The sequence below is a fragment of the Gymnodraco acuticeps genome, unplaced genomic scaffold, assembly GCF_902827175.1.
Source record: "Gymnodraco acuticeps unplaced genomic scaffold, fGymAcu1.1, whole genome shotgun sequence".
NCBI lineage: Eukaryota > Metazoa > Chordata > Actinopteri > Perciformes > Bathydraconidae > Gymnodraco > Gymnodraco acuticeps.
In genome coordinates, this window is record NW_022991513.1 from 2,680,450 (window position 1) to 2,824,335 (window position 143,886).

A 143,886-nucleotide genomic window follows, 5' to 3' on the forward strand; every position below is an offset into this window, starting at 1 on the left:
TTCTATCGCTTGAAGTGGAGTCGAAAGAGATGAATTTTCAGTCTGCGCCGGAAGATGTGCAAGCTATCTGCTGTCCTGATGTCAATGGGGAGCTCATTCCACCATCTTGGAGCCAGGATAGCAAACCCACGTGTTTTTGCCGATGGGAACTTGGGTCCCTCTCGCAGCGAGGGCGCAGCGAGTCGTTTGGCTGATGCAGAGCGTAGTGCATGCGCTGGGGTGTACGGTTTAACCATGTCCTGGATGTACGAAGGGCCAGATCCATTCGCAGCATGGTAAGCAAGTACCAGTGTCTTGAAGTGGATTCTAGCAGTTACCGGAAGCCAGTGAAGGGAGCGGAGGAGCGGAGTGGTGTGGGAAAATTTAGGAAGGTTGAAGACCAGACGAGCCGCTGCATTCTGGATGAGCTGCAGAGGTCAGATGGCACATGCAGGTAGACTAGCCAGGAGGGAGTTGCAGTAGTCTAGGCGTGAGATGACGAGAGCCTGCACCAGAACCTGCGTCGCTTTCTGTGTCAGCTGGGGACGTATCTTCCAAACAGCATAATAACCAGACTGTATCATTAAAACTAAGTACCAGTTCTAGATCCTTGACTTTAGACAAACAATTCAAAAGACAACATGTATTTAAAGACCAATCTTTATTTGAAGGTGCCTCTTAACCTGAGATATTAGTTATACAGTAATAGTATTGACAATCTAAAAAAACTGAGCAACTCAACAGTCAACTTTATATTTCTTATTGTCTAAAGCATTTATTATTTTCATTTTCCCCCTCTCATATTCAGTGTGGACGGATTGAGACAGCGTGGTGTCCAGAGAGCTGCAGAGACTTCATGGAGAAACCTCTGTGTGATGGACGTCCTGTCTGTTGGTTTGGAGAGGACTGAGGGTCTTTCCTCAGCGAGGAGGACCAGGCCTGATGGAGGAGCCCATGCTGGGCAAAGCTGATACCAACTGCACAGGCCTAGTCTGTCACTTTATTTGACTAAATGTGTTTACTTATACATTTAATAGGTTTACACCTTCTGTCCATATGTGCTTTTTATTTAAAACATTTGATTAACTTTTGGTTCACATTTCAATAAATTGTATTTGCACTCCTTTTGTCCATTATTCTTACTGAAAATGTTAGATTACACATTCACATCTGACTGAAGATTGGCCCCATTTATTTGTGACGTTGCAAACTCTGCGGTACAAGGCACAGGTGATGTGAAGCTCATAAAGTGAGGCAAATAGAAATAATCAGCTGATGGAGTGTAGATGTGGAAATAGATGCATCCCATCAGCTGACTATGTTTTTCGCCACACTTTATAAGCCTGACTATAACCACCACTTCTCTGAGGTGCAGGCAGCGTCACAAACAAATGATGGTCCTGATAGACTACAAAAATATTCGGTTTGCAGATCTTTTTTTTCACAATAAAAGTAGTTTCTTAGTGAATGTCCTGTACTGGTCTTAACATCTCATAACATCAGCTTTTAATGTTCCTCTTGGATGTTCTTCTTGACCCTCAGAGAAGGAGAAGATGTCGTGTCTTTCAGGCATGTACTTCCCTAACAAAAATTACAGGAAACATAAAACATTATTGCAGAACAAGTGTGTTATTTATGAAAGAGGTGTGTTTATGTGTTTAGGGGCTGTTGATATAATTATGTTTTAATTGTAATCAGATTATGAATGAACAGTATGAAATTCATCAACATTGAAATATATGTTATTATCAAAATAATATTGAACTGTTATCAAAACGTAGTGCAACTGTAGAAGCTTGCTCTGTTGTCTCACTGAAAGAATAACTTTTACCACGTTTTTTACAGACAATATTGAGAGATAAATAGTAGCAGTTCTCACTATGTGTTAAATATATTTGCCTTCAATACATTAAATTAGAAAGCTGACAGTCATATTGCTTGTTAACATCTAAATGTAACCTTTTGCATGGAAAAAAACCTCAACTTCACTGATGTGTAGGTGATCTAGTATTTAGTATTGTTTAATGGAATGTATATCAGTGTATTCAAGTCAATACTTCATTCATTTAAACCAATATCTTTCTTGATTCTTTGTACAGTATGAAAAATAGAGTCTTTGTACCTGTGCTGAAGTTCACTGCTGTGAGGAGTCCAGTTCTGTCTCTCACTCTCTGGTCCAGCCTGTCTGCATCACCTGGACACCTTAAACAAACAGATATATATATATGTAAAGAACCATGTGTAAAAACAATATAACTGATTCTCTTCTGTTGAACATGTTGGATTGTGTATTGTCCGAGTCAGGGTCCTTTTTATTTTACTGTAACTTTGGAAATTGTGTTACCAATGCTTACTGTTTATTTGATATCAATTTGGTAATACAATTAATAAAAACAACAAGGTTTGGGTTCGTTCTTCAGATGACTGACGTTAACGTGTAAGCTCAATAATGAACTCCAGCTCAACCAACCATATTGTAATAAGTAATCATCTTGAAATATGACATTAATAATTGTCATATACACACATCTTATTGTGAGGCTGATTTCACATACACTACTTCGACGTTAGCTAAATAGAAAATAGCATGGATAATTTACAAAGGCTTTAAAAACACAGCAGGAGCCCAAGACAATTATAAAACTTGTCATTATTTCAGTACAGTTCAATTGGTTTTATTTTCATAAACGGTTATCAACCGTTAGTGCCAAAGCAGTAGGCTATAATATATTAATTACTGCTGTAGACTACAACCACTACTTGTTTAGCTAGCATAAACTCAACAAATCTAGCGTTAGCTGGCTGACTGACGTTATTTTGCCGCTAAACTGCACGACATAAAACGGTGGTCTTCAAAGCGGATTTAATCCTCGATCACAATAATAATATTCAAAGTAGTAATGGGCAAAATGTACCGTTGATTGATGCGCCAGGTCAGCGGACTGGTAGCGACACGAACCGTTAGCCCCGCAGTCTCCAGTCACCCAAGCCTCGTCGTTCTGATAGCTCCGCCCCTTCGCTCCAACCCCACATCGACAGGTGAAAATTACTTTTGCGACACATTTATCGCAAGAAGTGTAGCAAAAGTCAAGACCGCAGATTCGTCGATTTATACTGCCACAGAGCAGATTCGTCAAGTTGTAATGACTGATTTGAGAGGTTGTAATAAATAAAGTTGCAGTTGTAATGGAAAAAATATGTATCTTTGTGAACATTTCATAACTAAGTTCATTTTTTTTATACAAGCTACAAAACTTTTTTTTTTCTTCTGTGACTTCAAATTTGGTTCACAATTACGTGGATATTTTTTACAAGTGTAAATTTGGTTCACAGTTACGTGGATATTTTATACAAGTGTATATTTGGTTCACAGTTACGTGGATATTTTATACAAGTGTAAATGTATGCACACAAACTCAGATTTTTTTTCTGCAAGTGCTCACATCAGGTTTTCACGCTCTCGCATTTTGCACCATATCTACCTTCATACGTCGCGTCATCATCACTACTCGTCAAGACGAGTTAACTTTCTTTTTTTTCCTCAACTTTGTGTGGAAAAATGCGGGGATTATGCAGCCTTTTCATAAATATGCGGCCTTTTAAAAATCTGCGCCATTTTGCGGATTATGCGGTAAATTCTGCGATCGCAGAATCGCGTTTTTCTGGAGGGTCTACCTTATTGTGCGTCGGACCCTTGACATGCTGAGTCAGTCCAAAATTGTCGATAACACTCCAAAATTGTCATAACACAATAGGCCATTTCATAAATCTATGAAACTCGCCTCTGCCAAATAAATGTTAGCGCTGTAACAGAAAACTCTCGTCAACAATCACTCTTTTTACAGAACATGCTTCTTGGGAAAGATTGAGACAACTTTTACACTTTTGTGAAGAACATTTTTATATTTTACATTATTGTTGTTTATTTTGTGAGCAGTGTGAGTTGTAATGCCAATAAAACCACTCAGTTAATAAAGCCATGAGAGTTGTTTGGAATAATAAATGATAAATTAGATGAGATGTTGAATAGATTCTGAAGGAGCATATAGATGATTATAAGATAAAAAATGAAATCTTAATTAAGGATTAAAGACTACATGGAATAAAGCAGAGGAAATGCTTGAAATCAGAGTGGCCTCCATCGTTATCAACTGAAAAAGACGGGTCCCAAACATTGAGGAGGGGAAGAGAAAAAAAGATCAGGAGGCAAATGAGTGGAGCATCTTGAGGAGGCTGCTGATAAATGAATAAATACAGAGTTGAGAGGGGAGAGGGCTTCTCAAGGATGTCATATCTTAATTGAAAATGACAGCTTCAATTAAAAATGTAATCATTCTGTCCGTTTTCTAATTAAAAGCGAAACCACTGATAGTTTTGACTCATTAACTTCAAAGAGTGATGCAGTTTGACAGAGAGGGGGGAAGTGTGTCATTTGCTGAAAGGAGAAGGCGAGCAAAGTGGTGCAAAGTCTGAAGAGGACAGATGCGTTGGGTGAGGATAATCTGTTACAATTACTCTGTTTGAGAGACAGATACAGCTTATGGACAGGGGACGAGTGGTTAAATTATAATCACCAGCAGACAGTCACAAAGGTTGTTAGGCCTGACAAAATCAGTTCGCCCACAGCAGTGAGAATGATTGATTTGAAAGAGTTTAACTAAAACTGACCGAAACCTTTCTCACACACACACACACACACACACACACACACACACACACACACACACACACACACACACACACACACACACACACACACACACACACACACACACACACACACACACACACGCTCATTACCTGATACACACGATATACAGTCTAAGATACACACATATGATTCTGTCATCAGGAAGAGGCCACTCAAGGTCTGACCCACCTTCAGAGAGAGTAGAGTGTGAGGAGGGCTGAATTGTGAGGCAATTGAGTCCAATATTTTCTGGCTTTTATTTGGTGTCCTGAGGCAACAAAACATGATCGATGTACACATTATTTAATACTGCTAGTTGTTTTAACCATGGTAATAACATGTGGTATTACATGTGTGCTTGCCTCTCTTAATATTTTACCCTTTTTTATTTTTGCCTTTTATCTGCACTGTCCCACAATCTTGTCTTGTTTGACTATAGTCAAGGTGAATAGCGCAAAGAAACAATATGCATAAATTATTTCCCCATATACAGTACAAGTTTGGGATACATGCCTTGCTCGTGGACGCTTCAGGATGAGCTGAGAATCCAACCAACAGCCTTTCACTGCACTCAGTCCACACAGCCTCCTCTGTAAGGAGCTTACACAATTCAATAGTTATCTGTTTAAAATAGGAATTTGAATAAATCATTACTTATTTGGTCTGTTTCCAGTGACATGTCACCAGCATTCGTCTTGGTGTCTCTTACACAGTCTAACAGGAATTAGCAACATGTGCCGAGACCCGTTGATTGTCATGAAAGATGATGTTTTTGTTTTTCCAGAAGAAAAAAAAGCGAAGCTGCATCTCTCTCTCGCCTTTTATTTTGTCCGCCCAAATACCTGCCATCTCTTTACATCATATAAAAGCACATTCTTAATATTTACTTTGCTCTGTCAAATCGATACTTGCAACAGAAAGGAAAACAATACGACAACTACGATGTGAACTCTTATGGAATGATTTTTATATTTTTAAACATATTAACTCGATGTAAATTTGATTATAGGTCTCAGATGATTGTCAAGTGAGAGAGTTATTTAAGTATAATTTCTTAAAACTTTATTAACCCAACAAAGCTTAATTCTTTCTTCTTCACACACAGTCTATGGTAATGAAAACCAAGCACCTCCACTGGAGCTGCTTATGTCAAGCATTTGGCTGATTTGTAGCTCATTTTGAATTCCTCCAAAGTAAGACATCTCAGTCTGTGGGTATGTATGTTTTTCATTTAATAAACAACATTTAAAATCACATTTAGCAGGTGCATTGTCACATACTGAAAGACGTGCAGTATCAAATTTAGCTCAATTTTGAGTGACACATTAAATATTCATAAACTTAAATAAACAAGCAAACAGCACTCTTTGCAGAAGCGAAGGGCGGGGATTTCAGGACTCTGAAAACCGAGTTTAGCATGTCGACTGCAGCAGGTAGACCGCTGCTCACTGACTGCAGTTTTCTATTTTCAGCAGGGTTCAGTATGACTAATTTACATAATGGATGCTGGATAAACCAACGTTACAACCAGTCTCTGAGCAGTCAGCCTGATGGAAGCTAAGTTGAATGACAGTGCATTATATGAGCAGATCTTCGAGACATTTTAAATGCAACTCCATATCCCTAAAATAATGGTGGAGCTGATGGAGAAAAAATGCTTTCTGAAACAGCAACTGATCCTGTTAGTCTCAGGTCACCTTACCCTCAGCTGTTAGTGGAGGGGCGAGTCTAGCCTTCACTTGCTGCATAAATGTACTAATGCAGATTTCACTGTGCTAACATCACAAGCTTGTTTCTCCAACATATAAGCGTTTCTGAAAATGAATAGATACATTTACTAAAGCAGAGAAAGCCAGCCATAATCACAAAACATTGTCCTTCAGACCTAACATTGGAGCTGATGGCTAATCATTCACAATAAGCAGAGGAAACATATCATTAGACCATTAGCTTGCATAATGTTACTCTATGAGGTAAGTGGGAAAACAGGGCTTGAGTGACCTTTATCTGCCCCAAAACACACACAGTTTTAAAGATAGAAGGAGAAAGAACAAAATAACTATAATAAAGAGTAATTGTCTAGTTAAGTGTCAGCTTCCAGTCCAGAGAAGATCACTGTGGAAACTGAATTCTAAATAAAGTCATCCATTTGTTAGTCTCTACACAGTACAAGTTAAGTGGAGTTAAATCTGCTCTGCAGCTCACATCAGACACAGTTCAGAGCAGAGTATCCCAAAGGAGGAAATGAAAGGTATGCACAAGTCACAGACATAGGTTGCAGTCGAATAGTCCAAAAATCAGCTCCTAACGTCTATCCCTATCGTCTATCCCTTGACCTCTGTGTGAAACGTCACAAGGTTAAGGGATAGTGGATAGGAGAATTCAAAAGGACTTAGGAGAAGAGACTGCAGTACTTTAGAGAAACCGATTGCAGTTTCACTATCCGACGTGTTTATGATGCGCCAGCGGACGTCATGAATGTAAGTCTGCTGCTGTGGGGAAACTATGGAAACTACAGTTTTCTATACAGCGGACTACAACATGGATGTTTAATAAGAACGAGGGACTACTATAAACTCATCTAGAGACTCTGCACCATGCTCTGATGCTGTTGTTTTATGCTTTATGAACGTGGACAACAGAGAAACATATTCTTCATGACCAAAGTTGGAATTGAAATAAAAAAGGAAAGTGAAACGTATGCTCGTCACCCTCTCCCTCCGGTCCACATTAATACAAATGATCCCAATACGTATGATTGTATAAAATATCTTAAAATCAATACAGATGTATTTATTATAAACGTTAGTCCTTAACATCTATCACTGTGTATATCACCATTCAAACATCTTTTAAAAGTTGAAAAAACCCCACGCAGCTCAGTAAAAGACTGTGAAATGTTGACTTTAATTGATCATTTCAGTAAAAACTAACGTTCATATTTCTCTTTTTGATTATAATACTGATGATCGTTCAAAACAAAGCACTTTGGCAACTTACCACATACGTTTTAAAATGCTTAATAAGCACCGTAACTTTCATGATATCATTTCTCCGTCATAATCGGTTGTTTCCGTGAACGGTCGACTGTTGAGTGACGGCAAATGCTGCGGCTGCAATGCATTGTGGGGCAGCATTTTCTCCTCTCCTTTCGGTTAGGGAGGTCCAGTGGTTCCTAAGCTAAAGGAGGTGATAAAGGAAGTTTGAAACCTGTGAGAGACTGTGAGAGAATAATTCTGTCTTACTCCTAAGATATTTAACCTTTCTGTGTGGGGACGTTTACGACCAACCCTAAGTCTGTTATCTCCCGTAAGGAATGTGCTAATGCTGTCCAGATGCCGGAGATATCTCCAGTGTTCCAAGTGTTTACGCACCATCCCCCAATATGTGGATTAACTCTCTGTAAACTAGTTAAAAGGTCTATTCGAGAGAGAGGGTGGTCAGAATTGACGTGGCAACCCACCCGGGCAGTCAGAGCCACTAGCTGCTCTGTGACTTGTGATATGAATTCTCCGGCCGATACTTGTAAATAAACATCAGTGTTTGACATCAAAGCTTCAACTCTCCTCGTGTCTCTCTGAGTCCTGACTCTACATTGCTGCAGAAGTTTCCCTTACACTTATCATGGCTGCCACTGAGGGACTTCCGGGTCATTTCACTCCGTTAGGAAGGTTCCTAAGCTAAATGGACTATTCAACTGCAACCATAGACTAGTCTTCATTGTTTGTACATTACATCATAATGTAGTGCCAGGAAAAGGGAGTCGGAGGTATATTGAGAGTGTATTAAGAACAGAGTTCTAATCTTTATTAGCCATTAATAACAGAGAGGTCTGCTTGATGAGCTAGCAGGAATGGAAGCTAACGCTACAGGTGTTCCCACTCAAGGGTCCGTGTGGCAACACAATACGAGAGGTGAATTATGTCCAATAACGTGTCACCACACAAGCTCCCCCAGAATTCACGTGTAAACAAAATCCGTATGGCGGGGAGGAACAATCCGCCTGCCCCCACGAGACCTGCGCACCGGAGTCGGTACAGCGACCTCTGCCCGTGCGGCCCCTGACAGAGGAGGGACCGGAACAACAGGTCCACACTCCCTGACAGGAATCAAAGCCGGGGGTCGGCCCCGTCTCGGCGGCCGAGCCAGCACCACCGGCCGGTCCACGTCCAAGTGAGCAGCCTTCACCCGGTCAACCGAGACGTGCTCAGCCTTACCGCCCATGTCGACCACCAGGTGTTTTTCACCGTGTTCCAAAACCCGAAAAGGTCCATCGTAAGGGGGCTGCAGGGGGCCTCTGTGTGCGTCGTGACGAATGAAGACGTGCCCAGCGTAGCGTAGCTCCGCGGGAACTCGAGACCCTGGCGCACCGTGCTGAGTAGTCGGGACTGGAGCGAAAGCCTCCGCCGCGTCACGCAGAAAAACTCGCTGGGCCGTGGCAGACCAGGGAGCTGATGCATTTGGGAGGAAATCCCCCGGAACTCTCAGCGGCTGACCGTAGACCATCTCCACTGTAGAACACTGCAGATCTTCCTTAGGTGCGGTCCTCAGGCCCAGCATCACCCAGGGCAGCTTGTCGACCCAGTTACCGTCCGTAAGGCCGGCCTTGAGGGCCGCCTTCATGGAGCGATGGAAGCGCTCGCAGAGGCCGTTAGCCTGAGGGTGATAAGCGGTAGTCCTGTGCAGATTAACCCCCAAACCGCCTGCCACAGTGTTCCAGAGCTCGGACGTGAACTGAGAGCCCCTGTCTGAGGAAATGTCTGACGGGGTGCCAAAACGACACACCCACGTTGCAATGAAGGCCCGGGCAACGTCTGCGGCTGATGTCGAAACGAGCGGAACCGCCTCCGGCCAACGGGTCGTTCTGTCCACCATGGTGAGGAGGTAGGAAAACCCCTGAGAGGAAGGCAATGGACCAACCAGGTCAATGTTGACGTGATCAAACCTCCTCTCAGGCACCAGGAAATGCTCTAACGGGGCCTTCGTGTGGCGGTGCACCTTAGCGCGTTGACAAGCCACGCACTCCCTGGCCCAAGTCCTCACGTCCCTTTTCAGTCATTGCCAAACGAACTTCGCCGCTACCAAACGTACTGAAGGTTTAACGCCGGGGTGTGACAGGCCGTGCACAGCCTCGAACACAGGACGCCTCCAGCTGGCAGGGACGATAGGCCGCGCCAGGCCCGTAGAGACGTCACACAGGAGAGTAATGCCCGCGTCGCCGAACACCACGTCCTCCAAGCGCAGCCCCGCGCTCTCCACCTTCAGAGTCTGGGACGGGTGGCGCAGTGGTCTGTGCATCTGATCATCAGATCAAGGGGGGTGCTGGGGAACTCCAGTTCGAAACTCGCTCCTGCCGCCACTGCGTCAGGCCGTTGTGTCCTTGGGCAAGACACTTCACCCGGATTTGCTCCTGTGGGTAATGTCCACAGTACATGTATAATATCAATGTGTACTTGTAAAAGCGCCTCGATGACTTCGAGGCGTGAAGATGGACGGTGTGGCGCAGTGCGCTGTGCAATGATCATCAGATCAAGGGGTGAAACCCGCCGCTGCTGCGTCTGTAAAGCCGTTGTGTCCTTGGGCAAGACACTTCACCTGAACTTGCTCCTGTGGGTATTGTCCACATGACCATTGCATGTATGATATGTGTAATGTGTATTTGTAAAGCGCTTTGAGCATCTGGAAAAGCGCTATAATAAATGTAAGGAATTATTATTATTATTAGAGCCTGGACGCCGGGATCTGTGACCTGGTCCGCCACCATGCGAGTATAGTCCAGGCCCAACTGGACGGCACCGATGACGACCCTGGAGAGGCAATCAGCAACCAGGTTCGACTTGCCAGCCACGTGCTTAATGTCCGTAGTGAACTCCGATATGTAGGACAGCTGCTGCTGCTGACGCGCCGACCAAGGCTCCGCCACTTTTGACATGGCGAAGGTGAGCGGCTTGTGGTCGACAAACGCCGTAAAGTCCGAGGAGCTCCCGGTCAAAGGCGCTGTATTTACGTTCTCTAGGCGTCAGCTGGCGGCTGAAAAAGGCGAGCGGCTGCCAAGCGCCCTCCACCCACTGCTCGTGCACTGCGCCGACCGCGTAGTCCGACGCGTCCGTGGTGATGGAGATGGGAGCCGTAGATGATGGGTGTGCCAGCAAAGCCGCCTGAGCCAACGCGGTCTTGACCTCAGCAAAAGCGCCGTCTGCCTCTGCTGTCCAGTCGATCTCCTGGACGGGGGTCTTGCCTTTCAACGCTTCATACAGCGGCCGCATAATGTGTGCGGCCCGGGCGATGAAACGGTGGTAGAAAGTCACCATCCCCAGAAACTCACGAAGCGACCGGGCTGTGAGTGGGCGAGGAAAAGCCGCAACAGCCTCCACCTTTGCTGGCAGAGGTGTCGCACCGCCCTTGGTGACGCGGTGCCCCAGGAAGTCGATGTCCGACACCCCGAACTGGCACTTTGCAGGATTGATGATTAATCCGTGTTCGTTGAGCCGTGTGAAAAGGGCTCGGAGGTGGGACAGGTGCTCCTGCACTGAAGCGCTGGCGACGAGTATGTCGTCGAGGTAGACAAACACAAACGGCAGGTCCCGCAGCACCGAATCCATCAGGCGCTGGAACGTCTGAGCGGCATTCTGGAGTCCAAAAGGCATCCGCAGGAACTCAAAAAGTCCAAAAGGCGTTATCACTGCTGTCTTGGGAATGTCCAGGGGGTGCATGGGCACCTGGTGGTATCCACGCACCAGGTCCACCTTGGAAAACACCCCCGTACCGGCCAGATGCGCCGAAAAGTCCTGAATGTGCGGCACCGGATAGCGGTCAGGCGTAGTGGCGTCGTTGAGTCGGCGGTAATCCCCGCACGGGCGGAACCTGCCGTTCGGTTTGGGAACGACGTGCAGGGGGGAAGCCCAAGGACTGTCGGAGCGGCGGACAATGCCCAGGCGCTCCATGGTTGCGAACTCCGATCTCGCCACAGCCAGCTTAGAAGGGTTCAACCGCCGGGCCCTGGCGTAGACAGGAGGCCCCCCGGTAGTGACGTGGAATGTTATGCTTAGTGGTAAGCGCAGAGAAGGTGGGTAGCGACAGGTCTGGAAACTCGGCCAACAGTCTGAGAAACGTGTCTGCCCCTGACAGCGAGCCTGACAGCCCGTCGTACGCTGCGCTGCCAAGTGTGCACACGAGGGAAGAAAACGTTAAGGCATCAACCAAACGCCTATTCTTAACGTCCACTAAGAGTCCATGAGCACACAAAAAATCCGCTCCGAGGAGGGGAAAAGAAATGTCCGCTGTCACAAAATCCCAGCTGAAACGCTGTCCTCCGATGCACAGACACATAGGCCTCACGCCGTATGTGCGAATGGGACCGCCGTTAGCCGTCGTCAATCGCGGTCCGTGCCCCCCACGGGCGACGTCTTCACTCGACGCTGGAACTACGCTCCGTTGAGCGCCCGTGTCACACAGAAACAGGCTCCCCGAAACGCTGTCGCTGACGAAGAGGAGCCTGCACGTGCCGCCGACGCTCAGAGCCACTACTGAGCGCCGGCCCATCCGTTTCCCGGGGGTTTGTAGCTGCATGGAGCGATGCATCTCTTCGCCCTTGTCCCGAAACGTGCGTGGTAAACGCACTCTCCGGCGTCTCCACGCCGGCTCGCCACAGCCGTGTCCGGCCTCCGCCACGCTTTCTTGACTGCAGGTGGGCCGCTGAGCGTCGCGGCTAACGTCTCTGCACCGGGCTGTTGTGTAGCCAAGAAAAAACGATCCGCTTCCTCAGCCAAAGCACGGGGCTCCGTGACAGGTGTGTTGGCCAGCGCCGTCTGGACCCGGGGAGGCAAGTGATGCAGGAAAATCTCGGTGAATAAAATCCGGGGATCCTCCCCCCCTAGCAGATTTAGCATTTTCTCCATTAGCTGAGATGGCTTGCTGTCTCCTAGGCCTTGAATGTCAAGTAACTGGCGAGCCCTCTCCTTAGCAGATAAGCTAAATGTCTTAAGGAGAAGGGCCTTAATCGCCTCATATTTGCCATGATGTGGGGGGGCTGCGATGAATCCCACCAACCTGGACGACGCAGAGCTGCCCAGCGCTGCTACAACATGGTAGTATTTCAGGTCCCCGTCACGGACCTGTCGGCAGGCGAAGTGCGCCTCCACATGTACGAACCATGCCTCCGCGGCGTGCTCCCAGAATTCCGGCAGCTTTACAAACACATCGCGTTCAGCCATGCTCGTTAATTTCCCGGAAACTTTATCGGAAAAGTCGGGGTCACCAGTGTAGTGCCGTGAAAAGGGAGTCGGAGGCGGTGTATTAAGAACAGAGTTCTAATCTTTATTAGCCATTAATAACAGAGAGGTTATCACATGAACTGCTCTGCTTAATGAGCTAGCAGGAATGGAAGCTAACGCTACAGGTGTTCCCACTCAAGGGTCCGTGTGGCAACACAATACGAGAGGTGAATTATGTCCAATAACGTGTCACCACAATAACAACTTAAATAAATCATCCTGACTTACTATAGAGCACTGCAGAGCTCAGGTCTAGTGTGAAGATGAATACATGAAAAATAAATATCATACTTACAGATCTCTATATAGTTACAGTAAAAAAAAAGAAACTTAAATGCATAATGTAATCAAGCGAGGTAGAGGTATAATAATTGAAACTTTGGGTGCAGCCCTGCATCATCAAAAGGGTAGTATTCGCTATAGTGAGCCAGCAGTGTCTCCCTACAGTAAAACAACAGCTCAGTTTTTACTGCTGATCATGAAGGCAGCCTTACAACAAAGTCATTAGTTAACATGTGGATTACGGTTAAACCCAGGGCATTTTCAAACAGCAGTACTTTAAGAAGTTGTATATTTTTACGTTTTCTTTTTTCATATATGGAGCATAGGGCAGTGTGTATGAACAGTCTATGGTATGAACGTAAAGCTGACGGGGCCAAGTGTTTCTGACACGGATGTTGTTGTTGTTGTTGTTGTGTTTGCGATTTCACAATTAAATTATTCTACCTCACGATGTCTGTTTGAGCACTAATTTAAGTTGCTATAAGAAAATATTTCTAAATCAAGAATTGATCTGGTCCAAAGAGAGTCAATGGAGTGATTAACCCCAATATGCAGTTCCCCTCAGCTCCATGGTGTTTCATACCATTGTTTTGATTTTCTGACGTGCAATACTGTTTTGGTTTACTCTTTAAAAATCTATTCAATGCTGCATCAGCCAACTATTTGCAGAGAAAAAAGCTTTAAAAGCAACTGTGCAATACCTCCTCCAAATCAAAAACCAGACTTAGTCTGCGTCAGTGACATGTTCTCTAACATTTAAGTCGGCTTTCAATACATGTAGCTTCTCTAACAGAGTTGACACGTCTGCTGTCAGTGCATCTCTCGAGTTTAGAAATATGACAATTAGAATGTGAAAATGACTGCAAATGCAACAAAAATAAGCGCAAACTTTTCCTGTAACTGTTTTCAAAGCCTAACTTTTCCAATGTTCGCTCTGTAGTATTTTGTTCGGGTATGATTTCTGTTTTCTTTCCGATTTCTGTCAGGCTCTCTGGCTGATGTAGAAACGTCTGGTTAGTTAAGAGGTTTTTTTTTTCCTTTTTCGTCACACCTGGGCAGTCCAAGTGAACTATCCCTGACATAGAAAGATAGGGCTGCGTAGGATGATGAATGAGGCTGTTTTGGAAAGCTACTCTTCATCTACTTCTGACTCACTGCAAGAGGCAAGGAAACGACTAATGCAAAGTTAACCAAGTTTTACATTCTCTCTATCCCTGAGCATAATTGAATCCTCTTTCTAATTGGTCCTTCTAGCTGTTAGACTGGCCAATTTGATGAGTTGGATTGTCCTCTGAGAAATATGCTCTGTTCCTCATCGAGCCATATTTCTTTATTCAATACATCACAAGTTTGGAAATGGCTTACAATCAGTGTGTGTGTACTGTATCCCAGAGATGCTCCAGGGAGAGACAGCTTCATCCAAAACTGAGATCAGACTGGGCAAAGTAGACACTGTTATCTCACATTCAAGTAACCAGCATTAAAACCAGATCCTCACAACACAAGACAGTGTCTGATGTTTACAACACTCTGCATTGGACCATCATTTCCCATCAAAGATGAAAACATATTTGACTCCAAGGTTAGTGATCCTTCTTTTATGATCTCCGGATTTTGAAATCTACAAAATAATGTACCATATGTTCCCTAATGTATATCTACGCCCATAAAAGGACACATTGGTGCTAGGGAATGTATTATATTTAACAAGAGAGTATGTTAAGTGTAATAGCTGAGGGCCAGCAGCAAAGGAGAGTGAATGAGGCGCCAGTTAAAGACTTGTAAAATATGTATCTGGCCACAGGCCTATTATCATCAAACGGGCCAAATCACGCTGCCATCACAGTTACCCAGTGTTCCAAAAAGGGGAAATTCTCACCACATGGACACTGTGACACTGATGGAGCCCTTCCTGATTTATTCACCACTGATCACACATACAGGTGACTGCACACACACAAACAAACAGGCATGCATGCGTTTGCATCCACACTCACACCAAAACACACTGGCTCGGACCCGCACTATAGCTCTCTGTCCAATTTAGTTTGCAGGTCCAGTAGCAGAACATAATGAGGTTTTCACACCACGACACTCCAGCAAGAGAGAGCGACACGGGAGGACGGTGTGAGGGGGAGTCAGTGGGTGTGACACGGAGAGAGAAGGGGAAGGAAAGAGAAAAGGCACTTGATGATAATGTATGAGCTGTCGGCAGTGCTCTATGGTGGGGGGAAAGAGCGCAGTGGTGCATTTAAAAAGAAGATGATCATGTCAAGATACAGCAATTCCTCGATGAACACAGATTCTCATTGGGTGACGCTGCTCTGCTCCGTCTGTCTGGGTGGGAATAATCAGAGTTGCTAATCAGGAGGAGAGGGTGTGTTGGCTCCAAGTCGTCTCATAAACTGACCACGTTGAGTTTGAACAAGAACCAATCATTGATGTTTTTTTTGTGATTCATATAGCTTTACTGTCACTTAGCATTTAAGGTTATATATTGACTAATCAGATGATCAGATGTGCGTTTTGTCATTCAAACACTAGGTTTTGTAGCGAGACACCACCCCTTGTAATGGCTACTTGTTTACTCCCAGATACTTCCCCGGATTTGCGTATACAATGTTTTTTAATACACAGTAAAATATGTCAAGACGACGGTGACCATTCCTTTGGCCCCTAACAGCCCTGGTGTGTATCAGGCTGTACCATCTTAAATCTACTCTGCGATCTGATAGGTGACAATTAATCAAACACCATGTTAAGCTAACTAGCATGCCACCCGAGCCACCAAACACATCAAACAGTCCTCATCTTCTATCAACAAAGCATAGGCCTACACTTCTATCACCATTAGACGACAGCTAACATCATGTTAAGGCTAACTCATAGGCCAAGTCTACTGTTTTTGAACACAACACAAGAAGCAGTCTTAGATTAGTGTTAGGCGTGTCCTTTAGAAAAAATGCAGTGATCCTGATTAATACTCTCTTTCTAGTCCCTAACGCAACACCTTTAGACAATGCTTTTTTCACAACCTGAATTTGCAGACGCTGTATCTGAACATACTGGATACAGAGCCTGGAGCTGCTACAGCTGACACCAAAAGGTTAAAAAATAAATACAATTAATATAGAAATATGAATAAATACACTAGCATAAAATAGCAAGCATGTTAATGGTTATTAAAGCACGTCGAGAAGCAAGAAGACAGTATTCCTTAGTCTTCATTTACAATTCAGTGTGGTTCTGAATGCCACAGTGAGCACCATTTATATTCTGCTGTAATCCTAACACCAAATTAAAATCAGTCCATCCTTGAGTCCTAGTGGAAGTTTGTGCCAAATGTGAAAAAATTCCCTCAAGGTCTTCCAGAGAAATTGCGTTCCTGAGAATGAGACTGACAACCTGAAAACACAATGCTTCGTCCTTGGCTATTGCACGCATGTAATAATAAAACATGTGTGAGATGCTCATACTAAGCTCTAAAGTTTTTACATTTTCTTTTCTTCTTTTTTCAACCGAGAAGCATTTCAATATTTATGAGAATCAAACTGTGACTTTGGTTTTAAATGACTCTGCTCCAAGATGCTGCAGCAGTTAATGGTTTCAGTGCAAGAGAAAAACGGTGTAAGGATCTCAGTTATTCATCTAGTACTGACTCCAGATTCAAGTAAAAGTGCACCATGTATTCTTTACACTTGTACAAACATTTTTGGTAGGGCTTGTATCCCAATTGTTTTTAGTGATTAGAAGCTCACTGCTGAACCTCAACATGGCTGTGTGCCTCCTCATGAGAGTTCATCAACACTACATTGCCCAGAGCCTTTATTTTTTGCGATGTTGTCAATTTGTCGGTTGGCTAAGCACAGCTTGAATACATAAGCTAAAACAAACCTCTTTCTGCAGGCTAATAACCTATAGGTTAAATGTAAAAGCATAGGTGTAGTTCAATACACTTCTTAAGGATAAGCTATTAGAACGAGGACTTTCTAAGAAGCAAGCTTCAACCTTAATGTTTTTTAATCTATGTATCTGTTCTTCACTTTTTCTGCTAGAAGAAATCTTATTTTATTTTCCATTAATAGCTAAGCATGTGACATTGTTTCCATGTTTGTATTTTCCCTTTCAAACTTGTTTTAACCATTTCCTCATCCTGCAGGATAACTTTCTCTCTCTTCTCATCAGCCATCCACCCCCAGCCCTTTTTTATTTCTAGGTGAGTCAGTCAGCTGGGCTGCATCAAGCTGAGTTCTGCTCCACTAACCTGTTCCCTCCCGACTCACCCTTTCTCCCCCCTCACCTCTCTGCTGTTTCTCTTTTTAATTCCTCTAATATCTCACAGTGAACCCAAATGCACCTATCTGGAAAGACGGTATAAAGTCAAAGCCATAAAGAAATAAAGTAAGAGTAGAAACCATGCTTGCATTGTCTGGAATCGTACACATAGTATGTTTATTTATGTTCGTGGTGTGTTCCTGTATATATATAATATATATATATATATATATATATAGAGAGAACTGTCTGTACATGTTCCCGATTTCCTGTGTGCTTAACAAGCTGCCAAGAGCAGTGCTGGGCTGTGCTGTAATTTCAGCAATATGCTCACATAACTGTAGCACATGTGTTGCAGTGTGGCCAAAAACATTTGATCAACTATGACTCAAACTAATCTTATTGAGAATGATTTCCATCTGAACTACTAAGATCTTTAACAACTGTATATACGGAATAAAACAGTCCAGAAATAGTGGCTAGCGAAACAAATATTTAATCAACCAAATGTAGGCAGATTGACCAATTTCTGAATAATATATTCAATAGGCAATGCAATAATGTGTAAGCATCACTAATGTTGCAGTTGGCCACTTGAGGCTCTGTACCTGTATACTCTCATGTACTCAATATGTTTGTTACAAAAAAACGTCCCCAGATGTTTCCCCAGTACCTGTGGGGTTTCTTTGGGAGTTTTTCTGGTTCTAAGGACAGAGGTTGTTGTATTCTGTACAGATTGTAAAGTCCCCTGAGACAAATGTATACAAAATATATCAACATGTATAAGATGATTTACATTTGGTATGAATAATTTGATTGTGCAAAGTTACTTGTAACTAAAGCTTTCAAATAAATGTAGTACCTGATGTAGTGTTCCCAAGAAATGATGGTCTTTTTCTCCAGCTGGAAACATGGCGTAATAATCACACTAAGGGGTAATGCTCTTATTTTCTTTTCTCTTTTTTTTTAAAAGAGAAAAGAAAATAAGAGCATTTATTATCACAAAAAGGAAAATCAATCATTTAAAAAGTGAATGTTGTTCGCAAATAAACAAACAGCTCCCACCATCTCAGTCAACCCCATAGAGGCAGTTCTGTATCTGCAATACACACATCTATTGAAGGCGTACAGCATTTGTTTACAAATGTAGCAAAGTCATGAGTGCTAATTTTTTGTTAGCATGTTAATGTAGCTATATCCTAGTTGGCATATTGAGCAATCCTAGCTCAATATATTAGCATCCTTGCTAGTTTACACAAAGATGATGCCAGCTAATATTAATCACAATATTAAATGAAATATTGACAAACCCTTATCAGCCAGGTGCAAAACAAACAAGACACGCAACAAGCTCTTTCCGCTGGAAAAACACACCTGCCACTTCTTCTTCCGGCGTTACTCTTTCAAAACAAAATCACTGGACTTAATAATGTTGGCAGAGGGACTCCTTTTTACAGTCTTGAGAAAACGCATAAAAACGTGAAAAAAACGAATGTTGATCTGGACCAAACTATAGGTTTTAACCAAGCGGCAAACTCCGGGGAAGAGCCGGGACGCCAATACGGAAGTGCCACACACTGCAGTTCATATATTGGCCGATAGGCGATGGCTGCAGAAAGGAGCAATTTCCATAGACCCCCATGTTAAAATGCCCAATTTTACAGCAGAAAAAAAAACATGTTTCTACCCCTGGCTCCATACATTTTTATTATCGATATAGTTAGATTCCACCTTCATGATTATGGATCTGTGAGTGAATTGTTTTCTAACACGACCCTTTTATTTATATTAGGTCTTAAAGTTTTTGCATACATTTATATATACAGTCTATGGTTTTAACCCTACACAAGAACATTTTATAAGTAGGCCTACAGTTGGCTATTGAAGTAAGATATTCACATTAAGAATATGTTAACTGTTGGGAAGACACATTTTGTGAAATTGTAGTTCTGCTAAAAAAGCGCTAAAAAAAAATGTTGTGTTCATGATCTTGTTCCTGGCATTACATATCTTATCAATATCACCACCCAAACATCCTCTGTAACCTGTGTCTTTGATAAGCAACAATAATTCATCTTTTTGCAAACATGTCATGTTTTCATTATGCACTTATAGCGTTGTGTTAATATGGGTTAAACTATTTTTGATTTGGTTTTGACTGACATGGTAACACATATAACAGCATATTTAAAAACAATTGCTGAATCACCAGCACTAAGATCCCTTATGTCTTTTCATTTTATGATGAAACAGAAATCGTACCCTTACCATGATATATTTTTCTGACACAGTGTTATTGCAACTCATAGATCAATGGCCCATGGGCTAATTTAGCTCCTTGTTACAAGACCGACAGCACAGTTATCCAAGGGTTAACAGTTTAATAATGCAATTGCTCCTGGGTTAAGTGTAGTGTGAAAAGAGGTAATAATCATTTTAGAGTTGACCAAGATTGAAGTTTGGCTTACAGCCAGTCTTACTCTGTGCTGGTTGCTAAGGAAGCCAATTAAACCTATATGAAAGCCTCTCCTCAGGAGCCCCGAAAGATTAAATACCCTCAGGTGTATTCTCTCAAAAGTGGAACAATGATTAGACAGCATGCACACTTTGCAATATGTTTAAAGTGATTCAGCTGCTGTGTTTTCAGGTATGGTATTCATATTATCACACTATCAGTGATGGAAATAACCTTGCCATATGTTGTTAAAATGATACTGCTGGAGATGTATTAAAAGCATGAATTGGTTTACATGTAGCTCATGGTTGAGGTTTAACTGGGAGATTAAGTTTGTCTGAGTATTTTCAACTCATAATTGCTTATTAGTTCAGCAGATTTCCTGCAGGGAGACAGCGATTGTTGTACTTGGCGATAATCCCTTTTCCTCCTGTTTTACATAATCACATTGGATGTGTGCTAATGTACTCAGTGTGTATGCCTTTATTTCCAAAAATTCAAATCCAAATGGTCCTCTAAAAACACTGCAAATCAATTTATTCCTCCATTTCACCAAATGTGTGTTCACTTATATGAGTGTATTCTGAACACAGTGAAGGTTAAGTGCATAGCTTTGTCTTCAGGTTCCTTCTCTTTGTCATGTTTATTAACACACACACACACACACACACACACACACACACACACACACACACACACACACACACACACACACACACACACACACACACACACACACACACACACACACACACCACACACACACACACACACACACACACACACACACACACACACACACACACACACACACACACACACACACACACACACTCCGGCAGCTTCCTATTGCCTCCTGCCTGGTTGGAATCTGTAAACCCTGAGCTCCAGCCAAGCTCCTGTTGCTGAGGGGAAACCAGCTGCACACTCATCCAATCCTCCTGCCAGTTCTCCTGCTAATGGCACAGCCCGGTGCACCCCTGTCCACCCCTGCCATAGGAAACCATTTGGTACATCCCATTGGTTCTTCTTTAGCTGGTTTGTCACTGACTCAGTAGTATCACAGCAGGCAGCCAGAACACACACACAGACACACTGACTGACACAAAGCAAGAGTGAGGACGTAAGGGAGAGTTGCTAAAGAGAAGCAGAGAAAGCCTGTCTTCTCTGTTTCCTGGTTGTTTTGTGTCCCTGATATGACCCTGTTCAGCCGGAGATGTGAGTATACGGGGGTTATCCTCATTTCTGTATTTGTGCAAGTGTTAGTGGATGTTTGCATGCAGCACTGTGCTTCTAAAAGACAACATATTCCTCTCTGCCTCTCATTCGTTGTCCTCCCCTCCCATCTTAATTTCCATCTGTTTATAAAATCAGCTGGTGTTTGCTAATCTGAATCCCAGGTTCCGTTTTTTTTTACTTCTGCCTCAGAGCTTACTTCACTGGCTTTCTCTGTACCCACACATTGATCTAATCAGAGGGTGGTTTTGAAAAGAGTGTGTGGGATGTTTGATGTTGAGACGTAAACATTGTGATGCAATAAGAGGTGTTTTAGACAATTTGACCAAAACTGTGCAGGTACATGTGATCAAATCAACCTTTCTCTCACATGGGCAAGGTCAGCAGTAGCTCTAGGGCATAAAGCTCATGAAACAAAAATGTCAGAAGTCATAATTGTGTTAAATGGTGGACTCTTAAGTGCTTTTTATTCAGCATTCAAAAATAGTGCATCTTCTTTTTTAGAGAACAATTAATCATTTGAGCTGCTACATTTCCTAAAAACGTCCACACTGGTTCCGAAACTGGACTGGTCTGTCGGGGAAGTGAAGTATTTAGATAGCTAATACAGGCTTAAAGACTCTTCAATAAAAGTGCAACTCATAGGCAGTCTTTGTTGTTTGCCGTGATTTGAGAAACTGTATTCTCAGGGTCTCTGATCACATAAAGCAGGAGCTTTCATTCACCTCCTTTTTTGCGTGTAACATTTTCTTTCTGGCTTCCACCTCTGATCTCAACATGTGCATCACATCACACTACACTATGTTTTCCATATGCCCTGGCCTATTTATCTGTGTGTCTTCTATTGAAAGTGATGTGATTACTCTGCATTTAGCCCTGAGAGCAGTAACTCTCATGGTTGCCACTTGGCTCTAAGTCTGACCTGAGGTCACTTGCAGTGCAGGAAATGGAAAGGATGACGGAGTGTGAAGCTTTTCAACAAGAAGCATGCATGCTTGGCTTTTGCATCCTTGTATGACAAACTACCCTCTCTTCATATGAATGAATGGTACAAGACTGTGGCCTGAATATTAAACTTTGAGGCAAGTGAGGGCTACAAGCTGTCCTATTCAAGTGAAAATTAGGGGTAAGGGGATATTGGGGCCTTATTTTTCAAATATCAGTCAAATGCTTTGGAGGATGTAAATAGAAAGTCTGACAGCATCCCATACAGATTATTTTATTCATTGACAACAGCCTTTCACATATTTGAACAATGGAATAAACTCAGGTGGAAATATATATGAAGTACTCTTTTTGTTGCTTTATTGCAAATAGTGTTTCATCTTGCCAGCTGTATTCTGAGCTAAGATATTCAAACGGATCAGGCAATATTTTTAATCGGTAACAGTGATAAAACTGGCAGAAATAAAGGCAAATATCTGTTTGTTTTTTAATGCAAATCAGAAAAGAAACAAGCAACTTAATTTTTCCCCTCGGTATGAAATTGTTTTATGCCAATGCCAGTGAAATTAGTACTTATTTATGGTGGAATGTTTGACATTAGTATGAGCAGCGTTACAAACATATGTTTTACATAGATTGAGACGCCTCTGAAAACATTTGTGTCAGTCATCCGCACTCGTGTGTTTGTGTTCTGCTCTGAAATCAGTTGTGTGATTTAAGAGATTAACTGAAAGAATCTTTAAAAATTAAGGATGCGGTTCATGAAAAATTGGAAAATTGGAAGGATGGCAATGATTAGAGAAGATAGAAAATTGAGCGATGTTTTTATCTGATGGTGTTATTATCCCATCTCCCACACATCAGTGACTTCAAAGTGTACAGATTAAAAGAACATGCAGTAGTTTATAATTATCTTCCTATGAGAATCACCATTTTCTTTGTGTGTGTATGTGCAGGTTTCAGGTGAAATTATGTTTTGTTTTTTCTTAATGTCATAAGGAGGGACATTTTGAAAAAAATAAATAACACTAGTCGTGTGTGTGTGTGTGTGTGTGTGTGTGTGTGTGTGTGTGTGTGTGTGTGTGTGTGTGTGTGTACATATTTGCAAAAAATATGAGGCTGCTTGCCAAAAACAGTTTGTACAAGAATTAACCCCATTAAAATGTTTGAGCAAAGTATTTGTATAAATGTTTGCTCTTGAGATTTACTGTGGCATACATGACTCAGAGAAGAATACATAACAGTAATAGTTCAAGGACACTTCAGCGGCAGGGTGGGTGCTGACTGACTGTGGTCTTCAAAGGTTGTCCAGTCTCCTGCTCCTCTGGAGATTCAGAACAATTTTGAAAAAAACTAAAAACATTTTCAAGATGTTACCGTGTCATTTTGTTTCCAGGTAGTGTGGTCTCACTCTGCCTCGGTATGAAGTGACAGTCTGGCACTGAGCCGCACATCCGTTGAAGCGGAGGCTGAAGCTTTCATTGTGGCTGTTCATGTGTGACCTTGATGTGTCCTCTGGTGCCCTTTGCTCCTATTTTATAAACATGCTGACTAGTATGCCATACCTGTTTGATTTCTGTATGATCCGGTTCAGGACTCTCCTGGGCTTGTTCCTGATTCAGTTGACCTTTAGTGAGAATAAACACTTTCCATGCCATGTTATTCTGAAATGCCACCCATGATAATTATACTTTCAGCGTACAGGCATTGTTTGATATACAATGTATTAAAGAAAAGTGTCTTTTAATGTATCCAAAAACAATCTTCCCAAAAGCTGGAATTTGTTCTCTAAATACTACGGTATGTAATGTTTGTAAAATGCTGTTTAACAACATTGATTTGTTTGATTTTACTTTTTTGTTAATGTCAAATGTTCCTCCCCCACCTAATTCTAATAAGGTTAAAATGATAATGAAATGGAGTTATAAGAATAATAAAGAAAAACACATATGAGAAACAAAAGAGCAGATATCTTTAACACTTTACTCGAACAACCTAAACTGTGTTTTTTAGTAGCAAAATACACAAATCGATGTGCTATTATTTCAATTAAAACATTTAATCTGTTTTTAAAATACGAACAGCAAATCATTTTCAATGTAAAGGCTGTAATTTGTAAATGTAACCCAAATATAGGCTTATATGTTGTTCAGGTGAGTGCGTCGGTGCTGTGTGAGTCTTTGCTGGAGAGGCTGATTGTGGCACACAGGATTTTGTTTACCAAATACCAGCTTGATTACCTCCTGAGGTTTTGCTCCCGCAGAGCGAGACCACTGTGCTCAGCGGCTTCCTCCCCTCTTCCTGTGTAATGGCTTCTTCGTGCAGTCAATCATACAGTCCTCATGTTTCTCAGCAACACATTATAAAACTCAGTTTTGTTTCCTTCTGCCGTATAATCATTTCAGCCCCAAATGGTGGAAATGAGGACCTGTCCAGTGTGTTTTTAAAGTTTTGTTTCTGTAACACATTATTTTTCTTCAGTGTACAAGTGTTATCATCATAGTGGAGGAGGTATACTGTCACAGGAAATATTACAATGGTGCATGAAAAGCTTGGCTTATCTAGTGCAGTTGGCCAGATATGAAACATTATCAGTGATTTTTACAGTATTATTTGTAATAGTAAGCCATATAGTACATTGAGGCATTTTATGGTCTGCATTGCAACTTTCTGAAATGGTTAAAATACAATTGTTACTTATTTTGATATGCCAGTATTACTGCCCATAAATATCGACACTTTAATGTGTTTTAGGCATATATCATGTCTTTATTTTGCATTTGTTTATATTCCTCAGATGTCACAGTATCACAGTAGTAGTGTTCTTGGTGTGCACCATAGACTGTATATATAAACGTGTGCATGCTTGCACAGCTCAGGCATTGATGATTTAAAGTGTGAGCAGCAGGGCCAGCTCCTCACCAGCAGAGTTGGCTGCAGAGAAGCCATCCAGCAGGTCACTGTTTGACTAAAACTGTCAGAAAACTATCTCTGCTGTGAGGGATTAAAGGTGCATACACGTGTCTACATTTATTTCCACACATTCTAACCCATACTTAATTAATTGTAGCTTCCAGCCATTTGACAGTCACGCTGTGTGAGTGTATGTGCAGCTGGCCCAGTCACAGTCCATTCACCACCCATCTGTCCATGTCCGACCGGCCTCCTCATCTCGCCTCTTTTTACTTTTTTTTTCACTTTTCCACTCACCTTTGTAATTTTCTACTGAGGCACGACCACCGTGAGCAGTGAGCTGTTGGCATATCCTGTAATCAACACGGCTTGTGGTCAGTGGCACTGGCCTTCTAATTATTCCCAGGGTAAAAACAAAGACATACGGGGAGGCAGATCTCGGTGCCTGCGATCATCGCCTCTAGATTAGCCTGCCAGAAAAGCTGAAGGCGTCTGTAAATACCTCTTTTAACTAAATATTAAAACATTTGTTTTTATATTGCCATTCTCTAACCTTAAGTCTTAAAAACATATTTCAATAATTTAGCTACCATCTTTTACTGTGCAATGTTTGATGTTTTGGTATATTTTCTTTGTGTTGTTGGTCATTGTATTATTGTAATGTTGTGGTTTTGTTAAGCATGCACATAAGGCTCAATATATATAAATAAATACAGTATTTCCGCATTTAGACAGAGGTTTTTGCAGGAGAGACCTACGCAGACAAAGAGATATGGGGTTTGACGTTTTTAGACGAACTAAAGCTGCAATAGGGTTCTGATGTAGACTTGCAGATGGGGGACAATAATTGAGGTGAACAGCTGGCTCGGAGTGGCAGGAGCTATTAACAATGAGTGATGGATGATAGATGTACTGTATGTGAAAAACAGCCACTGTCGTTCTTAGCCGGCCCTTTAGTCATTATGATGTCAAATGTTGACAGCAAACACAACCGTTTAGGTTCATTTTGTTCAAATAAAGAGCAAACTCGGGTGTTGGATATACATGAGCAGACAATGTGAAGGGTTTATAGGTTAGTTAGTCATCTGAATTAATTCTCTATGTGTTGTACCCCTGCTATATTGTGTTTTGATGGTCTTTGCTGTATCAGTACAAAGTTAATTGCTTTCTCTTCCATGCAGACATAAGCATGAGTGGAGAGTTGAAGTCCAGCCGCTCCAGGGCAGCCAGTAAGAGAGCCAGCAACACCACTTATGGGTGAGTAACACACACACAAACACACACCCCTGCCACCACACACTGAGGTAATCATGCACTCTATTATTTGCTGCAGCCCTTTATCTGTAAGTCAAGGACTGCACCTCAGCGTGGCGATCAATGTAGCATTATTCGTTATTAGCTTCATACCAGCTGTGTATGTAAGCATCTATTGATTTTAGCCAGAGGTGCTGTCTCCATCCGTCAATGTTTTAATCTCTCTGTTGATGTAGTGCACACATATGACTGGAGCTGATTACTGTGTATTGCTGGCAATTCAATACAGCGCCGGGGAGCTACACTTGCATTAACTGTGTGCTCAGATAGCTGGTGAAGGGAATGGAGGGCAGTGGGAGAGGCGACAGTGTGTGGGCTTGTGTAAATTCAATTATGCCTTCATTACTCTTACCTCCAACTCTCTCCTTGAACCACATCTCTTCTCTGGCTGCAGATTTGTGTGCTTGAGGTCTTCTAATGAGGATAAAGTACAGAGTATTCAGGTTTTTTTGTCTCCATTTCCTCTGAAAGCCCACACATTGTCGACCATAAAGCAAGAGACCTGAAAACGATAAGCAAGGTCCTTAAAAAACGAGAACGAAGACACCAACATTGCAATTGTTAATACTCATTGGGCTCCTGAAAACAGGTTTTTTTGGGTTCTGCTTCCACCGGTGTAGAAATTAAATGAATACAATTTGAATAGCTTTACCAAAAGAGGGACAAAAGCCGATTTGCTGACAATGTACAGTAGATGTGGAGAGGAGATATGCTATCATTAAAGCAACTGGGGTAAGCATAATAAATAATATTAAAATGCTGTGCGTGACCGGGCACCAGAATACAAAATAGGTTAGCAGTGCAAACAAAAATAGGAATTTAATATTAACAGATGTGATAATATTGATGCCAAATCAACAATTGCTTTATTATTCTGTATAACTGTGACACACACTCCTTAAAATTGAAAGTCGGAAAGTCTAAGCTCCAACCCCCAGAATTCATTCTATTGAAACAATTCACCTGGAGAGTTTTCTTGACTAATAGAATGCATTCTGGGGGTTGGAGCTTAGACTTTCCGACTTTCAATTTGAAGGACCACCCTATGTGAGGCTAAAGTTCAAGGTTGATGAGGGAAGGGTAAATGTTCTTGGAATTTGAATAGAATTCTCCAGGAGAGTTTTTTTGACTAGTATAACGAATTCCGGTGGTTGGAGCTTAAAATAAATGAATTAAAAAAATGTACCTCTCACGCACCCTAACACAAACATTTCCAGCTCCACTGTAAATACTGATATTTATTCATTCCCGAAAGTTCCCTGGCCCTTTGCTTGTCTCATTATAGCATAAGGTATACAGGTGTATATATATTGCAATGTAGGGCATTAGATATTATATCCCCAACACAGTTAATCCAGCTCTCTGCCTGTGCTCCCTCCGACCGTCTCTGCCTAGACCTTAAACCCCCAAACGTTATTTGCCCATTCCACCATGTAATTATTCAGCATGCGGCCATGCATTAATGAGGTTAGTCATACATACAACAAGCACACGCAATGACTAACCGCAAATGGGGCACACCTGAGGTAGCAGCCTGATATAGCCTGAGATTACATGGAACTAAATTTGACTCTCAGTGGTTGTTTTAGGTCTATGGACACATCCAGTTGATTTAATGTGAGAACCTGTCCAGTCTCATAGACACAGAACAAGACTGTGAGTGTGCGGCCATTTTAGCAGCTCTGTGAAGCTGTATATTACATCCTGGTGCATTTAGCTAAATGCTAATGAATCATGCTCATAATGAAACTGCTTACATGCTGATGTTAACAGGTAGCCTATAATGTTTGTAGACCAACTATCACCATCTTAGTCTCACATGATACATGCATGCACATCTTTGCTAAACATATTTTAACCTCATTATAGCAATAGATGAAATATCAGAAGGGTCACAAAATGTTTTACCTATTAACCTGAGGGCAACATCATTTTGTGTAGACACATGAATGGCCAACATTTCAATAGAAAAACACGAATAAAAAGAAAAACACAAACAACTTTATAGAGGAAAAAAAAAGAAGGGTTGGTTAGATTTATCACCTGGGCGCCATGAATGTGTGTACACAATTGAATTGCAATCCATTACATATTCGTCTGGACTAAAGTGGCCGACAGTTCGACTTCCTACGCTGCTAACATGGCTAAAGCCATTCATTTACACAAGTTGTGAAACTGCAAACATAAAAAGTGATCCAAATGAAGCTCAGCGCAAGTTATTTCAGCAAGACTGGTATACATTCAGTCCGCAGCTGCTTATAATCAGCTCATTACGGGCGTGGTCTTTAACCAATTACATTCACCTCATTCTCCAGCAGCCAATCACCGTGCTGCAGCCAAACTTTAAAATGGTTCTCCTCTCTCCTGCAGTCAGCTGTGATTTCAGGTTGTCATGCTGCTGCCCGCCTCCTCCCCATCCACCTCCTTTTATCATATCCAGTGCCAGGAAAGTTAATCCAAGACCTCATCACACCTCCTCTTCATCCCATCTCCTCATAAAATCCAGATCTTCAGCATCATCACCAGTGTCTAGCCCCCGGGGGTTCCCTATATGCTCACGGCTGCATTTCCCCCTTTAGATATACGATTTCAGGATCGGGGTCTAATCGCCAAAGACTTAACATTTATCATATGACGTGTCAATAAATGTTCTTTAAACAAAATGAAGTCTCTCCTGATTGAAATGCTTTCGCTTTAATTTATATTGGAAGGCAGAGTCAAAAAGTGTTAATCCCTCACCCTGAACAGCATTGCATAGATTTCCAGTCAAGGGAAGAGATAAATAAATGACCAAACAAGCTAATCTACATAATCATTTCACAGTGAATAATACTGCTATAGCCACAAATCTAAATCATGGCAACACAGCCACCAAAACTCTTTGTGGCCAGAATCCAATATTCCTGCTCTGTGCTGCTGGCATCAGTGTGCCCGTCCCCTCCCACTGTTCTCACAGTTGGCCAACGAACACTACTGCCTATGGCCTAGATTACTTCTCGAACAAGCTTTTCAACTCATGACTAAAAGACTAAAGCAATATAATCTGCTCATGAAACACTATATGGGTTGAATGTTGCTAAAGGATTGTAATATTGTTGGAAATGTTGATTTATTTAGCTAAAAAAATAACTACCACTGTGGTGCCACCGATTGGTTTGTGGACTACCATTTTGAAGCCGTTTGGCATTTGAGCTGTAGCCATTTTGGAAGTACTAACAAATGGTTAGAGATGAGTACACCTGTAACGCTGAACAAAACATGATAAGGCGACCAATCGTTGCTATAAACTTTGATAACCCTTAAAGCACGCTGTGGTTGAAGTACAGAGGTAGCGACCTGTCAATCACAAGGAAGCAGAGTATGCTGCTTTATCGTCAATTTTACTCTAAATTGGCTCATCATTTACAAAATGAACATCATGCCTAATTTAAGAAAACTTGAGACAAGTGATTTTGAATATATTCATTAAGAAGTAGAGTCATTTTCTCATTGACTTTTATACAATCAGACTTGTTTTTGCATCCAGTATAGGTGTCTCTGGCTGGCCGTTACAACACATCCATGTTTATGGCACTTCTGCATTGGCTTCACTTTTCAGACCCAGATGTTGAAGTTTGGTCCTCCCCCCTCAGGCCATTTTCTCCAGAGCAACCCTGAAATGATAACGGTTATCATCATTAATCGTCCATGCTTTCTGTCTTTCACAGCAGGTCGCCTCTAGCTTGAGTCCCAGCTGTTTAAGAAGGAATAGGGTTGAGAGAATGGTGAACGTTTCACAACCCAGATGTCACTGCTGCGTGTGTGCTCCAGTGCACTATTACAAAAGCTCACTGTACTGTCATGGCCTGTATAAGGAGGCTCAGGTGCCAGAGGAAGGGCCTCAGAAGTGTCTGTGTGTTTGTGTGCAATTTAACTCTGAATTGGTAAACCAGGTCAAAGGTCTGCTGTGGTTAAGCAATTAAAAGAAACAGAGCAATATCACATTGAAGATCCTGATGTTTCTCTAGCTCTGTTCCTTAGCTTGTGGCTCTGTGGTCACAGCATTCTCTGTAGAAATGTATATCCCGTCCTCAACCCAGCACAGTGCTCATTTCATCATCTTCTCCATTTTGAAATGTTTTATCACAGTGAAGAGGGGACTGGCCTTCACGAGTGGTAGACCGTACTGAACATCTGGTCTCTGGTATTTCTGTCTGCTTTCTCAATGCCCTCACTCATTTAATATTCTCATCTATTTAAATTATCAGAAGGGCTGGTCATAGAGGAGTTTGAGTTATGATGGAAACGATGTAGCGGGCCTATCTGTCGTAAAGGGGGCAGCGGAGGGTTCAAAGTCTGCAGCTGGCAGGAGCAGTGATGATGATGTCCTATCTGTTCTGCTACACAGCGTGGGGCAACCTAAAGAGTTATGTGATGGCAGATATTACAAAGATGGGTAAGAGGGTGACAGGAATAACAAAAGTTGGCCAGGGCAACTAAAAATATAATTCTCGTTTGATACAACTGGGTCGTCATTGTTGTGATTTGGGTCATCATTTTTATTGGTTTATGATAACATTGAACTAATTGCAGTGTTTGTTTCTTATCAGACTTGTGTGCTCTACTAAGTTCTAACTTCAATGAATGCATTTAATGAATTAAAATGTTTCTTAGAGGCAGTTATAGTAGTATTAGGGAAAGATCTAAAAAGCTTTTTTCACTGAGTATAATTTTAGTCGTTGTCCTCCATCTCATTTGTTCCCCTTGCGACACTTGTCACTGATTTTGTCAGATTGTAGATGTGTATCTAGCCTGAGGCTCTGCTGGCTGACATCTGTAAAAAAAAAAAACACCACAGCAAGTGAAAAAGCAAAGAGCAAATAGGCAATCTGCAGTCAAGAAAGCGATGTTAAAGTTATTTTACGACACCCTTTTTTGTGCTGTACATATTTCTGTGACATCACTCTGACACAGGTGACTACCAGCTGTTATCACACCCACCCACAGCTAAATCTGTATGCACTACATCTTTATCATCTCTTTAAATCCTTACAGTTATAAACATTGTTTTGGAAAAAGAGAATGCACAGGGCTTTAGACATTAAACTCACATTTTGTTAATGGGAAAATACAGCATGTTGTTGCTTCTAAAAACATGTCAAATAGATCTGACATAGTGCTATATCGACCCCCACCCTTACCAATTTCCCATTATGGATGTCAGGTTATGAAGATGAACTGTGGACAGGTTTGTGTGACTCAGTTCAGGTACAATAACCATCCGTTGGGATACCACATTTATTACTTTACAGGACAAAGGGGTAGCTGTCCCGTGTTTACTGGCTTGGCTAGAAATCATTGCCGCATTTACTTGATATTTGCTTTTGATATATTCAAAACATCAAGTAATCGGGAAAACAAGGGAAAATACATATAGATAATCAATGGCCTACTGCAGCATAACTTGTTAATTTGTTTTATATTGAAAAACACTCCAGTTTACAGTGATGAATTTCGCACCATTTAGTTTCTCCTCCCAAATAGCAAGACCATTCTCCTTGTGTCTGCACATCTGTGAAATTAAGTTAAATGAAGTGTGGAGAGAGTTCTAGGTCTGTCTTGTCAGTATTTTTATTGGGGGAAGCAATGTTGTTCTGGCCATGTCAAAAACTATGCATCAAATCAGGTCTTCTTATTGACTGTATAACAAGCATGAAAGCTCTTACTTGACACATGTTTAAGTCCCTGGCTTAATCCCATCAATACAGCAAAAATGTGTGTTGTATTACATACATCTATAAATTAACCCCGTACACACCTTTTTCCAACATTTCCAAAACCGACAATCCCTTCAGTGCATCCATTTATACTGCGTCTAACCAGATGTGTGGAGGTGGGAAAGTAGGCAGGATTTAAACTAGTCTCTTAGCTTTATTTTTTTCATTCTTAGAACTACTTCTGCCTCTTTTTGTTTGTAAAACCAAGCCTTTTAGGAGAGTCTTTTTGTCAGTGTGTGTACCATTATCACTTGTACAATTACTTGCATCTCACCCTGCCTTCTAGCGTAGCCATTTAGAACAGCTATAAACACTTGTGTTTCAATGTGTTAGGATTGCTTGGAGCATACCAAACCCAGCATCCTCACACACTGAGTGAGCAAGTGGGTGACGACCATCTGCAAGAAAGTGTATCGCTAAGACGAGCCTTTCTAAAAAAACAACAATCCAGTAACCGTTCTCTGTACCTTTCCCTTCCACTTTATCGGTGGTGTCACTGCCATTTAAATGTTTCGATCTGGTTTCTCCCTCTACTCTTTGTTGGTGTTTTTCTCTGCCCGGATGCACAGACAATGTGTTGTCTGCAGTCTACTCCTGTGAGAGGGTTACTCTGGGTAAAGGTCAGTGCAGTCAGAGGTGAATGTACTGCCGGAGAAAAGGTCACTGTGCAGAGACGGGAGGAGAGTGCATGGTTTCAGGGCCACTGCCACAGCTTTTGAGACGGCTTTATCATGAATAAAGGACATGGGTGGATAGAGAGAGAAGGGATAAAGGAAGGAGGGAGAGAGTGATATGGAGTCTTTAGACATGATGCTCTGTGGAGAAAGGTTATGAGTCAGTGGTGCTGACACCAATAGCTCAGGGCACGATGGAAAGATGACCAGGACTGCATAACTGAGGAAAATATTTTTACATTTCAGTGTGTGTGTGTTTGTAGGTGGGTGTGTATATGATGGTTCATGTCCATGTGTTCTGTGGAAATGTCCATTACCAAGTTAGATGAGTTATCTCTCCATTCCTGCAGGCTTATCACTCGTTGGTCCCTCTGCTAATGAAGTCATCTCTATCCCTACTGCCTACTGGGAGGAAAAAAAGCAAGGGAAGCAGGTGGGAGATGGAGAATAGGAGGCATGAATAAGGATTGATGCAAAAATACACGCAGGGTGTAATATAGTACAACAACATTATGTTTGAAACAACTGAAATAGAGAGGAGTGGATAAGAGAGAGAAAAGCTGAGAGAGAAAGAAATAACAACAGTTGCGGAGAGTGAGGGGTGAAGAAAGCAAAGAAGGGAAAGCAAGTGAGCACTGCACTGCGTGTCATTGGCCCCCTGGCGTGAACAATCCATCTCAAATTGATCTTCCAGCTCGGCCCAGCAGGGCATTCTGAATCAATCTCAAATTGATCTCAGTGCCAGAGGTCGGGAAAACTAGCAGTGGAGCTTATCAGAAATATAGTGGTGCTGGGAGGATCTGACAGGGAAACTTATCACACTGCACAACAGGAAATGGGCTCTGAGCCCCCGGGGCAGCGAGAGGACGAGCCTGCTCCCTGTGTACACACACACATGCACACATGCACACATGCACGCGCACACACACACATGCACGCGCACACACACACACACACACACACACACACACACACACACACACACACACACACACACACACACACACACACACACACACACAGATTCAATGTATCTGCGTGTTCCCAACACAACCATACACTGACACATGCTCCACAGTGTTCAGCACAGTACTGAGAGGGTATACTGTGCAAAGACACACACACACACACACACACACACACACACACACACACACACACACACACACACACACACACACACACACACACACACACACGCGCACACACACACACACACACACACACACACACACACACACACACACACACACACACACACACACACACACACACACACACACCGCCCAGGCATCACTATATACCTAGAGGCTATTTTGAAAAATAAAAAGTTTGTGAGAGTGTAATATGTCAATATATTTTAAGTTAGACAGGTGAGATTTGAGGCATGGAGCCCTTAATGGCTTATAACACATTTAATGTGTCCTTAGCAAGGCTGTGTGAAAGGCCAGAGGAAGGACGATCAATACTGGCTTGCATTTAGACGTTCAGTCAGCTTAAGGGAACAACCTGCCTCTCCAGGGTTCAGTGAAAAATAAAGCCATATAAACAATTGTCCATAAGTAACTTTCACCTTTTGTTTTTCTGAAAACACTTTCAAAAGATGTAGTCCAGGGGTCAAGGAACCTCATCCACAGCTTTCTAAGCAAACTGCATACTCAGAATTAGGAGCTGAGTTTATGATATTTGGTGACTTTTGGAGACGGCAATGCAATGTTATTACTGTCTAGTGGTCAGTGATCCCATTTTTGTCTCTTAAGGAACTGTAAAGTGTATTTTTCTCGCTGCTCGGGTCACCAGATTGAAGCTGACAAACTTTAAAGAGCACTGCAAGTGAGCAAAACACACAGAAAACTAGCTCAAAATTGGGTAGGGGGGCAATACAGACAATGTGTTACTTTGGTGTACATCAACAATTATACAATCTACTTTCCAAAAAAATATTATGCCTCTAATTTGTTGTCCGTGTTGACATAACCACTGGGACGTTGATTTATTTTTGTTTTATTCCGGCTAGAGGTCATGTGATAGGGCCTTGGTGAATAAGTGAAGGATATGTTGTTACTGATAAGACCCGATCAGGAAGCAAACGTGGGTATCTTTGTCTTTAAAAGTTCACATGTCTGCCCTTCCAGACTAAACACCTCTACCTGCATTCCAAACTAAAACAGTTTTAGCAACATTTTCAAAAGTTCATTTTCGGGTTTCAAAACGCCAGAATAGTGTCGACGCCAGGAGTAAACACAGTAAAAGTCATGCTTTCTGAATTGAAAACGTATTGGTGTTGATTCAGCCTGAGGGAGTGCAGTGTAAATGAATGAGTGAGGAGGGGAGGGGTGTCTTTGAGCCTGTCAGCAATGGGGAGGCAGACGGAGAACCTTTTCTGTGGCCTGGACTGGAAAAGCTCTCTGTCAGCAGAGAGGGGTAATGGGGGTTAGCATGGTGAATAGAGGGAGTAAAAATGACTGTGTGAGTACAAAAAAATATGAGTGTGTCAGTACAAGTGGTTGCGTGTCCCAAGTGGTACTACAGAATATTGGCGACCCCAGTGAACCTCGGGATGCATACATGCACTCACAATACCAAATAATAACAGTCACTCTCTAGAAACCTGCAGCATTTAGTGATTTGAATAGTTTCTTCCAAAAGTCCCATTGGAAGGGTAAATAAGCAACTCTGCAGTATCAGCTGCCACGATACGAAGACAGATGCTGATTTAAACACAGTTGATGTACTGGACACCCTGTTGTGACTTGGCACCATCTTACATTAATGAATGCTTCAGCAAAAACAAGCCAGACCTTATTTTGACCTTTGGCCTCCATGAGGGACACACACATGCAGAAACACACACTCACACAGACCTCAAAGTCCCCTCCCTGCAGCTTCACTGTGCAGTCTTACCTGTGATGCCTACTGATGAATGCCCTTCATATAACACATACACTGCGTGCTGTATTATTACATAGACCTCCCTCTGTTGACTTCTTTCATAGTCCTTTCTTTACAGGAGACATTTTGACTCATCGCAGCAGGAAATGTTTCATCATCACTTTTCACTATTTGGAAGGTGTGTCCTAATTATACCATTCTTAAGAACAACCTTGAAAATAGTTTATTTGATCATTTTTTTGTGTACAAACACAATTTGTTAGGATTGTTCACTTGTCTATCTCCTTCAACAAATCCTTGTATCTCTCTGCCTCTTTCAATCTCCAAAAATCTTCCAAAATTGAGGCATATGGTTGTTGACATAGCTAATGTTATCTGAGGTTAAAGTTTTGTCCAGTGAGGATCGCTGACTGCAGTCTGAGGTGTACTCGGTAAATGTCGGTCCTGTCGATCACAGTTAAAACCACAGACAGCTCTTCTGAGATCTTTCTAAATGGCAGCTGAATATTTGAAATCCCCCTTCTGTTCAGATCCACATACACACTATCAGAGTTTTGGTATTTTCGTGATAGTGTCCTTACTTTTTGACTTTACTTTTAGTAGCGAGTTCATTTTAGCTCAGTGTAGCCATGCTGCTTTGCCCTTCATGTGGTTGAGCTGAAGTGACTTTTAGCTTTTTAATTCTTCAGTAATTCCAGGACAACAGCATAGTTCAGCACATGGAAACGATGCAGGGGCTTGACAGAGTTGAAAAGGCTGAAAGGATTAATTGCTCCAGGCAGCCCTGGGTAACCTTTTAACTTCTCGCTCTAAGTCGGTTATGACGGGGATATTCACCGCTTTGAGAGAAAGTGTCTTGATAACTATGCTCCTCAAGCTCTTTACGGGTAATGGGTGGAGGGGAGGGGTCTCTCTGAGTGCCCTGGATGTCACCTGTCACCTTACTGCTATGTAATGCTGCTAATTAGCACTTAATAACCTGAACTCTGAAATTTCCAATTACTGCTCCCTGCGAGACCCGGAGCTTTTTGATAAATGGCATGGAGCTAAAGCATTTGGCCCTCCTGCAGAGAAGCCACACAGTCAAATACGAACAATCACACGCACTGCATCACTAACGGCCAAATGACATATTAACCAGCTCTCTTTTACACCTACCTCTCACTCCCTCATGAGCCCCAACAACAAGCTTTATTTAAAAAGCGCTTAGTAAGAAAGAAAGAAAAAGTTAGGTAGCAACTTTGCACATTTTGTTGCGTGTTGAGTTGTGTGCAGATGGTCTCAAGTCACGCAGGAGAATTGGACTTATCCCACTCCAAACACTCTGCCTCCAGGAGGATTAGGCCACATTGTTGATGCTACTGAGAGGTACAAATCCCTGCAGCACGTACGCATCCAGTTTAACCCACACTTACATATGCACATATTTATGCATAGCAGACATACCTACACCCACATAATGTACGCACACACTCGTACCGAAATGACTGCAGCACACACACAGAAGTAGATTATACTTTATGTCTTCCAGTGATTTTAAAGCCAGAGTTTTTGGTTTCCGTGATCTTATTTTTAGACTTGCTTTGTATTTCTTTATCAAACAGAGGCCAGGTGTAGCTCCTGATCCGAATGGGTATATTTATTGTAACTGTGACAATAAAACATGTACAGTGTCTATCATTTATCCATATCCTGTCCTGCAAGAGTGCTACATGAGCAATTCATATAAAAGCTTTTTGGGCTTTTAATCACAGCAAAGACGAGAACGATTGCCTGATTTGAAAGGCAGCTTATATTAATCTTTTGTTTAGACAGTCAAGGGTCATCCTCTCCTCTCCTCTTCTCTCATCTTATCTCCTCTATTCTTTACTGTTTTTGCAACATCCCTTTGTTTCCCCTTCTCTTACATATGTGTTGTTGAAACGCTTCTGTTCAGTCTTTTGAACCTATTCAGTTGCTTTTGGATCAAAGCCATGCTGCAAATGGTGACATTAAGATTGAATGATTACAGACTGTAATGACACTGTCTCCTATCCCTTATGAGAAAACATTTAAAAACACTATCTCGGATGAGTACGTTTTGTCAAATAGTTAGCTTTCCACGATTGTTTGCTGGTAATGATGCAAGTACACAGGCTGATTTATAATTTCTAGGCTCATTATTTCCAACTCTAACATTCTTTGGCTAATCAAACAGTAACTAAACCACGCTACACCCGCCTCGTCTCTGCCACGGCCGATCCTACTGCCTCAGTCAGGAATGTCCACACCCCGACAGCTGTAGGAGAATCTGACTCATTCCTCTCTCCGTCCCAATCCTCTTTGTCTCTTTAACAAAAGCTCCACTCCACCCTTTCTCACCCTCCCTGTCCTCTCCACTTTATCCACTCTTGTTTGAGAGCTTTGGCAAGGTGGCTCTGCCTCCTCCTGCCATTTAAGTGTTAGTTTATCACTGATGAGTGCACTTGTAATGGGACAAGAGGGATGCATTCTGATCGACGAATTGACCAAAGAAAGAGAAAAAAGCGTTCTCTTAAGGGACCCTCTTTATTGAGTCTCCTGGTCTGTGATGCATGTCTTTTGTCTGATATGTGCCTGCTATGGTTTGGCTCAAGTCCTGGCTCCTGTCCAGTGCTGTATTGATGCAGCAGCACTCCCCAGCTCCTCTCTTTGAATGCACTGCTCTTCCGCTCCTCTTTCTGACGATGTGGCTGCAATCAAACCCAAATGGCTGTCAGCCATTCAGAGCTACTTAAACCAAAGTGAGGAAGGATGAGTGCAATCTGACCTTTATCCATGTAGCTCTATTTCTCCGACTGAATAAATAGCTCTCTGGCTATAATTCCACCTCAATGTATGTAGGATATAAGTTTATGAGCTCCTGAGGTTGCCATTACTCTCCTCTCATGCTCCGGCCCGTAGCTGTGCATCACTGCCCTGCAGCACATTCACTACATCTATGATGCAGACCAGTGGGCCAAGCTATAATGGATGTCGAGAAGCAGATTACATGGTAATGTGTTATTGATCGACTACTGTCCGGCACACATCATTGATTAAGGCAGCAGAGTGTGTGATCACAGCATGTTTAAGTAGGATCTCAGAAAAAATAATAAAAATGCTGTTGGTCAAATGCTAATACAACCTCCGGACTAATTATAAAAGCTGCCATGTGTGTAGGGGTCATTATCAGGAATCAATACTTATGATCTTGGTAATTTTATACTGCGATATTGATACTATTGATCAAATAACCAGATGGAAATGTCAAATATTGGGAAAACAAAGGCACTTAATTAAAAAAGGTTGTGTACCCTATATTACTATTAAGCAGCCTTGCTTATTGATTTGCAATATTGCCTCAATGTCACCAGAGATTTTAAAGGGATGGTGAGTTGTGCCTCGGTGTAAACAGAAAGGTCTCTGACTTGCAGGTAACACATATGTCTTTCGACCAAAGCACGTTAGTGTATATAGTAGGGCCGGGACTTTAACGCGTTAATTAAGATTAATTAATTGCAAAAAAATTAACGCATTTTAATCGCACTTATTTTTGCACCGCGGAACGTTTCTCACTGGATGAGTTTCAGGCGTACCGATTATACTGGAGCACCAACTAACGTTCATGACTTCAGACAACAACAAACCACAGTGAACAACAGTGGGAAATGTTGTTTTAAAAAACGGACGGATGGAAGCGTCGATAAGAGCACGGTTGTGTGCAAATTATGCAAAAAGGAATTCGCATATCACCGCAGCACATCAAGCCTCAAGTATCACCTCAATGCAAAACATATAGCAGCTAGCGTGGACGTTAGCCTCTTTTATCGCGTTCACACCAAAAAGAGCCGGTACTAAAATTAGTTCATGAGAACCTTTTTACCCCCACGAAAGTCCCTAGAGAGCTGCTAGAGAGCTGCTAGAGAGCCTGCTAGAGAGCTGCTAGAGAGCTGCTAGAGAGCTGCTAGAGAGCTGCTAGAGAGCTGCTAGAGAGCTGCTAGAGAGCTGCTAGAGAGCTGCTAGAGAGCTGCTAGAGAGCTGCTAGAGAGCTGCTAGAGAGCTGCTAGAGAGCTGCTAGAGAGCTGCTAGAGAGCTGCTAGAGAGCAGGGACTTTCGTACGGCTCTCTTGTGAGAAAATAGCTATATTTCTGATTGGCTGGGCGGATTGCAAACCACGCCCCGTAAAACTCCCAAAAAGTTTTGTGAATTTTATTATCCTCGCATTAGCATTAGCCCAGCGCAGAAACGCAGAGAGACTAATTTATGGCAACACAAAATAAAACATGGGAGCGGTGGAGATGAGGAGGTGTCGGCGTTCTGGCGATTTACTCGGAAGGCTGCTGGGACTCCCAGCAGCTTCTACTGAAGCCAGTCCCCAACTCCGGGGACTTTGGGCGGCAGTATACGCCGTGAAGTGGCAGTATATACTGCCAGTAAACCCAAAGCAGAAGAAGAAGAAGTGACGTCAGCGGCTTAATTTGCCTAATCCACCCCCAGGTTCAAAGAGTTCTCATGAACCAAGTTCTCATGAACCTTTGTGGGAAAAGTACTGCGGTGTGAATGCGCCTAATGGTATACTAAAATCCATGTGAAAAAAATTGCTTCTCACTGTTCTCAGGTCAAATATGTATATGTGATTAAAAATGCGATTAATTAATTACAAAGCCTCTAATTAATTAGATTACTTTTTTTAATCGAGTCCCGGCCCTAGTATATAGCTGTAGCATAATATAATTTAGATGAATCAATAAGAAATATACAGTTTCCGTCTTGTTATTATCCGTGTGGCTATTCTTATGCATGTGTATGTCTAATGCAGGTGAAGTATTACATTTTACAAAAAAACAAGAAAAAGTCAGTGAGTAAAATGTAGAGAATAAGAGCGACAGTGATTACATGAACGGCAAAGAGGGAGTAGATTAGCTCAGTCTGTCCTTAGAGAGAGTCTGAGGGAGAGAGAGGGAGCTGCCAGCACTCCCTTTATCTCCCCCTCCTCCCCCATCAAAGCTTCTCTGCTCTCATCTTGATCATACTCGCCCTAACATCCCATGGTATCTCTTTCCGTCTGTTCCACCTCTAATTGTCAGTCTATGAACAAAAAAGTAGTTTTCTCATTTCTGATTGAACAGAAGAGAAGTCCCACTTCACAGTTTTTGTCATTTCTTCTTGAATACATGTTCTTGTCAGAATCTTTCGTGTACATGTAGGTTGTATTTCAATGTGTTGTCTCGTGATTATACTGCTTTGTTGTGTTTTTTTTTGTATTTGACTATGAATGTGGACAGGGGGCCATGTTGGCTAGAAACAACACCCATTGGTGGCATCGGGTCCTATATGATGCTTCATATTCTCTTTAAGATACGAGAAGATACTTGTTTCTAATTCAACATGTCTTTCATAAAATAGGACACAGTAAGTTGTTTTTTCCTTTCCCTCAATAGTCTTAATTCCTACAGCTACTTGAATGTATTTGGACATTCTGTAGTAATTGCCTCTATATCATTGGCTTGCAGATGTGTGTCAACGTTTTACTGTGTAAAAACACATACTCCAATCATGGCAAACATTCACTTTTAGCACACTTTGTACTCTACAGTTTAACAGTCTGTTATTAGCTTTATCAGCTTTATCACATCTCAATGCACTTTACCTTCACATGCAATGTAACAACCTTTTTTTGTCCTTTGCCTCTTAATCATAAGATATGTGGCTCTTGGAGTCACTGCTTAGTCCTAATGGGCAATGACACTTTGAGGGAACATCGAACCGCTCATAACCAGCCAAGAGTGTATTTGTCTCCTATTCTGTAAATCACATACTTATTGTTTATAGTTTCCAATCTCTCAGAACCATTTCTCATGTATCAACCTGCTTCCTGTTCATCTATGTTTGCCACATGAAGAATATTATCAAACCAACTTTACATTAGGCTACCACAACTCAATCTGCACTCATAACTTTATTGCAAAAATGACTGTCTTGTCCTTTTTGGTCACATGGAAATCAGAGAAAGAGCATGAGACATTACATTTCATTTGTTGGATACAAAAAAGATCCTTTCTGCACACTCTTAGCAATGTTTAAACACTAGCTCTTGACCTTGAGTGTTATTTGTTTACGTTTGGCTAAGCATGTGGGGTCCTGTTGCTCCTATATTCATAAAGTAATACATATGTAATTATAGCAAAAAAAGGTACTTCACTATTGAGACTATTAGGCAGGATAGGAACTACATCAGTCAGAAAAAGTGAAGAAATAAAAATGATTCTTGGGATTTATTTCTGAAATTGAAAGAATCTTACATAAAACCAAACACTTCTAAATCGCCGTGGCAAATATAGAAACATGCATGGCCCCCCTTGCTATGAAAATTGCTATGAACTTGGACAAAAGCCTTAACAATTCAGAAACTTACTCAGGTACTAAACTTGAGATGGTAATTTCCAGATTTGTATATTTAACTCTAAACTCCACCGGTAGATAATGGTGGTTTACCTCAAAGACACATGAAACAGCACAAATGAAAAACAAAACTTCATGAGAGCACACTTACTCCTGTCTCATTCTCACACACAATCACTCACACACATACAAGGTATAAGGAGGTTTAATATGTAAGAGTGTGTATGAGTTTGGGAATGAGGGAGTGAGAGAAAAAGAGAGAGAGAAAGAAAGATATGAGGCGAAAACTGCAACTTGCTGTAAACCAAATCTACTGTATATTGTTGTCTCTGTGCACACACACACACACACACACACACACACACACACACACACACACACACACACACACACACACACACACACACACACACACACACACACACACACACACACACACACATTTATCAGCTGATACCACTCTTCCACATCCATACCAACCCACCTAACATCATATTAGTTGCATACATGTATTCCAATGACTCTCAGGGCCCCATTATACAACAGGCAAAGAAACCAAGAAATGACAAGCATGTAATTCAATGGTAAAATGTCACATCTGGTGATATACAGTAAAAAGGACAAATTGAACTATTTTCCTCCAATATAAAACCCTGACATTACAAAATGCATGATTTTATACCGGTATGGCGGAGAGATCAAAAGATGTGGTTATAATGGGAGTGGATGGGACATTTTTGTCCACGAGTGGCTAATGTGTGACTTTTTTGTTTAATCTGATTCTGTGCAAAAACAAATAATCAATCAAAATCAATGTTGTTGCTAATCTTTGACATATCCAAGACTGTGTTAAAAAAAAAGAAAAGCCGACCCCCCCCCAACATTCATTATATGGAAAATAACTGCCTTTTTGTGCATGTTTTTCATAGAAAACGCAAATTCATGTTTTCAAACTGGCAGTTCAAGGGTTAAAATCCTGAACATAAGTTAACATTTGGTATTTTTGATCAGGACTGAAGTTGATTGAAAGATTTAACCCCAAAAAGTTAAAAAAAATATTAATCTGTTGTCATTTTAGAGCAGTTTTTGGAAGTGGACATTTTTGTCCCGAATGACTAATTTGTAACTTTTTTGTTCAATCTGATTTTGTGCAAAAACTAATAATGCAAAAAAATCAATTTTGTTGCTAATCTTTGACATATCCAAGACTGTTATAAAAAAAAAGAGCCAGTCCCCAGATATGTATTTTTTGGAAAATAACTAATTTTCTCTGTTTTCATCATGAAAAAAAACAGCGGTTTCATGTATTCAAAATGGCATTTAAAGGGTTAAAATCCTGAAAATTATTACATTTTTGGTATTTTCTATTAGGGCAGAAGTTGCTTTAAAGATTAAACACAAAAAAGTTGTGAAAAAAACCTTTTAATATAATGTTTTTATCAAAGCATTTTGCAGTGGACATTTTTGTCTCGAATGACTAATTTGCGTAGTCCAATCGAATGATACCGGAAGGTTAAAAGATGAGCTGCAGCATTTTGAATGAGCTGAAGGCGAGCTGCAGCTCCTCGGCTGAAGCCAGCATAGAGAATTACAGAAATCCAAGCGTGAAAACACAAAAGCATGGATTAATTTTCCTCTCATTAAAGGAGGGAATATGTCTCATCCTATAATGATTTCTGAACAGGAAAAAACATGACTGAAGAAGTTTGTTAATATATGTGAATTTCTCAAACAGGATTTAAGACAAATAGCAAAAGGGAAATAAGCGTGTTGTCGACAAGATCTTATCTTATTTACAGTTGTTGTTCACAGTTAACAGGACAGAAACACAATGGAAATCAGAGAGAACAGATGCTTTTAGTATTTAGACAGCATTACGATGAGCTGGGGTTCGAAGAACTTAGCGGCATATTTATTTGCAGCCTTATTGTTAGCAACAGGCACACCATGCAGCAATAAACCCATCTTTGTATTCACATGGAAAATGTCAGGGCACAACAGGACTCTAATCTTACTGCATTTGCTCATATGTCTAATTGTGTAACAACAGGTGAAATGTCAAAACAATGGCTCTGGAACACAATGAGGAGCACATTAACACTATTAAAAATGGAGGCTGACACATAACATGAGCCTTACTTAATCCTTTTTTACAATGCATGCTGGGAGGCGTCCCTAAACGGTTTGATCCTGACTGTTGAGGAACTTAACTGCGCCTCGGTAAAACAAATGTATTTGCTTAGTTACTGCAACAGAAAAAAGGGTCTGGGAATTTTACATTTACCATAAAGATATTAAAAGATAAAATAAATATTGATGTAGATGTTGCTCTGCATCAGATGTTTTTAAACTAACATTAAACCTTATCTATCTCTGTGTTACATACATAATGATCTTATTGTGTTGAGGAAACCTTATTGTCAGTGACAAAAGATTGTTTGTGTTTTTTCTAGATTTTGAATAACTAAAGATGCGGTTACTTTCAGACAGCGGCAATATTCTGGTTTAATTTTTTACCTACATTTATATATATTGTATTATCTTTAAAAAAGGTATCTGTCCAGTCTGATGACTTCACAAAGAACTGTTGACAATGTTGTAAATGTATCGTAAAAGAAGTGAAGGACAAAAGACTATGGCAGTGAATGTGTATCACGCAAGATGTCACCACAATCGAGAAAACAAGAATCTCACAAAAAATGTCACTTTGATTCATTGTTAGCGGGATTTAAATTGCATCTGTCAAGGCTCTAAGCCAAGTGAACTACATCTCTAATAATTCATCACACACACACACACACACACACACACACACACACACACACACACACCACACACACACACACACACACACACACACACACACACACACACTCTCTCGAGGTTCTCCAATAGATTAAACTGCAGTGAAACTGACGGTTTTCTGCCCAACGGCGGGTATGCATGTTTGAGGAAATCTATAGGATGCTTTGTTCACTAACTGCATCTGTTCTTTTGCTAATACACACACACACACACACACACACACACACACACACACACACACACACACACACACACACACACACACACACACACACACACACACACACACACACACACACACACACACACACACACACACACACACACACACACACACACAGGGACAGGCATGCCGAGGCTGAGATGATTTATAGCCAGCCATGTCTAATGGATTGCCTTGGCACTTGAGAAATTATGAAAAGATATTAATTAGCCTTTAGTGACCCTGCTGTCCATCTGCCCCCCTCTCTCTCTCTCTCTCTCTCTCTCTCTCTCTCTCTCTCTCTCTCTCTCTCTCTCTCTCTCTCTCTCTCTTCTCTCTCTCTCTCTCTCTCTCTCTCTCTCTCTCTCTCTCTCTCTCTCTCTGGATGTAATTAAGGTCGGTATGGATTGGGCTAACCTGTCCATTTAGCTTCACTTAATCATATGACATATATGATCTATACTGTTTACATTGACTTTTTAATTATTTGTTCAAATATGTTTTTAAGTGAGATAGAGATAAGTACGGTGGCCGACAGGCGCAAACACGCTACAACACATTTCCATTAAGAGAAACACGCTACACTTTCTTTGCATGTGTTTTTGGCACATTAATGATTTTTTATGTGCATTGCTTTTGAAACGGCAGAGTTTTTGTCTTCATGGAAATGTTTTGGGCCTGTGCAAGTGACAAGAACAAAAAGGTTAAAGTATAAAGTATAAAATAAGCGTAATTATTTAACAAATTATATTTTGACAAAATTAGAGCCAACGTGAGATCATCAATAGGAGTGAACAACATCTCCCCCCCAGTGAGGATTTCTTCTGGCTGAAATCACTTGGAAAGCAGAACTCTAAAACAGCATGTACATTTTGAATTGATTACTAGAGGACAGTCTTAACATTAGATTCAACAGAATAATGTTGTGGTTTCCTGTCTTCTGAGTTCTGAAAACCAGCTGGTATGAGACAGAGAAGAGTCTGTGAGAGTAACGCTGACGAGACGCGAGTACAGTCCAAAGAATAAGTCTACACTTCAGATCCAAAATAAGGAGACGTGTGGTGCAGTGGGTTGTGCGTTGGTGTTTGGATCAGGGGGTCACAGGTTCAAACCCCACTGCAGTCAGCATGTCGTTGTGTCCCTTCACCCCAAATTGCTCCTGTGGGGATAGCCCACGGTATTGAGTATGTAAGTCGCTTTGGATAAAAGCGTCTAACAAGTGACATGTAATGTAATCCAGAGACCCACACACAGCACACAGCTTCATACAGTCCGATGATGTTTAACTGTACGTGTGTGATTCTGAATGTGGAGTTTTCAGACTAGTCCACTGCTGTTTTCCCTGACGTAAAAACAAAGCAACCAGAAGTTCTTCTGTAACCAGGAGAACCACTGCCACCTTGGGTGATCAGCAGATGGCAAGGATTGTGGGGGTTTTAGTCTTCCAAAATATGTTTAAGTGTCCTCCAAAATCCACATACAAATGGCCTATATTTTGTGAACATGGGCATGTCACTGATTTGAATATAAAACTATGGATGCATGATTTTGTATTTTTGTTGGCATCCAATATGTCAAATGTTCCTGATCACCACTTCCCAGTGCCAATAAACACTAAAGAGAACATCAATTCTGTGTTGGAATCATACTATATATGCCAACTGCTATCTCAATAGCTTACAAGAGGTTGCAGACATAAATTACAATGGGTACACAAACAAAAGTGAATAATGTATCCTTGAATGACGTCTCAGCTTATCGGCATGATCATATCTGGTCGATTACAATATTTAATTTCCAAGACTTTTATGACGTGCTGTTGCTTCATACCTGCTGAATGTGTAAGTAACAACATCCTATATTACTTCAAGTAGCCTTGCAAGTAAAGAAATACTGATTAGAGAGTAGTTGATGAAGCGAGTTCAAACAAAATGGAAAGCAGAACCGATAAATGAAAGAATGACAAAGACAGATTGAAGGGAGTGAGTCAGAGAGAGACAGACGGATGGTGAGAAACATGGAGGGATTATTAGCGACTCTGTGTGCCAACCAGAGAGGAATGCTGGCGTCTGTCACACCAGAATGTGATCTCGCTGCGGCTTAGTGTCACTTTTCTGTCCTCCACTTCCTCAGGTATGTATTGCCGGTACACACTGACTACTCGCCCATATAAATTCTCTCCTGTCACATCACTCACCTACCTCACTGCTTGCCTACCCAAGCTTACACATAGAGATGTTCGGTGAGTGGTACAGTTGGCACAGAAGCCAATTTCTATGGATTTTCCACCTTGGATGCTGCAGCAAAACAAATCCAATATCTTTTTCTAGCTGGCTGGAGCTCATGAACACTGCATTCTTTCCAGATGAAGTGATTGTACCATATTACTCTGTTGAGGCTCACGCACATTTACACCCTGACACAACAAACAAGCTTACTGTTTGTTAAGTGAAATGTGTTATCGCCCCAGTGAAAGAGCATCTTGTAGTTTTTTACGAATACTTTACCAACCACCCCTTCTCCATCTCTGTCTCTGTCTCTATCTCCCCTGCAGATCTGAGTTCGACCTGGACTATGACAGCTATCACGAGGACTACTATGACAGGTACACGAGTGGCAGCTCACACACCTTCACATGCTTGTCTGCATGTCACAGGACGCTCAAGAAGGAGGCTCAAGTGGATTCTTCATCCTTGGTGTCTCTAACAGTCTCCTCTGCCTGTCGTTTTCGGCCACACAGCTGTCAATCATCCTGTCTTTACTCACAATGTTGCCTGTTACCACTCAACAGCCATGCACGCACTGCATGTCACACACAGAACAGGCAAATGCACACTTTCTTTGAAGACACCCAGACGGTTCAATGTCCATTTGAGCATCCAAACTTGTGTTACAGACTCAAATCATTTGCTTTGGTTGCATCCATTTAAAGTAAAAATGGTTTGCTTGAATTTAAAAGGCAATACAAAAAGAATATATAGTGGGAAAGCTCTGAATGACCAAAGTACTATATTGACATACTGAACAGTATGCGTTGTATATCAATACAAAAGATCACTTCCCACTTGTATATGTGTAATGTGTATTTGTAAAGCGCTTTGAGCATCTGGAAAAGCGCTATAATAAATGTAAGGAATTATTATTATTCCCACTTGTATGCCTTTATAGAAATGAAAGCTAATCACTAAGGTAAGACAATATTGCTACATACAGATATTTATCAGTATGCATTTGACTGTATTTGTCTTTTGTGCACTCGGTCAACCCAAACTAACAGAAGACTTATTCATCTCAGTCTCTGTCTAAAGCAAAGACAAATGCTCTTTATTTCACCCAAATTGAGGGCATAATAAAAAAAAGAAAACCTTCACTGAAAGACTTACAAAGCAAAAACACTTAATTGTTGGTTGGCTATATAGTATTGTAACTTAAATGCAGGCATTTAAAGCTGGCTAAATAAAAAAATGTTAACTGCCAAACAATGATGTTGTATGTTGTGGAAATGTCACAGATTGGTGGTCGTTTTCAGTGAATCTGCATTACTTTAGTGCCCACAACGGCTTAACAATAAATCATATACATGTATAAGGGTTACATAATAAGCCTTAAAAACACAGTACTGATTATAAACCATGTTAGATTACAGCTTGTGTTTACTTTTTTTAACTGCAGAACACACTGTTGTGCAGTGTACCATCAAGTGCAATGGTTAGGTAGATGAGGTATTTAGTTGGACTGAGAATGGTTCTGTATTATTGGACCTGCACTGAAATTGCGCAGGGACCTTTACCAAATCCCCCAGGTCTCAATCATAAACAATCCACTCAGCATATCTGAATAAAAGCAAGTAGTCACATAACAGACACACACACACACACACACAAATTCACACAATAGAATATACACCTTGTTCCAGTGCCTTTGCGCACGTATTGATGCTCTGTTACTCCCAGTATCTGTCATCTTTTTTTGCATTCGGTATGCCTTACTCTGCATTTTTTTTACTTTGCTCAGGGGGGTACACTCACTACTGATTTTCAATTTGTTTTTAACACAGTGCATGATTATGCCCCATGCTGCTGGCTAGCACAACTGACAGCTGTGTATGTGTGTGTATGTGTGTGTGTGTGTGTGTGTGTGTGTGGGGGGGGATATATTTGGGTATGTGTGTATATTTTCTGTGTGTGCGCACATGTGTTTGCCTCTGGGTGTGAGTGTGTGGGGATTATGTGTGGTTGTGAGTGTGTCTTTTTGTTTCCGTGCTTGTTGTTTTGTGGAATAACAGTACGTGGGAAAAGGAGAAATTAATCTTTTTTTTTTTTCTACTGTCCTCTTGTGCGAACAAGATAGAAAAGTGTCTTTCAACACACAGATAACAGCCCCAGCTGACAAAACTGCTTTCCGTGTGGGGTCTAATCCATAGAGACAAACACTCTCTTCTCACACACACTCACACACTTTTCTGTAATCCTCACTCGTCTACAGTCTCTCCATGTCTGAGCTTCCATTCTCTGAGATGACACTTCAAAGCCGGTGTAACAACACATTGTCTATCTGCCCCCGCAAACAGCTCTAAAAGACTTTAAACTCCCCTAAGTCTTTGGTCTCTGTGTCTCCCCACATGGACAATGCTCAAATCCTCTTATCTCACACTTAAGAAGGGCCTAATATACTTCATCCTTATGTGACATTGTGATGCGTATGACTATGTGTCTTGTGGATGTGCAAAGTACACAGTATCAAGTAAAGAGGCTTTAGAGAAAAATAACCAAACAGAAAACAATATGGCAAACTTTTCAGGAAGTCGGGCTGCTTCAGACTGGCTAACAGCTCTATCAGTAAATCCACATTACTGTCCGACTCCAAGTCCTTGGAGCTGACAGCTTGCCTCCCTGTTGTTGGCGGCTGACGTATTACAGCAGGAGAACTGTTCTCTCATGGCTGCGCAGAAACCATTTGGGCTGTGCTCAGACTGTCCTCCATCCAGATTTATACAGATTGTGACTAGATTGAGAGAATATTCAAACTGTTGTTATCTGCAGATCTGGAAAGCACTCGATTCAATTCCCCCATAAAAAGTCCACGATGTTGCCATTGTCTTGAAATGTTACTTATATATTTGTATTCCTGCAGTAGACACTCACATTAGATATATATTTGTTTGTATGTGGCTGAATCCTGTCGGGATATGTTGTCCATGGTTATAGCTGTTCAATCATTTTTTGTGGAGATTCAGCCAGAACTATGAGACCCAAAGCAAAAACTGTCGCTTCTGCAGCTTCAGTAGCGAGGAGGCTCATTGTCTCATAATGGGTAATGCAAGTTTTATCAAAAAGTTAATTAATTAATTATTAAATTGGTTTATCCATCCTTCAGTTTTCTTCCACTTATCTAGACCTAAGTTATATAATTAATTATTATTTCTAGGAATTATTGTCATAGATAGTTAAATACATTATTTAAATGTCAATGAAGTAATGTTTAATTGAAAATATAATGCCCTATTGTCCGTATGTCATTCTTTGAACAAAAGCAGAAGGAAAAATACATGTTAATCTATGTAGTATTAGAGTGTCTTGTAGTGGCCCTATTACTCTTTTGGGGGGGGGGGGGTTCCCTTTCATATGTGTCTGTACATGTAAATGTTCTGAAAATGCCTAAATCCCTGTGAGTTTCTCGTCCACATACTCCCCCCCTCACCCCCCTGCCTGAAACACCTCCATTGTACTCCTTTGTTTACTTCCGTAACATAGTGACATCACTATGTGACATGTGTGCTTCTATTGGCTAGCGCTCCAACACATTGTACGTCAGGGATCACCAACTACATTTGTCCAAGGGCCAACATTTATCCAATACACACTTTCGCGGGCCAGCGATTTTTATATAGCCCAGAATGTTGACATTGTTGTCCGGGGGGACAACAACGTCAAATACGCTAACGAAGGATCACTTCGAGGCTACTGTCCCGCAGCTCCTGCCTCTCTGTTGGACTCTGTCGCAGCGGGGCTACTGCTGCGGAGCGCATAAAGCAGACTCTTCACAACGAAGGAACACTTCTTCTTCAGGGCAGGGAAAGCTACGCAGTACGCAGTCTACTGTCCCGCAGCTGCTGCCTCTCTGTTGGACTCCGGCACTGCACATTACTCACGCGACGTTGTAAAAAAAAAATGAGTGGGGGGTGAACGCACTAACGCCACAGTCACACCCGTCATGCGGGCCGGATGAGAATGTCTGGCGGGCTGGATGTGGCCCGTGGGCATCCAGTTGATGGTCACTGTTGTACGTGATAGGCTCAGGGGAGGGACATCTCTAAGTGGCTGACCAATCACAACAGAGCCGGCCAGCTAACCAATCAGAGCAGACTGGGCTCTGGTTTCAGACAGAGGGTGAAAAGAGGTGCTGCAACACAGGCAGTATGAGAAAAATAAAGAGCTTTTTGAACATTAAAGCATGGAGACATGTCACAGTAAAAGCGCAAATTACAATTAGGAAACCTGAGAATTTGCATAACAGGCCCTCTTTTAAAGTTTAAAAAGTAACATATTTATTTTTGGTGAACCAACAGAAACCCTGTGTATCCCTTTGTGTTATTTTAAAAAACAATGGGATGTACCATTTCTTTCTAAGGGCTACAATTAGTTAGACACATTAGTCTTTCATAGATTTGATTGGCCTAGTTCCCACACCTCCTGCATTGGTGGTTGTGGTAGCCCTTAGCTCTGGTAGCCCTTAGCCCTGCTGTTGGGTTCAATGTGAGGTCAAATCACTTTCTGCTTCAATCACAAATTCACATCTATTCTAATAGTAACACACACACATAGACACACACATACACACAAATACAGACACAGTGTGGGTTCTTTAAGCACTATAGAGTTTGGCTGTGTTACACCCCCTGTCACCAGCACTACGAGCCTGGCGGAGAGCTATTGATTGGCCCTGACAGAACCCATTACATTCAGTGACAGATAGAGACATGGAGCTGTCCGCAGGGAGGAGGCTACACGAGCGCAGGAGAGACAGAAACCCAAATAGAAAGACAAAGGACCATAAAATATAAATATCCATATTTATCTATGAACTGCTTCAACATATGCTTTTCTTCACTGAAGATGTTTCCCTTTTGGACAATTTTTTTTCAAACTTGTATCACCAACTTATTTGAGCCACGGCTGGGTTTAAGATATTTCAACATTAGGCCCAATGCAATTACTGATTTGTACTAATGATACCAAAACATTACTTTTCTCCGCAACTGATTTGAAGGAATTCTTGTTTTAATGTTTTAAAATTGTATCTCCCACATTTTTAGGGCGTATGACTACCAGCGTGTGCCCGCCTCCTTGTCTCCTCTGCCCCTGGGACCCAGTCTGGCCAAGCGATCGCGCTCCTCCTCCCACTCCTCTGGGCACAGACGCAGTCGAGACAGAACCCACTCCAAAAGCTCCAGAGCCCAATCCTCTAATTCAACCACATCCAAGTGTGAGTAATATGAATGGAACAAGTCACGAAAAAGGTTGCACTAGAAGCTGCAGATTTACAATGTTTCTCTAAAACTCTAGTCAGTAGAATGCCTGTCTGTATGAAGAATTAAACGTCAACCTCAGATTAATACTTTTGTATACCCATCCCTCAAGTATAAAGCAATTGCAGGCAAAGTATGCTGTGTGTAGTACTTAGAGCACACACTGAGTATTGAAGTTCAGTCAACGGTTTTTAAAAAACCTTTCTGTGATGTTCCTGATGAGAGAAACGTCGCAGTGTAGAACAATTATTGTAATCAAACCCCTTTTATGACATCTAAATATGATCCTTAGAAATGGGATAGTTAAGTATGCTCATGCTGCCCTACTAGTTCATAACATCTAAATAATGCCACATGCCACATTTTTAATATATTATGCCCCATAACCCAATATGTCTAACTTTAAAGGTCTCCCTGAGAGATGTTCTGCTTGTGTAATTTCTTAATGTCCTTTACGTTTTCCCTCTCTTCATCCCTGCAGTGGGCATGGAGGAGTTGCAGGTGATTAAAAAGGAGCTGACTCTGATAAAGACACAGATCGATGGGCTGCTTGACAGTCTTGACAGGATGGACACACAGAGGAATGACCACAAAGGTGAGACACTCATTCACAAAGACAGTGGAGGCAGGTAGGTGGGAGATCGAATGATAGATAATCTATTCACACATCAAAAACATTTTAAGGCGGACTCAGGCAATAGGCTACTTTTAGATTTGTGCTTGATTATCTCCAACAGTCACAACCCCAATCAAAATGATTTAGGATCTGTGCCGCAGGGGAAACTGGGGAATAAGGAATGCACTGCACCACCAGAGCCACTCCTTTTTTACCTGACAAATCAATTCTTTTTACTCCCGTCAGGTATTTAAAAAGAAAAACGGAATAAAGGCTGATAGGAACTGGAGTGCGTTGTCTGGTTTAATGCTGTGAGCGAATTCTCGAATATGCTGGACAAACAGTGTGGTGGAAGGAACTGGTGAAGCTTCAGAAAACAGACACATATCATGAATTGGAACAACAGCAGCTCAGTGTGCATGAAAAGAGCTTCTGCTGTCCTCATGTGGACATTAGAAGCCAATACAGTTTCCGCACCTGCCAAAAAGACTAACAACCCAGGGAAGGAAGGAACAAGGCAGAGCTTTATTATCCTTCCTAAGAAAATTGGTTTAGCGAGAATCTTAATTAAACTGCTCGTAAACTAAAGCAAAGCTTTTAATTTGTAGTCCACCCTCAACTGAGCACTATATCCACAATCACTGCTGCATGCTCTTGTACAAAAAAAGAACCATAACCTTGAGTCATTATCATAACATCAGGCTGAATAAATAAACATAGTGAACTAAAATGAGAATGTGTCCTGGGGCTAATTTAACTGACGGTGCAGACCTTCAGGGAAGTATGTGTGTTCTTCCTACTTTGAATGACCTTGGGCGTGTGATAGCTCTCATCTTCATAGCCTATTAATTTATCACCGGCTCGACTTGATTCCCCTGTCTGTCACTATCTAGCTCTGCTGTCTCTCACTTCTCTCCTGGTATCTCCTTGTTTGTCCTTCCTCTTGTCACTCCCTCTATTAGATTCTGCCTGTCATCTCGTACAAAGTCAGTGGGATGTGCGCAGGTTTTTGTATTTGACCCACAGAACACATGTATTTTCTTTATCCTCTAAAGAGCTCAACACCTGAACTCCATGTGTGTGTTTATTCCTGTGTGTTAGGGTCTCCCCTGAGAGAGGACAGTCCAGCTGGCTCACCTTACGCTCTGTCTGCCAGCAGCCCCGAGCACTCCCTCTCCTCCCTCTCTCCACCCAGCTCTCGTCATCGAATCCACCGAGAGAAACCCGACCAGAGGGATCTCGATGATGACCACCACACGGTAAATGCACCTGAAGGCTGTGTGCACTGGTTCCTTCCCTAGTGCTTTACAGCATGATGTTAGTTACTCAGAATCAGAAACTAGTTTATTGCCAGCTAGGTTTACACATACGAATATGTATTTTGCATTGGTGTATATGGTGCATAAACACAGTTAAAGAAGATACATTATAAAAACTAAAACAAAACCTATTTTAAAAAACCATTAAAAAACCATTAGAATAGATAAATATGTACGTATATGAAATATAGATATAATTGGTTACTGGCGATATTCATGACAACGGTCAAAGTGGAGCTGCACTTTTGGTGACTTTGTTTTAGGCAGAATGTCTGTGGGTTCATATTTTGCTACATTCTTTTTTTTATTTAGGACAATAATACACAACAACTCAGGTTCCCACTGAAATTGAAAAAGATCTTGAGACCAGATATTAATTTTAAATTAATTATTATTACATTATTTTAAGCTTTCCCATTAACAATGTCAAAGAGCTGTGAGGAGATTAATCTACTCATGAGGCTCTGCTGTGGTGAAATCAATTAATGCTTGCTCCATTAAAGAATACTTGGCCATTGTGAGATTGCAGTACAATGAAACGTCCCTTTGTTTTGTCTCTCACTGTCCCGTCTTTGTCTGCCTGTTTGTCACAGATGAGCAACCACAGCTCTGACCCTGAGGAGGAAATATGAGGGAGGAACATGAGAAGACACAGAAGACATGGATTAAGTGCCAAACATGAAGGAAGAGAACAACAACGCCCAAGCAAACACTCATATCAGAGGCTCAACTCCCTTCCAACAGGGTGTACATATCAGACAACACAATACATTTAATTGCATCATAGCAGCTTGGTTTCTTTTACTTTAGAGAAAAACTAAAGCACTGACAGAGTTGACTAATACAAACTGAGTACATGCACATCTGATTGACTAGTATGTAAGGACAGTGTGTATTTCACGTTGTATGCTCTAGCAGCAGCAGGCATTTCTAATAATTTGTATAAGAGGGTTTGCACCAACACATAGTATTAATCCAAATAATACAGTGTTACTCCAAATGAGACAATAGGGTTTTCTGATTAAAACATTGTTTAAGCAGCTTACCACCTTCGTTCAAACCAGGCCGCTTTCCATTATCAGACTGTACATACAAAAAGTATTATGTTTCTGTTAGAGGTACTACAATGATTCTGCTGTTTCACCAGTTTCTCCCAAAAACGGATTTCTTACATCTTGAATTAGCTGGAATACAATAAAAATATAGAACCAGAAATATGGGGTTATAAACCATGTAAAAAGATTACATTATTATGATTTTCAGAATTATGGGTATATCTAGAAAATGTTGTGCATGTACTGAGAAATGAAAAGCTCTTCTGTGATTCCCAAATTATTTTAACATGTAAAAGCAAAAGAAAATACTGTCAAATTTGATATTTTGTTAATGCTAACCCTTTTTCTCTTTGTTGTATTCTTCTCAGAAATCAGAATTGAACTAGTCAAAGTAAATCACAGTAATACTTGAGGGATGATAGTCAAACTGATCATGCAGGAGAGAAGCTGGTTGCTTTCTGGTTATGAGTATCAGAATACATACTTCTGTAAACCAATGTCTTTTGTGTACTTCAAACTTATTAGATGAGTATTACAACTATTTTCCACCGTGTATTTGGCACTTTTAAGACATGCAAAGGCCCAGGTCTGTGTAATATTGTGTATTATTGTAAACTTTAATGTAATTGTTGAACCGTCTGATTTTATTCTTGTTTTAGGACTTCTCATGTTTTTTTTAAAGGAAAACAATCATGTTATTCTTATGGTGTTACATGTTTTTGTTTGCATTCTTAAGATAAGCCAAGTGAAAATACTCATTGTCACGGTAGTACAAGTATTTTCATATTGAGTATAAGTACAGTACATGGGAGTGTGTTTTTATTCTGATGAACCAAGAGCGACACATAGTAAAAAAGGGATAGAGAAACAAACAAAATCAAAACAAAGTTTTCTTTAATTGATCATTATTTACATTAGAAAATGCTGAAAGCTTCAAAATGTGACCGCTAAAAGTGTGCAACTAATCCAAATTGTAAAAGTAATTCGAAATAATTGATTCTATACTATATTCCACACTAAACAGAGGAAAGCTGGTTTACTGTGTGTGTTGTATTGAAGGCTGCTGTTTGTCTGGTATATAACATATTTGTTTATGGCATTTTTTTTGCGAAAATATTGAACAATCCTCCCAGTATAGGCTACTCTCTTTAACAGCACATGAGATCCTGCTATATAACATACATAATAAAACTAAAATAACTATTCAAATCAGATCAGGAAAATAAGTTTGAATTAGATTCAAAGTTAATTGTTAAGACTAATATAGGCTACTGCAGTGTAAAACTAAGCCTATGTTCAATTTGCTGATGAAGCCCATGGGCTATGGTAGACATGCGTCTCAATAGTAAATACTTTCAGTTCTGGATATTACCTCACAACTGTAGGCCTACTATACAAATCCGGTATATGCGCATGCACTCAAAGAAATAACTCATTGGATTAACTCAATTTTATTGTTGGCAGGTTTTCCATCCAATAAATATATGTGGCACAAACTCAAACTAATGGCATCCATGCAGTATAATGTAAATGAGTTAGTCCAACTCAAATTTTTCAAATAGAGTTTAAGTAAAATGATAACATTACCTTTATGAATTTAGATAATGCTAGTCCACCTAAATCCTATTTAATTAATTGAAAATGAAATAATGAGGTTAAATATAATTTAATAAAAATGTGTTACACATGATAGAAAACATGGTTTAGTTTTTTTTATTTTTAAATTCACATTATTCAAAACAATCCTCCATTCAATACAGTCTTTTTAAAATGAATGAATTCACACTGAAAGATGAAAAACATTTCTGAAAGATAATACCATTTTTAAAATGGCAGAGAAATGGAACTCCTATAATTAACTTACAAATCTCCCTTTGCCAAATACAATGAATACAATATAACAGGGGTATGCACTGCTCTTCTAACAGGACAATAACACATAACATAAAGAGTGCACTGCAAACACCAACATATGGAAATAGTGTTACAGTGTGTTGAAACAAATACAGAAAAGCACAGAACAAATGATTGATATAACGGCTCAATCTGCTCTGATTAGGAAACTCGTGAATAAAATGACAACAATGAACTCATGAGTCACTTCTTTTTCACATTTCAATCGAACAACTTGATCTTCAGACTTTCGATTTTACCATTCAGCTTGTGCCCATCCAGATTCATCACTACCTTCTGCATGAACTCGAAGGTGTGTTTGAGGTTGTCCGGAAAGCTCAAATCCAGGGCATAAATAAGTCCCAATAGCATGACAAACCCCACAATCACGCTGCCCAAGTTGTCCATGACTATATTGCCTTCGATGACAATTCCCACGTCCTCTGGCTGCCCATCCACATCTCTTTGAAGTGTGTATATGCCCATGACTGTGTTTGCCATGTCCCTCTTGGCATCTTCAGAGGCAGAGGCCTGAACAAAGACACAAACATACAACATATGTGTTAACTAAAACCTGAATTACTACATTTTATAGAAGCAGATTTACTTATGTGGCTCTCCTAATTGATCAAAACAGTTTTAGACTAACCCTCTGGTATCACTCAAATGTACTACCCTATTTGGCCACTCAGGATAAAAATGTCCACTTTCAAAAACTTGAATGATAAAATGATATGATACAAATATTATATTTAAATATTTTTCCCCCACACTTTTTGGGAAGTGTGGGAACATTTTTTAAATGGACAATTAGGGTAATTTGTACACAGTGTATTCGAGACCGATTAGAAAAATTGAAATTCCAAAAAGTATCTAGAAAAAACACAAAATCATTATAGCCAAATCTGATGTGAAAAATTACCAATTTGGACAAAAATGTCCGAGTGATACCAGAGAAGGTTAGGACCTCCAACACAGAACTAAATTAAGCTTGAAAGAAAATGTTTGCATAAATAAGTTATAAAGATATATTCCTGTATGTTCTGTTTGATTATCAACGTTATCTTATTTATTAATTCAGGTATTATTTGTTTACGTCCCTACTTAATAATGTAATTTGTTGTTATTCCTGTAGTTAATTATGCATTTACCTACTTATTTCGATATGTATTTGATTATTTATTCTTTAATAATTTATTTCCTTGATTTATGTGATTATGTAATTATTCCTTTAACAATTTAGTAATTGCTGCATTCACATACCTTTTTAAACATGAATCTATTGATTAATATATTTCAGCATTTATTTATTATTTTATTTATGTATTTATTCAATTATTTATAAGTTCTTACATATGTATTCATGTCCATATTTATTTATTCATTTATAGATGTATTTATATATAAATGTAAATATTTATTTCAGCATTCATTTATTATTTGTATTTATTTCCAGATATATTCATGTTTTAATTCACATTTGTATTTATCAATTGTATTCCTATGTTAATTTATAGATGTATTTATATCTGTATAAATGTATTAATTCACTTTTTTCTATATTTATTTTAACACTTGCCCGATGAAATTACTTCTGTATCTATTTATTATTATTTTTTTATTTCTGTATTTATTCATTCTTACATATATTCATTCCTATATTAATGTATAGATTTATTTATTTCTGCATGTATTTATGATATGTGATAAGATATTTAGATGTAAGCAGGGATAGGGTTGTGTGCCATATAATTTTCTTATTATAAATGTAAGTAATGGTGGTTATAATTGTGGGTAACACTGTTAACCAATACATTGAAAACATATTGTGATAAACATACCTGATACTCCTTAAAAAAAGAGTCTGGATCCTCGTTGAGGTAGATCGCGATGCTTCGCAGGATGCACCCCCTCTTGATGTGGATGTTTTCAAACTAAAGCAGGGGCGATAAATCAAAGACAATTAAGCACAATGCATGTGCAACAGAGCAGGTAGTTTACAACGTAGAGGGCTGTATCTGTCGTGTGTGTCCCTAAGCAGGACTCCTTACACCTACATTTCCACAATAAGCTATTGCCTTAAAAACACTATAAAAGCAGACAATTTCTTAAATGTGTTCATATGATCATGGACAAAAACAATACAGTGAAAAACGAGGTTCTCTGCATTTATACTAACCGAATCTGATATTGCAAGGGCTTCCTTGATTTTGTGCCCCTTCACTCCTCCTTTGGTCTTGAAGATCTTCAAGAGCTTGTCTGAGAAGTGGTCCAGCTGCCACATGAACTTTGATTGAAGTGGTGATGTTGTGATCCTCAAAAACTCCGCATTCACCTTAAAAATATTATTAACAAGCACAATACAACCAATTGTTACTTGTTAATTCTACTGGCTTTGGTGTTAGCTGTTTAGCATGAGTTTTGTATGTGTGATTTAAAAGTTTACTCCATGTGTCAAACGAACATGGGCAATCAGTATATGGACATGGATAGCGACAACTGCCCCTTAAATGTGCATGTGTCTGCCGGAAATGTTTTAACAACAAATACCTGCTAGCTAGTTCCAAACTGCAGTGTTTGCACTGCCACATGCATAACCTGAAAAAGAGAAAAAAGAGAATTAGCAATTGACACTGAACAACTGACAATGTCACAGATCAGCTTATGCAAGTAATGTGAAAGTAGCCGTGTACTTACCATAAATAAGAGGTTGCCCCAAGATGCTTGTTAATGCTGATCAAACTGCAAAAGACAACATAAATATATTAGAGGTGTGATTAAAATGCTTATATATTTGAATTTTCACAGACAACACATAATTGCCTAAGATTGCACAACCCAAAAAAAAAATGATAACAGATCACACTTTAAAATTAAGAGTCTAGTAGACATGTTTTATAAAGCAGGCCTACGTTTCTGCACAACTCTGGGTGCCTGCTTGTGAGTGAGGTAACCCATACAAGATTCACATATATATATTATCTCATTATTTATATTAAATATTTGGCAGTAAAAAACTAAACTCAACTGAACTCCTACAGAAACGAGTGGCTCCGCCTGTCCTCCTCTGCCTGCACTAAGGCCAGGAGAGAGATGGACAGACCTGCTGAGCTTTATGATAGAAAATGGCGGCGCTTACTCTTTGCATTTTTTGGTTGAATTTAAACTGAATTTCGGTGTACTGTGTTCAATGACAATAACGTTAAATCGAATGTAATATAATCTAATGATCTCCATTATCCAGTATTCAATGCTAACCGTATCTAGCAAGCTAGCTAACAAACCAGTTATCCAGCTAGCTAGCTTTACCTCGTGCACTTGAATTACTCTTTGCATTTTTTGGTTGAATTTAAACTGAATTTCGGTGTACTGTGTTCAATGACAATAACGTTAAATCGAATGTAATATAATCTAATGATCTCCATTATCCAGTATTCAATGCTAACCGTATCTAGCAAGCTAGCTAACAAACCAGTTATCCAGCTAGCTAGCTTTACCTCGTGCACTTGAATTACTCTTTGCATTTTTTGGTTGAATTTAAACTGAATTTCGGTGTACTGTGTTCAATGACAATAACGTGACATCTAATTTAATATAATCTAATGATCTCTACTATCCAGTATTCAATGCTAACCATATCTAGCAAGCTAGCTAGCTTGCTGTTTAGACCCAACTAAAAACGGAGCAAAATATAACACGGTGGTTTCAAATATTCTTGTCGATATAATGAAAAGGCATTAGGCCTACTTGGAAACAGGGAACATTCTAAACTACTAGAAAAAACAAATACTTACCAAATAATAGACTTTCCACCGTCAGTTTCACACCGTCAGTGTTAGACAAAAGGCGGCAAATGACAGAACGGATCTTGTGCATGCGCAAAGGTGATGTGCAAAGGGGCGGTCCCAAATGAAAACAATTCATTTTGAGTTGCTCTGTCTTAAATACATTTAATAAGTGAATTGATTAATGTAATTTGTGTTACACTAATGAACTATACTTAGGTTTATTTCTTAAATAAAAATATTTAAGTAAAGTGAAACAATTATTAATGTGTCAAGTCTAAGAAGGGCTTGAATCGTTTTTTTGAGTGTGTCGCAGGACTAATAAATCAAACCTGGCTGCCTGCGGAGTGAAGCTTGGCGCCTATCTGCCCAGCTGCGCGCGACCTGCCCGTGCACTCATGCGCGTCACCGGAGTCTAGCACAGGCTGGTAGCTTGACAGCAGTGAGTAGCCTTCTAACATTAACCATGTTGTTTACGTGCACTCTAAACTGTTTACGTTACTGATATAGTTCTGGGAAGCGGCTTTGAAGGGAGTTCCTGAAGGGATGTTGTGTCAGTGTAGTTTTCTGTTAATTTCTCGCTTTAGCGTCTTTTGGAGCTATTGCGGCTAGGTATCATTTCAAAAGAGTTGGCAACACGTTATTATTACAAATCTTACCGACCCTAGCCTTTCAAACAGTCTTATTTTTGGATTAAAATCATTGACTATTCCACAACTCGGTTCATTGAATTACAGGAAGTGGTTTAAAAGCAGAACTATTTAATGAGTCTCATTTATTTTATTTTATAACAGAGCTTCAGAGAGAGGAGTACACAGCTGTTAGGGAATTAACTTGTGGAATTCAACCAGGAAGTTGAAGGTTGTGTATTCAGGGTTTATTAATCTAGCAGTCAAACATCCATGTTAGGAAATAAAAATACTATGTTTCTTTTAATTCCAGTAACTGTGCTTGTCTGCATTTCCTTCGCCCTCTGAGCATGTGGATCATCCATTTCCACTTAGTTCAAAGTGCTGAAAGCAAAGTGTGACAAAAAGAGTTCTTGCACAACCACTCGTCTGTTGACAAAAAGATAAGCACACGAGTACTGAATGTCATGCCCAAAGGACAGGGTGCAGAACTGCATGAAGGCAATGTGACAAACATCTGATACCTTAATTTACCAAAAAAGTACAATTTGGTTGACTATAACTGCTGTGCTAGTTTGGATTTCATTCATCAGTGCACATGAGTGTGTCCAGGCTGCAGCAACTCAAGGGTCATATTTTTCCTGAAAATAAGGTAAGCACAAAACAAACTTTAATAAAATACAATTATTCAATAGAATATAAGATTACAATTAATGTGTTGTATTGTTTTGTATACTTTATTGTATAGCCCAATAGGAGCAGTCACTTGAGTCACTGAAATAATTCTAACATTTAAGAAGATTTTATTCAATTTTGCCATACAAATATGATATGAAGAGTCTGTATTAATCAGTCGGATGGCATATTTAATATTTAGCTATTAAAGGGAGATTCATGTATTGTGATTTGACTATCTTAAGGATTTATACATATTACATCACAGTCCATGTCCCTTCAAGAAACTATTAGAAAAATATTTGTGGAATTATTAATATTGTTGTTTAATGTGATTTCTTCAGATTGAATCATATATGTTTTACTCATTGTTCTTTAGATCACAGCAATGGCAGCCCCTAGTCCTCTGAGCACCCATGTGCTGAACACAGCGATGGGTGTCCCTGGCTCGAACATGGCCCTCAGTCTCTATCGACAAGACCCCACCACTAATACCTGGAGTTTGCTGACCTCTGGGTAAAAATGACAGCCGCAGTCAAAATAGCTCATAAAGTCACAAATTATGATTGCAGGAACATCTAACTTGACAATGTGTATTGTCATTCATAGGTCTACAATACTATTTTGTCTCAACAGGACCACTAATGCTGATGGACGCTGCCCTGGACTCATTACAAAAGAAATGTTTATTGCTGGTGTGTATAGATTGCATTTTGAGACGGCTCTGTACTGGGAGAGTATGGGAGAGACCTGTTTTTACCCGTATGTTGAGGTGAGGAAAAAGCTTCCATTCCTAGTTGTTGTGCTCCTTTGTTTGCTTGTTATGGTACTATATTTGTGTTACTTAATCAGTTATTTAGTATCCTCCTTTAACATTTCACATGCATGTTACCAATCCTATAAATCTTTTACTTGTAATTGTTGATCTCTTTCATGTTTGGTGTTTTGTTGCAGATTGTCTTCACTATAATTGACCCAGGCCAAAAGCACCATGTCCCTCTGCTGCTGAGTCGTTTCTCCTATAGTACGTACAGAGGGAGCTAGAGATAAACTGTGATCAACCTCCTGAGGCTTCTTCTACCTATCAGCTGTCTAAAGGATCACGCAGAGGCCACTCCACCAAAAACAATCATCCCAGCACCAGCTGAACTGTCACAGCTATTGACAAGACACTGCTCAATTTGAATGGTCTTAATGATATCATGATCAGCATAACTAAACTAAAGAACCATAGTACTCAGGAATCATGAGTACTATGGTTACAGTGATCATGAATCATGGTCACTGTAATTATTAGGGTATCGATTTAACACCTATTTTAAAATGTTATTGTAACATATAGCCTACCACATTTTATTAAAACAATAAAAAATATGTCTTGTAAAATGTGTTTTTTTAATATAAATGTTCATGTAAATCCATCTGCTAACATTTTTTACAAAACACCAGCATCTCTCTGTATTTTATTCTAAATGAAACTGATTCCAATACTAATTGTGTATAAATAATACCATCAAATCATTGACAGTGCACTGTTCTCTCAAAAAGGACCATGAACACATCATGTGAAAATATAGGCTAATGTTTAATAAAATCAGGCTATGATACAATAAATAATATATCCGAGTGTACAGAGAGTACAGTGTATATAGAGTACGCCCCCAACACCTCCGGGGGACTGCCCCCCTGTCGGCGAGGATTTTATTTAAAAGTTTTTTAAAAAAAAGTTTTAGTGGATGGATGCCTAACCAGAGGGTCGGTGGTTCGCCTCCTAGCATGGCAAAGTGACGTGTGGTGGGAGAAAAGATGGCATGCGTGTGTGGGTGATTTTTTTTTAAATAATAATAATATAACAAAATATTTCAAATTTTAAAAATAATAATAATATTAAATAAATATTAAAATATAAATAATAATAATAATATAAAGCAAATCAAAATGTAATAAATAATAATTAAATAATGAAAAAAAAGGTAATGTGATTGAGTCACTTCAAATCAATCCTGCCTGCACAAGCTGCTGTATAGCTGTATCAGTGGTTAAAGCTGCAGTCCATATCTAGATGAGACCGTGGGTTCGAATCCAGAGATTTTTAAAATGATGTGTCTGGCCAAAGTACATAATTAAACAAATAAAACGTTTCGAATATTCGCTAAAAAATAAAGCAAATGCATTCAATACAAAAATCCTTGATGCAAAAGCTTTCATAGCTTAAGCAGATATTATTCATGTATCCAAACCACCAGGGAATCGTTAGGACATGTGTGAAGTGATTTTGGTAGAACTTTACTTTTAATATGACAAATATTGCATTGCAGTCCGTCTATGATTGCAGTATGCTTACTAGTTAAAGAAAGACAACAATTGAAACAAAGCTATACGGACTTGAGTGTGTTACAACCCGGCTCGTGGGCTGTAACATAAAGCAGGGAGGCGAGACGAGAGGTAAGAATAATATAGTTTATTAGTTTAAACACCACAAACTAAAACACCAGCATCAGGTCCCCGAAGCTGGCGCAGAGAGAGTGCCCAGAGGAGTGAGAGAAACGTAACCGACTGGGCTCCTCCTATATCCTGTTTCAACAGGTGTAGCTCAGAGCCATATAGGCTTATTAACAGGGGTGCCCATCACTTTTTTGCCCTGGTTCTCAAAGGAGCACCTGGAGATGTTGCTTGGTGCTCATCCTTAAAATGAAATAAATAAACCGGTCTTTATTTGTCAGACACACGGCACAGAACACACAGAGGTGAACACAGAACACACATGCAGAGGCGAACACAAGACAACATTAGCACGACCAGTAATCCTACAAGCTGTCATCACTACCCTCCTGACTGTTCTCCTCACTGTCTTCCTCTCTGTCAGACATGGTAGCTGATGATGTAGGCCTACTACTTTCTCTCTGGTTGAGTCTGCGATTAGCTGCTTGCATCCACAAGTCAACAGCTGGTTTTGGGTTGAAAGTCCAGTTTTAAAAGGATATGTTGGGTTACTGTCCTATAGTATACATTGGAATGATTTCAAACCTGTTTATCCCAATAATTATAAAGGAGTGCCTTGAAAATATGTGTTTACATAAATTGTGACCAAACCGTTTGAACTTAGACTAAAGTGAACTATCTAAACACTCAGAGTCCTTTACCTCACTGAGCTGTAGTTATCAGTCTCTCGGTCTGACTGGAGAGGACTCTCCCTCCACATCATTGTAGAAACATCTTCTTCTTATATCCGCAGCTAGCACCAGATTCTAATAACAACAGCGCCGGTGTTGTGTCACATTATGCCTCCCCGTCATGAAATGCCCCCCTTGTCACGGGAACGCGCATTTCTAAATGACACGTTTACACCTCTAAATGACACGTTAACACCATAGGTTTACACCTTAAAACGATGTTTAAAACGAAAAGTAAACGTTCAGGGTTTTTATTAATGGTAATTTTCAGACTGAGTTGTTTAGTGGTAGCTCATAGTCTTGATTCTTCTGGTTTAACTTTTCGCTCCGTATTTGAGGTGTCGAAATTCGTTCGTCACTTCCTTTTCAGTTTGTTTTTTTAAATGTTTGTTTTTATCATTATTGTTACGTCCTGTCTGTATAAACGTGCTTTAAAATGTAGGCCTATTGTTTAATTTGACATAGTTATCATCTAATAATCAAAATATGTTTACCAATGTTACATAGTCTTTGTCAGCATATATGCTATGCGTACAAAATAAAAGTGTGACATTCATGAAACTTGCTCCATTTATTGGTACCAGTCCTAGAACCATACCCTGAAAAATGCTTGAGGGTGGGATTCATAGAAACCTCTTTTGGTGGGGGGGGCATTATATGACAGGCCTGGCCATCACAATATGCCCCCCCCTTGCTATCTTACAAAATAAAAGTGTGACATTCATGAAACTTGCCCCATTTATTGGTACCAGTCCTAGAACCATACCCTGAAAAATGCTTGAGGGTGGGATTCATAGAAACCTCTTTTGGTGGGGGGGGGCATTATATGACAGGCCTGGCCATCACAATATGCCCCCCCTTGCTATCTTACAAAATAAAAGTGTGACATTCATGAAACTTGCTCAATTTATTGGTACCAGTCCTAGAACCATACCCTGAAAAATGCTTGAGGGTGGGATTCATAGAAACCTCTTTTGGTGGGGGGGGCATTATATGACAGGCCTGGCCATCACAATATGCCCCCCCCTTGCTATCTTACAAAATAAAAGTGTGACATTCATGAAACTTGCCCCATTTATTGGTACCAGTCCTAGAACCATACCCTGAAAAATGCTTGAGGGTGGGATTCATAGAAACCTCTTTTGGTGGGGGGGGGGGGGGGGCATTATATGACAGGCCTGGCCATCACAATATGCCCCCCCCTTGCTATCTTACAAAATAAAAGTGTGACATTCATGAAACTTGCTCAATTTATTGGTACCAGTTCTAGAACCATACCCTGAAAAATGCTTGAGGGTGGGATTCATAGAAACCTCTTTTGGTGGGGGGGGGGGCATTATATGACAGGCCTGGCCATCACAATATGCCCCCCCCCCTTGCTATCTTACAAAATAAAAGGGTGACATTCATGAAACTTGCTCAATTTATTGGTACCAGTCCTAGAACCATACCCTGAAAAATGCTTGAGGGTGGGATTCATAGAAACCTCTTTTGGGGGGCCTGGTTTATCATCCGAGTCAGAAATAAAACCAATATGGAGTGAGTGCTAGTCCTGCAATTGTCCAATACATTTACATACACACAGTAATTAATAATACATGCTGAATGAAATAAAAAAATAAAGTGACATATTATCCATACTAAAATTGTGTACATTATCCAATTGGGGTTGTTTGCGTGGTGCAGACACGTGAATATAACAAAGTTAGTGACTCCACCACGCAATGCGGTGTTAAGGAGTCGTGGTGGAGTCATGCATTCTGGTGAGATCAGGTTGACATTATCACACATAAAATAAACATTTATTTTGATGATTTATTAGATTTTTATAGGCAAAGTTTAATATAAGAAACCTTGCAGTCTCCCTGTAGCGGCCAAAATCATATAGAAATACAACAGATAATTAACTTAAAATAATACAGCCGCTGAGGCACTAGTTAGCTGATCTTACGCAGGGCAATGATCATCCAAATCCAGACAAGAACCTCCATTTGTGCATTTTATTCCATTAACAAAGTACAATGAACAGGTTTCCTATATATCTCTTTCTTAAGCCTTTCCTATGGCTTTCCTTTGTGTGGCTTGAAACACCCTGCTAAAAAACCGTTTGCCTACTAGTGCTCTGGCTCCCACCACCCACCTGTCTCCAATATATACAATTACACCAGGTGCTCTAATCACCCAGTGCCCAAAACATGCCTTCAAAAATAAAAGCATATAAACTACTTATGAGACTAACTAAGAATACATTTACAATAAACACTATAAACAGCAAGAAAATAAATGTTAAACTATTAAATAATATTAAGAGATATATAGCTACAAAACACTGGTAATTGCTCCTGTGGGGATTGTCCTGAATGTATGTAAGTCATTTTTCAGGGTATGGTTCTAGAACTGGTACCAATAAATGGGGCAAGTTTCATGAATGTCACACTTTTATTTTGTAAGATAGCAAGGGGGGGCATATTGTGATGGCCAGGCCTGTCATATAATGCCCCCCCCACCAAAAGAGGTTTCTATGAATCCCACCCTCAAGCATTTTTCAGGGTATGGTTCTAGGACTGGTACCAATACATTGAGCAAGTTTCATGAATGTGACACTTTTATTTTGTAAGATAGCAAGGGGGGGCATATTGTGATGGCCAGGTCTGTCATATAATGACCCCCCCACCAAAAGAGGTTTCTATGAATCCCACCCTCAAGCATTTTTCAGGGTATGGTTCTAGGACTGGTACCAATAAATGGAGCAAGTTTCATGAATGTCACACTTTAATTTTGTAAGATAGCAAGGGGGGGCATATTGTGATGGCCAGGCCTGTCATATAATGCCCCCCCCCCACCAAAAGAGGTTTCTATGAATCCCACCCTCAAGCATTTTTCAGGGTATGGTTCTAGGACTGGTACCAATAAATTGAGCAAGTTTCATGAATGTCACACTTTTATTTTGTAAGATAGCAAGGGGGGGGCATATTGTGATGGCCAGGCCTGTCATATAATGCCCCCCCCCCACCAAAAGAGGTTTCTATGAATCCCACCCTCAAGCATTTTTCAGGGTATGGTTTTAGGACTGGTACCAATAAATGGAGCAAGTTTCATGAATGTCACACTTTTATTTTGTACGCATAGCATATATGCTGACAAAGACTATGTAACATTTGTAAACATATTTTGATTATTAGATGACAACTATGTCAAATTAAACAATACATTTTAAAGCACGTTTATACAGACAGGACGTAACAATAATGATAAAAACAAACATTTAAAAAAACAAACTGAAAAGGAAGTGACGAACGAATTTCGACACCTCAAATACGGAGCGAAAAGTTAAACCAGAAGAATCAAGACTATGAGCTACCACTAAACAACTCAGTCTGAAAATTACCATTAATAAAAACCCTGAACGTTTACTTTTCGTTTTAAACATCGTTTTAAGGTGTAAACCTATGGTGTTAACGTGTCATTTAGAGGTGTAAACGTGTCATTTAGAAATGCGCGTTCCCGTGACAAGGGGGGCATTTCATGACGGGGAGGCATAATGTGACACAACACCGGTACCGGTGCACCCTCCCTCTCTCCCTCGCTCACTCGCATTTTGGCTGTGAGCTGCGGGCGCCAGACAAGCCAACATCCCCCATTTTCATCACTTACAGCGCCCATCGTACAGGGCAAATGAAACGTGTAACCGGGGTGAAAAGGGTGATACATTTACTTAATTATGAATGTTGTTACATCAAGGCCGAAAATTAGGATGAGCACCAACAGTCAAAAATGTTTTTTTCCCTCCCAGAACTACCAGCGCAGCGCCTCCACAGATCTGGCGTCCTAGGCGAAAATCAACGCCAGTGCGACGGGCCGGCCCTGAGTTCATATGCAACTCAATATCTTTCTCTCTCTCTCTCCTCTCTTTTCTCTTCTCCCTTCTCTCTTCCTCTCTCTCAATGTTGGTTCGCAAATGCGCTTTTTTTCAAATGACCCGGTGCTCTTTTTTTGGCCGAGGTGCGCATGCGCACCTGCGCACCAGTTATGTGCAGCCCTGCTTATTATATGGCTCTGGTGTAGCTCATCCGGCAGGTGCGCCTCATCAAACAGCTGCAGCTGGAACCTGCAATCACACACAAAACACACACACAACCAGACGGCACCCCACGCGGTGTGGAGGGGTCGTCACAAGTGCTACAACATTTAATGGTTTAAAATTGTATTCACATTATTGGAAAATTAGAAAAGAGGATTCGCGTTAGCTGGCGGATGTATTTATTAAATATTGGGTGGTGGTGACGAAGTCCACAGGGACTTGGCAACTGGAAGGTCATCAGTTCAAGTCCCGGAAAGACCATGTGCTACCGAGGTGTCCCTGAGCAAGGCACCGTTCCCTACACTGCTCCCCGGGCGCCGTACATAATGGCAGCCCGGGGCTAGGATGGGTCAAATGCAGAGAAACCGTTTCGTTACATAGTACTAAAATGATAATAAGTTGAATCTTCTTCTTCTAAATACAAATGACGCCTATGCTGTGCTGTAATTATTAAGTATTAGGGTGGGACCATAAAACTTGTTTTTCTTGTGTGATCATTACTCTGTTCTCGATTGCATTAGCCTTGGATCGTTTTTTCCGAAATTGACTACACTCCCCTGGACTGGGTAGGGCCTTGCCTCAGAGGAGAATTTGGGCACATTTTATTACGTTACCGCTTTCTTTTTCACTGTTGTTGGTCCACATCACTATTCTTAACCATGGCAGACGAAGAATTAGAAGCAATTAGGCGTCAACGAATGTCGGAACTACAGGCAAAGCAAGGGGTAAGGACAAAACATGAGCAGAAGCGTGTTTACAGCCGCCTTATAAGGAGATGCTGAAGAGAGCTTCATTATGCTGCTAGCTAGTGTGGCTAAACCAGTCACCAAAACTCAAATGATTTAACCATCTGTAAGGGGAATAGATGCAGCCCTCCTAAGATAGCCATGTGCATCTACATGAAATGTAATTAACTCAGTATTTAGTTGGATAAATCACAGTAATAATAACCAATGTCCCATTATTTGCACTGCTAGCTCTGCACCAAATGACAATGACAGTGTTAGCTGAGCAAAATTAAACAATGACTTATGAACAATTTAACCTATTTAAATGTATTTCTGTCCCATTTCACAAATACAGGGTAGAGTTTAGATGGGGTGAAGTATTCTCATAAATTGTCTGTTAGAATAATGTTAAGTGTGAAGTCAGGCCAGCTTCATTAACATAAGGTTCTTTTTTTACTATCCACGTAACAAATTGAAACGTTAGTTGAAGAAGGTATGACTAACTACCTTGTTGTAAGAATGTAATTAATGTATACGTGTACTTTTTACAAAACCATTATATTCTTGCAATTGTTTAGCTTTCCCCGCAAGGCAGTGCTTTCTCTTTTTTTCAAATAAAAATATATCCAACCCAGCACATATCTTACACATATCAGTGGCTAGACATATAAGTGATGATTACATTTAAGAGGTTACAAACAAATATAACCTTTATGTAATGGTGCTCTAACCTGTTCTTTCAGGATGCCTCAAATAATCAGCAACAAGGAGAGGAGGCCAAACAAAGGTAACATTAGAACATAAACAACATTCGTATACAAGAACACCTGGAAATGTTATCTACCAACCTTTTTGAGATGATGGTTCAGAGTTACAGTATTTCTTAAAGAAAAGTAATAAACATTTGATATCATATTAAACCTGTGTAGCTGTGGGACCAATCTGGAGAAATCCACTATTCTGATGGCGAAAGTTTAATAATTGTTCTTTACTGTTTCCCTTTACTCGTCCCAATTGTAGATTTTGACAGTGATTGCTGATGTGGTAATATTTTCAATTTCATTCACAGAGAAACGGACATGAGGAACACTATATTGGCTCAGGTTTTGGACCAGTCTGCCCGTGCCAGATGTAAGTTCGCTCTCATATTTATTGTTATATCTATTCAAATAACTTTTGAAAGTTGATCATGCTATCTAGAACAGAAGTGCAATCATTTAATATGTGCATTTCTTTGGAATATAAAAAAAGGGCGCAAAACTATAATGCAAACATTTGTGTGACAATCAACAAACATTCAACATGAAACACAACTTATGAGTGGTTTCTATTCACTGGAAGTGTCATAAAGGATTTACTAGGAAACCCTAAAGCTCCTCTTACTGGATTTTTGATAAACGTTCAGTGCTGCATGTGAATAATATTTCTATCTTCTTCTTTTTTTCAGTGAACAATCTTGCTTTAGTGAAGCCGGATAAGGCCAATGCAGTGGAAAATTATCTCATTCAAATGGCTCGTTTTGGAAAGTTGGGAGGGAAGGTAAGTCCACCACTTTCTGATGCTTGATGCACTTGATGCACTGTTATAGATATTCCTTCTCCTGCGAGCAGAGCAATAAGTGTTTTTTTGTTTTTGTCAGATTTCAGAGTCGGGCTTGATCGAGATTCTAGAAAAAGTCTGTCAGCAAACCGAGAAGAAGATGACTGTGACAGTAAGTCCCTCTGAAGTATCTCCTATGTTTGATGTATTATCCATCACTTCTCTATCTTACAAAATGTATGCTCTCTGTAGTTCAACAGGCGGAAGGTGATGGACTCAGATGATGAGGATGATGACTAACTTTAAACTGGAGGAACAGGCCAAAAAACAGGAGAGGATCTGCTTTACTCGGACTCTGAAACTGTCTTTGACCTGTTAGTAGAACCTGGGATTCCACACTATCTGATGTGTGTCTCTGGAACGACATTACCAAGAGGAAAGAACAAAGTGGAGTTAAATGTTGACATAACTGGTAGGCAGTATAATACACACAGTATCAAAGAAGGGGCTCTTTTGCGATCTCTTTTCAAACAAGTTGCTACAAATTTGCTCTGGCTGTGTTGTACCCCTAACAGCTGATGGCACTGTTTTACTCCAAGTCCTTCTCAGTAGTTATTCTTTTTTTTTCCCCATGTGTAATTGTTCTGTTCAATCACAAGAAGCTATACAAAGTGCACTGCTGTTGGTGCATTTGATCTAGACTGTTTTGTTAATAAACACATTGCTCTTTATTCAGGCCAACATTTGTATGTTGCACTTGGATGTTTTCTTTTTGCTGAGATGTTTGTTAAAGGTTTACATAAAACAATTTAAAAAGTCTTACATTTTAAATGTTGTTTTTTTTCTAATTAACCATTTTTAAATGATTAGTTATTTTATGAAAGAGTGGTGAACCCTTCTGACATTTGGAGAATGTAGGGGGTTTTACATTGATGATGATAATGATGATGATGATGATGATGGGTCAAGGCCCTTCTCATGATTGGGATATACCCAACTCAAGGAGAGACACACTTTGCAGCATCACTACACAGTATCCTCACCAACATATACATCGTTTTCTGTTTCTGTATTTCTGCTGAATCAATAGTTTAAAGAGTCAACAGATGGCAAAGTGTATGCAACTACTTTTCAACTGAAAAGTATGAATAATATATGTATTTCAAGAAAGTACCAAGCCACAGTCAAACAACCAATAGAAACATATTTATAACTGTTGCATTTCCTTTAATAAGTAAGCTGGAGTTACCATAACTTTACAGTCAGCTTTAATGACTGCAAACAATACAGATTTAATAACATTCATCATTGCTATACACTTTTGTGTTCCTACAATGTCAAATGGAAGATGAAGAAATGCTCATTAAAGAAAGGAGCAGCAAGATGGAAGGAGTTTTGCGTACAACACTGAATTATGCATTAAAAACAGAAATCTCAAATAAATGTAAAAGTATGTGTTACCCAGTTCTTATTCTTAAAACATTACATATATACTGCCATGTACTGCTTAGTTTAATAGTTATTAAGGTCATCAAATGTGTGTGAAATTGACATCTGAAATATATATAGATATAACAGATGCACAATTTTAGAAAAAAATTAAATACAAATATTCTTATATATTATTGCTATATATATAGGAAACATGTGCACATTTTACTACAATATATCACAATAATACAAATGTAAACATATACAGTAGTGTACTAATAATCAGGCTCAAAATGTACAGTGTGATACAGTCAAAATGCTATAATAATGCCTAAAGGGGTGTAAGTAATGCTCAGGTAAATACATAGTATTTTAAGTATTTTTAAATTAGTAGGCCTATACATTTAAAAAAACCTGAATAATGTATGCGGAACTGCAGGACGGAGTCCAGAACACATTTCCTTACGGGGACAATAAAGTATATCGTATACACAGTCTATGATCATAACTCTACCCCTTTCATCTGTGAGGCAGTGTTGTGGGATGGTCTCTGTTATTGCCCGATTTTCGCACGACTGTGGTCAGATGATCTCTCATTGGCACGGCAAAACGGCTTAGCTCTGATTGGTCGCAGGCTACGCCACATGTTCGACAACAGCCAATCGGAAAACAGCTCGATGAAAAGCTGGAGTAAGGTTGTACAGTGTTAGCTTAATTGTGACTGCTAAACCCTGAGGAGCATTTAAAGTGTATTTCCGAGTGTTCAGGTACAGTGTTATCAATATAAACACCGGTTTACATAAACAGCTATGCCTGAGAATACGATGGAAAAGCCAAACATAGTTACATGCACCGCTCCAGTGAATATAGCTGTCATCAAATACTGTAAGTATCACCTCGACTTGTGTGCATGCTTGTGTTCTGAGTTTAAGTTAGCTTTAAGAAACAATGATCATTTAATCCAAAACAACAATATTTTAAGTGTTATTGTTCTATGGCGACCTGTTCGGGATGTTTTACTGAATATAGTGCATTAAAGGGAAACGTTTACAGTTGAGCATTTTAATATCGTGTCATTGTATCACAGAAGTGGGAGAAGTACTCAGATGTTGTACTTAAGTAAAAGTAGAAGTTCCAGAGTGTATACAAACTCTGATCATAGTAAAAGTCCTGCATTCAAAATGTTACTCAAGTAAAAGTAGAAAAGTGTTGGCATAAAAAAATACTCAAAGTACCAAAAGTACTCAGAAGTACAAAGAAGCAGAACATGCAAAACTCAAGTAAAGAACAAGTATCACAAAATTGTACTTTAGTGCAGCACTTGAATACATGTACTTAGTTACTTCCCACCTCTGTTGTATCAATCTTATAATAATTATTCTCCCTGGCCTTCTAGTCAGAGCGGAGCACGACTCATGACATTTCCCTGTGTTCGATTTTTATATTTGCTGTTGTAATGTATTGTCTTCTGTTTGCGATTGTAGTAATGTGTTATTAATTATTGGCTCGACCAAAAATCGGTTTTAAAATGTGCTATATAAATAAAACCTGATTTGATTTGATAATTCATGTATGCATCTTGTGTCAATCTTGGTCTACTTTCTTTTCAGGGGGAAAAAGAAATGAAGAATTAATTCTACCCATTAATTCATCGTTGAGCGTCACATTGCATCAAGACCAGGTATTTTAATTTAAAAAAAAATGTCATCAAGCAGACTTTGAATGTGGTTTCTGTTGGAAAAAGGTTGTTTTTGTGTCAATTGTTATCCAGAGCTGTTACAGTGAACAGCTCTGTTTTCCTGCCATCATTAAAGGATACCATAAATAAAAGTAAAGAGGCTTATTCAACAATGCTTCTTGTGGCATGTTTATGTTAAAGTATTTACAGTTTTGAGGTCAGTCATGAAATATTTATATTCACTTGTGATTTGTCATGCAATGTCTCTTTCATGCTCACTGTGGGCAAAAACTCTGTAGCAGAGCTGACATAATATCGTTGTCGTGCTCCATGGTCACTGTAAACTTTTTTTTTTGCCATTACAAATAAATGATTAATTTCCATGATGTGTGCCTGGGTGATGGGTAACATAAATGGTGTCATATGTGTTTCCTTATATGACTTTGTGTTAGTGATAAGATAGTAACAACACATGTATATCTGACATGTCCTCCTTCTTTTCAGCTGAAAACAACCACAACGATTGCAACTAGCAGATCATTTAAAGAAGATCGAATATGGCTAAATGGCAAAGAGGAGGATATAACCCATCCAAGACTACAGTCCTGTCTGAGAGAGAGTGAGTCCTGTCTGTTAATATACCCTCTTTAAAACACAGATGAGTTAGAGACAGCGCAAGCCACTATATCATCCTTACTTGTTTTGGTATTTAGTTCGCAGACTAGCAAGGAAGAGACGTAATGATGGGGACCCTGCTCTGGATCCGTCTGTTCTGTCTCTCAAAGTCCACATCTGCTCGGTTAACAACTTCCCCACTGCTGCCGGGCTCGCCTCCTCTGCTGCTGGATTTGCTTGTTTAGGTGAGAGTGCGCACTACACTAATGACTTTAAAGTATTATTTCTTAATAGTAAAAGCTCAAAAGTTGCTTTCAGCATAGAATAAAACCAGTTTGATTATACTTATACTTTGATTATATTGCCTTTTTAATTATCCAAAATTATTATACTGTTTATATTGTTTATATAGGATATGATATCATATTTAATTTAATTGGTACTTTTATGTTTTAGTTGTTAATTCTCTATTCCACTTTTTAAGTATTTTTATTTTAATGTCTGAACACACTGATGATGCTTCTGTAACAAAATAATTTCCCAAATTGGGATCAATAAAGTATCTATCTATATATCTTATTGTGTGCCTTTTCTTAAATAACCAGTCTATCTGATATTAGATACATATTACTCAGCCTCCTCTGCTCTAACTCCCTTTTTTTTCTTTGTGTTGCAGTTTACACTCTGGCCCGGGTGTTTGGCACAGAGGGGGAGTTGTCTGGGATTGCTCGGCAAGGCTCAGGCAGCGCATGCCGCAGTATGTATGGAGGGTTCGTGCAGTGGATCATGGGACAGAAAGATGATGGCAAGGACAGTCTAGCCCAGCAGGTGGAGCCAGAGACTCATTGGCCTGAGCTCAGAATCCTTGTACTTGTGGTAGGTCCATTTTTGTTTTGGAGAACTGTGAATTCATGATAATTTTGTCCTGATTGAACTGCACTGATCATCTATTGTGAATATTGCATACTTTATTTATTTACTACTATGAATGACAATATGTTTTGCAGCATGTAGAGCAAACACATTGTCTAGTCTAGTGAACACTATTAAAATTAAAAATAGAAAATGTATATCAGGTGTAATGAATGCACTTTTCCACAGGCCAGTGCTGAGAAGAAGTCAGTTGGAAGCACATCTGGGATGCAAACCAGTGTACAAACAAGCTGTCTCCTAAAGGTTCTTTGTTCACTTACATTAACTAACAGCTGTTAGTATACTAACATTACTGTCAATACTGTTAAAAGTGAAGAATATCTTCACTTACACTCTTATCTTGGTTCTGTGTCTGCAGCACCGGGCAGAGTCTGTCGTCCCGGGCCGGATGGAGGAGATGATTGAAGCGGTGCGGGGAAAGGACTTTGTTGCATTTGCTGAACTAACCATGAAGGACAGTAACCAGTTCCATGCAACCTGCCTTGACACATACCCTCCTATCTTCTACCTCAACAGTGTGTCTCAACAGGTTATCAACTTGGTGCATCGGTATAACAGACACTACGGGGAGACAAGGGTGAGCAACTTCACTCTTCTGTAGATCTCTAGGAATAGCTTTGGACAGCTGTTTATGTATCTATTCTCTTTATTTCTATATTCAAACCATTTTTGTATTTCTTACTGCATTATTATGCAACAATAATACAACTCTGGATTCAAGGATTCAAGGCTTTTATTGTCATTTGTACATAGCTACAGTGTAGTTATGACAATGAAAATGGTAGGTCACAGGCTCCTCCAACAGTGCAACACAATAAATCAAATAATTGTGACAGAGTGGGAAAAAAGGCAGCCTTGGAGAGGAGCAAAAGACACGGCAGCCATCATCACCGGCGCCGTCTAGGAACTCTGATACTTAAAGAAAGCAAGGATTAAGATATTTTCAAAAATAAATAGAGTAATCATTTAAAACATGGCTGCTTTGAAGGTCAGATAATTATTCATACAACTTTGAAGTTGCTTGTAAAATATTAGTTATCATTTATGCAGTTGTAGTTCAATTTAGCTTAAACATCTTAACTACAAACATGCTTTAAATGTTCTGCAGACGATTGGTCTGTGGCAGTGTGTATGTCTTATGATATTGTACATTATGTATAACTGTAGTCTTCTCCCTTTTGTATCACTGCTGCTACAAAGTTGTATGTTTTTCTTGTGTCAGAAATGTTTCTCAGGGTATGAAGCTGAATTTCTGAGATGGTGTAATGAAGATGTGAAACTTGTGGAGGTGGATTTTAAACTCTCTGTATGATGGTCCCTTCTGTTTCTTCCACTCCAGTTGGCCTACACATTTGATGCAGGCCCCAACGCTGTGATCTACACTCTGCAGCAGCATGTTCCCGAGTTTGTTCAGGCAGTGCAACATTTCTTCCCCCCTGAGAGCAACGGAGGACAGTGAGTGGACAGATACCCGACCTAGTTGGCTTTAGGTCTTCAAAAAATAACTGTCATACAAACTACTTGATTTATCAAAACATTTAACTAATGTACATAAATATACACTGATAGATGGGTGTTTGTGTGGCTCCTATAAGCTGTTGTATACTATCTATTAAGGTTTGTTAGCGTCTTTGAAATGGGTCATTGAGTGTTTCTTCCTTCTCTGCAGGTTTATTCAGGGCCTTCCAGTTAACCAAGCTGCTCTTTCCGAGGAGCTGAAACAGGCTATTGGTCTAGAGCCTATGCCAAAAGGAATCAGCTACATTATTAGTACAAAGGTACACAAACATACCCACTGATATAATCCCTCTGTTGCTCAGTTGTTCTATAATGTTACAACAACCTAAAATCAATGTTTTCTGTTTTGATTTATATGTATTGGTGTGTTTTCTTAAGGCTGCACATTGTCTTGAAAATAAATGTGATATCAGTTATCAGATTGCTAGATACATTTCAATTGATGTCTACACTTCCTTTAAAGGTGGGGTAGGTAAGTTTCAGAAACCGGCTCGAGTGCACTAAAATTTGAAAGTACACAGCCGAAAAGAATCCGCCCCTTCCTTCAGACTTCCTTACAGAGCACCTCCTCCAACACACATGAACGCGCACATGACGTCAGCAGACTGGTGAAAGTGGCCGCCTGTTGCTGGCGAGTCATTGAAGTACTGCTGCAATGCACGCCCAATGACGGCACGCCCAGTGACGGCACGCCCAATGACGGCACGCCCAATGACGGCACGCCCAATGACGGCACGCCCAATGACGGCACGCCCAATGAGGGCACGAGATGGAAGGCTGACAGACAGGGCGGCAATCCAATCCGTTTAGCGGCCCGGCTAAACGGATTGGTTGTACTTTTTACAGCGCTACGGCTTCTACAGATGACATTTTTGTATGGATTTGTTGTCAAAGCACTTCAGATATTCATTGCTATCGGGATGTTAAGAGCATTCCATGGAATATAACAACAAGTGTATCTCGAGCCGGTTTCTCAAACTTACCTACCCCACCTTTAACTGCCCTTACGTAACATTGTGTTGCCTTACCTCAGTTGAAGATTGTGGTAGATTTGGGTTCCTCTGCTAAAATGATGTTAGACTAAGTGAATGAGTTCATGAATACAGATGAATGCTGTATTACACATCAGTTCTATTCAAGTAAAGACTTTATTTGCAAGGCTTTAAATGGTGTATTTCCATGTTAACACAGATACAATTTCAGAGGATAACTTCCTAATGATCTTTCGTTGTTTGTGTTTAAGGCTGGACCAGGCCCTCGTGTTGTGGAAGATCCCACTCAGCATCTAATTGGATCTGATGGGATGCCTAAACATACTGTATGATGCTCTGCAGCCCTAAATGGACACATTTCCAGCAATAATGAAGCCATTTCAGCAAAAATAAAAATGTAGTCAAATGTAGCTATATTTTGTACAGCTGACCTTGTGATGGCTGCCCAATCTGAGCACATGATTGTGCCTGTATGGCTTTGAATTTTACGGTCTGTGATGTATTTAACCATGTAAAGCCAAAATATAGAAAACATTAGAATTTATTTTTAAACCTTTCAGATGTTGTTGTAGGGAGCCTCTGGAGCAGAAATGAAAGAGTTTTCATAATCTTTTACGTTTTGGTAATTTTTAGGGAAATGTAATATTGCAACGTTGGGCTTAGGTGGGAGCAGAATTTCTGTATTTCTACTCACATTGTCTGAATAAATATATTGAACAACTAAGGGTTGATTTGCAGGATTGATTGCTTACTATCAGTATATCAGGGAACCGAGGAAAAAAAACGTTTTCCAATCTTTATTTTTTATTTCCTACCTATTTAGGTTTAAAAAAAACATCTTGCAATTTAGACTTAATTCAATTTTTAAATGTTACAGTATGTCCACTGTAGAGGACATCAGGACCATTTTAGTTTGTAAAGACAGCCAAAATTAACAGACTATGTAACGTATTATGGTTATAGAGTGATATTAATACGATACATTCACCTTTATTTAAAACAAATTGATCTGAACATTGCTGTTTATTTGGTCACTAAAAAACTAGTTTGGTTTTTGGTGAATCTTTCCAGATCTTCTAAAACTTAGTCAATTTACTGGGGAAAGTACCTCATTGGACTCCAGTCGGCACAGGCTGTAGGGTCATCTCGACTGGTTTTATGGATGTAGTCTCCAGTTGACCATGCACAGAAACAAACTTCGCATTCCTGAGGCAATTCTCATTTTTCATGGCTTCACTAAAAACAACAATACATACGTGCTACTCTTGGCCCACAGAGGGCCATGTCTTTCCAGCTCGTCCCTATCTGTCTCTGTGCGCTCATGGAGCCTCCTGCATCTTTACCCCCGTTCTTCTTGACCCTCTATCCCAGGTGTGAAATCCTCACCTCTCTCATCATCTGAGAGCTCCAAATCTGAATCTCCCTGAACTATCTGGTACAGAAAATGTCTGCTTCAGTTCCGTCTCCTGCAACAATATTGAGTCAAAGTCCATGAAGATGGTCCTGACGTCCACTAGAACGAACATTTATAAAAGAGCTGTTATTTCAAAACTTTAATTATTTAATTGCTTTCAGAAGTAATTATATAGTTCCTCACATGTTAATAAACATATGATTTTCATGGTAAAAATAACAATTATTCAACAATATATGACTTCTCCTCATGCTTCTATAACATTTTGTTTTGGTATGCCAGCCATTTTGGATGAAAAGAAAGAGGAACTTCCCAGCATGCAATTGTAACCAATGACATCACTGGAAACCCCAGTGGATGTCCTCTGTACAGTACATCAGAGATTGATAGATTACCTCAAAAGAGTAAAAGGAGATGCATGTTAACAACATTTCCACTACAGTAGACATTTGTCAATGGGCTGGGTCCCAGGAGGATACAGCATGAATAATAATCACACATCAGTCATATTTTTTATGAATAGTCATTTATCAAATATGAATACAAGGTAGTCCCAAAAACAGTTCATATCGTCGGAAAAGCAGAGACGGACGTCACACTTGGTGCATTGTGTGTACCCTTTGCTGCAGTGTCCTCTCTTTGTCTTCACTGGAAAATGTGCCATTAGGTCTTTGCGTACATCCAGTGGAGGTTGTGATCTCTTGGATGGGGCCCCGTTTGGTGGACTCCCATCACCTGAGGATGGTCTCTTCTGAGCATTCAACGGGCTCCTTGATGTCACCGTCGGTGCTGGGCTCCCGGTGCCTGATACATGTCAAAAATACATTAGGATACAAGTCAAAAATATTACAGTGAAATATAGAAAAATATTACAAACGGCAAATAGCAGAAATGCATTCTTACCAAGATGAGAGAGGATGCTAGATCTGCCTGAAACTGTCTCCTGTTCAGGATCTCCTGCTTTGGCATCTTTAGAGCTTTGCATTCTCGCTTGAGGAGCCAGGCGTTGATCACAGCAAGGATGGTGTGCCAGAAGATGTACACGTACCAGCGTCGGGACTTCATGGGGATCCACACCTCCCATGTACTTGTTGTAAGTACCCACAATGTAAGGCCTCTCAACTTCTACGTAGGTTTTGTTGGCTTTGTCCCAGCGTTGAATTCTCTGCACAGGGTCTGGTCCAGCAAAGGATAACACAAGTGTGACCGCTCTGCTGTCATACCATTTGACAGCACAGATGTTGTGGTTGGCCTCCACTCGGATGTCAAAGCTTCCTCTCCCTTTTTTCTTCAAGCTCTTCTCCTCTTCAAGGTTACAATTGGGTAAGTGCACCTACCTGGCTGTTCCCACATAATGAATCCGACGATCAAGGAGCTTCACTACCAATGGGACACAGGTGAAGTAGCTGTCTGCGTAAATCTTGTAGTTCTGACCTTCTGGAAGCATGTAGGTAAGCTTCATCCCAACATCACCTGACAATACAAGTTCAGACGTGGCTCGTATCCCATTGACACTGCCTTGGTAGACATCAAAGTCACGGATCATTCCAGAGATTCCAGTTCTCACCCACACTTTGAACCCCCATGGGTGTGGCTTGCCTCTCATGTATTGCTTGATGCTACTGACATGGAAAAAGTAATTAATATGTATCAATAATACATATGCTTATTATAGTAATAGATTACCTGAAGGAATAGATAGGGTGGTGGGACAAGTGTTCATTCTGTCTGGCTTAGCCTACAATCATACTAAAAGGAATGCATGCACCGACCCCTTCCAGGTGTCCCGATGCAACAAGTATCTGAATCCTATTTGCATTGTACATACACTTGAGTCACACAATACTACCTGACTTAGCCTATTATAATAAAAGCAATACCTACACCCATACAGTACATACAGGTAAACCGTAAACCAGTTCAACAAGTCACACAATCCTGCCTATTATAAAAGAAATACATACACCCACACATGCAGGTAATCCAGTTCAACAAGTCACAATGCTGTCTGGCTAATGATAACAGGCTAATTATCATACTAAAAAGGGATACATCCAAGTGTCCCAACACATTTCAGAAAGAACCGTTTCTGCCAGAACCAGAGTTAAATGTATGTGTGTAACTAACTGTGTGTAACTAACTGATAAGATACAAGTATAGTTTAAAATATTGCTACAGATATAATTTCACATACTTTTATCAGTATAATAATGTATTAATTTATTCAATTCTGGTCTTAATTCAAAATCTTAACAGAGGACACATTTAGAACTTAGTTACATGTATAGTGAATTATCAAAGACATTATATTTCTATTAGTTTTATTTCCATATGTGAACATATAAGGGCAATCTCCATGACAGGGACACATGCTATTTTGACTACCACACTGACCCAGTGTTGTAATATTACAACAAAGACATAAGCTGCTCAAAATCAAATTTGATGAATGTATTCCACAATAACTAAATATGTACATGTTCTAGACATTGTAATAATCACCAAAAAAAATTACTGCCAAATCCAGTCCAATAAAACAAAGAGATGTTGCTCGTTTGAAGATTCGGAAGTTGTGTGAGTGTATGGCCAGAGGGCAGGACCTATACACACATTTACTACCCAATAGCATTGTGAGGCTGAACAAAATGACCTTTTGACTATGTAAATGTAGCCTTTAAAAAAACAAAACATTTACTGACTTTTTTAGGATAGCTTAAAGTAATGTTGTAAAATTACAACCGTGGGCTGCCCTTACAGGGTTAAGGAGACCATCATCATTTTTTTAATGTTTAACTTGCAAAAATATAATTTAAGACCATCATTATGTGGCGGGCGGTCGTTTTTAAAGGCAGAGCCACCCAAATACCAAAATGCTTGACAACGCCACCTGGGGAATTTCGCCCCAGGAGATATTTAATTACACCTCAGAAATAAGAAGGCTCTACAAGTTTGTGACTGACACAAGACAGACTTGGTTCAATTATAATGAAAAAGTTTAACAGTTTATTTCAATATGTCAATCACATGTATTTGTTTATTCTTGGTAAAAACACTTTATATAGAAAATTACTAAAAATCAATGAGGGGAAAAAAGGTAGTGGGCATGATGCCAGCCAGGGGGAGGCAGTCTAACAGGGCTGTGTCCCACTTACCCATCACCGGTGCTTACTGCAAACCAAAACTCATTGCAAACCAAATCTCACTGCAAACTGTGTCTCAGTGCTCCTACCGTGAACCGTACAAGCCGTGAAGGGAATCAGACTGTGTGCCTCCACCACTAGCTGGCTCCAAAATTAGTATAAAGCAGAAGAAACAATTATCCAGTTGGTCCAAACGACTAACAGCAAAATACACTAAAATCCTAAATATAAGACAGCAAAACTAAATTCAAACAAAAACCTAACTCAAGCAAAACCTAACTGTAGCAAAACAGCAGCTGACACCACCTAGGAAAAACACATTGTACATTAGATTACAATACAGAAGTACACATTTAAATCTTTTAAGTAGGTAATTATAAACGTACCACCACTATGATTAATACTAAAGTACTAAGGAACAACACACATCCCTCCAGGTTAACAGGAACTTCAGGCATCATACTTGGCCAACGGAAGAACGGGTGAACATGATACAAGCTGACAGATAGGCTAATACAAATGAATGTAATTCAGTGCTAATATAAGATGCACATGAGGAATATTAAGTTGCTGATCCAACATGACATCCAGCATCTGACAATTTACCTACCCTTAAGGTGGCCATGTGGCAACAGGCAGGCAGCAAACGGCTGCCATGATGCAACAGGTGTCTTCAGGGCCGTATCCAGGATTTCCTAAATACCGAGGTCCAAACATGTTAGGGGGTTCGGGGTATACCCCCCGAGATTTTTGGGATTTTCATGATCTAGTTAGGTGCTTTTTAAGTCCTGTGGGGGGTCACATATTGGATAATATATTGATTTCAACCCATGTCAGTGGGCTGACAATGTCAGCATCAATTATTTTTGAAAGTGTAATACATAAGAATCAGTTGATTATTACTATTAATGATCTGGACATGGAGAAGAGGCTAAAATGATCACAACACATTGTCAACATTCATTTTCCATGTCTCTCTCCTTTCCATAACCTGCAGCCTCTCTTCCATCGTCTTGAGTCTCTCTGTCTTCTTCCTGTTCATTACTCTCTCTGTCCTCTACGCTTTCTCTTTGTTCAATCTCTCCCTCGTTGTTCACTTTTTGCTCCTCCTCACTTGTCGCTCCTGCCCGTGAATTAAAAGCAATTCAGCAGTTTAGTTCATTTCACTTGTTCGTTTGCATTATTTTTTTTATTTAAATCTGTTTCGTTTGATTCTCAAAAAGAGAACAAAGATGTAAGGAAATTGTGTTTTATACAATTGTATGTTATTATGACATCATAACTGTAATAGATGTATGTTTTAAAATTATGCCTATTGTAAATGAAGACTATTGTTATAGATAGATAAATAGATGGGCTTATTAAGCCTACATTATCTTTGTGTGACTGTACCTGCAGTTCCTCCCTGACTTCCATCACTTTCTCTCTGCCTGTCCTGTCTCTTCCTTACCAAAGCTGAGCTTCGACTGACGTAGTCTTTTCATTATATCTGAGTCAGTGTAAAAAGAAAACAATACAATGTTATATCTTCAATGTTTTACTCAAATTGAAATGAAAGAAAACCATTACAACGTTTGTTAAAAGGTAATCCTTCTGACATTGGATGAATGTGATTAACTTTAGCTCTCTAGCTAGTTTATTCACGCAATTTAAACCAAAGTATAGCCTAAAGCTGCAATATAAGTTAGTGTGCATGTTGTCGGACGTCCACTGACTAACGTAGTGCGTTCACACAGGATCTGTTGGTCATATGATGTCCTGATGAACAGTAACACAAGCAGCCCGATGGACTCAGATCTCTAGATACCTTATCACTCCTCCGCTGCAAGTCCGGGCTGCGGTGGTTTGTTGATACATGTCGTCTTCTTTTGTTTGCTTTAACCGAGGCTACGTAGTTATGCAGCGCCCCCATGGTCAGTAAATGGAAGTACCACAAAGAACCCCGTTTAGTGCAATTATTTCACAAGTTTTGTTATATACAGCTCGGAAAATATTACCGAGGTCCGGACCTCGGTGACCTCAATGGTAGATACGGCCATGGGTGTCTTAAATACCCCTGAGTTAATTAAGGGTTGGCTCTGCGGGAGGAGTTTACCTACTTTAGGTGATGGTGAGTTCAGGTCCTAGAGATGGTGGGTCAGTGGAAGACGCTTGATTGGAGTAGATCTGTTGGGGCTGGTGTCGATTGACGGTGAGTGCGATATTGAGAGCAGCTGGTGAAATGGCGTCTCTGAGTCCTGGAGAGTATAGGATATGGAAAGTGCATCTGAAGGAGGATGGAATGAATGAAGTAAGAACAAAGAGTTCAAGAAAGAAGATAGACATGTCAGTGACGGTCTCAGTGAGTCTGATTCGCAGAATGGAATGAAAAGAACAAATAAAAGGAATGAGAATGAAGAGTGGAAGTGATTGTGGCGTTTGGTGAACAATTCGCAATTCAATTACCCAATGGCCTTAACTAAAGCGATTCACAAATAAATTGGATCGATAATGCAAGCAAGATTTCTGAGCAAAGGACGGATGTTGGTAGAAATGATCAAATGCAAAGTTACTGAAAAATTAAGACCCTGAATGAAGTTCGAATTAAATGCCATGTTCGCGGAGCAAATCGGAAAATACGTGGAGTGATCAGTGGAGTTCCGCTAGACATCAGCATTGAAGAACTCAAGAAATAAATTTAAAGGGGGCAAAGTGTCAGTAGTTAAACGTCTTCCTACTAGGTGTCAGGGTACGCTAGTGGATAGTTTGTCTGTTCTTCTTCAGTTTGAAGAATCAATTCAACAGAAGATAATGATAGGTTGCATGAACTTTCCAGTAAGATAATTCATCCCTAAACCTCTGCGGTGCTTTAAATGCCAAATGTTTGGGCATGTGGCAGACAAGTGCAAAGCAACAAAGCCTATAGGTGTCCAAAATGTGCGGGAGAACATGAATATGGTTGTTGTGCTGCAGGTGCCAAGGTGAAATGTTGTGACTGTGGTGGGGAACATAGTGCTGCGTATCAGGGCTGCGAAGTGCAGAAAAAGGCCAAGGAGGTACAGAGATACAAAGTACAAAACAAAGTCTCATATGCTGAAGCAACAGAACAGGTATCACAAAACATAACTAGGAAATCCCAAGTAGCAGCAAGTATATTCTCTTCAAAAGATTTTCCAAAACTCCCACAGGCAAAGGAAAGCTCCACAATATGTTCACATAAGTGTGTGATAGGATGCATTGATTGTTAATAAGTACAAATGTGTGGCCTTTATTGGAAAAGTGGTGAATGTTGCCCAACAAACAAAAAAGAGGTCAAGATGGAAAACAATAGTGGAAGCAGCAGCCATTTTTACAATCCATGTAATAAACTCAAAATTAGGAATTAGACAGACTTTGTCAAGGAAATGAAATAATATGGTGTGGTGATTAAACGCACATAATACAATGTGGGGAGGGAGATCAACAGATTACAACGGACAGGTAGTGGAGGATTTAATGGAGGCAAAGGAATGTGTTTGTTTAAATAATGGGCAAGGTACAAGACTCAATTTTAGAGATGGAACAGAGTCTGCGATAGATCTAACTCTGGTATCAAGTGAATTAGCTTCTGGTAGCAGTTGGGAAGTATTGGCAAATAACAGTATTGGGAGTGATCATTTTCCGATTATAATCAAGTTTGATGTAACTAATGGTTGAGCTAGATGGTATAATGAGATGGAATTTTGCTAAAACAAAAAGTATTGATGAAATAAATGAGCAATTTACTTCAAATATAATTTAAAAGCGCTAATTGAAGGAATACAACTGGTAAACTTAGTAAAAGTGTTAAGATGGTACCCTGATGGAACAAAGAATGTCATGATGCAATCCGAAACAAGATCAGGCTGTTTGGAAAGTTAAAAAAGACACATTCAATAATCAACTTATTAGAGTAAAGGCACAGGCTCAGGTAAGGAAAATTGTTAAAAGAGCAAAAAGGGAATGTTGGAGAGGATTCTGTTCGAGTATTGGGATAACTACACCATTAGATAACGTATGGAATTAGACAGCAAAGTAACCTGCCAGTGTTAGAGAATGGAGGGGAAATTGCCACTGGTGCTATGGAAAAGGCAGAAATTCTAGCTAAGAATTTTGTAAAAGTTATTTATTCTGAAAATGTGACAGAAGAAGGTAAGATCATGAGACAGGAAGTGTTAGAAGAACATCATAATGTATATGAGGAAAGACATTTCACAAGATTCACATCGCAGAGTGTTGTAAATGTACCTTTTTCTATTCAAAAGTTGAGAAGAGCACTAAGTAAGTGTACAATGACTGCTCCTGTGAAAGATAATGTATGTTACATAATGTTGGCCAAATTGAGTGATTTTGCATTAGGAAAGCTGCTGGAGATGTACAATAAGATCTGGGAGAAAGGGAAGCTGCCAGTAATATGGAAAGAGTCTGTCATTATTCTTATTACAAAACATGTGAAAGACCCAACCAGTCTAGTCAGTTATAGACCTATAGCTCTGACATCGCACTTATGGAAAGAATGATAACAGAAAGGCTGACGTACTATGTTGAAAAAAATGAATGAATGACTCCATATCAGAGTGGGTTTAGAAGAGGGCGGAGTACTTTAGATCTGCCTGGAATCTGAAGTCAGGAAAGCTCAAGTGAATAAGGAGTGTGTTGTAGCTGTATTCTTTGATGTGAAAAAAGCTTACGATATGATGTGGAAGGAAGGATTATTAATAAAACTGGACATTATGGGTCTGGGAGGTAACGTATATAATTGGATTATGGATTTTTTGTTTGGCCGTGCCATCAGAGTCCAAGTTGGCAATTCATATTCTCGAAGGCATGAAGTTGAGAATGGAACCCCGCAGCGGAGTGTAATCAGTCCTCTTTTGTTTTCTATTATGATAAATGATATATACAAGTAGGATCCGATATTGGTAAGTCACTTTTTGCAGACGATGGAGCTATTTGGAAAAGGGGTAGAAATGTAAATTATATTGTAGGTAAGATTCAGGAAGCTATTACGGAAATTGAAAGATGGTCTCTGACATGGGGGTTTAGATTGTCGGTAAAAAAACTGAAACTTTATTTTTTTCGAGAAAAAGGATAGTTGAGGAGGTTAGGTTAAAACTTTATGGACAAGAACTAAAGAAAGTGAAGACTTTTAAGTTTCTATGGTTGGACGAGAGAGTCACATGGAGTATTCATATTGATAAAGTAGATACATGTAAAAAGGTGTTAAATGTTATGAGGTGCTTGGCAGGCACTAAGTGGGGGGCTGATAACGCTGCTTTGAGGAGCGTATACACAGCCTTAATTAGATCAGTAATAGAATACGGACTAATAGTGTTCAGCTGCATATACTCTTCTCTTCAAGAATTAGATAGAGTCCAGGCACAAGCACTAAGGATATGCTGTGGGGCAGTCAGATCTACACCAGTGTCGGCACTTCAGGTAGAGGTTGGAGAAATATCCATTTCTTTGAGGAGAAAACAGTTAATTGTTAATTACTGGGCAAATCTACAGGGCCATGAAGATACTCACTGTACTAAACAAACTGTACAAGCAAGTTGGGAAAGTAACACAATTCAAAAAGAAAGTGTTTGTGTTTCGGAATTATGTACTTAACCTTAACTTTAACCTTAACTTTGCATTCCTTAAGGAATGCGAGTGGTCATTTGCTCTGACTCCAGCGCAGCTTTGGAAAGTATAAATAACTTGTCGTCAGGATATTCTGCATGAAAATGTTGCACACCATGTATAGGTTAGTATACATTTGGGAATTGTTGTTCGATTTGTGTGGATTCCAGCGCATGTGGGTATTAGAGGTAGTGGATCAACTGGCACAAAATGGATTGAAAGCAAATCAGATTGATTTAATAGTACCTATCAGTAGAGCAGAAGTCAAATCATTTACGAAAGTTATTATCAAGCAACAATGGCAAAAGTTAATGGACAGTAACACTAAAGGAAGACATTTATACCAGATACAAAGGGAAGTAGGAATGGAAAGCACTTGCAGTAATAGAAGGTAACAGAACATTATCAGCAGGATAAAATTGGGTCACTCTGGATTAAACTCATCACTGCATCTGATTGGAAAACATCCAACTGGCAGTGGAACAACATAACATTAAGGACATGGATTTCAAGTCAATATTCACAAGTAACTCAAGAAATGAAGTTAACAAACTGATCTTCAAGTTTCTCAAAAACACTGGTCTGAGGACAAAGATTTAACATGAAGATTCAACAAATCAACAGTAGGTAGGGATAATGCTCCAAGTGGTTGCGACTCGCCATTAAAGCAAAGAAGAAGGGCCTAGAGATTAGTGTGGGACAGTTACCTGAACCCAGTGTTCCTGCTACAATTACATACTTAAATGCTGTCGATTGTATTCTGTAACAATAAATTATATTGTAGTCAATATAATTGTTTCTTGTTATGTATTTTCTATTTCCACTTCCAGCGTTAATACAATTTGTGTTAGGGACAGGTGCAAAGGATGGAAAATAATATGTGCCCAATCAGAAAAGCCAAAATGTTTATAATTACATTCAACCCAAGCTGACTTTCAATTAAAAAAAATAGTCTTATGGGTCAAATATACAACAAATAAACATAAAATGAATTCATTTATCTATGGCAAAATAAGAAGAACTTGAAGAAGAATATAAACATATTATATAAAATAACCTCCCTAAAAAAAGATTTGCGTATGTCATTAACGCAGGTCCTACTTCACCTGTCCGTTTTCTCATTATTATTTACCTGTCTGGTATGTTTGCCTGTTTAGCCCCGCCCCTTCCCGATGTAGTCCTGCACTGTTCGGAAATGACGCCAGAAAAGGGATCGGCTATCGGTAGCCCTGCCTCTCATTCTACATGCACACCTCACATCTCGTAAATGCATGTTCTTCCTTGTAGAAACAATATAACTGTGAGCCGCTCTCCGGTGAGTTTCAGAGTTTTCAGAGGGGCCGCTTCAGTGATCGCGATGGGGAAAATAGAGTGGGCGATGTGGGCCAATGAGCAGGCTCTGGCTTCAGGACTTAGTGAGTATACAACTTTATCTAAAGATACAATACAAATATTACTGAACTTAACATATTAGTATCTGATTACGTTTCATGGGTAAATGAGCATTATAATTCAAACTGAAATATTTTTCATTAATCTTATATTTTGTATGCATACAATTTCAACTTTATAACATAATCAGCTATAAATCCAAACTGTTTTAATCAACAATCAAGTCGATGTACAAACAGACTCAACGTTTGTGTCTTTTTTTTTTATAAGTTTTAATTTGATCTTTCTGCTTCCTTCTTTCAGTTCTCCTCACTGGAGGCATTGTGGGGGTGGCTGGACAGTTCAGAGGCTGGCAGTTTGCTGCTTATGCTATGTATCCTTTACACTGTGCATAAAGCAGATATCAAGATGTCTCTTCTTGAAAGTGTTCATTATCAAGTTTCACACCTTGTAGATTTACTAGCATGCGTTTAAAGTCTTATTTAGCCTTTTAATTGCATGCTGTGAAATAATTCATAAAAAAAACAAGCTTGAAACAGATGAAATCCACTACCACTATTTATTTTTGGCAAGTTAACATTGTAGCCTGGCCTTATATTGTATTGTTTAGCTGGACAATATAATTAGTGTCAAACGTGGGTACTTTTATTTAAATAATCATAGTTTTTCGTAGGCCAGAAAGAAATTAGTCCAAGTAAACCTGCTCACGGTCACAGATGTTAATATAAATGATTGTCCTATTATAGTTGTGATGTGACGAGTGAATCTTTTGAAATGAAAAAGTCTTGACAGATGACTAGTGCTGCTGGGGCATTCGTGTGTCTACTTGAGTATCCACGAAGCAAGAGGACCAAGGGCACAAGTGTGGAGAGAACGTAAGTGATTTTCATGATTTACTTTGTCTGCAACGTGTATACTGTATATGTTTAAAGGCTCAGGTTCACTGATGATTTGCCTGAATATTGTTGCTCACTCCTGTGTCTTGTTCTCTCTCAGGGGCCAGTACTGCTTCACTGTATGTGTGAAATCCTTTGGGCCATTGACAAGGAACTACTATGTCAGAGCATTTTTACATGCTGCGTGAGTGTTACACTCGTCACTTTCCTTTTTTAGACTGCATTCCTGTTATTCACAGTCAGTCTTTCCACAATGGACACATACTTGGCTTATTGTGTTTTGTCCTTACATTTCCTTTCTGTCTTTCTTAGACTCAGTGTACCTGCAGGTTTTTTGCTTGCTACTGTCCTCGGGTGTGTGTGCCTGGGCATTGCCAGCATCATCTACCTTGCAGTAAGTGGGCAGCTTTTGCTAAATGAATCTCCAGTTTGTATATTAACTTTAATAAAGGTGATGGATTAGACTTGAAGTGGCCAGTTCTCAGAAACAAGGAAGTGGAAACAAGGAAGAGATTGTTTCATGACTAGTATCTCTGTTGAGACATGGCCCTTTTGTTATGAAATCTGACCAGTCAGAGGTGTGCCTGAATTCTTAAACAAACCTAGATGTGGCAATAAACCAAAGATATAAAGCTTTCCAAGTAGTTCAGTTTATCTAATTGCCACTATCACATATCTCTTATTATTGTTGATTATAATAGTTTATAGGTATGCTTAACTTTATCTTACTCTAGCCAAACACTACTGACTATTCTTTGTCAACACTTTGTTTTCTAGGCAGCTATCCGAGGTGAACACTGGGAGCCCATTCTTCCAAAGAAGGAGATAGCCAGAAAGCCAGATGACAGCATGAAGAATCCACCTCAGAATCCACCACCAAGACCTCCTCCTGAGACGCGCAGAAAGCGAGTCGACGACCTGGAGGGAGCAGGCTATGACAACCCCATTCCTGTTGGCGAGTAACCAGCCCATTGCTCCACCCTCTGTATTCCTTTTCCTCACTGCCTGAGATATTTGCACAAAACCAGTCTTACGTCACCATTTTCTCAGTTTATGGACAAATGAATTGTTCTGAAGTTAAGGAACCGCTTGTGACTGGACTACATGTTGAGTCCACTCCTTCTTACCTCACCCTGCAGAGAAATAGCTTATAAACAGAGAAAACATCTTCTTACCAAGAATTTAGAATTAAATGAAGGATGGGTAAAGTGAATGTTACTTTTGAAAAAAAAAAACATGCCCCCAGAAGTCAATGGTAATGCTATCGCTGCTCAGTGCCAACCAATAACAAAAGTTGTCTAGTCAAAAGACTCTAGGTAAGGTAGTTATTTTTACTGCCGTTTCAAATGTGCGGTTTTCTCTGCCAACCAGTGTACTGTATATTCTGTAATGGCATACAACATATTCTGTTATTAATAAAAGTCACTCAGTGTGTTTGTCTATTTAATGAGGAAAAATGATCACAATACTGTAGGACTACACAGCACTGTTTTCTACAAATAAATAGACAATTAGGTCTTGGTTGTGTCACATTGATATTAGGCATTTGTTATTATTTTGTCTGTACTTTGATGTGTTGTAAATAAACCCTTTGTGCCACTGAATCATAAACTTTCCTTGGTTTTTACATATGTCTTATTTGACAAGTTCCGTTTGGATGATTATTTTAAGTTATGAAATGTGCCACTTCCCCATTTCGCAAACACACAGGATTTCAATACATTGGAGTTTCCCTTTCTTAAGTGTAATTTATACATTTAATTCAATTTAATTTAGCCGACACTTTCATCAAAAACCACTTGCAATGTCTTTCTCAATGTTTGTCACATTGCTGATTTTTGTTGACTTTAGATGGAAACAACATGTTAATACTTCTGGCTAGTTGTCAGACAAGTTCTGCGTGTTTCTGTCATTTCTATGCTCATGTCTCCAGGTTTTGTTTTTGTCCTTCTCACAGCTGACCTGTTAAGCAGCTGTACTCTGTGTGAAAACCACAGAGGTACTGTGACACTTCCCCATTTTATTGTGTGGGGCTGCAACATGTGAAGTGCAAACCAATGTACAGCAGTTATTTATTTTAGATATGTATCAGTACTATATAAAAATAATTACTCAAATAAACTACTTATAGGTTATATTCCTAAAGTAATTTCTATGAAAAAAGTTTGGGGGGAACATATGCAGTTTTTTTTAAATGAATCTTTTTTTACAGCATGTAATGCAAGACTCGAAACAATGAAAGTTATTTAAAACCTGCCAGGCAGTTTACATCAGGGAAATGCTGCAACCTCCTGCTGTGTGACAACAAAACATACTCCGTTGATTTGGAACAGTATTTGTACTGTAGACTTAGAGTTTCAGGATAATGCCATGTAAAAAGTACTACCTCCTGTTCAAATTTGTTCCATAACATTAATAGTTATTTATGCAATTTGATTCCGTCCTGTGGGGGGCAGTAGCACACAAAGAACCGTTTAATCTGTTAGAAGAAAACCAACCAATGGGATTGTGTGGAAGGAAATATCACAAACAAAACATACAAGATTGCTGGGAATATTCCAATTACCAGGGGCGTAGGTTTACATGGACAAGTAAAGGAAAAATCCATTCAGTAGTGTTCCCCCATGGCTTTTTCCAATGGTAAATATTGGTGATGGCGAGATGAAGCTTTATGAAGCTTTGAAGCTTTCCAGCCAATTTGTTCGCAAAAGGGTTCATCTCATGAGGCTTCATTTGAACCCCCCTCTTGGTCAAAGTGTGTAAAACAGGCAGATTTGACATCTCAACATTGTGCTCTATCTCATACCGAATTCCCAATGAGTAAAGCCTTAGAATAACTCTAAACAACGAACATTAAATCATATTTTCATGTTAACAATATTGTATTTATTCCAGTTTAATGATTGTGATTGAAAAGCCTAAAGAGGATGGTATACATTGCAAAGAGGGATTTGTATTCCTTAATAATATTCGTAAACTTAACCACGTTGTAGCCTGAGAAAGACTAAACCATAAGAATACATTTATTAACTACATTATTATAGTAAATATAGATATGAGTATTCTAGAAAAGAAAAGAGAGTGGCAAATAAATGAAGTAGGAATCAAAACAAATATGTACCTCAGGAATAATTGTCACAATTACCTCAAACTACACAGATGGTTCTAAGAACAAGGAAGAGTGTGTTGGAGTTGGTATATCCCAGACTTTAAAATATTGATCTCAAAAAGAGCGTCAGATCAACTACTGCTGTAGTGCTGTACACTACACAGCAGAAATGCTGGCAATAATAATAGGATTACAGTGGGTTGAAGAGGTCAGACCAGATAGGGTGGTGATATGCACACATGGATTCATTATCCATATTAAAAAGCATACAGTCAACAACAACTGTCAGAGAAGACATAGGGAGAGTGGGGTAATTTGTGCCAAGGGGCAAGTAGTGCCACCCCTGTTATCTAGAAAACCATAGAAGAAGTTGGTCATGTGACCACATATTTTTGAAGAGGCATCCATTTCGATCATCCTGCAAAGAAGGGAGTCACATGGCTTGAGAGGTAAGCACATTTAAGTTAAAAAAACAATTTTTTGCCCTCCAAAGTAAAATTTCTATGATCAAGGTTTTTTGATTGCTGTGTTTGAACAATTTAGACAACTTTAAAAACAGTTCACACATGTTTTAGTGCTTTAGTAAGCTACGCCATGAGTCTATACAGTTAGCATGATGCTAGCTCAAAAAAGCTGGGGGATGCATTTTTTTCAAAATGGTGGGCTTGGGGTGATTTGTGCCAAAGGGCCTGGGGTAAGTTGTGCCAGTGGCACAACTTACCCCAATTTATGATTATTTACTATATATTACTTTATTGTATTTTATTGTTATTGTACATTGTATTCTTACATTTGATCACTAAAACTATGTGACATTCTTAATTTTAGACCAAAATCCATCATGCCATGCACATACAAAAGGAAGACAGACAGGGTTTCAACTCCTCTTGAGGAGTTGGAAAGAGCAGTGAAAGAGGTGCAACAGGGGAAGACCATACGTCAGGTTGGAAAGGAGATGAAGATCTGCAGGATGACCATAAAAAGACATATGGATAAGAAAAAAATAGGAGAAGTAACAAAGCCAGGCTATGAAAGAACAGCAGTCGCCAAACGAGTCTTCAATGAGAACATGGAGAAAGAGCTGGCTGACCATATTAAGACACTAGCAGCAATGTTTCATGGCATAGGTGTCATGAAATGCCGTGAACTGGCTTTTGAGTTCGCACAAAGAAATAGCATTGACATGCCTGCCAGCTGGACCAGAGACGAAAAAGCAGGTTAGATCAAGTATAGGCTATTGGATAGTTATTTGGAGCGGATAACTTCAACTTATCTGAATGTAAACTGCAATGTGCTGATAAACTTTTAACCTTTTCTAGGACCTGATTGGTTCAACGCCTTTAAAGCACGCTACCATTTGGCATGCCGCGTTCCTGAAGCAACCTCTCTTGGAAGAGCTACTGCCTTTAATAAGCACAACGTGGGGGAGTTCTTTGATAACCTCTCTAAAGTGAAGGACAGGTAACTTAATAATCATTTGACATGCTGATTCTCTCTCTCTCTCTCTCTCTCTCTCTCTCTCTCTCTCTCTCTCTCTCACCCACCCACCCACCCACACCCTGACTAGGTAACCTGGCAGCCTGGCGAGAGGGCACAGCATCTCTAGAGGGTCTTCTGTCCTCTGACATTTACACACACAACCACATCCAAGTATGTTAAAACTGCTTTAAACGTCTCTGATCATCAGCACTACCTTTTATTTCATTTCAGGTACAGCTTCCCTCCACACATGATGTACAACATGGATGAAACTGGTGTGACGACAGTGCAGACACCCATTTAGAGAGAATGATGAAGGAGTCATCCCTAGAGGTGATGTGCTCAAGAAACTACCCACACCACAAAAACTTGGTGGTACAGCCAGAAGGGAGTATAAATTCACATTCCCCTGCAGCATTGACAAGTGGGATGTTCAGTAGTAGGCCGAATCTGTGAAGAGATTCAGATGCAGATGATTTGTTGCTCATTTTTAAAGTGGCCTTTGATGTTGTTAAAACTTTAAATAAACATTAAATAAATAATTTTGTATTGAATGTGTCTTGCTTTTATATAGCATTATTGTTTGTGAGATTAAAATGATCTGTTTTACTTCAATTATCAATGGCACAATTTACCCCAGTGTATTGTCTCTAATGGCACAACTTACCCCGCACCGGGGGCAAGTTGTGCCACAAAACCACTTTTTTTTCTAAAGCTATATTTCTCAAACAGTTTATTTAAGATCCGAAGTGATTGTTCCCAGGGATGCACAACATCCTAAACTATATGTACATATTTTAGTTGGAGGCATTACTGTAATCCCCTTGCTTTAAAGGCACTTTAAGTAAAAATTGGCACTACTTACCCCACTCTCCCTACTCATAGAAATTAACCATAGCTTGTTAAGACTTCACAGAGGCGGCATAGATCTGCAGTTCTGCTGGGTGCCTGCACATGAGGGGGTGAAAGGGAACGAGTGTGCTGATAAATTAGCAAAAAGTGCACTACAGAAGGAAATAACATTACCAGTTTGACTTGGAAAAGGAGAAGGAAAAGCAGAAATTAAGAAAAAAGGGGATGGAGATCTGGCAGAAAAGGTGGGAGAAAGACCAGAAAGGCAACGAGTATCATAAAGTACAAAAAACAATTACAATTAAAACTGCGGTCGCACTTGTGCGCGCAGTGATGAGCGGGCCCTCGCGTCCGTGCGCCTGTCGGGGAGGGCAGCCGGTCGTCCCGGCGTCAAGCAGACGCGAGCGAGTCCTGGGAAATGAGCCGTTTCTCATTTCTATAATTTTTGCGTCCCAGACTCCCAGGTACTCCGGCAGCGACCCGGAAACGGATGTCGGCGCGCCGTCTCGAAGGAAAACAAATGTCTCTAAAGGCTCGTCGAGGATCGATTATCGAGGAGGCTGTCTGGAGGAGCCGTAACCGAGGATACACGGATTTAGAGGAGAGAGGAGTGTCTCGAGAGGAGCTATAACCGAGGGTACACTGACGTATTCTCCTGTGACGCATGGCTGGACTTCTGTCAACGAAGCACAGCTCTGCAAACTGTTCCCGTTGTGATTATAAGTTATTTGAGATGATCAAATGTGCATCAGACTTTCTGCCCTTTACGGTTTGTTTACTCACTAATCACATGTCCCCTGGATGTTAGGCTATTTTTTTTCTCAACACAACTGCTTTCATTGTGACGCGATGTTTACAGTGAGAACAGCTGCTGAGGTCAGTGCCGAAAGCAGAACAGTGTGTATAATATATATCGCTCAATAACAAATGTAACAGGCCTACATTTCACACTTTATTTGTAGGCTTTAGGAGATATCTACGAATAAACAGTAGGGTTAGGGAGTGTCTTTTGTTTGTGTGTGTGTGTGTGTGTGTGTGTGTGTGTGTGTGTGTGTGTGTGTGTGTGTGTGTGTGTGTGTGTGTGTGTGTGTGTGTGTGTGTGTGTGTGTGTGTGTGTGTGTGTGTGTGTGTGTGTGTGTGTGTGTGTGTGTGTGTGTGTGTGTGTGTGTGTGTGTGTGTGTGTGTGTGTGTGTGTGTGAGAGAGTTGATGTGCCAGGCAGACAGGCAGGTCTCAGTAGCTTATCTGACATATAATTGGTCAAAAATGGTACATTCTCCGTTAGCCTACGAGCTCCCCGTTTGAGCGAAGGACTATTCCTTCTCAATGTAGCATGACATTGGATATGCGCTGAAGTTGTCCTGGATTGGAATTTTTCCGATCATTCCCCTAGGAGGAGTTTGCAAGAATGTGCTTAAAAAGCATGAAAAACGCACATTTTTCAAAATGGCCGACTTCCTGGGGGGCGGGGCTAATGGAAGGCAATTTGAAATATGTGTGCAATCATAATAGTAATATGTATACAGCGTTTCGTGAATATCGGAATAACTATATCCGAGTAGTTTGGAGTAATTTGCGACATGTAAATCGTCAAAAATGGTGTATTCGCTGTTAGCTTACGAGCTCCACGAGTAATTTTCCAAAAATGTGCTCCTCAATTAAGTATCATATTGGATAGGGGCTGAACGTGTCCTGGATTGGAATTTTTCCGATCATTCCCCTAGGAGGAGTTTGCAAGAACGTGCGTAAAATGGCTGAAAAACGCACATTTTTCAAAATGGCCGACTTTCTGGGGGGCGGGGCTAATGGAAGGCAATTTGAAATATGTGTGCAATCATAATAGCAATATGTATACAGCGTTTCGTGAATATCGGATTAACTATATCCGAGTAGTTTGGAGTCATTTGGAGTAATTTGTGACATGTAAATTGTCAAAAATGGTGTATTCGCTGTTAGCTTATAACCTCCACGAGTGATTTTTTAAAAATGTGCTCCTCAATTAAGTTTCATATTGGATAGGGGCTGAACGTGTCCTGGATTGGAATTTTTCCGATCATTCCCCTAGGACAGGGGTGGGGAACCTTTTTCCTCTCAAGGGCCATTTCAATTTTTTCAACATCCTCCGAGGGCCGTACAAATTATTGACCTCTGCTTAAAAATCACAGCCCATTCATTTGGCCTTTCTTTCATGCTGTGCAAAGAAAAAGCAACCTCTTAATCCAGATATCTTGCCATGACTCGCGCATGCAGGCACGTGCACGGTGTGGCATGACCACCAAACAGAAAGATATGGATACAAGATGTGTGCAAATGTATTTAGTTTCCTATCCATGTGGACATTATTTAAGTGGGGGGGACCTAACCTCCTCTAGGGGGGTCCGGGTCCCCCGGGAAGATTTTTTTTTAAATATTGAAGTTAAAAGCATCATCGCGGAGCAAAACAGAAGCATCAATCTCATTACGCCAATCCTGATTGGCTGGAGATCTTGACGTCAGCGTCAGGGAAATCACCCCCTATAAGTAGCTTGCGCCACAACGCATGCGCCATTCAAAATAAGCACCTCTTCTCGCTTCACCAAGGAGGTGTCTGGTGAGACATCTCACTTCATGTTACTCTGAGAACTGGGGTTACGTAAGTAACCTATAGTTCTCATTCATAACACTCCGTTCGATGTCTCACTATGGGAAATTGTAGCTCCCGTATTGCCAGACGAGCTTATCTCGAAAATCACCAAACCAACCAGAACTTAACAGGTAGAGCTCTGACTCAACCAGGTGCCCAGCACTGCTTGAGTCACACTGGGAGCAGAACGTCCAGCCTGTTAGGAGGCAGACAAAAGTGAGCGGCGAGGACCAGCTCGCCGCTGCACCAATGTCTTTGATGGGAGACATCCTGGACAGAGTCCAGAATGACTCTGAGTCGAAAGAGCTCGCGGACCCGAGGGTGCCTGTGAACTCTGACTCGTATGAGCCCCAAAGCAATTGCTTCCACAGACCAGTGGGAGAGCCGTTGCTTAGTAACAGGCTTGCCCTTATAAGGGTTAGCCCAGGACACAAGGGGTTGGTCATTATGACGAAGCACCCTTGATCTGTCCCTGTACGTGCGTGAAGCACGGGCTGGACACGTCAAATCCGGCCGCTGTTCCCCGGAGGAATACAGTGGCGGGGAGGATGCCTTAATGTCAAATGTGGTACCCGAACCGACCGCCTTAAGATAAAGGCAGGGTCAGGCTTCAACCACACTCTGTTTGCCCTGGGGCAAACTGAGTGCATGAAAACTGTACAGATAGTGCATGAGTGCCACTGGCTCGCTTGGCAGCTGCCAGGGTCAGCGTCATGTCACACTGTATTTAGATTGTACCACTCACGGGCCAGGCCCATAGAGCCAAGCGCTCTGGGTGTGGGTGAAAGATCGCCCCCCCCCGCTTGGGACAGTATGTCCCTGCGTAGTGGGAGCTGCCATGGCTGCCCGCACAGCAACTGATATATCTCCGCTAGCCAGTACATAGCTGGCCAGTGCGGAGCTATCAGGATAAGTGTGTGAGGTTGCTCTCTCACTCTGGCCAGAGTTGGGGGTATCAGAGCCAGGGGTGGGAACGCGTACAGAAGGCCCGGGGGCCAATTGTGCGCGAGTGCATCCACGCCTAACGGTGCATTTAGATCGCGCATCGAAAAGAACAGCTGACACTGAGCGTTGTCTTTCGATGCGAACAGATCCACCGCGGCTCTGCCATAACGCACCCACAGCTGGCTCACAATCCTTGGATGTAGAGTCCAGTCTGCATAAAGTGGTATACCTCTGGACAGTAGATCTGCCCCGAGGTTCCTCACTCCCGGTACGTGCGTCGCTCTCAGAGAGAGGAGACGCCTACCGCTCCATAGGATAAGTTTGCGCGCCAGTGTGTGTAACTGGAGAGAACGCAAACCCCCTTGGCGGTTAATATACGATATTGTGGTCGTATTGTCTGTCCTCACGAGGACGTGATGTCCCCTGAGGAAAGGCAGAAAGCGTTTTAGGGTGAGAAACACAGCTAAAAGCTCCAGGTAATTTATGTGTGCCCGCTGGAGGTCTCTGCTCCAGAGACCCCTCACCGGGCGACCTTCATAAATACCTCCCCAACCTGTCAGACATGCGTCCGTGGTGACCACTTTCCGTGAAAGGACAGCACCCATAGGCACACCTCGTACTAGAAAAGTCGGGTGCAGCCAGTGGCGCAGTGCCAATACGCATTTCACAGTAACCATCACTCTAAACCATGGCGCGCGGGGTTTAGTTTTAGGGCGGCCACCCAGCGCTGAAACTCCCTCATGTGTAAGCGTCCCAGTCGTACGACCAGGATGGCTGACGCCATGAGCCCCAGCAATCGCAGGCATGATCTGAAGAGAACATGTTTGCGCAGCTGGAAAAGAGCGAGACAAGCTCTGAAAGCTTTCACTCTATCCGCTGACAAGCGAGCTGAAAAGGGCACCGAGTTCAGGTGTAAACCCAGGAAGAGTATAGTCTGCGCGGGGGCACAACATGCTCTTCTCTGTGTTTATTATGAAACCCAGGTTGAGCAGGTGCTTTACGAGGACATTCGTCTGCGTAACAGCCTCCTGCTCCGACTGTGTGAGAAGCAGCCAGTTGTCCAGGTAGGTCGCCAGGCGAATACCCTGTTGTCTTAACGGGGCTATCGCGGCTTCCGTACATCGTACAAACACCCTTGGACTGAGAGACAGACCGAAGGGGAGTACTCTGTATTCATAACAGATCCCCTGAAATGCGAATCTCAGATATTTCCTGTGTGGGTAATATACTGGGATGTGAAAATACGCATCTTTCAGGTCGACTGATGTGAACCAGTCGTCTTGTCGCACGAGCCGCAGCAGAGATGTGTGAGTGAGCATTCTGAACTTATATCTTCTTAGATATTTGTTCAGAGCCCTCAAATCAAGTATTGGCCGAATTCCGTTCCCTCCCCGTTTGGGAACGAAGAAGTACTTGGAATAGAAGCCGCCCTGACTCTGCTCGGCGGGTACAATAGATATAGCCCTCTTTTCTAGGAGAGAGAGAATCTCTTTCTCCAGAATATGTGCTGACTCTCCTCGGGCCTGCGAATGCAGAATGCCCGAGAAGCGAGGGGGGGTGACAGCGAATTGAAGTCTGTAGCCCCGTGTTACTGTCTTGAAAACCCAAGCAGATGATGTGAGCATCTTCCACTGCATGCTCCTTTTAGAGCCAGTGGAGATGTCACATCTCTTCCCCTCTGAGTCTCTATTTGTTGTGTTATGGGGCCCTCTAGTGTCTAAACACAGTGGTGCCCCCTTTCGACAATCCCCACCGACACTGCGCATGCGCATGACGGTGGTGCCTTCACAACCCGGCCTGGCGGTGGTGCTTTTAAAAAACCCCAGCCGGCACTGCGCATGCGCGTGACGGTGGTGCCTTCACAGACACGCCTGTAATCCGCCTTTTGAGAGATGCCGTAGCTGCTCTCAGAAGGGGAACAGTTGACGGGCTGTTTATTGTTTTTCTTTTCATTTTTCCGAGCTGCGCCCTTGGCTCGAAGCCTGGATGCGTCAGCGGAAAATGATTTGTGACAGAAAAATCAACAAGTGTGTGACATGTGTTTATGCGGACTTGAGGATGGTGTTGAGGCATCTCTCGAGGCGGCGGGAACACATTTAGAGCTGGGGAACCGTAGACTTCCAGCTCTGTCACAGAGGGGAGAAGGAGGGGCTGTCGCGCCGCTCGCTTCTTCTTCCTCGACTGCTGGCCGAAATTCTGGGTTGGCTGCGCCTGGGCTGCAGCCGGAACCGGAGATTTTCTAGGCCAGCTCGCCCTCGTCCCCTGCCTGGGCTGGGGACTCTGGGCGGACTGCGACCTCTGCGCTTTCGGTATTTTTAACCGAGCAGGGTTCGTAGCTTGGACGAAGGGCTGCCGCTGCGAAGGCAGCGGCTGGGCCCTTCGAGGGAGGCAGAGGTGGAGGGCCTCGTCCTCCTTCTTTTTCGACTCGCATCGGCTTTGCATGGAGGCAAGAGCGGAGCCGAAAATCCCCTCGGGAACGATGGGCATGTCAAGCACATCCTCCTTTTCCCGGTCTGGGAGATTGGTGAGGTTAAGCCATCTAGCTCTTTCCTGCACCACCATGATCCCCATTGTTTTGCCCGTGGCTTGGACGGCACAGCGTTGGACACGGAGACAAATGTCTGTGACCGCGGCCAACTCGTCCAGAACGGCCGGTCCAGGATTACTCGACATATCCTCACAGAGCTCCGCTTGGTATGCGGTTAGCAGTGAGGAAACGTTCAGAGCCCTGGCGGACAACGCTGCTGCTCTGTAGGACCGTTCCGTCATGGTTGACTGGAAACGATCCACCTTCGCTGGCAGCGTTGGGTTCCTGCCTGGTGACGGGCCCATCCTCGGTAGGAGGTGGGTTGCCACCAGCAGTTCCATCGGCGGTATGCGGAGCAGGCCGAGCCTCTCCATACCGTCACAGTCTAGGGAGGAGGCACCCTGGATTGGGGCCTTGTTGGTAAAGGGTCGGTCCCTCCACGAGACCGACACCTCATCCAACATCTCCGGGAAGACCGGGAGGAGTTGCCTCCTTGTCCTCGTTGCTTGGGGAGAATGTTTCCCCTTGTAACGGGACCTGGCGGTCTCCTTGGCCCTTTCGGGCCACGGGATGTCTAGCCTGGACGCAGTGCGCTGACACGCGGCCTGCAGGTCCCTGCTCAGACAGGGCGAAGCTGGTGTGCTATCGCCCGGGAGAGCAGCCATCGCTCCCGGCTTTGCCGTTTGAGCCGATGACATGAAGATATATTCTTCTTGCTCATCCGAATCAGACAGGAGGGACTCAGAGGCGTCCTCTTTGTCCCCCATGTAGTCTAATTCCAGGACATTCCCCGCGGGTGAGACCATGGTGAGGTCTCGCCGGGAGCTCCCGCCTGGTGAGGCGTGGGGCTCCGTTCCCGCGTCTCTTGCCGCCACCGGGTCCCGGCCTGACACGGCGTGGGATCCCGGTTCCGCAGCTGCCGCTGTTAGTGAGCCCCAGACCGACATAGTGAGGGGCTCAGTCTCTGCAGCAGACGCCCCCGTGTCTTGATTGCCAAACGGCGAATCAGTGGACATGAGGGAGTCCTGTTCCAACAAGCTAGCTTGGTGTGCTAGACGTCGGTGGAGGCTCTTTCGGGTGAAAAGGGCGCAATGCCCGCACGAGCCGGGGTTGTCGATAGCCTCCTGGGCGTGTTTCAGCCCGAGGCAGGACGAGCAGACCTGGTGTGAGTCTGTGCCTGCTATCTTCAACCCGCAGCCGCATGACCGAGCCTTCGAGTCCCTGACTCCTCTGGTGTGAGGGGGAGAGGCGTCCATCTTGTTCGCCTCAGTGGCGTGGAGAGGACCCGCTCGTAACAGGTACGTCGTTGAGAGAAAAAGTGTTACCAACTCGTCCTTAATCCGGAGAAAAAGGGGACGGTGTGGGTCCTTTGTTCTCAAAGAATATTGACTGGTGTGTCAATATACTTCTAATCCTTTTCTCCTCCGTGAGAGAGAAAAAGAAAAGCGTCCTCGCTACCGTGGTGTCGGTAGTAAGGGGAAGCTAGCTAGCAACGGGTGCGTAGCTAGCTTGAGAAAAATCAAAACCTTACCTTACTTTCCGGGGAAAGAACGGCGAGGTCGATTTTAATACTAACTGGCGTTAGTATTACCGTCTTCTTGCGAAGCAGAAGGAGTAGCCGGCGAGCGCCCGTCGACCGAAATGGTTATATTTGGGTTCAGTCTGTGGACCGTTAAGCTTGTCCGGCTACTATAGAGATGTGCTCTGAAGCGAGAAGAGGTGTTTGAATGGCGCATGCGTTGTGGCGCAAGCTACTTATAGGGGGTGATTTCCCTGACGCTGACGTCAAGATCTCCAGCCAATCAGGATTGGCGTAATGAGATTGATGCTTCTGTTTGCTCCGCGATGAGGCGCATCCCATAGTGAGACATCGAACGGAGTGTTATGAATGAGAACTGCAGCATGTGTACGGATTTATGGGTAGGCCTACTGCAATTTTTGAAGTCCCGGAGCGGCGTTCTGGTGCTCTCCGTCAGCACTGCATCCCTGTCAGACGAGACATATACCACGTGATGACACGTTAGGCTTGTGTTGTGTTCAAGGACCATGACGGTTGCCAGGAAAAACAGGCACTCGCTTGTTTAATTATTTTGCGGTCTAGATTTCTTAAATTTTTTGCGTGTGTTTATAAATTACCTCGAGGGCCATACCAAATGGTCTCGCGGGCCGTATACGGCCCGGGGGCCGGAGGTTCCCCACCCCTGCCTTAGGAGGAGTTCGCAAGAACGTGCGTAAAATGGCTGAAAAACTCACATTTTTCAAAATGGCCGACTTTCTGGGGGGCGGGGCTAATGGAATGTATTTACAAATATATCTGCAATTCCATGAGAAATGTCTGTGCCAAAATTCGTGAAGTTCTGAGAAACTATATGTGACTACCACACAATAGGGGGCGCTAGTGAGCAGTTTTTTTGAAAATGTACGTTTTTTTTTTACATTCTCGAAAAGGTCCTGGGCTCTGACGTGTGTCCAACGTTTTGCGTCCGAAGCTCATTTTATGCTATTGCAATTTAAAAATAATGTATAGGCCACGCCCACATTCTGCATTTGTTTCGACACTTTGAATCTAAGTTCGTAGTCGCCCCGAGAGTATGTGTAAAAAAAAAAAAAAGATTAGTCCATCCGCTCTTGAGGTATAAATTGGTGGTGTTTTTGGCGCCCCCTATAGTACAAAATGAAAATGCTTTGGTGTGCCTATTCCCCAAGACAGACTGAACGTTTCCACCAAAATCTGTGATGTTTGGATACATTGTTGATGAATTATGAGCATTTCTTTCTAAGCCCCGCCTTTTTGCGAGTACGTTTTAATTCATGGCGGAAATATTTATCGTTTGAACATGCTTATCTCCTAGGGCAGGGGTGGACTGGGGGGAAAAAGTGGCCCGGGGATTAATTGACAGACAGGCCCACTTAATGCGCGGCATGTATCGGCCGGGCCGGCGACGAAAGTATGTTACTTAACAAAAAACCCTATGCATTTTATGTTATTTTGGACAATTCATATAGTAATCACATTACCTGAGCCCTGGTGTTGCCTAGATTAAAATAGTTACAGCATATATTTCGTGATTTTAATGTTAACAGATCATTGATGCAATAACATTTTGACCCAATTTGCCTGACTTGACACATGGAATAAAACATGGGCGTAGGAAGCATCCTCAATGTGGGTGAGACAATTTAACAGGGGGTGTGGGCAGGTGGTGGACCTCACCTCCTCTAGGGGGGGTCCGGGGGCAAGTTCCCCCGGGAAGATTTGTTTTTAATGTTGAGTTAAATGCATCAATCTGGTGCACTTTGAGAGCAAAATTAGGGACTAAATCTATGGCAGTCAGTAGGGGCTTGGACTGTGAGCCGTAGGGTCGCCGGTTCAAGTCCCCGACCAGTCCTACCATTTGGAGTGTGGACTTCTACTTGGAGAGGTCCCAGTTCACATCCTGCCCTGCCGTGGTGCCCTTGAGCAAGGCACCGGACATCCCCCTTCCCCCCTCACTCCCATTGCTCCCTGGGCACTGTACAATAGCTGCCCACTGCTCCTAGTACTAGACTCCTGGTACTAGGATGGGTTAAAAGCAGAGAACACATTTCACTGTGTGTGCTGTGTGCTCTGCATGTGTGACCATTAAAGAGGGTTTCATCCCTCCCAATTCTTCTTCTTCTTCTTCTTCTTCTTCTTCTTCTTCTTCTTCTTCTTCTTCTTCTTCTTCTCTTCTTCTTCTTCTTCTTCTTCTTCTCTTCTTCTTCTTCTTCTTCTTCTTCTTCTTCTTCTCTTCCTCTGTCTTCTTCTTGCTTCTTCTTACATTCTTCTTCTTCTCTTCTTCGTCTTCTTCTTCTTCTTCTTCTTCTTCTTCTTCCCTCAACACCCATATAAAACAGAACTGTAAACAGATTTACTTTTTCTTTCACATTTATTTGAACAGCAAGTGGAGGCAAAGTGACTGCACCCAAAACAAATAAACCTGCTAGCTAACTAGCTTAAACTCAGTAACAGAATGTGGGCACACGTTATGTTCTCCACAGCCGCGTGACCTCTGAGTCAGGACGTCACATCCCCCTTTTCTATCTTACGGGTACAGCCACTCCCCCTGCACCCCGTTTTCCCTGTCCAACCATTGAAAACGGATAGATCGAACAAAGGTAGCCATATCCCAAAACGGCCCTAGCCTGCCCAGTGGGCCACACCCCACTGGGCTGGGCCTGGTGGAACACTTACAAATGTGGGCCGGTAGGATTTAGGTAAGCAAAAAAAAAAAGGGAGTGGCCGAAACACAAAAAATGTATTTTTTATTTATTTGGCCCTCCGGCCCACACACAGCACCGGCCCACCGGGGAAACTCCCGGTATTCCCAATGGCCAGTCCGCCCCTGTCCTAGGGTAATGTGTCGGACCTTCCACCGATGCTGTATACGAAGTTTGGTGTTGATAAACTGAAAATGTAAATGTAAGTGAATATTTAACTGTGTATGTAAATTATGCCAATTAAAAAAATATATATGTAGGCGGAGCTTAGGGTTCCAATTGGATTATTTGTAGAGCAGGTCCACCCGGATATGTTTGCAAAATGTCAGGTCGTTCGGAGTTACGGTGCGACTTTGTGAATTTTTCCGAAATGGAATTGAGATAAGTGGCGCTAGCGAGCATGTTGGAATATTTTAACAAATTGAGTCCAGAATATTGTAATTTTCACCGATTCTGGAATCTGTGCAAAATTATACAACTTTGTCAGCGTCCTAAAGGCCTCAAAAACAGGAAAGATGGCGACTAAAAATAATAATACCACCAATAACAATAGGTATCCTCGCACTTCGTGCTAGGACGCCGTTGGGTCCTAGCACTCCGTGCTCGGGCCCTAATTAATATTTATAAAGAAAGAAACAGAAGGGAGGAAATCATGATAGCTAGACTCAGACTGAATCACACAGCATTGAATAGTATGCTGATGTCATGGGGAAAAGTAACAGTGACAAGTGTAGGAACTGTGGAGTTAAGGCGAGACACCCCAGGTGAATAGGGTAATTTGTTTAACTTAAAGGTATCAGCTAGAAATTTCTCCAGTTAATTACTTACAATAAGGCAATTGTCTTTTGTATTACAAGTTTTCTGAAATAGCATGTTTAAATATGCAAATTATCCATTATCTCATTAAATATGCACATATTTTAACACATTTCAGGAATCGAAATCTGAACTTTGGATATAGCCAGATTCAAAATTCTTGTTTCATTTTGTAGTCATATTAGTATCTAAGGCTTTTACAGAAGGGATATTGGATATCTCTTTTTATCATTCCATAAATCAGAAAATACTGTCAACAGCCCTAAAATATCCATTTTCGCCATGTTTTTAGGTATACAATGTTGTATAATTCAGGCTATGAATTATATATGAACAAACCCTTCTGTAAAAGCCTTCATAATATTGATAGGAATATAACTGGAAGGTTTGGTGTCTCTACGTGCTACTGAAGTTGAAATTTCGAACTCAGAGTAGGAGAAAAAACTCATTTAGAGAAAACGACCTTTAAAGATTGCAGTGAGGCGCTAGCTAAACCCTCCTGTTCTTTGAATGACAGCTTGCGCATCGATGCACTCCGTGAAGGTATTTCATGTTCAGGGTCATTTTTTTTATATAACCTTGCTTCGTGCAAGTGACAATTGTTGTCGTCTTCTCTGTGAACGTTTTTTTCGCCGTTCTTTTGGCATTTTGAGATTTCAATTTCTAGCTGAAAGCTAACCAGGAAGTGTTTTAGCACACCACGTGACGCATCTGAACGAATCACGTTGTCAGAAATTGACACCAGCCAATGAGATTTCGTTTCTTGGTTTAAGACTCCTTTGTGCTTTCACGATTGGTTGCCGATACAAAGGAAATGACCATATTTGGATCCGATGAGATTGTGCAGGAGAGGCGGAGCTTTCCAGCGATACCTCTGTTGACATGGTGCACACAGCGGTCGCGGTACTTTATGTTACGTTAGAATGCTAACTTTTGGTGAATTTAGGAGAAATCTACAGACGCAAATAGACAAACTATAGTAAAATTAACACTTAAATGTGTATTTTGTACGTTTTCTTTCAAAAAGCCTGAAAGAAAACATGTTATGGAATCAAAATAGCACAAAATCTCAAAATTGACCAGTACTTGAAAAACGATGTTTTTGCCTGCCGTGTCTCGCCTTAAAGAAAATGTGGAACATATCTTATTACATTGTGACATCTATAAAGCTGAAAGGGAAAAACTAGAGGATACAGTTATAGATGCAGAGAGGGAATGGAGTGTGTTTGGTATTCTGGGATCAGAAGGAGAGGGAGTAAGAGCTACCAGAAAGGCATTGTTTACCTTTCTGAGTGAAATAATAGGTAAAATAATCTAACATTAGGTTGGAATAGATCATGGATTTTTGTTTTATTTTATGTTTTTATGTTATGTTTCTTTATGTTTTTATTAGATCATAGGCCTACGTCCATGAGTTGAGAGATGGAATGGCATGATGATACACACTCATGTACAGTAGGTGGCGGTATGCAACTAAAAGCTGTTTGCGATCCGCCATTAAAAGAGAGAAGAAGAAGAAGACCCTCATTTCATTGCTTTACTCTGTTTGTCACCTAACTAAAAACGACTTTAATCGTGATTAACTGACGTGTATGTGTCCAGTGGACCATGTCTACCCGGGCTCTGCGAAGGCTCAAAGGGAAGCAGCGGGGCCAGGAGGCCCTGGACGCCGGGGACCTCACTTTAGATGACAGCCCGGAGGAGCTGCTGGACACGGCTAGTGGTTCCCCCCCGTCTGATAGCAAAGGCAGAAAGGCAAAGAAAAACAAGGCTCAGAAAAACTTCAGCAACATTTATGAATTGGTGAGGTGATGTTGTAGTTCTCCAGACATTATATATGTTTCTGTTAACCAACGTTACTGTGTGTTTCCTTCTGGCAGATGTTTACAGCGAGCTCTCTGTTGATACACCATGCCAACTCAAGCTAGCCGTGTGGCGTCAACGTTAGCTCACCTTTTAGTTTATTAAAATAAACTAACATTCAACCAAAGTAAACGTTAGCTAAGAAGCTAACATAGGAAGTAGTCTACACCAACCTTAAGAACACACTGACAACAAAGATCCAGTGGAATGTACAACAGTCACGTTTGCCAGCCTTTAAATTGTGTTTTATAGTGAAACAAAATGGAGATATAATATAGCTTCTTTAAGGTGAAGACAATCATTATTTTTATATTTCTATTCAGAATTTGGACAGATGAATGTTCAAAATCAAGTTGAATATATATATATATATATATATGCCAGTATAAATAATGTAGTGGAACTTAAATCCATACTACTGTACCTATAAAGAGTTATTTAAGTAAACGATTGATTTGAGCATTCATTAACAACATTTGGTTTACCTTATGAAACAAATGATCACGGTAAATCAAGACATCACATCATCATTATTAAATTAAGCTTATATGTTCTTTACATCCATTTGATCCCACATCAATATCATAATACATCACTAAATAATAGCCTGGCTGGTTTCAGTTGTTCAGGTTATTATTAATGGATACCAGCAATTTAGGTTTTCAATGTTTAATCCAGAATGTTGTTTACTCACTTTTAACGCTGCTTTATCCAACTAACTATTTTGCCAATGTATCATTCTTTACTAGATAGGTGATGCAGACAACGAGGCAGAGATAATCTCACCTGATGAAGAAGAAGATAAACCAGATAAAAATAAAACAAGTGGAACAGAAAAAAAGGATGACATTGAGAAACCAGATGAAAAGCAAGAGAATGCATCTACAAAGGTAAAGATGAAGCAATATAAGGAGGAGTGCCTCTGATCTTCTGCTCAACTTACATATTGATTTCTGATATAAATGTACATTTTTGTCTAGATATTAAACTGTTATCTCTTACTTTAACAGTCGTCTGGAGACAGAGTTAAAAAGAAGAAGAAAAAGAAGAAGACCAAAGTGACAGAAGGACAGGTACATCTATTGAGAAAGGCTTTATTTTCACAATAAATAGTAACCCTGCGCTATATTTTAAGAATCAATGATAACTTTACTAACATTAAATCCATAAAATGAAAATAATTGTACATTATTAATGTGTGTTAATGTATGTATTAATAACACTCTTACAATCACTTTTCTTTGCCAGATACAGTATATACACATCTTTAAAAAATGTAGCTTTTTTTAGCAAGAGAACAACAGGTAAACGTTGTCTAACCACTTTGTATTCAATTATTTTCAGGAGGCTGTACCAGACGATAACATTGATTTAATACTGGAGAATCTGGAGCAGTCCAATGGACTGGGTTTGCAAAATGAAGATTGTGGAGGCTCCGACAGAAGATCTGTGCTACATGTGGAGCACAGGTAAGGAGAGCAACATCTCACATGTAGACAAAATGGATAGTCAGATCAGATATCTCTGCATAGCACTCACATGCAGTGCACACAACACTCTGGTTCCTACTGTACTGTATTATTCCAGTAGTTATTTTGTAGATAGATACATCTAAGCTGAAAGGCTCGAAAATAAGCACATGAATATGTTTATTGGAGTAGAAACACTAAAATATCTCTTCACCAGTGAACAGCTTACATGACTTGGTCTATGGTCAGTACAGTAGCCTTATTTACTAAAATATACATTTCTGTGATTCATTATGACCATCATGTGTTGGCGCAATGACCCACTTAAAAAAAGTAAACTATTTGGAGTCTGTCCATCTCAGAAATGCATGGCATTGAATTAACACTTGTTTACACAATTGTTGAATTATGTTGCACTTATTGCTACATAACCAGGGACGTCAGAACATGTCATATACCTATAATGATAGCACTGCGTTTGATGTCATGTAAACTGCTGATTTCACTGATGCAACCATGCTGATACAGAACAAGATAATGTGCTTACCTAATGCTTACATTGATGGCCAATATTAAATACACACACTGTGCAGCCATGCCATTGATGGTGTGTCCGTAGTATATTGCTAAAATATAAAAACATTGATACTTTTCGTTATCCTTCATGGAAACCTTATTTGGCACTATTTCTATAATTTTTTGAAGATGTAATTAAAAGGTAAAAGTTGACCTTTCTAACCTAAAATCAGGTAAACAATTATGTACACTGACATTTACAACATATGAGGCTTGGATTCTGGGTCCCACTGGTGTGATTACTAACTGTCAACTGTTAAGTATGGTCACCAACATCAACATGTCAGCGTCGTCTCTTGAAAATCACAGAAAACACAAAATGTTTTGCATTTGTGTTGTTGTAGAGTCTTTCATGCATGAACTGACAAAATGACAGGCCCTATGTTTCCATGTTTTTTCTCAACTGACATTGTCGGCTTGTCGAAAACTGAATGTAACTTTTCTATGTCAATTAATAAGGAACCTCAACTCAGAGACGGAGCTGAAGAGATATTTTGGGGCTCGAGCTGTTCAGGGGGATCAAAGGTAAAAAGAAAAATTGTGAGACTGTTTGGATTAAAATTGCCGACATCATTATAAGATTTGGTTTATTCTTGTCATCATTCTTATATGTTTTTCTTGTCTTTTGAAAGACCTCGACAGAGAAACAGACAGTTTCACCGTAGCACCTGGATGACCATTCCTAAGGACAGCTGGCCTCGCTTCAGCCGCCCAGGTAGGCTTTTCCTTACACTTGTCTTATCATAGCTTGTTGCTTTTTAAAATGCATTATTTCAGGCTGAAACTCGCTACTTAAATGTTGTCCTATATCTACAATTGCATACTTCGCTCCCACTTGACTGTTTTTTTCTGAGTATGCTTCTTTATTGTGACTAAGTAGTATTAAGATTCCTACGCCAATACACACACATAAGAGTAAATAGTTATATTATTGTACTCTTACAATACTGTATATAGCTTTGCCATTTATTACTCTGTTGTGTCATTCTTTTAGTTTTCTTCACAGTTTTTCTTGGCCGCTTTTGCCTTTTTATTAAACAGTCATGATAAATATACTTTATTATTTATATAGCACCAAATCATAACAGAAGTTACACCAAGATGCTTTTCTTAGAGACCAGTTTTAGACATTAATTTTTAATTTGCAGACATACTGACAGTTAGGAGACAGTGACTTCAAATTATGGAAACAATTGTGTTATGGCAAGGTCCCGAGGCTGGAATCATCCCCCCCTTTTGATGTCTCCTCAGGAATCTCAATGACCCTACTGCAGTCAAAGGATGGCATTCAGTACTTTACCTTTGAGCACGGTCGGGACTACCAACAAGTACAGTTCAAGTTCCTGGATGCTGTCGAGTCCATGGATCCCAACAACATTGTGGTAAAACAACCAGCTCATACGTTGTCTTTGCTCTTTGGTGTCAGTGCGTTGCGTTTAATGATTATTTATGATATTTAAAATCGAGCATCCACAGTATTGATGTTGCCAGGGACTCATAAAATAAGCTGTGATACTGTTTGGCATGAATGGTCAAGTAACATCCCAAATGGAATGTTATTTGTATCAGCCTTTCCAACTCTTGATTTGGCATTAAACTATCCTATTAAATCATCATCAGTATAAAAATTCAACAACTGCAATTTGAATGCTCTCGTTCATAGTCCTAAGACTGTGTTCCTAAAACTTTAAGAGAAAAGTCAGCGTTTAGCCCATATTTCTTATGATTTTACAGGTAAAACCCAGTTTGACTTTCTATATGTCAACATACTAGGGCTGTACCCGAATATCCGAATATTCGGTCGTTGGCCCACTATTCAATTTTGAATATCTTTATTCGGATTTTCTTTTTTTTTGGCAGCCAAATTGAATTGATTGAAATCTCCAATATCAACGTAAGAGCTTGTACCTCTTCGGGGGGTGCTAACACTTAACCATACACTTTATCCTTTACTTTTTCCGTCTTTATATGTGGATATTACTTTTCTCCGTTAATCTCCGCTCCTTTTGTCCGTCACATTGTTTCCATAGCAACAATAACTTCCTGTCAACAGCGCTAACTCTCCTTCAAAATAAAAGTATGTCCATACAAAATAGGAAGCCAAGCCAAATTACACTTAAGACATATATACAACTGCAACAAAAGTAACAAACACAATGCAATATCCTTTTCAATTTCAAAGAACATAAATTGGGTTATTTACATTAACAAATAACTATAAAACAACAATACTATAGAATAACAAAAGGTATGCCTTGAATGAACCGAAATACATGTGTTGAAGCGCGTGCCGAATATTCGCTGCTGACTACTACCGAATATCCGGAGCCCGAAAAATGGTATTCGGGACAGCCCTACAATATACTGACAATCTACAGTTGCACAGATAGTTCAGCAACATGCATTATTCACATTTTCAACAGGAGGTTGAACGCATTTCTGTCTTTATGTCTTTGTCCTTCCCTGTCAAAAGGACCATTGTCCCTTCTCTGTTTCCACAGGCCTTGCTGCAGTTGAACCCGTACCACATTGATTCTTTGTTGCAGCTCTCTGATGTCTGCCGCATTCAGGAGGATCAGGAGATGGCCAGGGACCTCATTGGTGAGGATCATGGACTCCCTCTCTAAATCCCACTTTGAAACCAAATATTGAAGATGTTTTTATTGCCAAACAATTACTTTTGGGTTATTTTAAACAAACTCTGCAGGCAGAATGTTAAATAGCCTAACTATCCACATCCAAAACTGGCTTTAGTCAGTCCACTGATGACTCCTCATTTGTCAGATTATCAAACTATATAATTGTGGTTAATCTAGAGCTCACTGTCAGTGTGCTTTGGTTAAATGTAAACCAACAAAGCAGCCATTCTTAAAAAGTTCATTCTCAGGCGAAGCACATTACCATATTACAGGCACTCTCACTTGATAGATAAAATGGTTAATGTAATGTTGAAGACTAGAGGGATTATTTAACAAATTGCATTTGTCTTCGTTGATAGAATTTGTTTAAATCAACATCAATTGAACTCAAAGGAGTGAGTGGCCTTTGGTTTTCAGTTCTGTTCTTTGGGATGCAAAGCCCTGCTGGTAAAGTCCAAAAACACAACAGAACAGACTCATCTCAACAGCTGCAACTATGTGTCTCTGTTTGAGGATACCTCCCTGAAAATGTTCTGTTTATTTGTGGATATAATATTTTTTCAGAGAGGGCCATGTACAGCTTTGAGTGCGCCTTTCATCCTTTATTCAGTCTGACCTCAAGCACCAGCAGGCTGGATTATCTGCGAACAGAGAACAGGTTGGTCATTTCTTTAATGCTTCTTTATTAGACACCTTGCTGTTTTTATCGAAGCCTCTGTCCTCTGTAATCTTTTGTAACATTTGCCCCGGACTCTCCATGTATTGCGTCCTTAATAAAGATTACATTGAATTGAGTTAAAATGATTAAGATTAAGATGGACTTTTATGAATCCCTCGTGGGGAAATTGTTTCTCTGCATTTGACCCATCCTAGTGTTAGGAGCAGTGTGCTGCCATTTTGAACGGCGCCCGGGGGAGTTGAATTAAATGGTGTTTGAAGGATGATTCATGTCTGCTTGCAGGGCTTTTTATCTGGCTCTTTATAAGCACATGATGTTCCTGGAGAAGAGAGGCTGCCCACGGACGGCTCTGGAGTACTGCAAACTCATCCTGAGGTACAAAGGGAAGAGCTTGAGCACTGGGAATGACGAGATGAATAGTTAAGAGGGAACATTCTATTCCGTCTTTGGTTTATTTATTTGACATCACATTAAACGTTTCTACAAACAGTATGATTACACACTAGCTAAACAAAAAAGAGTGTTATTTCCTTAAATAAAGTAACCACAAACGGCAGTCATCCGACTAGAAAGATAGTCTTCAAAGGGTGTTAACTCAACTTTTGGTTTCTATGGTGACTATGTCTTCAGGCATAGGAGGAAAGTCCCGAAAAATGATGTTGATGGTATAAAAGGTTATATTCTGTGATCAGTGTGACTACTGATATTGATCTAAGATGACCCCTCCGAGGATATTTAAGTTGAAAAACAAAGGAACATCTGTTTGAAACTAGAACTATCTAAATTTCAAATATTTGCCTTTTTTTATGGCTGACAAGAAGTTGTTTTTCAAGTCATCTGAATTATTCGACTCGTGATTCAATTGTAACAGTAAGTTATTGAACTGCAGTCTTATGTTAGTGTTTAACCATGTTGATGAGATACATGAGATATGAGATAAAGTAATGTTGAATTGTCATTACATAACATAGACCCTTCAGTACCCTGATGGTATAGGGATTACGTCAGTTAGGGTGGTCTGTTCCCCGGCTGCCATCAGTCGGCCGTAGCTTGAGCTTTACTGCCTAACCACGTAATGGTGAATGCTTATCTATGATTTGTATCAAACTCTGGCTTCCTTACTTAATGGCAGTTATGTTATGGGCCTGTTATAAAGCAGCAGCGTGGGAATAAAAGCGGACAGCTGTCCCTCTCCGAACTGCAGTCGATAAATCTTAAATGGTTTCACATATTTTGTGATTAACACTATCAGTCATATGTTTTATAGAACGTGAACAATATTTGTATTCCCTGTTGTTCTTTGAGCACAAACTATATTTGACATCATCACGCATCCTTTGCTGGTATTAAATGCAATGTGGTGGATTTGGATGGAAACCAGGAAAATGTATTTATTTCACTATCAATGTCAATTTGTGCACAGTAGAGCAACTCCAGGGTAAGATAAGTGGGTCTGCTGCCCAATCATCTAAATGTACTTAAAAAAATGCAGAGCTGGGGGACTTTGCTGCCATCTGGTCTGTTTTGTCATATTTATTTTAAACTTAAATGGCATCATTTGAAATCAAGCTAAATGTCAGCTATAACCACAGTTCATTTAAGGACAGAACAGTCGGTCCTACAGGTTCATAAATCAGAATCGACCCGGCACCAACACGTCCTGGAAGATGTTAATGTCCTGCTAGAATATGCAAATTGATGGTCAAATATTATGTGTGTTTATTATTGAACTAAAAAACAATTGATAGGAAGGCTATATAAAGGAAGACTTCATAAAGCCATGTAGGTGTATCTTTTATTGCAAAGTAGAAACAATCCCCCAAATAGACTCAAGCATATTGAACAAAAATGACTTACCGTAACTTTTATACAAAGAACTTCCCTTAGCTTTAGGCCTACTTATTGTCAGATAAAGAACTGAATAAAAAGTATTTGTAGACAAACCAAAATACCTGTAGGCCTGTCTGCTGCCGATCTGAAATCTGGCGCTGTGGTAATTCTCTTCGGCAGACAGAAACCTCATCGCTGTCACAAGGGCTGGTGCCGACTTGTCCTTAGAGATTATTTTGATACACTTCAAATGATGCGAGGAGAAATTACTTTCACCTGACATTATTCCACTGACAGATTTTCCGGTCAAAGCCTCGTAAATACAAAGAATCAAAGAAACACTGTCATGGATTGAGATATCTTATCTTCGTGTCTTTTGGTCAAGTGCCTGAAGTAACCATTTGCTTCCGATCTGCCTTTCTTTCATTAGCTTGGACCCAGACTCCGACCCACTTTGCATGCTGCTGCTGATTGATTTCCTGACGCTGCGCGCCAGAGAGTACCATTCTCTGCTTCAGCTACATCAGGAGTGGGAGGTACAGTAAAGTGTGCTGTGAAGTGCCAATGTGTGCATATACACTATGTTCACCTTTCCAGTCTGATACAGAAATGATTTGTTTTTGCTTTTCAGGAGCACAGAAATCTGTCTCAGCTTCCAAACTTTGCATTCTCCACTGCACTTTGCCATTTCCATCTCAGTCAGCTGGAAGATGTGGATCCTGAAGAAAGTGAGAAAGAAAGACACAAAGCCGACCAGCTGCTGCAGGACGCTCTCATCATGTTTCCTGGAGGTTAGAGTCTCAAAAAAGTAACATCTATTAGTCTATAAATATTGTCTGATGCCTTTCTGACACACAATTCTGAAAAAATCCACACGAAATATGAAACTTTCAGTCATCAATAATGATCATTTCAAAATAGACGTGTAATCAGTTGCCTACTTTAGTACAACCCACCCATATCTTACACAGGTTTCCAATAAGAGGAACAACAACACCTTAACATTAATTGACATTTTTATCAATTTTAGAAGTGGTTTTCGTTGGAGGACACTAGACTGTTCAACTAAAATATGAAACCATAGACTTTCAGTTGCAACCAAATCAATGCACATCTCATAAAATATTGCAATTAATTATCACCATTTAAATAAAACAAGTTGGTTTATTGGCACGGGTTGGCCCTAAAGCTATTTTTAGACATGCTTGGTTTATGGCATGACAAGAAAACGTCAACAATATATTAGGGATTATTAACCAATCACATAAGGAAAGCTTTAATAGTGTTCTTTCACCTACTTATGTTGCTGTGAATGTGTTTTCTGCAGTCCTGATTCCTCTCCTGGATCTGTGTACTGTGCAGCCAGATGCCGTGGTCAGCTCACATGTCTTCTTTGGCCCAAAGAGCCAGTTGGGGTAATGTATGCTCTCTTTGTTTTCTGAAGTAACTAGGACATTTGACCCTATTATATTAATGAAGCATGGTTTGATTTATCATGCACACATGCGTAAACATGAACTATAACCAATTCATTATACAGGGTGTCTAGGGGTCTAAAAAAGTATTAAAAGTTGATAAATCAATTTAGCAAAAATGAAGGCTATTAGAAAGTATGAAACGGCATTTTCCAAGGTATTACATTTTGTAGCTTGTTTTCAATAAGTATATAAATTGTCCAAAGAGGTGGTATTCTACAGTTTGCCTGAATGTAATCATTGCGTAGGTGTGTAGTGTGATTCTGTGTAGTTTATTTATGGCATCCCGTTGGCTTTGCCGTCATCTGAACAGGACATCGCACGCTCACTGCTTGATAGCGCGCGAAGGTTCGTTTACGCCGGTTGTTAAACAACATCGTTATGGGGAAATGCAAGTCTGCGTCAGCACAGAGGTCTTAAAATGTATGGAAAGGGTCTTAAAAAAGGTCTTAAAAGGAATTACATGTAACTTCAGGATTCCTGCCCTGTTTTAGTATTGGTATAAATCTCTTCATATCTGTAATTTCTATACTGCTTTTGAATCAACTTTGTCTTCCCTTATGCTCCCTAACTTTAAAGAAGTCATCCTAACCTCCTTGTCTGCAGGCAGCCCCCGGCCCTGGCTGAACTGACTTCTCTGTATGTCGGGAGGACGCACAGCCTCTGGAGGGAGGCAGCGGTGATGCTGTGGCTGGAAGAGTCTGTGAAGGAGGTGCTGCGTCGAGTTGATGCCAAAGACCCTTTGGTGGAGGAGTGCCAAAACAAGTAAGATATCTTAATGAGCTGATTGCTGCTACATTTCAGTGCAATTACGCTCCAACAGTAACCATGACTTCATCTGTTTTAGGAGGAAGCAGAGGTACCAGAGTGCACCAAGGAACATCCATCGTCACGTCCTTCTCTCTGAGATCAAAGAAGCCACCTCAAGTCTTCCTCTAGTAAAAAGCAATCTACTACTAATCTGCTACCTAATTTGAATTCACTTCATTTTACCCACCAAGCCCTTGGTTCACCTTTTTCTCATTTTCAAAACAGCCTCACAAGCAACGGGAATTTAGTTTAACAACCAAGCTACAAGAAACATGTGGCCTCCCTGGGGCTCCAATCTAAGATGGTCTTGCTCCAATGTTCCCAAGTTTAAACCAGATTTCACACTAAATAAGCATGTAGATCACATTTGTGAAGACTGTAAATATATCACAAATCCACTGATACAGTCCTAAATAAGTGCACCCACATGTGGCTATTTTGTAAATGTATTTATTAGGGATGGGTATCGTTTGAAATGTATCGATCAACCACAAAGTACTGTAGAACAACAGGCCTGGCGTGCACAATAACATATCAAAAACAAATATGAATATTATGGATATCCAGTCAGTTACAGTAACAAATCACACGCACTACTGCTCTTAAAACTCGTCTACTCAGTGGTGGAAACATCTGAGCCTTTAAAACCTTATAATAGTTTTTTACTTTTGGCAATTGTAACCAAGTGTTGTTGATAATGTAAGTATCATTACATGTTTTGCTCGCCAAAGAGCTTAATTTCTGTACTTATCGCAACTCCAATGGAAAAAATCCTATTGGCTGTTTGAGGAAGAACTAAGTGTGGTGCTACTTCGAAGGATGGCCGTTGTCCCTGCAGCACTCCAAGGGTCTTATGTATATTTTAAGTGTCAACCAAGATGGTAAAACTTGCCTTGTGTGTCTGTTTGACTCCTCAGGAGGTGACCAGTCAGCCTGTGATGGGCTTTGACCCTCTGCCTCCGCTGGACTCTGTGATGTCATACACTCGACCAGAGAGGTACAGAAGGGCTACACCTGTGCACATGAAATTCTAAAATAATTTTGTCTGAATATGTTGCTTTACAAACCAACAGGCTTTATATCCTCAAATCACTTTTTATTTATTTTTTACACAATGTTTTTATTAACATTTTATACATAGAAAACACATGTATACAGTGTACAGTTCCAAACAGACAGAAGTGTACTTCTCAAGGTCAAATTACACTGAGGTACAGGTGCAAACACAAATAAAAAACACACTACCCTTCATACAAAGACACATCTTACATACATTTAAAATTAAATGACATTTCCAGCCCCTTTGGTTCAATTCAAGGCAGTTTCTCAAATCACTTTTTACTGTAATGTGTTTCTGCATGTGTCTATGTCTGCATACAGGCAGCACGTTGGTGCCACAAACGAGAGCACCTTGTCCCTGTTTTTCCGGTCTTTGTTGCCAAACTTCAACCTTCAGGTGAGTTGCATGCATGAGGCAAAATTGCGAGAATACTGTATTTTCAATAAATAAATAAAAAAGGCATATGCATCTCAAAACAAAATCAATATGCTTTTGAATTAAGCTACAACGCAGTGATAACTTGAATTAGGGCAAGTTCATCCTCTACCTGAAGAGCAAACGGTAGGGATTTGATCTGAAAACGAATCCTGGTGCTGCTCTATTGTCGTATAATACAACTTTTGTGGACACTAATAAAAAGCCCATGGCTGTGTGTATTTGGCACATCATGTGTTTTAACAGTTTCAAGCCCAATACCCAAATAAAACTACTCTCTATTAAATTGTCTAAGCTCACAGTCAGAGAATAATTCACTAAAGTGTGTGAACTATTAATATCACAAAGGATTTTGATGTTCTGACTGAAAACATGCACAGCTTTAGGATCTTGGAAAATAAATCTCCACACATGCTTGACAGATGGAATATTTCCCACAAAGACTCATGGTTAGCCTAAGGCGATAACAACTGCAACAAATATCAAAGAAGGCAGAGGACCTTGTAACAGTTAATTCTGTCGACCATTTCCCAGTGTTTCTGATGAACAAACAAAGACAACATTCATTATGTGCGAAGCTGTTTGTGACCTTAGCTGTGATGTCTCTTTGTTAATATTGAAGCTAAATGTTTTCATTAAACATGAATAGACCCTATTCAAACATTTAGCCAACATAGTCTAGTGGAATTTTACTACGACAATCCTGAAAGTTTCTGCTATGTATTCTATGCAGATCTCATGTCACACATCATTTATTTTTAAACTTCCAATTTCAACCATTCCTCAAAAAGTTCTTCTTTTTGAATGTTGCCTCTCTGTGCAGCATGTAGTCCTGCAGCACTTGTTGCAGTTGGGGAAAAAAGTAAGTTTAGTGCAACGGATACTGACATTAGAATCTTTGGCTCCTTTGTGGATACAAGCAGGGTCGGCGTCATGGGGGGTCATTCGCGGGCCATGCCCTCCCAAATGAGTCACTGCCCCCCCAACGCAGGGTGGGCAAGCCTTATTGCCACTTTGCCGTTTTTTTTTTTTTTAATCATATAAGTTAAAACGTTTCCACCAAAAGTTTTTTGTGTGAAATACATCAGAAATAAAGAATACACATTTGTATTCTTTATTTATTCTTTATATGAAACACAGCCTGAGGTGTGCTCACTGCTGCTCTCTGATTGGTGTGTTGCTTGACCAATGAGCCCGACTTTTGTTTTGTTATCATTACGTGGCTGTGTGTTTAGATGAAAGCCCAGTGGCGATCTGTCCATCTGTTACACTGATTATACAGTAAAGCCATCGAAAATAATATGATATACAGTACAAGTACATGGGTCTCTGTGTTTCATTCAAGCTCGGCTCTCTGTGTGTGGCACGAGCGCATTTTGTCAGTGCGCGAGCGGTAACGTGGAATATTGTTGTTAGCATCTGGTTAGCTAGCTATGCTAACGGATATAAAGAGCTGTTTCTACACCAAGGTGGAGGAGAGTCCTCTCCTGTCAGACTGAGAGGATCGTATAACCTCAGCTCAGTGAGGTAAAGGACTCTCAGTGTTTAGATAGTTCACTTTAGTGTAAGTTATCTCAGTGGGTCTCAAACGGTTTGGTGACCATTTATGTAAACAAGTATTTGCGAGGAATAGGCTACCTTTATATGATCATTATAGTTATTAAAGAATAAGAGAATAAATGAAAAACGGGTATGACCTACTATAGGACAATAACACAAGAATACCATTTAAAAGGGGAGTGATTAGTAAAATATCCATAAAGAAAGAGTAAATCTGTGTACAGTTCTGTTTCATATGGATGCTGAGAGATGTAGGCTATCCATAGATCTCTTCATTTTGCTCTCAAAGTGCACCAGATTGATGCATTTAACTTCAATATTTTAAAAATAATCTTCCCGGGGAAGCATGCCCCCAGACCCTCCTAGAGGAGGTTAGGTCCACCCCCACCTAAAACATGTTCACATGGATAGGATACTAAATACATTTGCACACTTTTTATATGGTGGCCTATGTCCATATGTTTCTGTTTTGGTGGTCGTGCCACAACCGTGCATGTATGCACAAGTCATAGGTGCGCTATACAATAGCACTACACCCTGCAATGTGTGTGAAAGACAACAGACTTTACAGCATGTTTTTTTTTAATTGAAGTTGCGTTGGTGTTTGTGTGTTGGTTGTTGACGGCAGTATGTGCCCCCCCTTGGTAAATGATTGCCCCCCCATTTGATTTGTTCTAGAGCCGACCCTGGATACAAGGAAGACATTATTTGTATGTGAGAGGGAAGATTTAAAAGAAAAAAGTGGATTATGTTAGATGAACTATTACTCTGGCCTTTTCTTGGTTTCCAGTGAACAGGAAAAACATGTTTAAATCTATTTAAAATACAAATTAATGTCAGGAGTAACATTAATTAATCTGAGCTACATCGTTAAGATGCATGAACTGGGGTTGTTGTACTGGACCTCAGTCACTGTACAGTAGATGGTGCTGAGTACGCCCCAAGGAAACAGAAAGGAGTAACTGCAAGGGATCAGAGCGATTTACTGTTGTTGAAAAAGCTATTTTGGACTCCTTTATAGAAAGGCCTACCTTAAATCAACATCCGTTTAAGTGTTCGCTATTGTTTTGATATTTTCATGGTCTTTTCCAACGGGAACTGAAGCCTTCCTCTATGCTCTCTTTTTACTGTGCAAACCTGTGGGTTGCTGCTTTACTGTTGTCTCAGTCAGTTTGTTTTTGTCTTGTGTCGATAGTGACTTTGCTGTTTTTAAAGGATTAGTTTATTCACAGAATTGGCAAAAAAATCACTGGAGTCTATTTGCTATAAAGTGTGTATAGATAATGATTTCAGTTCTCCATCGTAAAGGGCAAGTTCAAGCTGCAAGTATATTTCAATTTAATTTAATTCCTGTAGAGCAGTGCTGTAATTCAGTAAGACTAAATAACTAAAACAAGGAGAAAATTGTACACATTATGATATTAATAAAGTAGGCCATTCTAGAGTCAGTCCATTTAGTCTACAGCAACCAATGAGTGTTTGCCCGTTCTGCTCATTAACTCCACATTATTTGCTCACCCCTTCTTTCTACATACAGTAGGCTGACCATATGGTGACAAACCCATTTTGATGTAGAGCAGGACAGTGAGATGTGTTATTACAAAACCACGGCAAACAGACGGGTCGTTTTAAAATAGACTCCAGGGGATCAGTCAGTAGTATTGTTGAGTTCCCTGAACCATAAAGGTGATCTTTCCTTAACCCTAAACGAGAAGATGTAATTGCCAAACCCTACAAATAATAGAGATTGAAGATAAAACCATCATATGAGACACAGCCTTTAAAACAACTTTGATGTTAAGGTATCTGGACTTGTGGGACACCCAAACACATTTAAGATCTACATTTTCTTACCACGTTTACCATGTTTCAGCCCCCGAAAAACTGAACAGATGGTATCTTGCGTATCTTAATAAATACAACCAATCTTCAGTAAATCACCAGTTTAATAGAGAAACGTAGAGCGATGTGAATCTTTGGTGTTTAACAGCATTGTTCAAAGTTATCGGATTGTTTGAATCCAAAATGCATGTTGACCGGTCCACTAGTGACTTGATGATTCAAAAGTAAACGATATGCTTTAACACTGAATAAATTACACGACTACACGTTAACATGGTCAGAAACTTGTTTGATATAAACTTTTAGACTTCCAGAATACTTATGGCATAACACAGTTAAACTCTTTTGGACATACGGCACCATCAGTAATGCTAAGAATCAAAAGCTATATGGTTCTAAGCACAGAAAGAGTCTGGTTTTTGTCCTACAGGGTTAAAGCCAGGGGACTTTGACAATTTTACGATGATTGAGGTGCTTAACATGAAACAGTATGTACCCAGGGGATCGTAAAGGCTTTTCAAAGACATATGGAGTCATGAATAACTCATAATCAGCCTTTAAGTGTACCGTCGGTGTGAAGCAGAAACCAACTGCGGCCATTAAGATGCATGCATCAGGTTCAGCCACACATTGAGTCTCTGTGGTGCGGCTATACATGCTCAGTCACCAGATGGGCCTGGGGCATGTCTCCATCCGGAAAGTTTCATCCATCCTGATCATGTTATTCACTTATAGAGAGGAAGAGATGCAATATGGATAAAAGAAATAAAGTTAAGGCGAGTAAAGACCTACATACACAACATAATGTTTACAACACAACATTATCACTAGATTCTCCTGGTATTGGTTTCATATTATAACAACATCATTAAAAGTATTTTGTATTGATTAGCTTGGCTACGAATAAAATGGGATCCTTTTAATGTCAATAACTTTCTAAAGAAAATCCTTTTGACAGTTTTCTTTCGACATCGAGTGATGACTGTTGAACCACTGGTTACTTTTGCAGGATTTTAAATCAATCCAAAATGCTAACATAGAAAGTATTTTGATTCTTGATATTTGTTTATTGACTGACATCTCTTTTTCCCAATAAGGGTGGGCCGAGGCCTGAGGATGAGTTGGAAGTGGCTCGCGCCGGACAGGAGCTGAACCAGGAAGTGAATCGTCTGATGGTGGCAATGAGAGACATGCTGGCAAACATCAGGTTTCAAGAGCCGCCGAGAGACGAAAACCCCTACAGAGATGAGGAGGAGTGGGACTGAGAGGAGAGAGACTGAGGTGGAAGAAAATAATGACATTAAGACAAATTAAAATATTTAATGGGGTTAATAAATCATTGAGAAGAAGTGCTAGAGTGGGAGAACTGAATAGTATTTTTTTAATTATCACAATTTCAGAGCACTGGACTGGACCTGGTTTTATGAGGTCGTCCAGTTCTCTGCCTTAGATACAAACAGATGGTTATTGAACATGTCATGTCCTTTAAGCTTGTACACAACATTGAGCAGTTCCAACATCTTCACTCATGGTCAGTGACATATAATGGCCACTTCTCTTTCCTCTGGTTTCTGGCAAACCACATCTTTGGGGGAATCAGTCCAACAAATTAAAAGTCCATGTGAACTTTCAATGGCTTACAAATGTAGATGGGAAAACGGAGAGCTAATTACACGTCTTTTATGTAATTATATATACAATATTAACCACCTTTCTGTGTTGTGAAAAGCACAGATACTGAAAGGCATACCCCTCCTCAGACAACCATGCTTCCTAGCAAATAAATAAGTACAAAAAACTGCAAATTATATCAGTGTTCTACAAATTCTGCTAAAAGTAATTTCTGGTGGGATTTATAAAAAAAACACAATCTTGGTGAGGTCCTGTTGGGACTGAGCACCCTGGTGATTCATTAGGATCTAATTTCCCTTCAACGAGAATGACGTTGAGTTTCCTGCTAATTTAATTATTCACTAAATCAAAACTATCACTTTTTCTTTGATCCTACCACTACATTATTCAAGAAGAAATATATTGCTCAAGTGTTGTTTCTTCACATTGTCAAGCAACAGTCGAAAACTCGAGATCACATTTTTCATGGGATCCTTTTTTTTTTTTAAATGTTGGTGTAAATCTTATCTTCACTGCAGGAAGTCTGCTGTTTTCCTGCTCTGTTATGCTCCCCCGCTCCTGCCCTGTTTGCTTCACCCAATAAAACGGTACAGAGAATTGGCCCACTTCTTTGTAGTCTGCTGTTGTCTGTCAAACTATATTCAGTGCAAGAGTATGGCAGATATTTTATACATTTTGCTTTAGGTTGATTTTATTTGAAGCCATTAGTCAGACACTAATGGCTTCTCTCAGGATGGCTATAAGATATGATATTGAACTTTTCATTCCTGCATTAGTTATGTGACACCAGATGTTTCCCAGTTTTCAATCTTGTGTTGCTGGTTTTTGTCATCATAATTGGGTCCCGAGTAAGGCTACAGAGATGTCTCCGCCTGACAATCTGCAACGCCCTCACATGGTTTATCTTCTGGCAGAAGGAAGGTCCTGTCTCATGACAACAACTTATTTTGTCTTCCTGTCAAACCTCTCAGAAAAACGGATGACACATCAGTTGTAGCTCTTATTATTCTGTAACAACTTACACACAAGCTTTTTGGATCGAAATATATAAATCAAATTCAACCTAAAGGCTTTTTTTGTATCAGAACGCAGATACACACTTTGGATTTAACCACCACACACACACTGTAGTTGTTCATACATTAACTGTTACTCAGCTCACCACATGATAACAAAGTGTGACTGTGCTTGATTGTCAAATGATGTGATTGTTCCTATCACCTGGAGCTATGTTAAGAGTGTGAGAAGTTTCATGTGATCGTTTTCAGTAGAGAAAGGCTTTCATATTCTCAGAGACGGTAGTGTCAGAAACCGTCTGATGCAACGCTAATGCTGTAACCACTGCTGCATAATTTATATGTATCTATATAATAACTTAGAGATCACGAGAGGGTTATTATTATTATTTTTGTTCTAGACCTCGGAGAACTAAAACTATACCTGTAGATATCGACCTTGGTAACTTCTGTTAAATAGCACTGTGCATTTGAAGTCAAAAGTGTAAATGCTGATGATTATTTCAGAATCCATTAATGTGGAGATTATTTTATAGATTAATAAAACAATAATTTAGTAAGATGTATTGTAAGAATAGCATGTAGCAAGTTCCAAGAGCCTGAGACGGTGTCTTCAAGTATTTTTGAGCCAAACAAGACTCAAAACATGTCCAGATTATAACGAAATCATCACATTTGAAAAGCTAAATCGAAAGAGACAATAATACTTTTATATAAACAATTTATAGATTATTCAAATAGTTATTAAAGTAGATTATTTGTCCATCAATTCATCTGTAATCTTGATGTTTAGCTTAAATTGAGAGGAATTTAAAACTTGAGAACCTCTTTTAAGAAGCAGAACAGCAATTGTACACTTTCCCACAATGCTAATTGTATACCCTGTTAATTCTGATTAAAGTATAGCTTACAGTTTCAATTACATACTATACACATATACCCCTGACTGAACTATACACCCCAATACAAAAAATACCAAATTCTTGCTCAGTGCAATGAATCTTAATCCAGACCTTAACATTGCAGCAACTGCAGTGCTACTCAAATGTAAAGTAGACTAATGGATTGTTCAACATATTTGAATAAGAACACTGGTGTCATGTTATTACAGTGCTTTTCAATATAGGCAAGGAAGAAATCATCAACCATCAAACACCAGCTTTTTGTTGATGACTTAAATAACTTATGTTGTGACGTGTCTACAGCAACAACAGTATTTTCTGCAAATAATTGATTTATCAGATTTGTTTTAACCGTAAAAAAATTGCAAAAAAAGGTCAAACTCAAATCTGGAATTTAAAGCATTGATTCTTCATATCTCCCTGTAAGAAGGGAAAAGCAATGGAGGAGGCATACACGTTTGGTAGTCACATTCTTGCATTAAATTAAGGGTAATTTTTAGATGGATAATATGGCATTGTCACTGTCATTATTATAGCATAATAACTTACACGTTTGTAAAGATAAAAGGAAACTACAGCATGCATTTAAAAAAGAGGACAAGATGAACTACTGGGCTGAACAAATCTTTTCACCACCCTGCTCTCCTCTACATGTTTTCTCCAAACTGCGCTTGTGTCAGACATGACTGAAGATCACAGCTCAGCAGACAACTGCTGGAGAGGAGGAGTCGCCGGGGGTCAAGAAGCATCACTGAGAGAAGTCACCAAATCCCAAGGTAACAAGGACACTTTATTCACTCTCACCATGTTAGTCGGAACTGTCGTTGCTTTTTGTGGATTATATTTGTGAAGCCATGTTTTGACGGAGAAGGTCATTTTATGGATTATGCTGGGCCACTTGCATCCATAGGAAAGAAGAAAACTGTCATCAAAGAGACAACATCTCTGGAAATACTTTGACTTCACCCAACTGCCGATTAATATTGATTTAATGGCTGAAATATATAGACAAAAAACTGTTTTTAGTTATTAGGGGGTGCATTGTGGATAACTGAACCACTCACTTGATTTTCTTCTAACCAGTTTGACTAAAACAGCTGAAAAGAAAACAATAACTGTCTTCCCTCGTTTGAGACTTTGCTGCAGTAAAAACCAGAAGCGCAGTGTGTTAACCTGCCAGCCATCAGTCAGTCATGGAAATGAGCAACAGGTCACACAATATCCCCTCCATCCTCCACGTGGACTTCGGCCCGCTAAGTGACTTTTTGGAGTATAACGAAACTAACTCCACCGCAGGAGAGCGAAACTATTTGGGCTGCGTGCAGATCCGCATTCCTCAGGAGCTCTTCCTCGCGCTGGGGCTCATCAGCCTAGTGGAGAACATCCTGGTGGTCCTGGCCATCATCAAGAACCGCAACCTGCACTCACCCATGTACTACTTCATCTGCTGCCTCGCCGTGTCCGACATGCTGGTGAGTGTGAGCAACGTGGTGGAGACCATCTTCATGCTTCTCAACGACCACGGCCTGATGGACGTGCACCCTGGCATGCTGCGCCACCTGGACAACATCATCGACGTGATGATCTGCAGCTCCGTGGTGTCCTCGCTCTCCTTTTTGTGCACCATCGCCGCGGATCGATACATCACCATATTTTACGCGCTGCGTTACCACAGCATCATGACCACGCAGCGCGCCATCGCCATCATCGCGGTGGTGTGGCTGGCCAGCATCACCTCCAGCATCCTCTTCATCGTGTACCACACCGACAACGCTGTCATCGTGTGCCTCGTGACCTTCTTCTGCATCACTCTGGTGTTTAACGCGGTGTTGTACCTGCACATGTTTGTCCTGGCTCACATTCATTCCCGGCGCATTGTGGCTTTCAACAAAAGCAGACGCCAATCTACGAGCATGAAGGGAGCGATTACCCTCACAATCCTGCTCGGGGTCTTCATTGTATGTTGGGGCCCCTTCTTTCTCCATCTAATCCTCATCCTCACCTGCCCAGCCAGCCCCTTCTGCAACTGCTTCTTCCGAAACTTTAATCTTTTCCTCATCCTCATCATCTGCAACTCGCTCATCGACCCTCTCATCTACGCCTACCGGAGTCAGGAGCTGCGTAAAACCTTGCGGGAGCTGGTTCTGTGTTCCTGGTGTTTTGGTGTTTGAGACCGTGTACTTCTAGGAAGAAAAAGAGCACCAATCTAACTATGTCGGCTACCTCTTCTTCCTGAATGTGAATTGTGTCAGAAGATGAAGTATGCGGTGACTGCTGCGTGCTTTAAATCGCTCATGGGGGACTGTAGCTCTGATAAATACTTGTCTCTGGATTTTAGTATGTCTTGCTGTACAGATACCTTTGGTGTCCCTGCACTGTGAAACACCTTGACATTTAATCATAGGCGGCGCGTGAGGCTCAGGTTTGGGAAGGCTAAATAACTTTTTGTACCTGACGCTGCCCGCCTCCGGCGTTTATAGAAAAGAGATCAACTCAGTGTGGGGAGTTTAAATCTCTCAAGTCATATTACAGGATAAAGGAAATACAGTTTAAACTGCCGTATGCAGAGAAGACGCCGACGTGTCGCACTTATCATTCATATTACATCATCAATCAGATCATCGATCATATCATATCATAATATATCATATATTTCCTTATCTGAGTCAGCTTCTCCAGCCGTATCTGGCCGTGCAACACTTACAGTGTCACATACTGTATGCAGAAGTATTATTTTAAGCAACACATTATGTTGACGAAACACTCGAGTCAAATGTAATTAAAGTCAGATCCACTCGTGTCTTAGATGGGGCAGTGATATCATAAAACTATACGCTTTCAAACACTCGGTAGGCCTAGTTATTTTTTAACCATTGTTCTGTATTCACCTTGCAGGTGCAACTCTGTGGTATATCCTGGATTATATGTTTAAGTCATGGATGTTTAAAGCTCATATTTGTCTAATATTAGTTTACTTTTCATTAATTAAGTATGACGCCGCGCTGTCAGTACACTTGTCCCTGTTTGTGATTGGTCAAATGTAGCTAACCCCGCCCCTTTCACGTGAACGCGCTCTCAGCTGGAGAGAGAAACCAGGGTTGCGTTCCAATAGTCCATTTAGCTTAGGAACCTTCCTAACGGAGTGAAATGACCCGGAAGTAAGTCACTGGCAGCCATGATAAGTGCCGTTCCAATTCTCCAAATGAAAGGAAAGGAGGTTTCAAACTTCCTTTATAACCTCCTTTAGCTTAGGAACCACTGGACCTCCCTAACCGAAAGGAGAGGAGAAAATGCTGCCCCACAATGCATTGCAGCCGCAGCATTTGCCGTTCACGGAAACAACCGATTATGACGGAGAAATGATATCATGAAAGTTACGGTGCTTATTAAGCATTTTAAAACGTATGTGGTAAGTTGCCAAAGTGCTTTGTTTTGAACGTTCATCAGTATTATAATCAAAAAGAGAAATATGAACGTTAGTTTTTACTGAAATGATCAAATAAAGTCAACATTTCACAGTCTTTACTGAGCTGCGTGGAGTTTGTTCAACTTTTAAAATATGTTTGAATGGTGATATACACAGTGATAGATGTTAAGGACTAATGTTTATAATAAATACATTTGTATTGATTTTAAGATATTTTCATAGTTCATACAATCATACGTATTGGGATCATTTGTATTAATGTGGACCGGAGGGAGAGGGTGATGAGCATACGTTTCACTTTCCTTTTTTATTTCAATTCCAACTTTGGTCATGAATAATATGTTTCTCTGTTGTCCACGTTCATAAAGCATAAAACAACAGCATCAGAGCATGGTGCAGAGTCTCTAGATGAGTTTACAGTAGTCCCTCGTTCTTATTAAACATCCATGTTGTAGTCCGCTGTATAGAAAACTGTAGTTTCCATAGTTTCCCCACAGCAGACGCACATTCATGACGTCCGCTGGCGCATCATAAACACGTCGGATAGTGAAAGTGCATTCGGATTCTCAAGTACCGCAGTCTCTTCTCCTAAATCCTTTTGAATTCTCCTATCCACTATCCCTTAACCCCGTGACGTTTCACTCAGAGGTCAAGGAATCGGAGATATGGTTAGAATTTAGGAGCTGATTTTTTGGATTATCGGAACGCAACCCAGGGCTGCAGTCGAATAGTTCATTTAGTTTAGGAACCTTCCTAACGGAGTGAAATGACCCGGAAGTCCCTCAGTGGCAGCCATGATAAGTGCCGTTCGAATTCTCTGGAATGATAGGAAAGGAGGTTTCAAACTTCCTTTATAACCTCCTTTAGCTTAGGAACCACTGGACCTCCCTAACCGAAAGGAGAGGAGAAAATGCTGCCCCACAATGCCTTGCAGCCGCAGCATTTGACGTCACACAACAGTCGGCCGTTCACGGAAACAATAGATTATGACGGAGAAATGATATCATGAAAGTTACGGTGCTTATTAAGCATTTTAAAACGTATTTGGTAAGTTGCCAAAGTGCTTTGTTTTGAACGTTCATCAGTATTATAATCAAAAAGAGAAATATGAACGTTAGTTTTTACTGAAATGATCAAATAAAGTCAACATTTCACTGAGCTGTGTGGGGTTTGTTCAACTTTTAAAAGATGTTTGATTGGTGATGTACACAGTGATAGGTGTTAAGGACTAACGTTTATAATAAATACATTTGTATTGATTTTAAGATATTTTCATAGTTCATACAATCATACTGGGATAATTTTTTGTATTAATGTAGACCGGAGGGAGAGGGTGACGAGCATACACACTTTCCTTTTTTATTTCAATTCCAACTTTGGTCATGAAGAATATGTTTCTCTGTTGTCCCCGTTCATAAAGCATAACACAACAGCATCAGAGCACGGTGCAGAGTCTCTAGATGAGTCCCTCGTTCTTATTACACATCCATGTTGTAGTCCGCTGTATAGAAAACTAGTTCTTATTCATAACACTCCGTTCGATGTCTCACTATGGGATGCGCCTCATCGCGGAGCAAACAGAAGCATCAATCTCATTACGCCAATCCTGATTGGCTGGTGATCTTGACGTCAGCGTCAGGGAATTCACCCCCTATAAGTAGCTTGCGCCACGAGGCATGCGTCATTCAAACACCTCTTCTCGCTTCAGAGCACATCTCTATAGTAGCCGGACAAGCTTAACGGTCCACAGACTGAACCCAAATATAACCATTTTGGTCGACGGGCGCTCGCCGGCTACTCCTTCTGCTTCGCAATAAGACGGTAATACTAACGCCAGTTAGTATTAAAATCGACCTCGCCGTTTCTTTCCCCGGAAAGTAAGGTAAGGTTTTGATTTTTCTCAAGCTAGCTACGCACCTGTTGCTAGCTAGCTTCCCCTTACTACCGACACCACGGTAGCGAGGACGCTTTTCTTTTTCTCTCTCACGGAGGAGAAAAGGATTAGAAGTATATTGACACACCAGTCAATATTCTTTGAGAACAAAGGACCCACACCGTCCCTTTTTCTCCGGATTAAGGACGGGTTGGTAACACTTTTTCTCTCAACGACGTACCTGTTACGAGCGGGTCCTCTCCACGCCACGAGGCGAACAAGATGGACGCCTCTCCCCCTCACACCAGAGGAGTCAAGTACTCGGAGGCTCGGTCATGCGGCTGCGGGTTGAAGATAGCAGGCACAGACTCACACCAGGTCTGCTCGTCCTGCCTCGGGCTGGAACAAGCCCAGGAGGCTATCGACAACCCCGGCTCGTGCGGGCATTGTGCCCGTTTCATCCGAAAGAGCCTCCACCGACGGCTAGTACACCAAGCTAGCTTGTTGGAACAGGACTCCCTCATGTCCACTGATTCGCCGTTTGGCAATCAAGACACGGGGGCGTCCGCTGCAGAGACTGAGCCCCTCACTGTGTCGGTCTGGGGCTCACTAACAGCGGCAGCTGCGGAACCGCGATCCCACGCCGTGTCAGGCCGGGACCCGGTGGCGGCAAGAGACGCGGGAACGGAGCCCCACGCCTCACCAGGCGGGAGCTCCCGGCGAGACCTCACCATGGTCTCGCCCGCAGAGGCTCGGCCTGCTCCGCATACCGCCGATGGAACTGCTGGTGGCAGCCCACCTCCTACCGAGGATGGGCCCGTCACCAAGCAGGAACCCCACGCTGCCAGCGAAGGTGGACCGTTTCCAGTCGACCATGACCAGGTCCTACAGAGCCGCAGCGTTGTCCGCCAGGGCTCTGAACGTTTCCTCACTGCTAACCGCATACCAAGCGGAGCTCTGTGAGGATATGTTGAGTAATCCTGGACCGGCCGTTCTGGATGAGTTGGCCGCGGTCACAGACATTTGTCTCCGTGTCCAACGCTGCGCCGTCCAGGCCACGGGCAAAACAATGGGGATCATGGTGGTGCAGGAAAGAGCTATATGGCTCAACCTCACCAACCTCCCAGACTGGGAAAAGGAGGATGTGCTTGACATGCCCATCGTTCCCGAGGGGATTTTCGGCTCCGCTCTTGCCTCCATGCAGAGGAGATGCGGGTCGAAAAAGAAGGAGGACGAGGCCCTCCACCTCTGCCTCCCTCGAAGGGCCCAGCCGCTGCCTTCGCAGCGGCAACCCTTCGTCCAAGCTGCCCCGAACCCTGCTCGGTTCAAAATACCAAAAACGCAGCGGTCGCAGTCCGCCCCGAGTCCCCAGCCCAGGCAGGGGACGAGGGCGAGCTGGCCTAGAAAATCTCCGGTTCCGGCTGCAGCCCAGGCGCAGCCAACCCAGAATTTCGGCCAGCAGTCGAGGAAGAAGAAGAAGCGAGCGGCGTGACAGCCCCTCCTTCTCCCCTCTGTGACAGAGCTGGAAGTCTACGGTTCCCCAGCTCTAAATGTGTTCCCGCCGCCTCGAGAGATGCCTCAACACCATCCTCAAGTCCGCATAAACACATGTCACACACTTTTTCTGTCATAAAACATTTTCCGCTGACGCATCCAGGCTTCAAGCCAAGGGCGCAGCTCGAAAAAATGAAAAGAAAAACAATAAAAACAATAAACAGTCCGTCAACTGTTCCCCTTCTGAGAGCAGCTACGGCCTCTCTCAAAGGGCGGACAATTGACGGGTCTGTGAAGGCACCACCGTCACGTGCATGCGCAGTGCCGGCTGGGGCTGTAAAGGCACCACTGTCACGCGCATGCGCAGTGCCGGCTGGAGCTGTAAAGGCACCACCGTCACGCGCATGCGCAGTGCCGGCTGGGGTTGTGAGGGCACCACCGTCACGCGCATGCGCAGTGCCGGCTGGAGCCGTGAGGGCACCACCGTCACGCGCATGCGCAGTGCCGGCTGGAGCCGTGAGGGCACCACCGCCACGCGCATGCGCTGTGTCGGTGGGGATTGTCGAAATGGGGCACCACAGTGCTCAGACACTGGAGGGCCCCATAACACAACAAATAGAGACTCAGAGGGGAAGAGACGTGACATCTCAGCTGGCTCTAACGGCCCGTCCACACAGCAGCTTTTGGCGATTTGTCCACCGCTTCCAGCGCGTCTCCGCCCATTGACTTTGAATGGGGATGACGTCACTTTCCCTCGCTTGTCGCCGAACTGCATTGTGGGGGGGCGAGGCGAAGATTTCCAGGATTTCCAGGATGTTCAGGATTCCAAAGTTGAACAATGTTCAACTTTTGAGGCTGAGCTGGAAGCGACAGCCAATCAGATCCGTTTATGCAAATCTGACATTTCAAGCGCTAGCCAATCAAACCGCGTGCAAGCTGGGAGAACCAGACCCGGAGTTCATTTCCTCATATTCCAAACGAGAAATTACGGTAGCAAATCACCCGGTTCTTTACGACCAGACTATTTACCGGGATACAAACCGGAGGAACCAGGCATGGAGGGAGGTGGCAGAGACAGTGGGTGAAACTGGTAGGTTTTCGCCTGTTTGGGGAGTTTATATATACATATATTGCTCGCATAAAATCCCCGTTTTTTTTTGCTTTGTATGTCGGGGGCGGGAGATTCATGTGATTGGTTGTTGGTCGTGTTGCTCGCAAAAAATCCCCAAGCTGTCAGACACGCCCAGCAACTAGATTTTCAAGATTTGTTCAAAGCTGCTGTGTGGACGGGCCGTAAGGAGCATACAGCGGGAGATGCTCACGACATCTGCTTGGGTTTCTCAAGACAGTTACACGGAGCTACAGACTCCAAGTCACCGTCACCCCCCCTCGCTTCTCAGGCATTCTGCATTCGCAGGTCCGAGGAGAGTCAGCCCATATTCTGGAGAGAGAGATTCTCTCACTCCTATAAAAGAGGACTATATCTATTGTACCCGCCGAGCAGAGTCAGGGCGGCTTCTATTCCAAGTACTTCCTCGTTCCCAAACGGGGAGGGAACGGAATTCGGCCAATACTTGATTTGAGGGCTCTGAACAAATATCTAAAAAGATATAAGTTCAGAATGCTCACACATCTCTGCTGCGGCTCGTGCGACAAGACGACTGGTTTACATCAGTCGACCTGAAAGATGCGTATTTTCACATCCCAGTATATTACCCACACAGGAAATATCTGAGATTTGCATTTCAGGGGATCTGTTATGAATACAGAGTACTCCCCTTCGGTCTGTCTCTCAGTCCAAGGGTGTTTGTACGATGTACGGAAGCCGCGATAACCCCGTTAAGACAACAGGGTATTCGCCTGGCGACCTACCTGGACGACTGGCTGCTTCTCGCTGTCGGAGCAGGAGGCTGTTACGCAGACAAATTTCCTCGTAAAGCACCTGCTCAACCTGGGTTTCATAATAAACACAGAGAAGAGCATGTTGTGCCCCGCGCAGACTATACTCTTCCTGGGTTTACGCCTGCTCTCGGTGCCCTTTTCAGCTCGCTTGTCAGCGGAAAGAGTGAAAGCTTTCAGAGCTTGTCTCGCTCTTTTCCAGCTGCGCAAACATGTTCTCTTCAGATCATGCCTGCGATTGCTGGGGCTCATGGCGTCAGCCATCCTGGTCGTACGACTGGGACGCTTACACATGAGGGAGTTTCAGCGCTGGGTGGCCGCCCTAAAACTAAACTTTGCGCCATGGCGAGCGGAGAGTGATGGTTACTGTGAAATGCGTAATGGCACTGCGCCACTGGCTGCACCCGACTTTTCTAGTACGAGGTGTGCCTATGGGTGCTGTCCTTTCACGGAAAGTGGTCACCACGGACGCATGTCTGACAGGTTGGGGAGGTATTTATGAAGGTCGCCCGGTCAGAGACCTCCAGCGGGCGCACATAAATTACCTGGAGCTTTTAGCGGTGTTTCTCACCCTAAAACGCTTTCTGCCTTTCCTCAGGGGACATCACGTCCTCGTGAGGACAGACAATACGACCACAATATCGTATATTAACCGCCAAGGGGTTTTGCGTTCTCTCCAGTTACAAACACTGGCGCGCAAACTGATCCTATGCCGGTACGTACGACGCACGTACCGGGAGTGATGAACCTCGGGGCAGATCTACTGTCCAGAGGTATACCACTTTATGCAGACTGGACTCTACATCCAAGGATTGTGAGCCAGTTGTGGGTGCGTTACGGCAGAGCCGCGGTGGATCTGTTCGCATCGAAAGACAATGCTCAGTGTCAGCTGTTCTTTTCGATGCACGATCTAAATGCACCGTTAGGCGTGGATGCACGCGCGCACGATTGGCCCCCGGGCCTTCTGTACACTCTGGCCAGAGTGAGAGAGCAACGCCACACACACATATATCAGCTGCTCTGCGGGCAGCCATGGCAGCTCCCACTACGCAGGGACATACTGTCCCAAGCGGGGGGGGCGATCTTTCACCCACACCCAGAGCGCTTGGCTCTATGGGCCTGGCCCGTGAGTGGTACAATCTGAATACAGTGTGACATGAAGCTGACCCTGGCAGCTGCCAAGCGATCCAGTGGCACTCATGCACTATCTGTACAGTCTTCATGCACTCAGTTCGCCCCAGGGCAAACAGAGTGTGGTTGAAGCCCAACCCTGCCTTTATCTTAAGGCGGTTGGTTCAGGTACCACATTTGACATTGAGGCATCCTCCCCGCCACTGTATTCCTCTGGGGAACAGCGGCCGGATTTGCCGTGTCCAGCCCGTGCTTTACGCACGTACAGGGACAGATCAAGGGTGCTTCGTCATAATGACCAACCCCTTGTGTCCTGGGCTAACCCTTATAAGGGCAAGCCTGTTACTAAGCAACGGCTCTCCCACTGGTTTGTGGAAGCAATTGCTTTGGGGCTCATACGAGTCAGAGTTCGCAGGCACCCTCGGGTCCGCGAGCTCTTTCGACTCAGGGTCTGGCTGCATCCTGGGCTCTGTCCAGGATGTCTCCCATCCAAGACATTGGTGCAGCGGCGAGCTGGTCCTCGCCGCTCACTTTTGTCCGCCTCTTAACAGGCTGGACGTTCTGCTCCCAGTGTGACTCAAGCAGTGCTGGGCACCTGGTTGAGTCAGAGCTCTACCTGTTAAGTTCTGGTTGGTTTGGTGATTTTCGAGATAAGCTCGTCTGACAATACGGGAGCTAAAATTTCCCATAGTGAGACATCGAACGGAGTGTTATGAATGAGAACTATAGGTTACTTACGTAACCCCAGTTCTCAGAGTAACATGAAGTGAGATGTCTCACCAGACGGCCCTCCTTGCTATGGTGAAGCGAGGAGAGGTGCTTATTTTGAATGACGCATGCGTCGTGGCGCAAGCTACTTATAGGGGGTGATTCCCTGACGTCAAGATCTCCAGCCAATCAGGATTGGCGTAATGAGATTGATGCTTCTGTTTGCTCCGCGATGAGGCGCATCCCATAGTGAGACATCTCACTTCATGTTACTCTGAGAACTGGGGTTACGTAAGTAAAGTAAACTATAGTTTCCCCATAGCAGCAGACGCACAAAATTACGTCCGCTGGCGCATCATAAACACGTTGGATAGTGAAAGTGCAGTCGGATTCTCTAAAGCACCGCAGTCTCTTCTCCTAAATCCTTTTGAATTCTCCTATCCACTATCCCTTAACCCCGTGACGTTTCACTCAGAGGTCAAGGAATAGGAGATAGGGTTAGAACTTAGGAGCTGATTTTTAAACTATCCGAACGCAACCCCTGGCTTGATTTACCGAGTTGATAACCAGCGTCGTAGGACCGCTTAGCGAGATCTCGTTTGTTAGTTCGTTGTTGTTAGTTTGTTTGTTACTCAAACATATCCAGGGTATGTTGAACTGGCTTCGTAGTACAGGGCACAGGTGGCTAGCAGCGCTAATGTCAAAGACACAGACATTATACATTATATTTGTATTTTACCAGGATGCAGTGACACAAATATTTGTGAAGGCTTAGCCTTCCCTAGCCTATAGCACCCGCCGCCCCTGCATTTAATCCAATAATATCTGATGGTACTGGACTACTTATTTTAGCTGACTGGCCTATTATTATTATTGTTGTGTGTGTTGTGTTTTCCTCTATAAAACAACACAGGGTTTTTTGTATAGTGCCTCTCTGTGTTAGTCAACATATGTGATCTTATTGACACTTTTTTTTTAAAGAAATCAAAAAAATAAATAAACACATGCACTGGCTGTTCAATGTAATGTGCTGGTTGGATAAGAATCACTTAATTAAAACGCAATGTGAGTTTAGTGTCCCTAAGTAATTAAGAATATAGGCACGCATTCATTTAAATAAGTCTCTAGGCTATTTACTCGAAAAGAATAGAAGCAATTCCCAATTCTGATATTGTTGTGCAGATGTGTTTGTAAAAAAGCCATAAGAGCTTTGAAACAAAATTCTTTAAGATATAACCTATTGCTCTTGAAATTACCAATATGTAAAGCTCATATTTTATTTGTAATTATCATGATATCCTATTATTTATTGATCCGAAGGATTAACAGAGCTTTTGGAAAAACTGAAATGCTGTCTGTAATGTTATGGTACCTTTTAATACAAAGTGCTTATGAAAAGTTGTTCCCAAATTACAGAAACTGTGCACTGGACTGTTTTGTCTGACAGGACAAAAACTATTTAACTTTAGTGGTTAGGTGATGGCCATGTATGGAAAGCGCATGTTAATATTTAAAATAACTTAGACTGCTGTAGTAGTTGAAATATGCTTGTCAGATTATTTGCTGCTGTATTATATTATTTAAACGGTCCCCACTCAATTCATTCATTTTCTGTTGATTTTTAAATTTTCAGCCAACTGTTAATGATGTTTTGGTTTTAATACCATTACCTGGTGTGTGGTGTTTTCTTCTTGGCGTGGGAGTCATTACCTATACAGTTTGTATCTGCTATATACATCTTAAAAGATAACCTCTATTAAAAGTAATGAGAATTACTTTTAGTAGAGGTACTAACGTCTCTGAAGTAAACCTGATTGAATACATTGTAAATGCTGTAAATGCTGGCAAAACAAACCCTACTGAATTAACTGGAAATTGTTTACATGTTATCTCAAATAAACCGACCAAAACAACACAAGCTTGTGGGAAATGAAAAATAATAACAGCATCATTATTGTTCACCCCTCCAACATTTTGTTCATGACTGTTCTTGTTATGTGTGTATTATTGTTCATTTCAAAGCATTCATTCATGTCTGCTAACTATTTCTGTAGGAGACTGCTTCGTGTACATGCGTCTGATGTGCCAAGGACATTTGAAGGTTATAACATTATGGCTTGTATTCTAGTTCTTTAGCCTATACTGTCATGACCTTAGGTCATTACACATCTAGAAGTATCTCTGCAAAAACGTCACGTGCAAGGTAACTTCTGCAGATGATGAACCAAGACAGAAAAATACATGAATTTAAATAGACGTCAATAGACATGAACGTATTCACATGCAACATGAACACTTTATTTATGCCTTAAAAATATGCAATGCAACATTTGTTCTTAGCAGACAGAAGAGCCTTTGAGAACAGAACAGAGACGTTCATGAAAAGCAACTTTTTCAATCTCATGATCAAGTTCAGTTGCTGACATGGTCTCAACAACATGGTCTCAACAACACTGCTGGGAGGGGGGGATTTCCATCTGGAACAAATGTAAATTCTTGAATGTCCTCATGGAGGAAATTAAAAACCTTAATTGTTTTTAAATCATTCCAAAAATACTGAGTTGATAATGGTTCACCCATGGGCCTCCTTTGGAAGAACTACATTAATTGTTATTTCATATGTTTAGCAGAGAACGAGAGTAGTTATAATCATCCTGTTTCAATCACATTAGTATGCATGAAATGTGACATGTGACACGCCCCCAATTATGCAAATGAGCTAAGTCCCGCCTCCCATTGTTCGAGATCCTTTGATGTGAGTGGGTACATTCATGTTAATGAGCTAAGTCCCGCCTCCCTTTGTTCGAGATCCTTTGATGGGTGTTATAACAGGTAGGTGTGAAAAGCCCCCCTGTGTAGTGCCTTTGTTGTCTAATTCTTTGATGTGTTGATTAAGCCAGTCTCTTTGAAGTTATGCTGTCTGGCCCCTGTCCCCTCAGAGTTGACTAATCTAATTAGCCTTTGATGTTTGCCCTTTGATGTGAGGTGTTATAACAGGCAGGTGTGATTTCACACTGGTGTGTTATAAGCCTTTGATGTTAATCTAGGTGTCTCTTTGAAGTTATGCGTGAGACTGTCTAGCCCCCCGCCCCCTCCCAGCCCAGGCCTCTCCCCCTTTTCTCCACCCCTTCCTTTGACTATGACGCGAGCAAATAGTGGGGGGTGGAATCAGATGAAGATAGAAATATGCTCAAACTAAATAAAAAAACTTTCTACAGATGACTCCTCCCACTCAACGCAATAAGTCCCACCCCACTCAGCAAATCATATAAAACTAAGGACCCCACTAAGACGACCGTTGAAAACTAGCCATGGATCTGAGAAAAACCAAGTCTGATGTAGCCTCCCCTTATTATCACCAGGATAACGGATATGGGCTTAATGACTGGATGTTACAAAGTAGGGGAGAGGATGTTCCCGAAGAAGAGCTCTCCTCTATATCATATCCATGTAAGGTCTTTAGGACAAAAGAGGACTATGATAACATGACATATGAAGAATATCTTTCTTTAAAAGATGGTATTATAGATAACCTTTATAGAAACAGTATATCTCATACCACTCGCCAAGATCGCAAACGACAATTAGCAGAAAAGAAAAAGTAAAGAAAAACGAAGAAAAAGAAAAATGAAAAGGAGAAGAAAAATGAAAAGCAAACGCAGAATGCGAATGAAAAGAAAAGGGACCATAGGACGGAAAACGAAAAAGACAAAAAGAAGGAAGGTGAAAAGAAAAAGAACAAAGTGAAGACATTTAAACTAGAGGATGCTGATGGTGTTGTAGAGCCATTACCGGATTTAAGCTTTGTAGCTTTTCCATCAATCATTTTCAGCCAAGCAGTCAGAGGCCCCCGCAAGGATGTCTGAAAAACCCCGCATGTAGAGTTGAAATACTACAAAACAAAATCATCAGAGGGGTCCTTCCCCAGTGTCACCATACGGCTTGCGCGGTAATACCATCGCCCCGATGGTCCGCTTTTAGTTTCCCAGACGGTGCTTGTCAGGACTCTTCTTACTTCTGGCGGCGGTGGAATATCTCCTTCTTCCTCCACCTTGAGGGGCAGCGGTGCAAACTCTTCTTTGATCTCACATGCTGTCTGTGTTTCTTTGCTTTTCTTTGCAAATATCTTGTACACCGCTGGTTCCACTATGGTTTCTTGATGCACTACTTCTTCCGATACCGTGGTTGCGTGGAGATCTCTGGAATACACCAGAGTTAACACAGCCCAATCTGTTGAGGTCAGTGTCGCTTTAACACTACGGGGTCCATACGTTTCTCCATTCTTCAGATTGTAGAAATGCAGTTCATTCGCCATATAGTTGAATACATAACCCCAAACATCGCCATTTTTCAGAGTCCATTCTTCATGAAGTTCTTCGGCTGGAGGCGTCTGAACCCGGCCCAGATACTGCATTCGTTTCTTGATTGGCGCTCCGGACGGATGGCGGTAAGTTGTCACAGGCGTCTCGCTGATTAAACCCATATCGAGGCGTCTCTTGGCCATTTTTCTTTTTTGAAAAGGTGACTTGGCGAGTGGAAATGACTGGCTTGTTATTTAGTTTGAGCGTATTTCTTTTTTCATCTATTTCCACCCCCTTACTTTTAAATGATCTGGTGAGGAGGGCGGGACTTGTTATGTTGAGTGGGAGGCGGAGCCCTCTGTAAAAAGCTGGAGCCGCCATGGAGTGAATGGAGCAGAAACACTTCTTTTTTTTAAAACTTCTCTTTTATGGATACAGCAAAATTCTAATATTACCCATATACACCCTCACATAACTTCATATTGGGCTTCCTTATAGTTGTGTGAAGTAATTATAAAAAAGACAAAGATCATGGGGGTAATAGGATATTTTATTATCTCCCTCTTTACGTATTTGAAAAGTACACAACCGGGGGAAAATCTGCCACTTCCTCACAGAGCCCCTCCTCCAACACACATGAACGCGCGCGCACATGACCAAAAGAGGGCACGAGATAAGTTTGTGCACAGATCTTCGGCTGTATGCGTCTGAACCCCGCACAGATGCGGCATTCGTTTCTTGACTGGCGCTCCGGACGGATGGCGGTAAGTTGTCACAGGCGTCTCGCTGATTAAACCCATATCGAGGCGTCTCTTGGCCATTTTTCTTTTTTAAAAGGTGACTTGGTAAGTGGAAATGACTGTCTTTTTATTTAGTTTGAGCATATTTCTATCTTCATCTGATTCCACCCCCCACTATTTGCTGGCGTCATA

The 143,886-nt window shown here is 41.1% G+C and overlaps 8 protein-coding genes across 11 annotated transcripts; 7 read left to right on the plus strand and 1 right to left on the minus strand.

The window, feature by feature from the left end:
• The first annotated feature begins 21,017 nt into the window (after positions 1–21,017).
• Positions 21,018–56,309, plus strand: LOC117533273 (heterogeneous nuclear ribonucleoprotein C-like). Its single transcript, XM_034196918.1, has 7 exons — positions 21,018–21,172; positions 26,230–26,305; positions 47,648–47,698; positions 52,409–52,578; positions 53,103–53,216; positions 54,339–54,496; positions 55,150–56,309. The coding sequence occupies exons 1-7, from the start codon at positions 21,151–21,153 to the stop codon at positions 55,186–55,188; spliced, it is 630 nt and encodes a 209-aa protein (XP_034052809.1). The 5' UTR covers positions 21,018–21,150; the 3' UTR covers positions 55,189–56,309.
• Positions 56,310–61,684: 5,375 nt separating this feature from the next.
• On the plus strand, positions 61,685–63,979 carry uraha (urate (5-hydroxyiso-) hydrolase a). 3 transcript variants are annotated; one of them, XM_034196922.1, is made up of 5 exons: positions 61,685–61,731; positions 62,493–62,570; positions 62,973–63,109; positions 63,230–63,365; positions 63,548–63,979. In XM_034196922.1, exons 2-5 carry the CDS (start codon positions 62,517–62,519, stop codon positions 63,635–63,637), a joined length of 417 nt encoding a protein of 138 aa, XP_034052813.1. In that variant the 5' UTR covers positions 61,685–61,731; positions 62,493–62,516; the 3' UTR covers positions 63,638–63,979. The 3 variants fall into 3 exon arrangements, with proteins under 3 accessions (XP_034052813.1, XP_034052812.1, XP_034052811.1); XM_034196921.1 differs by having other exon boundaries at positions 61,690–61,731; positions 62,232–62,570; XM_034196920.1 differs by having other exon boundaries at positions 61,693–61,731; positions 62,084–62,570.
• Positions 63,980–70,273: 6,294 nt separating this feature from the next.
• Positions 70,274–72,933, plus strand: pdcd5 (programmed cell death 5). Its single transcript, XM_034196872.1, has 6 exons — positions 70,274–70,572; positions 71,319–71,362; positions 71,645–71,706; positions 72,023–72,114; positions 72,215–72,286; positions 72,367–72,933. The coding sequence occupies exons 1-6, from the start codon at positions 70,507–70,509 to the stop codon at positions 72,412–72,414; spliced, it is 384 nt and encodes a 127-aa protein (XP_034052763.1). The 5' UTR covers positions 70,274–70,506; the 3' UTR covers positions 72,415–72,933.
• Positions 72,934–74,210: 1,277 nt separating this feature from the next.
• On the plus strand, positions 74,211–80,005 carry mvda (mevalonate (diphospho) decarboxylase a). Its single transcript, XM_034196856.1, has 10 exons — positions 74,211–74,430; positions 75,156–75,226; positions 75,728–75,842; positions 75,937–76,083; positions 76,515–76,714; positions 76,940–77,014; positions 77,130–77,348; positions 78,111–78,226; positions 78,441–78,549; positions 79,533–80,005. The coding sequence occupies exons 1-10, from the start codon at positions 74,355–74,357 to the stop codon at positions 79,611–79,613; spliced, it is 1,209 nt and encodes a 402-aa protein (XP_034052747.1). The 5' UTR covers positions 74,211–74,354; the 3' UTR covers positions 79,614–80,005.
• A 1,199-nt stretch (positions 80,006–81,204) lies between these two features.
• LOC117533235 lies at positions 81,205–86,080 on the minus strand. 2 transcript variants are annotated; one of them, XR_004567032.1, is made up of 4 exons: positions 85,643–86,080; positions 84,446–84,530; positions 81,599–84,141; positions 81,205–81,499 (listed from the first exon to the last, which is right to left on the minus strand). XR_004567032.1 is itself a non-coding variant. In XM_034196857.1 (4 exons), exons 1-4 carry the CDS (start codon positions 85,745–85,747, stop codon positions 81,219–81,221), a joined length of 744 nt encoding a protein of 247 aa, XP_034052748.1. In that variant the 5' UTR covers positions 85,748–86,080; the 3' UTR covers positions 81,205–81,218. The 2 variants fall into 2 exon arrangements, 1 of the variants encoding a protein (XP_034052748.1); XM_034196857.1 differs by having other exon boundaries at positions 81,599–81,871.
• A 4,626-nt stretch (positions 86,081–90,706) lies between these two features.
• Positions 90,707–93,349, plus strand: LOC117533249 (cytochrome b-245 light chain). The gene is made up of 6 exons (XM_034196883.1): positions 90,707–90,872; positions 91,153–91,222; positions 91,650–91,724; positions 91,846–91,929; positions 92,058–92,139; positions 92,523–93,349. Exons 1-6 carry the CDS (start codon positions 90,725–90,727, stop codon positions 92,706–92,708), a joined length of 645 nt encoding a protein of 214 aa, XP_034052774.1. The 5' UTR covers positions 90,707–90,724; the 3' UTR covers positions 92,709–93,349.
• Positions 93,350–109,755: 16,406 nt separating this feature from the next.
• On the plus strand, positions 109,756–126,818 carry tcf25 (transcription factor 25 (basic helix-loop-helix)). Its single transcript, XM_034196981.1, has 18 exons — positions 109,756–110,136; positions 110,946–111,086; positions 111,207–111,269; positions 111,541–111,665; positions 112,701–112,766; positions 112,874–112,956; positions 113,493–113,623; positions 114,743–114,842; positions 115,445–115,538; positions 115,842–115,934; positions 117,820–117,925; positions 118,021–118,180; positions 118,717–118,804; positions 119,471–119,629; positions 119,712–119,802; positions 120,592–120,671; positions 121,055–121,130; positions 125,669–126,818. The coding sequence occupies exons 1-18, from the start codon at positions 109,942–109,944 to the stop codon at positions 125,834–125,836; spliced, it is 2,019 nt and encodes a 672-aa protein (XP_034052872.1). The 5' UTR covers positions 109,756–109,941; the 3' UTR covers positions 125,837–126,818.
• Positions 126,819–128,840: 2,022 nt separating this feature from the next.
• mc1r (melanocortin 1 receptor) lies at positions 128,841–130,630 on the plus strand. Its single transcript, XM_034197001.1, has 2 exons — positions 128,841–128,897; positions 129,032–130,630. The coding sequence occupies exon 2, from the start codon at positions 129,315–129,317 to the stop codon at positions 130,290–130,292; it is 978 nt and encodes a 325-aa protein (XP_034052892.1). The 5' UTR covers positions 128,841–128,897; positions 129,032–129,314; the 3' UTR covers positions 130,293–130,630.
• Positions 130,631–143,886: the final 13,256 nt, after the last annotated feature.

Bases quoted from the DNA above. Each gene is read 5' to 3' on its own strand.
- pdcd5 (XM_034196872.1), top strand. From the start codon at position 70,507: ATGGCAGACGAAGAATTAGAAGCAATTAGGCGTCAACGAATGTCGGAA. The intron at 71,707-72,022 runs GTAAGTTCGCTC...TCTTTTTTTCAG, and splicing joins CCAGTCTGCCCGTGCCAGAT to TGAACAATCTTGCTTTAGTG. The intron at 72,287-72,366 runs GTAAGTCCCTCT...TGCTCTCTGTAG, and splicing joins AGAAGAAGATGACTGTGACA to TTCAACAGGCGGAAGGTGAT.
- LOC117533273 (XM_034196918.1), top strand. From the start codon at position 21,151: ATGACCCTGTTCAGCCGGAGAT. The intron at 52,579-53,102 runs GTGAGTAATATG...TCATCCCTGCAG, and splicing joins TAATTCAACCACATCCAAGT to TGGGCATGGAGGAGTTGCAG. The intron at 54,497-55,149 runs GTAAATGCACCT...TGTTTGTCACAG, and splicing joins TCGATGATGACCACCACACG to ATGAGCAACCACAGCTCTGA.
- mvda (XM_034196856.1), top strand. From the start codon at position 74,355: ATGCCTGAGAATACGATGGAAAAGCCAAACATAGTTACATGCACCGCT. The intron at 75,227-75,727 runs GTATTTTAATTT...CCTTCTTTTCAG, and splicing joins TCACATTGCATCAAGACCAG to CTGAAAACAACCACAACGAT. The intron at 76,084-76,514 runs GTGAGAGTGCGC...TTTGTGTTGCAG, and splicing joins TGCTGGATTTGCTTGTTTAG to TTTACACTCTGGCCCGGGTG.
- uraha (XM_034196922.1), top strand. From the start codon at position 62,517: ATGAGTGTGTCCAGGCTGCAGCAACTCAAGGGTCATATTTTTCCTGAA. The intron at 62,571-62,972 runs GTAAGCACAAAA...ATTGTTCTTTAG, and splicing joins ATATTTTTCCTGAAAATAAG to ATCACAGCAATGGCAGCCCC. The intron at 63,110-63,229 runs GTAAAAATGACA...TTGTCTCAACAG, and splicing joins TGGAGTTTGCTGACCTCTGG to GACCACTAATGCTGATGGAC.
- LOC117533235 (XM_034196857.1), bottom strand. From the start codon at position 85,747: ATGGGGGCGCTGCATAACTACGTAGCCTCGGTTAAAGCAAACAAAAGA. The intron at 84,531-85,642 runs GTATCTAGAGAT...CTCGGTATTTAG, and splicing joins TGCAGCGGAGGAGTGATAAG to GAAATCCTGGATACGGCCCT. The intron at 81,500-81,598 runs GTAAGAATGCAT...GACATGTATCAG, and splicing joins TAGCATCCTCTCTCATCTTG to GCACCGGGAGCCCAGCACCG.
- tcf25 (XM_034196981.1), top strand. From the start codon at position 109,942: ATGTCTACCCGGGCTCTGCGAAGGCTCAAAGGGAAGCAGCGGGGCCAG. The intron at 112,957-113,492 runs GTAGGCTTTTCC...ATGTCTCCTCAG, and splicing joins GCCTCGCTTCAGCCGCCCAG to GAATCTCAATGACCCTACTG. The intron at 115,935-117,819 runs GTACAAAGGGAA...TTCTTTCATTAG, and splicing joins TACTGCAAACTCATCCTGAG to CTTGGACCCAGACTCCGACC.
- mc1r (XM_034197001.1), top strand. From the start codon at position 129,315: ATGGAAATGAGCAACAGGTCACACAATATCCCCTCCATCCTCCACGTG.
- LOC117533249 (XM_034196883.1), top strand. From the start codon at position 90,725: ATGCATGTTCTTCCTTGTAGAAACAATATAACTGTGAGCCGCTCTCCG. The intron at 91,223-91,649 runs GTATCCTTTACA...ACAGATGACTAG, and splicing joins CAGTTTGCTGCTTATGCTAT to TGCTGCTGGGGCATTCGTGT. The intron at 91,725-91,845 runs GTAAGTGATTTT...GTTCTCTCTCAG, and splicing joins GGCACAAGTGTGGAGAGAAC to GGGCCAGTACTGCTTCACTG.